The sequence below is a fragment of the Barbus barbus genome, assembly GCF_936440315.1.
Source record: "Barbus barbus genome assembly, chromosome: 10".
NCBI lineage: Eukaryota > Metazoa > Chordata > Actinopteri > Cypriniformes > Cyprinidae > Barbus > Barbus barbus.
The window spans coordinates 1,516,755-1,660,933 of record NC_136738.1 but is presented as its reverse complement, the minus strand read 5'-3'; the positions used below and the strand labels follow the sequence as shown (position 1 = coordinate 1,660,933).

At 36.7% G+C, this 144,179-nt stretch overlaps 5 protein-coding genes across 6 annotated transcripts; 4 read left to right on the top strand and 1 right to left on the bottom strand.

The window, feature by feature from the left end:
• The first annotated feature begins 64,192 nt into the window (after positions 1 to 64,192).
• On the top strand, positions 64,193 to 71,105 carry LOC306875931 (zinc finger CCCH domain-containing protein 15-like). Its single transcript, XM_079426751.1, has 10 exons — positions 64,193 to 64,382; positions 64,751 to 64,852; positions 64,924 to 65,032; positions 67,768 to 67,920; positions 68,138 to 68,229; positions 68,328 to 68,513; positions 68,620 to 68,766; positions 68,892 to 69,026; positions 69,216 to 69,348; positions 69,846 to 71,105. Exons 1-10 carry the CDS (start codon positions 64,308 to 64,310, stop codon positions 70,031 to 70,033), a joined length of 1,320 nt encoding a protein of 439 aa, XP_079282877.1. The 5' UTR covers positions 64,193 to 64,307; the 3' UTR covers positions 70,034 to 71,105.
• A 5,326-nt stretch (positions 71,106 to 76,431) lies between these two features.
• On the top strand, positions 76,432 to 105,072 carry LOC306876434 (integrin alpha-V-like). 2 transcript variants are annotated; one of them, XM_079427589.1, is made up of 30 exons: positions 76,432 to 76,761; positions 77,614 to 77,750; positions 79,544 to 79,635; positions 80,450 to 80,564; positions 80,886 to 80,947; positions 81,782 to 81,827; positions 83,171 to 83,293; positions 83,451 to 83,495; positions 84,239 to 84,282; positions 84,383 to 84,439; positions 85,461 to 85,513; positions 87,612 to 87,817; positions 88,105 to 88,296; positions 88,443 to 88,488; positions 90,570 to 90,677; positions 91,679 to 91,734; positions 93,397 to 93,551; positions 94,290 to 94,427; positions 95,710 to 95,777; positions 95,877 to 96,024; positions 97,088 to 97,180; positions 97,332 to 97,411; positions 97,816 to 97,896; positions 98,635 to 98,740; positions 98,853 to 99,011; positions 99,264 to 99,389; positions 100,861 to 100,974; positions 101,083 to 101,190; positions 101,427 to 101,546; positions 103,297 to 105,072. In XM_079427589.1, the coding sequence occupies exons 1-30, from the start codon at positions 76,595 to 76,597 to the stop codon at positions 103,393 to 103,395; spliced, it is 3,144 nt and encodes a 1,047-aa protein (XP_079283715.1). In that variant the 5' UTR covers positions 76,432 to 76,594; the 3' UTR covers positions 103,396 to 105,072. The 2 variants fall into 2 exon arrangements, with proteins under 2 accessions (XP_079283715.1, XP_079283716.1); XM_079427590.1 differs by having other exon boundaries at positions 76,479 to 76,761; positions 81,785 to 81,827.
• A 1,377-nt stretch (positions 105,073 to 106,449) lies between these two features.
• Positions 106,450 to 112,846, top strand: LOC306875743 (beta-crystallin A2-like). Its single transcript, XM_079426457.1, has 6 exons — positions 106,450 to 106,584; positions 108,857 to 108,934; positions 110,286 to 110,470; positions 111,288 to 111,429; positions 111,582 to 111,724; positions 112,284 to 112,846. The coding sequence occupies exons 3-6, from the start codon at positions 110,310 to 110,312 to the stop codon at positions 112,429 to 112,431; spliced, it is 594 nt and encodes a 197-aa protein (XP_079282583.1). The 5' UTR covers positions 106,450 to 106,584; positions 108,857 to 108,934; positions 110,286 to 110,309; the 3' UTR covers positions 112,432 to 112,846.
• A 3,554-nt stretch (positions 112,847 to 116,400) lies between these two features.
• On the top strand, positions 116,401 to 119,811 carry LOC306875957 (protein FEV-like). The gene is made up of 2 exons (XM_079426789.1): positions 116,401 to 116,779; positions 117,617 to 119,811. Exon 2 carries the CDS (start codon positions 117,676 to 117,678, stop codon positions 118,162 to 118,164), a length of 489 nt encoding a protein of 162 aa, XP_079282915.1. The 5' UTR covers positions 116,401 to 116,779; positions 117,617 to 117,675; the 3' UTR covers positions 118,165 to 119,811.
• A 3,649-nt stretch (positions 119,812 to 123,460) lies between these two features.
• Positions 123,461 to 126,359, bottom strand: LOC306876018 (cyclin-dependent kinase 5 activator 1-like). Its single transcript, XM_079426907.1, has one exon. It carries the CDS (start codon positions 126,106 to 126,108, stop codon positions 125,209 to 125,211), a length of 900 nt encoding a protein of 299 aa, XP_079283033.1. The 5' UTR covers positions 126,109 to 126,359; the 3' UTR covers positions 123,461 to 125,208.
• Between the last annotated feature and the right edge of the window lie 17,820 nt (positions 126,360 to 144,179).

Genomic DNA, 144,179 nt, shown 5'->3' with positions numbered 1-144,179 from the left:
TGAACCTGTCATTAATACATTAGTTATTTTCATTCTGTATTTAACTGAATGATAGAATAAGTTTTGGAGAAAAGCATTTTACAAGAAAATCCCATTTCAGTCTTTCTACTTCAAAATGTCATGTCTTTTGTAATGATTTGTGAAATGTACAAGCAATTTCTGAATGTAAATTCTTTCAAAATAATGCTGAAATGGAAAGCCAAATTAAAATGCAATTATTCATATTGTAACGAGTGAAATAAGATGTGGCTCCTTTAGGAGCGGAGCGTCATTCTGTGAGCAGTCTGCAGACGCATGTGCCACGAGAACCGCGTTACAATTGGCTTTTGAAAGTCATCAACTATTTGCTTTAGGAATCTAAGCTGTCTCTGAGTATGTTTGATGTTTTATTGAGCATTTTTGTGCTGTGTCATTGACACTGACACTCTCCTGCCTTTTTTGTATGCAAACCTTGCCATGCTGGCTTGTTTTCTTGTGGTGTCAACTTTTATCTCACAAGAAAAAAAAAACATTCCCACCATTTCTCTGGTCAGCAGTAAGCTAGTTAGTTAGTCAGCATCTCTTAAACATCTGTCTATAAGCATGCAGATGCTCCGGTCCCTTGAGTTGGCAGAATCTCTACAGTGAGTATCTGATCAAAATGAAAATGTGTTCATCCACAATGTAGCAATATATATTGCACTTTTATTAATAAAATAGCCTTTTCTTGACAAATCAACATTATTTTTGACTCGTAATGATTGTATCATTTAGCATTATCATTAATATCATTAAAGTGGTCAAAACAATCAATAGTGTGGGAGAAAAACTCTCATAAAACTATAATGAGATACTTGAGAAACCCTGAAGGGATGTAAAAAGAATAGTCCTTTCAATATTTGTGTGTTGTATTTTTTCTATTGCTACAAGAATATTCTAACTTTTGGGGAAATTTGATTGTTATGCAGCAAATGCTGTTAAAAATAAATATTTTAAAGGCCACACTGTGCAACGTTAAGGTTACTCTTGAATGCTAAGAAAACAATATCCAGGCTGGTTTCAGTGTGCTGACCTCAGCAGGTCTGTGTCTAAAGGGACAGCAGCTTATTTTTTCACAAGAAATACTGAGCATATGGTGAGATGACAAGTTCACCTTCAAAATTCATTTAAACACCTTCAGTAAAAATGAAATTAAGTTTGTTTTTTTCACAAGCATCCCCATTCTTCAAGGCCAGGAAAAGTTTAGTAAAATTAGTTAGGTGCTCCGCATAAGCATATTCATAATTTTATTACACCAGCCAGTCCATAAAGCATATGGATGTATATTTGTGACCTGCATATGCTCATGTTCAATTATTCCTGTTTAAGAATGCTTCCTCCTACTCAACACAATCAGAGGTGAAAAAGCTACTTCACTTTTCTTTGGCCTAAGTGAAGTGATAATAATGTGAGAGCTTGTTATATTTTCTTGAGTGTTGGATTCTGCTGAATGTGTTGTTTCAAGCCAAATAAACTTGTTTTTGGAAGAAAGAATGAAGCAAAAATTCCTCAGTGGTTTTGAATGCCCTTATATTTAGAACTACGGCACGTTAGCGCTAGCATTCTGCCGCTTCAAATCAGACACAGAGATGAAATAGTGCGGTAAGATCACACTTATTTGAATGATATAGCATTATAGAATTATAGTATTTAGTTCAATTAATTATCGATCGATCGACAGAGAGAGAGAGAGAGAAAGAGATGACAGTTGTGTGTGCTTTACATGCATGCTGTGTCTTACTTCAAAAACAGCGCCACCTCATTACTGAGAAATATAATGTAGCGATCTAGTATCTATAGGCTATTTTATTACTAAAAATCAATGTGTGTGAGTAGCGCAATCTGCAATCTCCAACTCTCTCTCTCGCTCTCTCTCTCTCTGTGTGTGTGTGTGCACCAATTAAAGCAGCGCATTAATATGGAACGGTGATTAAAAAAGTAAAAAAAGTCGTGACGTATTGTCAAGTATGGTGACCCATACTCGAAATTGGTGCTCTGCGTTTAACCCATCCAAGTGCACACACACAGCAGTGAGTAGTGAACAAATGCACACACACACACACACACACACACACCGTGAACACACACCCGGAGCAGTGGGCAGCCATTTATGCTGCGGCGCCCGGGGAGCAGTTGTGGGTTCGGTGCCTTGCTCAAGGGCACCTCAGTTGTGGTATTGAGGGTGGAGAGAGCGCTGGACATTCACTCCCCCCACCTACAATCCCTGCCGGCCGGAGAATCGAACCCGCAACTTTTCAATTACGAGTCCGACTCTCTAACCATTAGGCCACGACTTCCCACAAAATTAAACACCCTTGGAACTACCTGTGCATTAAACGGTTTTACTGCATACCTGCCAGCCAATCAGAATCCAGTATTCAGACAGACCATGGAATAAATAAATGTATTTAATGTTTATTATAATATGTTAATATGTTACTTATAATAAATAAATGTTAATTAATCAGTAATACTAGACTTTAGTCACTAATAAAGATAGTGTCTGGCCTTCTTTAGAAAATATTTAAAATAAAAAAACATGAACCAATTATCTGATTATATAATTTGTTATCAAACTAGCATTATTAATCACTTGACATATTTTGTGTTGCAGAATGTATTCCATATCATTACAAGCAATCTTGTTTTGTTCCTACTTGCCTTTCCACATATCCAGCTGTCATCATAGACATCAGAGATGTTATTTTCCCTCTGTCCTGAATGAATGTGTACAAGACTGGCGCTGCTTTGATAATTCACTTTGTAAAGACATCATTTTTATGCATAGAGTTGTTGAAAACATCAAATAATGAAACAGTGACACAATGAATTTGTACGGTGATATTTTGTGCCAGAGACTAGAGACGGCTCATTTCTGATTCTTTCTGATGTGTTTCCTGACATGAGATCCTGATGTTGTTGGACATGTCACTAGCTTGTTCTCCATCTTCGTTGGTGTAGTGCATGCCTTGTGAATTGTGAATACACCAATATGCACATGAATTTCTTGGGAAATATTATAGTGAACCACTGACCTAAAACAACATTCTTAAATTGGTTCGAAAACAGAAGGGGCCCTAGTGTATACATTATATAACTGCAAAATATTAAGAGAGAGACATATTGTATCCATTGCATTTTAATTCCAATAAAATTGTTATGGCAGCATACATAAATGTTTATTGTGTTATGAACCAAGTGGGTTGTGATAATTTTATAAAGAATTTAATTTGGAGTTACATACATCATTTTCCTACCAGAAATATCAATCTAGGGAATAATGTTTTCATTAAAGAGCCCTCGACTCTCCCTAGCAGCCTGTCTCAGGGCCCTGACAGCTGTTCAGGAAATAAAATCTATTGTCATTAGTAGAGAATCACCAACTCAATCCACAGTTTGAGTATCATCAGAATTAATCATGACATTCCCATATTGGGTGTCATTTGTAATCTAACTTCTCGGTTTTGGTCAGCCCAAAGTAAGAATATTTCAGCATTGTGAAGCAGCTAGCTTTGGCATACATGTTCAGACTAGTGATGTACATAATGGACGTCTCTTGAATAAAGGATGTGGTACTGCGATTTGTGTTTTTGCTGATTATCTCTGGTTAAATCTGAACGATTCTTCCCCTTATTACTCTCTGTGGAATTCCTCCCTTTGATCTCCTCAAATTCGTCTCACACTAGGCTTGTTTTGAAGAAGTTGCGTTGCTAATTCTGACAAATTTTCACAGATGATAGTGGCCTAAGCTGAATTCTCCAAATACTTGTATAGTTAAGGGTAAAGATGAAATGTAGGCTACCTCAGAAAACCCTTCTTACTTTAATTAATGGTGGGTGGCTGTATGACACAAACCACAAACTTTTTTGACAGTGTTTTATGACATGAAAGCTAAGCTAAATTTGAATCCTCTTCAGAGAGACTTTGAAAGCTCCAGACACTTGCACCCCATCCTATTTTCCCCCACAGGCATAGGGGAAGTATAGAGGCAAGTTTTGTGACAAAGAAAAGAAAAGAAAAGAAAAGAAAAGAAAAGAAAAGAAAAGAAAAGAAAAAAGGAAAAGAGGTGGCATATATAAACTCATATATTTTTTATGCCATATATAACCACACAGTCCCATCAGTAAGGCTCATGTACCCTTTCATCAATATTTTATTTTATTTTATTCATGACAATTATTTTTTTCATGAATTACCTCTGAATCAAACTCATGTCTTACCGTTGTTAGCATGATTTTCTCATTTATTACAACTATGCACTTTGTGGCTAATTTTATTTATTTTCACAAAATGTTTGTATTATATATTTTTGTTATTTCCCTCGTGTTTTTATGCAGAAAACTTCTTGAGATTGGTGATAAAACTGGTGCTTTATATTTTAGAACAATTTTATTTTCTTTCCTCAATGGAAATTCAAAAGTTATTTATGTAAGTCATAAAATGTTATTTTAGTCTTTTGGCAGCACTTATTTTTAAGTCATAATTTCCGTTTGATGAGTCTACCAAAGCAAAATAAAAATCTTTCTAGTACCCCCTGGGGTAAGTATACCACAGTTTTAGGTCGAGTGATGCTGATTGACATAATGTTATGATTCAGAGCCTCCTGTCTTGTGGTTTGGGTGTCATACCATCTGAGTTCTGAGCAACATCTGAGCTTGTTTTTCTGTCACATTAATGGGTTGAAGATAAAGTTGTTAGGAAAAATTGATGCCCTACCTGAGGGTGTGCATTAACGAGACTCTCCTAATGAATGGGAGGACACTAAAAGGCATCCTCTTTCCGTCCATGCATCAACTTCATGACAGACAGTGAAGGTAAATGTCTCTCTTTTTCTTTTCTGCTCATTGACTGATACCACCTCCTCCTTCGCCATCGGGGTTGTTCTTAGTGGCCGCTTTGACTTCTCGTCTTGCTCTGTCAAAGCAAAACGCTATATCCAAGTCCATTAGCTTTGGAAAAAAAAAAAAAATTACATTACCACTTAGACTGACTGTATGGAGCGTGCCAGGATTTTCTGCCATCCTGCTGGTTCTCCATTTCCGACAAGAGGAAGGTATTAAATGACTCTCAGAATGAGCAGAAATTAAACCAGAAATTCGAGTTCATGTCTTTGAGACACGTCTGACTGTTAAGGTTGCAGGCTCCTCTGCTTTGATCGAGTCTAAAGTTGGCCTGGCTAATCACTGATCAGTGGCTAATCATTGATTATAAATGGTTAGAGAGGAGGGTATTTCCCCTGAGGGTGCAGCCACTTGGCCTCCGACTGTGGAAAAAAGAGCCACCATTAGTGTTATTAGAGGTTTAGATTTAATTCCAGCCCATTCGTCATTAAGGCAATTGATTGAGGGAAAGATTGATGCATGGAGCATGTTAGTCCTTGTGCCAGAATCACGCCGGCTCCATAGGATGTAATTTCATTCAACTCCAGTCTCTTGCTGCAGTGCTCGATGCAGGAGGCGCTTTTAGTCACCAACCCTTGAGTTAAATGGACACTGCTAGCACAGTGACGAGAAGAGGAAGGAACCAGATATAGACTTGGACAGGAAGCACTGCTTTACTTTTCAGTCTCCACAGTTTTCGCTGCTATAGCCTCTCCAGAGAAGCCCAGAAACAAAACAGTAGTGATTCATTTAGCTGGTTTTTATTTTTTCGGATATTCGTGTTGAGTCATTTGCGCTATGTGTTCATTCAGTATTTTTAGTGCTGGAAATTAAATGGAGAATCCTCTTGCTCCCTCAAGCCCACTTAATGCTCCTCTCATTTTACATCTCATATTGTTTCCCGTTGTCACGAGTTTTGTTGCACTGAGCTTGATTAGATGCTCACATTCCCTTTCCTTTTTCTTGTGTGCTTTTGTCTACTTGATGATTTTTAGTTCACACCAGTGCTTGGCAGAATGCTTTCAGGTTCACTGGAGGTTTAGAGTTTGACTAAAATGGAAACAGCGAATGCAGTGGCAATTTAGAAAAGCCGACGCTTTTGTATGTCTAAGCTAACAGCTAATGTAAACATATTTTTCCACAAATGGGACCGTGTTCTACAAGCCTGCACATTTATGAGTGTGCTTTGCAGGCTGTTTGCATGAGTGCAGCTCATGCCCCAGTTAGAGCTTAGTCAAGGTGTTTAGGCCCCAGGTGAGCCTCAAGCAACGGGAAACGCCAAATCCCAGTGGACCACACAGAATGAGGGACTGTTTAGCCTGGTTTAACACTGGAGGATGTCAAGGATGAAACCAATCAAATTAAGCTGTTTTCCCCTGGATCTCAGTAAAATCAAGTTTGTTTATTTTATTTTATTTAATTATTTTATTAAATACAACAAATTGTTACATTTTCTTTTTGAAGTGATTTTGCTTTTGCCAACTTTTGCCACCAATGACGTGAGTGCATGAGATGCATAAAATGCAAGTGTTGCTATGTCAGAGCTATATTATCTTATGGGAAATATAAACTTTTACTACTTTGAAATAAATAAGGTGAAGAAACGTATAATGAATGAGCTATTATTTGTCATCAACTGCAATCAGCCATATGATATCTAATGTAAATTAGAAAAATCATATACTGACAATATGCAACAATGCCACGGCCTCTAGAAGAGGTCTGGGTAAGTGATATTTATGTTCTCTGTGGTCGAGTGTGCAGTCCGGTGGCGGTGACTTCTTCCACTAGTTGTTCTGGTAACAATACAGTGGGAAAAGGAACAGGAATCCGTTTCTACAGCCTTGAACATGAAGCACTGTAGGATGCTGATCTCCTGGAGCACCAAAGGGTCCCAAAATCTGTAACACAGACATGGCCCTGGAGTAGATGCAGAAGGTCCTTAGCATGGAACACGCAGACGAAAGTACCTTGAGGTGAAAGTTTGTTTGCCGAAGCTTAACCTTGTTGCAAATATCTGTATGTCTTCTGCCTCTCTGGGCTCAGACTCAGAACCTGGTCAGTCCGCTTTGTCTCTCTAGGATGGAGACTCGGGGCGTGCTGCATCTGTTGTTGTCTCGCTGGACGAAAACTCTGAACTTAGAGTATCTCTTTCCTCACAGACTAGAGGCTCAGAATGTGGTCGTATCTGTTGCTGCTTCAAAAGCTGGAGACTTGGTATCTGTTATTGCTTCACTGGACGTGCTGGAGACTCAGAACGAATGTGTCTGTTGCTGCTATCCCTGTGGTGGATATCCCTCAGAATGAGTGTATCTGTTAGTCTTTCTCCTCTTGCTGGACTGAGACTCAGAACTTGGTGTTTCTGTTTGTATCTCCCACCACGCAGGCCGGAGACTCAGAACTTTGGTGATCTGTTTCTGTCTCTCCCCTTACAGAACTGAGACTCAGCACAAGGAGGGTCTTTTGAAAGGGTACCTTCATCCCTTTCCGATGAAGAGGAGATTGCAATTTGGAGCTTCTCCCTTTCTGCGCTGTGATTGGCTGTTTTCATCAGAGCGGGGGAACACAGCCCTTCTTTCCTCCTGTGGAACTTTTTTGCATAGTCCAAACACAAAGTTAGAAAAGTGTCACTAAACTTTACCAGTGCATTTCTCACTTTCCAAACCACAACCAAAATACCTTTGGTGATGTTACGAACGCATTGTCTAAACATGATGGAAAAAATATCAAACTATCTTGCATACAATCATTTGTCCATTAACAGCTGAATTTCTGTTGCACTACACATCTCTGTCCCTGAGAATACTTACTTCTCTGAATATAAGATGTGTGTGCTGTAGTTTGCATCAGCTTTAAGGTTTAAAAACACAAATATATTTATAGTTATGAAAATACATGTGAAACTCAGTACAAATCTGCAGTAATTAAATTTTGATAGTAACAAGCCCATATTTTTATGGACTGAGTCTTCCACAGTTGAGAAACGAATTGAATAATTGTAATAAAATACAAAGTCAAAATAGCATAAAATAATAAAAAAAAACATTAAATGCAATTAAAACCGTCTTATATATTGGTAGTGAATCGATTTAAATGAAACAACATATGAAACACTTCTTTAATGGAAATATGCATGTTTAATGCAGTGTTCATTGCACTGCAATATCTTCTCTATTGCAGCAGTGCATCCGACACTTTTATAGCCCATAACTGTATCCGTTTTTTATGGTAATTTGTGAAAGTGGTTGTCTTGTAAATATCATCTACATGGTCTGCACCATGGCTCCAGGAGACATCGTGTTTCATATCGTCTCCTATCACACAGCAGAGAAATGAGAGTAAAGCGACTGAGACTTTGACTCGGAATTAATTGTCTTGTCAATCCAATCAGCCGCTCAGTTTGCTGTCATGTTCACGTCAGTCTTTCCTCCATATCATGGGCTCGTTTTTAGTTTAGGTAAAGCATATTATTATCTCTGTCTTTGCAGCTCTGCTTCTACATTGCCCTGTGGTACTCTCGTCTCATATGTGTCATGGTCAACAGAAGACCCTGGCATTGCATCCCTGTCATCATAACTCAGATGCATCTTCTCCAGCGAGCCAGACTCAACTAAGACCCAGAGATGAGCACCCATTCCCCTGGCAGTTGACATATGCCTCTTCCCGTCTCCAGCACTGTCCTCAGAGCGCTCCTGTGGCTAATAACTAATACCATGCCAGCCTCAAAGGCAAGGGTTCTGGTGGAAGATTTGTGGGTAACTGAATTACAGGTGGCACCTAATTTGAGGCGGCATGTGCAGAGGACTGGCTCTTCTCTTCCGTCTCAATTCTTCTGTGTGAAAATGGTAATTTATTTCACTCTGGTCTGTCCTTCCGGTGGCTTGTGGAGTCTGTCCTCTCCTGGCCAGAGCTGTTAGACTAATTCTCAGTGTGCTGTAAATGAATGTAGTGCTGCACCTGGGCTCCACAGGTGGGGAACCGCTGGAATGACAGCTCACATCACAAACATAATCAGCAGACTTCTTCAGAAGTAGTGCCCGCCCCCAGATGCTGTCAGGTGGGCACAGAGGGCAGAGGAAAGGCTGTCATGTGGAACATTGCTGTATGCTACAACACGCTGATAAATTTTATAGAAAGTCCAAGACTCTTGCAAACTTTTAGCTAATGAATCATTTAGAGCTGACCTGAGGTAGCTTGTTTATTTTTTTGATAGTTGCTTCAACATGTAACCTCAGATGTGTCAGGAATGAATTTATAAACACCTTTATATCTGAATCTGCTGGCTGAAAGTCAATAGGCTTTATTCATTCAGCAGGAGCAGAACAAAGATATGTGTACATCTTTCATAAATCTATTTGTACATAAATTGTTGCATTCAAATTTAATGAACCATTTTTGTATGAACAGTTTTACATACCATCCAAAAATCTGGCGTTAGTAATTTGTTTTTGTTTTAAGAAATGAATACTTTATTCAGCAAGGGCACACTGAATTTAATCAAAAGACATATGACAATGAAGACATATGGCAATAATGTTGACAGCTCAAACCAGCAGCCATGCTTCAACGCATACCTAACCAGCATGTGCTGGATTTTTCAACAGGGATATATTACAGTTTACATAAAAATATTAAGCTGCACAACTGTTTTCAGCACTGACAATAATAAGAAATGTTTCTTGAGCATGTTTTCTGAAGGATCATGTGTGGAGATTGGAGTAACGGCTGCAGAAAGTTCAGCTTTGCATCATAGAAATAAATTGCATTTTTAAATTTATAAACATATAAAGCATTATTTAAATTTTTTATAATATTTCACAATATATTATCAAAACGATTGAACAGTAGTGTACAATTTACACATAAAATTCTGTTCCATGATAAAGGCCAAATGAAATAAGCTGTACTTAGAATTTAAATTAATAGTTCAAACAAAAATTTAAATTGTCATCATTCACTTTCATTGTATGAACAAAAAAATGTTCTTATCTTCTTTTGTTTTCTGGAGACAACGGAAAGTTATACAGTTTTGGAACAAAATGAGGGTGAGTAGATGATGACTGGCCATTTCTGGGTGAACAATCCCTTTAAACACTGAAATAAAAAATATATATATATTTGTGACCCTGGAGCACAAAACCAGTCTTAAGTTGCTGGGGTATATTTGTAGAAATAGCCAAAAATACATTGTATAGGTCATAATTATTGATTTTTCTTTTATACCAAAAATCATTAGGATATTAAGTAGAGATCATGTTCCATGAAGATATTTTGTAAATTTCTTACTATAAATATATCAAAACTTCACTTTTGTGTTGTAATATGCATTGCAAAGAACTTCATTTGGACAACTTTAAAGGAGATTTTCTCAATATTTAGATTTTTTTTGCACCCTCAGATATTCAAATAGTTGTATCTCAGCCAAATATTGCCCTATCATAACAAACTATATATCAATGGGAAGCTCATCTTTTCAGCTTTCAGATGATGTATTTTGAAAAATTGACACTTAAGACTGGTTTTGTGGTCCAGGGTCACATTTTTTTATGTATGCTTAGAACTTTTTACTTGAAGAATCTATGAGCAATCATGGGGATCACTGACTTGACAGTTTGGAGTAAAAAAGAAAAACAGTTTTATGTAGTTTCAGATCATGTGACAGCATTCCCAGCTTGAATACTATTGTTAGATTTATTTATTTTTTATGTTTTTTACCTGCTTTTTCTCTTAATAATAGCCAGTGTGTAAAAACAAAATAGTCTGGAAATCTACAAGATGGCATCTTAAAATATTATGAGTGGTACATTTTCATAATTGTGACAATTAAGATTTGAGCAAGAACTTATGAAGATGTTGAGTCCAAATGGCATTTTAAATAGGATGCCAGGTGGCTGTTATAGATGGTAAATTAGATGCATTTGTCTTTTTACTTAACATTGATTTATTTGTCTATTTCTTATAAATTCATTTCACATTCAGGTTCATGTACAGGTCAGTGTATTTGAGCATTCTTTCTGAGACATGTTCCTCCCTTGTGCTTATTAATATTAATTATTTGCCGATTGAATGGGGATGGAAATTTATATATAATAATTCAGATCAACCCACTAGTCTGTGCAATATGACAGACTGAATATTTGATGACTATATCTGGTAACCACAGCTGTTATACTTACAAATCAGCTCAAGAAATAATTGAAAACCTTCCCCATATTTGCAGTATCTGCTGTTTCTTCAGCTGGTATGCAATGGAGAGAAAAGGACAACTTAAAAAAAAAAAAGAAACATGAAAAATGGAGATGAACAATAAACAATGCCTTCTCGAGTGTGTCGTTAATATGGGAGATATTTTGAAAAGAGTAATTAAAAAGAGGATATTTTAGTCAGTAGTCATCATACAGATACAGTCTAAATAATTTACTGGTTCAGCACTTTTCATTTGTAACAATTTTGATAAATTGGCATGCAAACAAAAGAAACAATTACATGGATTTGAGCTGTAATTATAGACGTAAAATGGGCCACAGCACACCACTGTTCTAGTCTCAAATACATCCGGATAAGAAATCATTTTATCATCGTCTTAAATAGTCAAACCATTGTAAATGCTGTTTTCGTCAGTCCTAATTATTTTCAATGTCTTTATCATCAAAGTTATTGCCTAATACAGAGGGATTCCAGCCCTGAGGCAGTCTGCCATCATGAGTTTCATTTGTCCCCCCCTAAATTATTCTGCATTGAGATGAATTATTGACTTTCTTATCTGGCACTTTTCCAGCACACATCATTAAACATTAGTCCAAAAAACAAAGTTTCACTCAAGTTCAGTTGCTTCACTAGATGCCAAGAACACAGACTGTGAAGAACAAACAACTTCATGAGTCCATCCCAATATTGTGTGCTTTAATTGAAGAAATGGGACTTAATCCAACGGACATCATTTCTTTCCATACTGTAAGTTTCACTCATGTGTGCCTCATATTTTTAGAATATGTACAAAATATGTAAAAGTGGTCCCCTACTGAGATACATCATAAATATCTTTATTGCCAGCATATGCATGACAGTCATTATAATAATTTGCATCACCATTCAATAAAACAGTTCAATTTTTTATTAAAATAAATGCATTTTAGCAAAACATTGTCTAAAAGTAATCTCTGAATCTCATAACTGTGTCTCAGTTCTTCTGATATTTCATACCCTTTTGTCACTCCGTATTTCTCAATATTGTCTTCCATGTCAATATTCTCTTGGCCTCACCTGTCTGCGCGAATCCTCGCAAAGTAATCTAAGCATCAAGCGCATCCACTTTCCTTCAAACTGATGTGATCGCGGCGGTACTTCGAGGATGCGGGTGGCCCAGGTGACCTTGTTCCATATTCAATTTAGCCGGCCCCACGTTCCCGTGGACAGGTCCTCTGCCAGCTGCTCTCCCTGTCGCACAGTTCCTTGTGAAACACTGAGAACATCAGTCTGGGGACGACTTCGAGAGCCCTTATTGATGGTGTTGTCAAGGCAAGGGCGAGAGCAACTTAATCTCTCTCAATTAATGCCCCCACCTGCGGCCACCACGTCCCAGTGCTCAGTGTCCCTTTTCCCCCGCAAAGCCCCTGAGCTCCACGCTGACACTCACCTTTCTACTTCTAATGAGTCCCTCTCCGATTAGCTGCCACCGCTCCAGGCCCAAAAATTGGCCCTAAATCCCAACACATCCCTGACTCTGTGTATGTCCCAAAGAGAAGATGCTAAGAAAGATTTGCCCATAAAAAGTCTGTCATGGACCTCTTTCACAGATTGTGATGATGTGTTTTCACAGTTATTAACATTGTAAATCTAGCAGTTTTTTTTTTTTTTTATCATTTCCTTTTTTTTTTTTTACTTCTGCACATTCATAAGACTATACTTAGGCCAGGTTTCACAAACGGGGTTTAGCTTAAGCCAGGACTAGGCCTTAGTTAAATTAAGATATTTAAGCAACTTTTACAAAAATGCCTTAGAAGAAAATATTAAGGTGTGCATCTTGACACAGAACAATGAGACTGACATATTTTAAGATATGTCAGAGCAAGATAGTTTCAGTTGAGACAGCTCAAACATGCATTTTAGGCTGAAACTAGCTTAAGCCTTGTCTGTGAAACCGGGGGTTAGAGTTATATTACCTTGGCATTAAAGGAATAGTTCACCCAAAAATGAAAATCCTGTCATTAATTACTCAACTTCATGTCGTTCCAAACCCGTAAGACCTGTATATCTTTGGAACACAAATCAATATATTTTTGATGAAATCCGAGTGCTTTCTGACCCTGCATAGACAGCAATGCAACTACCATGTTCAAGACCCAGAAAGGTAGTAAAAGACATCATTAAAAGTGGTTCAACCGTAATGTTATGAAGCTATGAAAATACATTTTGTGTGCAAGGAAATAACAACTTTATTCAACAATTCTTCTCTTCCACGCCAGTCTTCAACATGCGTTCACCACAGTACCACGACGCATGTGTGTGGTGCTGCTAACGCAGGAGCCGGTGTTCTGATGTTCTGATGAACTAAGAGAGATGGCCGTTCTACAGAACAAACGCTGAATCCTGCTTCAGCAGCACCACATGAATGCGTCGTGGTACTGTTGTGAACGTGTGTCGAGGATTGACATGGAAGAGAAGAAATGTATGAATAAAGTCTTATTTTTGTGCCTGGCCAAAAACTCTCCATATCTGCTTCACCACCTCGGGGTGAAGCATCCATTTCCCGGGCCTCGGCCCCTGTCTCAGAACGTCTGCTCCCACATTGAGATACCTAGGAATGTGTACTGCTCTAAGTGAGAGGAGTTTGCCCTGGGACCACACAAGGATCTGGTGCGCCAGCTTGTACAAGAGGTGTGAACGCAGACCTCCCTGGTGGTTGTGACACATTTCCTTTGCAGTGCGCTGAGGCTGAGACCCCCAGTATGGTCCCGTGTCCCCACGTGGGACTTGGCTGTGGTGCAAGAGGCTCGTTGCAATCCCAGGAGATCTCTGACCGACTCCTCACCATCAAGACTGCCGTCCTTTTGGCTATTTCTTCTCTCAAGAGATTTGGTGATCTTCAGGCACTCTCAGTGGCCCCTGCTTATCTCGACTTCTACCCTCGAACGGGGTATGTGCCGAAAGTTCCCTCTGTCACATCACAGCCCATTGTACTGCAGGCCTTCTGTCCTCCTCCCTTCAGGGAACCAGACCGGCAGACGCTTAATTGTATATGTCCAGTTCGAGCACTGGGCACGAACGTCCACTGAGCTGCCCTGTGAAGAAAGGCAGACCAACTGTTGTGTGCTATGGTCCCCTAAGAGGGGTCTTTCTGCTGCGAAGCAGACCCTCAGTAGGTGGATTGTGGATGCAGTCAGCACTGCCTTTGAGTCCTCTCACCTCCCCTCGCCGATAGGTTAGATAGAACGTCTCAGGTTACGCATGTAACCATGGTTCCCCGAAGGGAACGATACGCTGCGTCTTGTAGCCACACTTACCGCATCCCTGCCAGCGCTTGCATCATTCCTAGAAGCTGACGCTGGTTCCACCGCACGTGCTTTTAAGCTTCCTGGTCGTTACGTCACCCCACCCGTGACCTCTCGCCCTTCCATTGGACTGATTACACATGTGATTCAGAGCATCGTCACACTGAAGGCGTTCCCAAAGCGTTCGACGCAGCGTCTCATTCCCTTCGGGGAACCATGGTTACATGCGTAACCTGAGACGTTTTCTTTATCCCCAAAAAGTATTCTCATAGCTTCATAACATTACAGTTGAGCCACTGATGTCACATGAACTATTCCTTAATGATGTCTTTACCTTTCTGGGTCTTGAACATGGTAGTTGCACTGCTGTCTATGCAGGGTCAGAAAGCTCTTGGATTTCATCAAAATGTCTTAATTTGTGTTCTAAAGATGAACGAAGGTCTTATGGCTTTGGAACTATGTGAGGGTAACAAAATTTTCATTTTTGGATGAACTATCCCTTTAAATTACAGTTATCGGTGCTGTGTTTATAATACTATGGCTGAGGGAGTGATGGCAAATTGTCTCTTCTGACCAGTGGAATCAGTTTCTCAGTATTTATTTCAAAGTTTGGAATGTTTTATCTAAATGTTCAATTAATTTATTTAGCTACTGGAGCAAATGTGAAAGCAAAAATTATTTGTTGTAGTTTCTATTCACCACTATAGAAGTTTAGCCAACTACGATGACTTCTGTCCAATAGACCCTTTTCCCATTTCCCAGAAGTTTTTCAGAAGCGGAGGCATCTCAGGAGGCAGATATGATTGGGGGAAGTATTTCTAATGAGTTATGAGGTGACTGGATGGTTAATTATTTTGGTTCAGTCTATCCGAAGGATTTATGACTGCCATATTCTAGTCATTCAGCAGCAGATGTCTAACAAAGTTACTTTGAAAAATGCATGATGTGTAATCTTTAGAATCAATATAAAGATTATATCCAGCCTTTTTCTTGGATATGTATTAGATATACAGACAAAATCTTATAAAATGTGCCCATGTAACTGTATGTTCATATGGAAAGATTGTTGTTCTTGTCCTGGGGTGAGTGCTGAGATAGTATTCCCAGTTATGTCTTCCCTGCACATCTGCTTTTGGGCACTGCGCCAACTTCAAATTAGGAAACACAAAGTGGGATTGATAGGACAGCTGTCAGACAGGGCCGGCCAGAAAAACTCATCACTGGCCCAGAGCCTCTGTGCTCTTTGATTGGCTCCTCAACTGGAAACATGGCTTCATCCAGCCAAACAAATGGCCCATGAGGAACAGGAGGAGAGTGCTGGCAGGACCGCTGGTAATGTTGAGGGAAAACATCTTGAGTCTTGTCCTGCGTGCTTTTCCATCATTTTAAATCTGACGCTAACTTTACTGTTCACTGCAGTTGGATTCTCTACAATGCTTATCACTGTCAGAAATATCTGACATCGAAATAATAGGAAAAATCTATTTTTTAGGTATTTTTTCTTTAGCACAAAAAAAAAACTGCATTGTGGAAGTTTAAAAAAAAATAGACAAATATGTTTTAGCTAGTATTCTGATATCCTCCAGTTCTCATTAAAATATCTGAAGATTGTTTATACATTCAGATTTGGCTTTAGCATTGTAGTTTAATGTCTGCATTCAGTCTTAATCACACAGCACTATACACTGGCATTATGTGTGAGATATAAATAATATGCAATACAAGTATGCTGGATAGTAGCATAATGATTACTCTCTTTTTAGGAATGGAAATTAATGTGAAGTCATTTTGTTTTCTGCGACAAGCTTTAGGAATATAAATGAATGTAACTAAATTATTACCTACTGTAGGATATTTTTTTTCGTTTATTTTGTTTTATCCATTTTCTTTTTTTAGCAAGACAGGAAGCACCACATCTTTTCATTTTAATCCAGCACCTTCTTTTAGAAGATGTGCAGTGGTTCTTTCTTGTTCTCAGGTTGTCACTTCATGAGAGCAGACACGGCACATGAGTTGGAAGGCCAGACACGCAGACAACTGTGTTAATTAAAATGTTCATACGAGGTTCGCCATCCAAGAGGAGATGCCATTAAGGCTACAATGAAATGAGCATGAGTTCAGTAAGTGTTATTTCTGTGCCTTTCATTTCTCTGCTGTTCAGCTTGAGTCTTTTCTAAAACCTCTCCTGGCATATAGGGGAGAATGGGGCTAGTTGTCACAATTTTTATTCCAGTGAATACTTCGCAGTGTGGGTTTATTTTCTGTGTAAGTCCGTTTCTATGTAGGCAACTTTAAAGTCTTGGCTAAAAAAAAAAAAAAAAACCTATGGAACATTTCCACTATCTTTGCTAGAGAAAGTTTCTGTTCACTGAAAACAATCCAATGGCAGGTCAACATGTGTAGAATAGAAACATTTGAAAGGTAATTGACTATCATTGTGTAAAACACCATTGTTTTGCCCAGCAAATATTGTGATGTATACCACCGTTCAAAAACTTAAAAATTAGTTTTATGTCTTTGAAAGTCTCTTATGCTCACTAAGGCTGCATTTATTTGATCAAAATACAGTAAAACCAGTAATATTGTGAAATATTATTTTTGAAAGCTTAATGTATTCCTGTGATGATAAAGTAGTATTTTCAGTAGCCATTACTCCAATCTTCATTGTCACATGATCCTTCAGAAATCCTTCTAATATGCCACTCAGAAAATATTTCTTATTATTATCAGTGTACTCTAGAAAACAGTTGTGCTGCTTAATATTTTGTGGAAACAATGATACATTTTCTTTGATAAATAAAAAGTTCAAAATAACAGCATTTAATTGAAATAGAAATATTTTGCATTATAATATTATTAATGTCTTTCACGTTTGACAAATTAATGTCACTTCTGATCAATTTATTGTGTCCTTGCTTAATAAAAGTATTAATTAATTTATTTATTTAAAAAAAAGAAAAACCTTTGGCAAACATTACGACGTTAGTGTATAAATTATGTAGATGTTTAACATTCAAAACAAATGCTACCACTGTTAGAAAAATTTTTGCTGAGATATAGCACATCTTGCCTATGTTACAACTAAAGAAAGGTTGTGGTATTCAGATTTTTAAATGACATTTTAATCCTGTCATAATCACATATTATTACCACCACAGCATTTACTACTTTTAATAATATAAAGATTTTCCAATGAAAATAACATGCAAATATGTTTTGGAAAACGTTGGTGCCAGAGGTCTAAATTACATTCTTGTTTGTTGCTTTGGCAAACAGATTCTGTTAATATAAAATGATTTCAGCTTCTTGAAAAGATGCTGGCTGCATCAAAACAATTTTCTGAGCACTGCACATAATATAGAACTGACTATTAGAAGTATTTTGTCCACCATCTGTTGCTAATTGTGTGGCTGCTAGCTTCATAAACCATGGCAATGTTTGAGAACCATTTTGAGCAAAATAAGTGAATATTTTTGAACTTTTTTGAACATAGATTATGTATTTTGATGATGGCATGTAGAAACTGTCAAAAATGAGGCTCAGAGATTTTCTTAGTTACAACTAAGAAATTAAATGTTCTTTAGAGTTTAATTTTATTTTAAAAAGTAATTTCACTTTTAAAGTAGTTTTCCCCTCGAATGGCTATACCAGCAGTTCAGTTTGACGTAACAGTGGGTGACAAATTGATCTACGGTTTGCAATTGTTGCAATGACATCGAAAAAATTAGTGATATGACCAATGACATATTTTCTGAAAAGTATGTTTGAAAAGAAAGCTGTCAGCTATATCTTGTGTCCTCAGGTCCTCTGTGCCTTTTCTACAGGGAGCAACTTCAGTTCACCTGTCACAGTTAGTGCCTGTTAGTCTTAAGCCAGACCACAGGATGTCAGTCAACAGTTCACAAGTGACAGAGACGAATACTGCACTGTCTCCCTCTGCTCTCAAAGCATACTGAAGAAAGCTGTCGGTATGATTTGGGCAACCTTTTCATTTGCAAAAGACAAACCATCCATCAACAGCTGAAAGCCAGGTAAATGTCATTTTAAACAATCAAATGGCTGCAAGGTTTTCTGAGGTCCTATTATTGACAGTATGATATCTTTGTATATTTATATTCTTGACATCTGGAGATATACTATATAGAATCTAAAATAGACATTTTAAAGCACTGTACATTGATTTCTGTTTACATACTTATTAGTATGAAAGTGGGCCATGATAACAATTTTGCATTTGATAACATTCTCATGCTGCAGTATGAGCTTTTTTTTTGCATATGGCAGATGGGAGCAGGTGCCATGGGTCGTGTATCCTCTGACTTTCTCAAAGTTGGTGGGTTGCTATGCAGGTTGCGGCTGCAAGAATGAGACCGAGAAGAGCAATAAACTGTAAAAAACTTTTGAGTGAAATGGCGTTTTAATGCAACCTCAAAAATATGTACTTTTTATCCTTAATAATTAAGTATTAATTGTCACAATTATTAAAATAGTAAAATTTGCAATGATAACTCTCTTTGTCTCTCTCTTTCTATATATATATATATATATATATATATTTTTTATGCATACTATATAAATAAAAAAATTCACACTATATATAATTTCTTTCATTGACTTTATCAAGTTTTCAAGGCACATTATTGAACTTTCTTTTATAATCTATCATTCCAGACAGGCTCTTTGATACAGTATGTGTGATTCTGTGATTTTCTTTTCCCTGTCCATCACAAAGTCATATAACATTTCAATTTTGTTGGTAATTTTATGTTTTTTGTGAAAACTAATTAGCCAATTTTATTGGTAACTGATAGCTACCGATTTAATAACATTCTATAAATATTAAGCAAACCTATTTAATCCAAAAGGCTTAAGGAAGGTTTCTGCTATTCTCAAATAGAGATTTAGCTTCTGCAAGAACACTGTTCTCATTATTAGGCCTTCACCAAGTGCACTGCCCACACTGTTACATTTATTACGACCTTTGTCTTTCTTTGACATTCTGTACCTTTCTATTCAACCTTTTGATTTATTTGATCAAAAATAGTTCAAGATCTTCCCAAATTAAGCTATACAGACTAATGACTTGTATTTTTTTCTGTTGGTTTCTCAAGTAGTTTTATGAGGTTGTGATACATCTCCATGGCTCCCCTTATAACTTATAACATGGGGTATGTATTCAGAGAAGCATAGCGTCTCTCCAAATTATAGCTCTTTAGCGTTTCCCAGTCCTAATGCGGTTCATGTCTGATGGTTTTAACTGTGACCGCCTCAATTAATGCATCTTCAGTCCTTTAATGTATCAGCTTTTACTGGTACTAATACACGCTCTGTGCTCTAATGTCATATTTACTGGAAGCCCGTCAGCAACGAGACGCCACCATCCATCTCTCTTAGATCCCTCTATCACTCACCCCCAGGGGGCCATTCGGTATCAATACCGTGCATTATAGCGATAGAGTCGGGCGGCTTTCTCCTTTATCAGCATGACTTCGACTACGAATGTTAGAATGTTATTGTCAAAGTCCATTCAATGCTTTATTAAAAATGCTGATATGGGGTAAAGTGGCTGCTTGCCACTTGCTGCTTTTCTTTGAGCCATTGTCCATTGGCTGAGTGAAAGCTCTTTTCAGACCAGCTGCTGAAACGGGCTTGTTAGGCACTTAGTGAGATTGTTCATTAGCCGTCGTGATCAGGGTGAGGTGAGAAAAATGTGGCGGGAATAAGAAACAGAAAGAAAAGGCGCTGTCTATTCCTGTTGATTGTCTCACATAAGAATGCAATCAAGATGGAGTGTTATTCTTTAGGCGTCGGGAGTGTGTGTGGCAGTGGGGGAGGGTGGAGATGGGCAGGGGAGTGGGGGGATGATGGGTTATGTTTCTAGCATGGGCAGTTCTGAGTCTTTTCCTCCCTATCTTTCCCAACTGAGACGGCACATCAGAATGTAAGATTGTATGTAATTGGGGTGACGCTTTTTGTGTGAACTCCTATAGGTAAGCTCATTAAACCATAATCCAGCAGTAACACACTCGGTGGGTGACCTGATAATTGAGCTCAAGTGATAATCAGGTTAGACACGGTGCACCATGGGCACGGATCCGCAATAGGGCTACTACTCACTCCTTTGAAGAGGGCAGAGAGGGCTTGGAGAAAGAGAGAGCACTACGGCGTCACACCACTTAACGACGAAACCGCAGAGACTGCAGAGTGAAGATCTTGATTACGCAGATGAGAGCATTCCTGCTATGACAGCAACAAATCATACCTACCTGTTAATTATCCACAGTTTCAGCGGCTGAATAATGCCAGCATCTTATTCGCTTCCAGCCACAATTTGTCTCTTCCTTGTTTGTTGCTGAGTTGAATGTGGAAAATGTTGTAATGTCAAAGTGTATTTGTGTGTAAGAGTAATGCCCATTACCATAATAGCATAATAACGTCCATTAACATTTTCAGAATTGCAACTGGACCAGATAAAATGTCCTAATGAAGGCTTTAGCAATTAGGAAAATGGATTGGCCACCAATAAGATTGTTTACATGGCTGCCTCCGTTAATGAAATTGTTATCCTAGAGGCTGCAAACATTGCCGCTTCTTAATCATTGCGAAAGCAGGGCGCAGGCACAGATCATCAAGCATGAACCGATAGCTGATAAAACGACACAACGTTGCAAGTCACGAGAGGGGGCAGCATTTCGCTTCTGTGAACAACATGCGTTTTTTTACACATCTGATTTAGTTAAAAGTCAAACAAGGATGTGAAAAACATTGTATTTTTGAAACGGACTAGGTCTTAAAGTCGTGGTGTACAGATCTTTTATTGCCATGTTTTTTCAGGGTGGAGTCTTGGTTCAGTCCATCAGTTGCTGATTGGTTGGAGGCAGATCTGAATGCAAGCTTGCAGTCTATTGTAAGACATTGGGTTTATTTTTGTGAAATTCTTAATTTTATCTCAGACAATTCCATTTTATGTTAATGCTTTTTAATTAAAACAACAACAACAACTTGTATTGTGGCACGGACGTTGTGTGCATTTACTTTGTAACCACAATCACAAACAATATAGATGAAATTTATGTTCAGATATATTGCAGTTCATCACTGAGGTTTGCTCACAGATTTAGCAAACAGTGCAAACGGCTGCATGAAAGGAAACAGACTGTCTGAATTACACTTTCTTTTGAGCTTGACATCTGGCAACCGCAAGCATGAAAGCTTGTGAAGGCTTCTTACCAATGCAAGATAACGCAAATGTCAAATAAAAATAAGGTTGTTTGAGATTCATTATCGGTAGTTGACATAGTGTCTTAAAAATGAAATGCTCATGGTTAGATGCTAAAAAAAAAAAAAGTGTGATGCAACAACAAATGCAGTGTTAATCTTGGCAGCAAAATTATAGTCTAAAATGTTCAGCGGGTACAAAGAGGGTTTTTCTTTTGTTTCATCAACGATAATGAAGATTAGACAAAATGTGTCATTGTTATTATTGAAAAGGAAACATCTTGAATTAGTCATTTTCTGTAAATCATGCTGTGAGTACAACTACTGTAAATATCATGTCAGTATTGGGGGTAACGCATAACAAGTAACCAAAGTTATGTAAAAATATTACTTTTTTCAAGTAACTAGTAAAGTAACGCATTACTTTTTAATTTGCAAAAAAAATAAATGAAATTTGAGTTACTTTTTCAAATAAGTAACGTCAGTAACTTTTCTCCCCCATTTCTCCCCCATATGTATGTATTATTATAGTGTTCTCATTATAATGTTATTTTAGACAGTTTTCACATGATAAATATTTATACAAGCTTAAATTAATACCATTTTTAAGTATTTGCTTAAATATTGTAATTAAACTGAATGTTTTTGACTAAATTTAAAGGATATTTTCATCAGAAGACTATTGTATTTTTGATGAATTTAGTATTTAAATTGTATGTTTGTGTGTCGTATTCATTAATTTACTTAATGACTAAATCAAAAACTTTAAGACAAATATGCTTGCCTGAAAATGTTTGGCTCTCGTAGCAATGTGTTATTGGAGATGAATTTTAAGATGCAGCTTTTACAAGAAGGTTTTACAGTGCAAGCTGCCAAAGCACAGCATGCAATATCAATATCAATAAAATATAAAAAACTCAGATAAAGTTGTCAGCCTCATTCAACAGCCAACAATTACCTACATGACCTGTTCCTAACCCCAACCTCTGTAGTTTAGAGTGTTTAGGCTGTGAGAAAACATAAACGGTAAATACACTTTGGCACAGCAAGAGATGCATGAGAAATGGCATTTAGCATTGCAGCGAGTTTGACACTTGGAGCCATGTCAGAGTGGACGTTGTGCACGCTTGAGCACTAATGGGCTACCCCAGAATGCTTAGCCAATGTGAACGACATCCATATTCAGAGCCGCTGTTAATCACTGGCGTGGCTGCGGCCATATTTCAGCGCTGGCCCTTTCTGCCCCAGGAATCTAATCCCGCCGAGCGTCTGCGAGGTGAGGGAGATTGATGGATGCAAGGGGAAGCCTAACCGAGCAAACCCTGCCAATGCTGCCTCTCCTTCTCTCTCTCAGGTTCTTAACACAAGAGGTACGCTTCCGTCCATGGACATCTGCCAAACCCTGCCTTTCCTCCGGCCATAAATGCAACGTCTTTACTGAAGGGAACTACCTGTGTGGGGGCAATAAAGCTCATTCCTTTCAAACGTAATCAGACGCAGACAGAAAGAAATGCCCTCGATCCAATTGACTTGAACAACTGAAGCACACTGACTAATCCATTTCACAGTTCATTTCTGTCTCCCTGGATACCCGGAGCAGCGCAATTACGAGAAATAGAGAAATTATTACAAATGCTTTCTTTTTGGATGGCACTGTGAAGACACAAATTCATACAGGAAGGGGAATACAATTCAAAGAGATTAACGCAGCTCGGTTTTCCCAAGCACAATAATTCTCTCTCTGTCTTCAGCGGGGTCACCATTGTACAGTCTAAATCATGCCTTATCAGGGCCAAACAGCCCCCCTGACTCCTGCGGTGTCGTCAGCGACCTGTTGTGTGAATCATACATTTCCCTGAGCCGGGGACGGGGATCTCTGCAGGTCGTAGTGGACAGGTTGAAAGGTAGGGGGCGTGGCAAAATGTCATTCCAGCTGGCAGAGAAAGCTGTTGATGACAAACTGGGGTGGGTAATAAGCAAATTTAGACATATTCTTAATAGTCTACAGTTATTGTTTGATCCTAAATATGGTTTAATACAGTATTAATCAAAGCTATCAAAGAAGCTAAATGTTTTATTGTCCCTCTCATATTAAAAGTGAAATGTAAGTGCTTTATATGAATCTGCCTCTTGTAATTATTGAAATAAAAACAAATGTTTTTTTTAGCTGGCTAACTACACAGACTGGAGTTTGAGTATTACCTACATAGCAATTTTTAGGCCTGTAATTTTGCAGTGCATATGGAGGACCGTGATTGATTTGTGGTATAAATTAAATAAATAAGGACATGCATGCATAAACAAACAGACTCATACAGCCATATGTTCCATCTACGATGCACAGAATTTTTCCTATAGCTCTGCTGTTTGATCAGCAACCCTGAATAAATATAAGAACTTGCAGAGAGAAGAAGTGCTGAGAGTTTCTCTTATCTGAGTTTGTAGCCTGTTGGATTTAAATACATCAATGGTGAATGAAATTGAATGTTTCCCGATGCCTGTGCTCGGAGGAAATGGATTTCTTGCTTGCTGTCACTTTTTTCGAAAGTCTTTAAAAGACAGCAGTTTTTTGTGACGGTTGTCTCCTTCCTTCCCAAAGCTTTTAATTTATATGCATGAAAAAGAAGGAAGCCCAAGAGACGAAATATCACAATGATAATCATTTGTATTAATGTTTAATTATCAACCTAATTATTCAGGGGTTTATCACCCCCTTCCCCCCCAGCGATGCTTCAGTGCAATCAAGTTGACTAGATTATATCCGTGACAATAATGTGCAAATTTGGTTGAATTCACTTCTCACAGATTGCTATAATAACTTCAAGTCGGCTAATTAATTACCCGAGCTATGGTATGATTCATTTAGCTGCCGTTTTTATTTGGATTGTTCTATCAGGTGTGTCGAGCTAAAATGGATGGGTACCTCGTGTGAATAAATCATGGCGTACATAATGCAGGACAAACAAACAAAAAGAGCTTGTCATCAGGAAGATGAGATGTCTTTGAGAGCTACTGATCCAGTACTTTGGCAGCCTGTGATTACTGTAAATTATACCCCTGGAATCCTTACTGCGCAGAATTAGAATTGGTTCGGTGTCTAATTTGGACTTTGCAATCAGAATTTTGATTAAGCTTGATATTTTGTCTGCAATTAGAACTTCAGTGATTCAGAATAAACAAAGGTGCAGAGAAAGTAGTGCTACTACAAAAAAAAAAAAAAAAGAAGTGCTAATATTTCCAGAAACGCAATCAACAAAATTCCCTTAGTAGATCTGCTCTCGGGCCAAAATAATATTTTTCTTAACCACTGTCTGCTCCCATCATGCAGACTTAGTGAGTAGAGGGAGCACCAGGGAAATAGGGAAATTGTTTTTAGATTACATTTGGGTGGAGTTGGTTCCACTCCTGCCTTTTTCGCTTCCTCTGAGGTGAGACCGTGGTCACTTTTCATTAGCTCTGAACTTCCTCACGCAGAACAAGTGTTAGTGAGGAAACGTGCCCTGACATTATGCCTTATCTGAAGTGTAAAATGTAGCTTTTCCACCCACTGAGAAGTCATTTATCAGGCTGTCTGAAGGCTTAGGGAAAGTGGAACATGGGGGTAAAGTCTGATGGACTTCATTAAAGAAAAGCAACACGTCAAGAGTTATTAATTACTCTTAGGGTGAGTTGTCTTCAGACTCCCACAATTCATCTAAATTAGACTAATTTAGGAAAAACTGTCACGTAAACAGGTTTAATTTGTCTAAATGACCCACTGTTTGTGTATGTATATCAAGTCTTATATCACTTTGTGTGTCCTCTCATCAGTTATTAAGCAGTTAGTTAACATGAGAGGAGGTCATGTGGAATGATGGGAGGTTAACATTGAAGATTTATATAATAAATAAATTGAAATTGATTTGCTTAATATGCTTGCATATACATTTATAAACAGGAGACAAGATGAGATAAATCACTATTGTTTCTGTAATCTGAATGACAGCCACTGGTTATATTATTACACTATACAGGACATCTCTATGATATCTAAATTTCCCACATTGCTTTTAGAATATGGGTCCGGTTTGAATATTAGGCCCCACATTCAGTTTCCAATGTTCTAATACATTTTCCCTGATTACGAATAGATGTAGCAATAGAGCTGCTCAATATGTAGGCAAACTTGGTGTCATTTACAGTTCTGTCCACCCTGTTGATTTGGGTCCTTCTAGGACCCCAGAAACTGTTTGTAATGCCTTATCAAAAGTCATTATTGCTGTAGTATAAGTGGCTGACAAACTAAGCTATTCTATGTTATGTAAGCAGTATGCTAACACTTGCTGAGCAGTTAGCTTGCAAAACATAAGTAAAAAAAAACACACCCACACACAAGATCTATAGCTTTGGTTATACTATTATGAGTAAATGTATTAAAACAGACCTTAATAGTCGTAATAATGTTCAGATGACATAGATCATGAAGTGATTTTGTAGTATTTTTAATCAGTATATTTTTCCACCTGTGAAACTGTTTTTGGACTCAAGGTGCGCATATGCAGCGAATTGTTCACTATGAGTTCTCCCTTGTTGAAGAGACTTTTTCAATAAATGATACACTTCAAAGGTGAATTCTGAAGCCGCTGTTGCTACTGTAACAGATGGCTACATTAGGAATAAGGTTTGTCTGATTTGTCAAGCACATAGCTCATGTGTGGTGGTTGCATTTAGCCATTCTAAAACAGATATTCAGCCCCAGATGGAACTCAAAGAACTAATGCTCTTCCAGGTTTCGGGACTACATTGCACCAAGCTCTATATCAGTGTATCACTATAGTGGTTGTGTGTAACACATAACCAAAGGTAGTATGCTAATCCCATTGTTCTCTGAAACCTCTGCTTGTAACACAGTTATATTAATGCAAATAACACTTTGAACATCAAATCAATACTGTTTCAAGCATGGTCACCTTTCCGACCCATGTAAGGTCAGGTCTTTGAGGTTTCATCTAAAAGCAATTTCTAGCGAGGTCTGAGAAATGCTAAGCCAGCTTTATCCAGCTTGCTCTGACGTTCTGGTTTCAGTGGAAGTCAAGGCCCTGCACTTTGTTCTCTTGGAGGACATGATATTGATCTGGTTTGGTGTCAAAGTAAACTCGACTGTAATGCTTCAAAAATGAGCGTGTGGTTTACTAAGTCAACACTTTCAGCAGTTCCGTTAGAACTTTTGGATTTATTTCGGAAAGGGTCCATACATCTGTAGAGTAAATCAATTGCACCCTGAGCAGGTTATTAAACGCCGAGAAGAAACGCTTCTGTGATTCCAGACATCATCATTATTTCTGCCAAAAAGAAACAAACATTTGTTCTGGGTTTCTAGGAGAGGCCGGCTATTTCTGCTTCGCAAGTATATATTCCTTCAGAAACCCAGCACACATTTGTTTTCTTCAGGTCAGGCTCAAAATCATTTTACATCACTGTCCTCTCTAGTCCCCATGTATTACAACATCTATAGCAGTAGATTTAGAGGGGTTACTGAACTGTTGTATCAGACTATATCCATTTACAGTGCTTTAAAGAAATAGTTAAACCTAAAATACCCTCTGTCATCATTTACTAAACCTTATGATGTTCTACACCTGACTTTTACAAAAGGAGATTTTTTGTGGGATATGAATAATTCATTAGTCGATCTTTTCCATGCAAGCTTCATAAAGGATCAAAAAGCTCCATTAAAGTATCATAATAGTAGTCAATACAATGTTTATGTTGTATTTTTAAGCATTCTGAAACCATTTTTGTGAAAAACAGGCTGATATTTAATTCATTATTTCTCCAAGACATGTCTATTATAGAATTCATGAGAGAAATTAATTTAATTTGTGATTTATGAATATGTGATTTTTATTCTTTTGTGTCTATTTCAGTCTTTTCATCACTTTTAAGATATCATATGACTTCAGCCCATTTTTTAGATTCCTTTACTGTGCAGGACTCATTGCGTGAGAAAAAATGTCCAGTGCGTCAAAATTTCTTCCTTCATGTTTCATGAAAATGATTGTTATACCGTTTTGGAATGACATGGGGGTGAAATATAATTTATTCTGGATGAACTTGTCCTTCAAACAGTCACCAGTGTAGTTTGTAGATGAGAAAATTGTGGGAAACTTGTGATTTTCCGCCAAAATTTCACGTTTGATTTTGACATGTTTTTTAAGATAACAAAAAAACCAACCGCAGTAGATCGAGCAGCTTTTGCTTGTAAGTGACAAGTAAATAACAATCATACAAAACATTACCTTTTTTTTCTTGTGGTTAATTGGAACCTTAATTTCTCGTCTCTGATGTCCTCATTAAAACTCTCTGAACTGATTTCAAACATAACATAATCAACAATTCAGATGGAACGAAACACACCGCCGTGGCCTGCCACTGCTTGCCAAAGGGATTGGTTTCAAGATGGTGAAATATTAACGAGGGCTTGTGTTTGACACATTCACTCCCTGGCTGTCATGCTGTCCTGCTGCCAAATGCTTGGTGTACATGACTGTGGTTCATCATGCTTGTTTGTGTGTGCGTGTCGGTGTATGTGCGTGTTATCTATAGTCTGGACAGACTCAGGGCATCGCAGCAGGCAACACTGTGTTCCTGGTAAGCAGACTTGTGAATATAACACAAAGCTTTGAATCATGGAAGATAACAGGCCAGTTCACTAACGCACGCACACGCATACACGGCCTTGGCTCATTTCTCAGCACAGTGCAAAAGCAGCAGGATGAGGGAATGCAACAGGACACAGCTAAACACGGCTTTCATTTACTCCCCAGGCAACAGAGCATGTCATACAGTTAGCGCAAAACTAAGCATCTACTCCAGGGGCACCGCTGAAAATTCAGTGCAAAAATAAAAATATTAAGAATGTGAAAGCAAATAGTGTGCAAAACTTGTTTTTCTGAAGTAACACTGTGCAACAGTGACACCATGTTTCAGAGCAAGGCAGTGACTCTTCTGCCTTCTTTTGAGCTCATTAGGTTCCCATTGAGCTCTAAATCATGGCGTGAATGTGAGGGGGCTCATGGTGAAATGCAGGTGACAAGCATTGCTCCCACCTCACTGTGACTGTGCCGTCAATGCGACATCAAGTTCACAGCAGGTGCACAAATTGGCCTGAACTAATTACAAAGTAAACAACTCGCCCACTTGAACAGCATGACCTTTGGTCTCGTCCAGTTCAGAAGTAACTTGAAATGACTGAAATCATGATCTGTGAATGAGCTGGGGTTTTTGTGAGCACCCAGATGAGTAAATCAATGGTACTTGTGATCATCTTGAGCATCTGTTAATAGTAATAATCCTGCAAAACTGAAAATTCTTTTGACATATATTTCCCAAACACATAGTTACAAAGACAAGCTACATAATACATGCTTTTTAGTGTATTATTTTTGCATTAAAACAAACATTAAAACACTTTGTTGCTATTACTTGGTTTCAAATAACAGGTGCATCCACATCATGTTAGAATTACCTTAATTATGACTCATACTGATTCTAAACTCATAAGTTTAGAAAAACTCTTACTTATACCACCTGATTGCTGCCACGTCATGTGGCAACACGATCAGTCATTTTGTATTTGTTCCTGTTTTATAATAATATACTAATATAATATATAAAATATGATACAGAAATGGAATAAAGGAATAGTTAAAGGAATCGTTCACTCAAAAGTTAACATTTGCTGAGAATGTACTCACCCTAAAGCCGTTCAAGATGTGGATGAGTTCTTCTTCAGAAGAGATTCAGAGTAATTTAGCATCACTTGCTCACCAGTGGACCCTCTGCAGTAAATGGGTGCCGTCAGAATGAGAGCACAAAAAACTGATAAAAAACAAACATAATAATCCACAACACGACTCTAGTCCATCAATTAATGTCTGGTGAAGTGAAAAGTTGTTTGTAATAAACAAATCAATCATTAGGATGTTTTTAACTTCAAGCCATTTCTACCAGCTAAAGTACAAGTCCTCTATTTTGCTTTCTACAGTGAAAAAGTCATCTCATCTGGATCATGAGAGTAGTATGCACTGATCAAGCACTGTTTACAAGTGAAAACAGTCCAAACAAATATGTTGGTGGATCAAAGAATACTTCAGAATGACCGTGGCACTCTTGTGAATTAAAAAGCCTTTATTATCAAATGACTACATCCAAGAAATCTAAAAACAAATGTTGATGTGAGAGGAGTACAGGGGATGGAGTCAGGTTGTGTATTATATGTGATTTTTTATCAGCTATCTCAGAATCTATTTGTGAGCAAGAGCTATAATACTGAATTTCTCAAAGTCTGTTCCATTGAATAAACAAACTACAATCGCAACACTATCTCACGACCGAGTTGTATGATTTTTATGAGGTGGCTAATTCGTACTAATTCGTACGTCCTCACTCGGGTAGGGATGAGGTTAGGGTTACGTCATTCATACGAATTCGCCACCTTGTAAAATATGTATGAATTGCAGTGAGATTGTGTTGACAATCTACATATTGGATGGCCTAATGATGAGAAAATTTACATTTTTGGGTGAACTATTCCTTTACTGTCGCTGGCACCGAGTTTAATAATTATCTAATTACTATTTCCATATTGATTAGGCATTTGCATTACTTACTGTATTGCACTGTGTTTGTATATATACATATATCTATACATACACATACATATACACACATATATATATATATATATACAGTGCACAGCACAAATGACTACACCGACTCTGAAACTTGACAAATTCAGCAATTACTTTTTACTTAGAAGACACGATAGGGTTCTTTAGAGATATAATGTTTCATCAAGTCTGCTTGATCAGTTACCAAAGAAGCATGTCAAAATTATTCAGTAAAATAAGGTTTTATACACCCTCCTGTAAATTACTAAATTAATCTAAAAACTAAAAAAAGAAAAAAAAATGTGTAAGTTTAAGGCAATTCAACAGGTAAGTATGTTGAGCCAACACTTAAAGAGAAGTAATTTCTTGAAAATTAAAAGTGTAATAGCCCACCGAATCATTCTCAGACTTAATGTTGACAACAATGGAACCACTTGGGAGAAACTGTCAAGAGAATTATTTCTTAGCACAAAAGAGGACAATTAACAATTCATTGTTTTAAGTCTGAAAATACAGCTAAAGTAAAACAGAAATTCAAAATAAATGGATTTGTGACAAGGCCCCTTAAATAATCAGGCATTCACTTACAGCTTTAATTTCATGTTTTTATTTATTTTATTTTATTTTTTATAAAAAGAGCAGGAGAAATATCAAGCAAGAGCCGGCAAAAGCTTTGAAAAGAGTGACTGTTTATCTCACAGAGTAAGATGTTGCCTGCAGAAGTGACATGCATGGCTGTTGTCCACACTGACACTAGCCAAAGCACAATAAACACATGTAACCTTTACCAAGGCCCATATTTACAAAATATAGACCTCTGGGAATTCATACTCTGGTCTCATGAGACCAAGTCAATCATTTCAGATCTAACAGCATCCCAAATGTTATGGTGTTGCTAGAGGAGGAGTTCAGTGAGAAGGGATGAGTGCTGAAGGTGTGAGGGAGTAGTGCTTTATCAATACTGTCATGAATTCACACACCACTGTGTGATAAAATTAAAAAAATTGAAACATAGGATGCTACCCTCTCTTCTTTCCCTGTGTTGTTGGGCATTTTTTCAGCATGACAATGAAGATATGCATTCTCCCAAGGTGAAAATCCTTCAGTGAACTAGTATTTCACCCAGTCTTAACACTCTTGAGAACCTGTGGGGGATTCTGTAGAGATGAGTTAAGCAACACTCCTCATTAAAGACCAGGACATTTAAGGAGGTCATCCTCCAGGGGTTAAATGTGTGACAGATGTGACAAGTTGTCATGAACTTGTACACTCAGTGCCAAGAAGGGTCAGAGTAGTATTAAAGATGTGCTGGTGCGACATAAGGGTGAGTAATTAATGACAGAATTTTCATTTTTGGGTGAACTATCCCTTTAAATCTAGGGTGTACTCGTTTCTGCAATCCTTAATTTAAACAAAATTGTCTTATTTACTTATTTTACATATATCAATGACACATATATATCTGTTTTTATTAAGTGTATGTTTAATTCAGCTACATTGGGGGGTTTTCAAATGGATTGTTTAAGGTCATGCCACAGCATCTCAACTGGATTTAAGTCCAGACTTTGACTTGGCCAGTCCAAAGCTTTAGAAATGGCTTTATAACCCTTTCCGGACTGATACATGTCAACTATTTTGTTTCTCATCTGTTCTTGAATTTCTTTAGATCGTGGCATGATGTGTTGCTCTTTAAGCATGCTTCACTTTGTCAGTCAGGTTCTATTTAAGTGAGTTCTTGATTCAACAGGTCTGGCAGTAATCAGGCCTCGGTGTGGCTAGTGAAACTTATCTCAGCTTTCTAAAATAATGTGGTTAATTACAGTTCTTACATGATTTAACAGGAGGGGGCAATTAATTTTTCACGTAGGGCCAGTTAGGTTTGGACAGCTTTTTTCCCTTAATAAATGAAATCATCATTTAAAAACTGCATTTTGTATTTACTTGTGTGTGTGTGTGTGTGTGTGTGTGTGTGTGTGTGCGTGTGTGTGCGTCTATTATTTATATATATATATATATATATACATTGCTAAAATTACAAATTGCACATTAATTTTGCCGTTAATAGTATTTCCAAAAAAACATAATTTTGCGTGCATCTGAGGACAGCTCCAGTCCAAATGTCAGTATGGCTTGAACACAACAGAAAATAAAAAAATGTTTTAAAATAATTTTTGTAGTACTGCTTTCCCATTGCTATTGTAAGGTGAACATCAAGTAGCTCTTGTCAATGAATTTATATTTCAGAAGTGCACCACACACCCACTGATCTACTCCTATCAGTTATGGTAAAGGGCATGATCCTCAGTTGTTTGCCAAACAGGACCAGATCTGAGACACCTCATTGCATAGCAAGTCCCTTTGAGTGACAGAAAGCATGTCACATTGTTGAACACACATGTGCACAGTGAGACAGGTGATGTTGAGCGTTCAAGGAATCAGCAGTAAATGTCAACATTAACCCAAAGCCCCGATATTAATTTGCCTGCTAAAAGAAAAGTGCAATTATTTGTGCAGGCACTTTTCTCTCAAACAGTGCAGCCCAGTTCAACCTTTCAACATCAACAAATCAACTGCATGCAATTCATTATGCTTATAAAAGGTTATGGCAGCCTGATAAATGGGAGTCTCTGACTCATGTATCAAGACCCTGAGATAACGCAAAATTATGTCATGAATTATTAACTGCAATTCAATAGGTTGAGCTTCTAATCTCACAGTCCGTCAGGGCGGCTTAAGAGAGAATTCTCAACAAGATGAGGGCGGCACAGGCAGAAAAGCACTGAGAAGCAAATTCGTTGCCGTGTTTTAGTGTAAGCATCTGACAACCCCAATAGCAGGAACCCTCAAACAGGACATGCATGAAGCGATCGACTGCATTTGGGTATTTTTGGGTGAAGAAAAACAGATGTATTACCGAAGGCTCCGGAGAAATGGATTTCCTATCAGTGTGACAAGAAAATCTGACACAGCCAGTAGAAATGCTTTGCTGCCGCTGCAAACCTGTTCAGGGAAATTTGTGTATTTATTCTCCCGGTGACACAGGGTAACACTTGAGTCTGGTGATCGGTCAGATGTGTAAAGAATATGTGAAGTCTATTGTCCCTGAAAAACTGGTCATGCTGTCCGCTGGCAAGCGCTCATATCCCCTGTCAGATCCAGAAAACAGAGAGAGAGAGAGAGAGAGAAACACTCTCCGGCGCTCTCTTTTGTTCCCTGCAGAGCTATTGCCATGTGATTGAGGTTGAACTGTAAAAAAAAGAAATGCCATAGCTTCTAAAAATACAAAGTCCAAAAGCAGAGCTATAGGCGTATTTTGTTCTCCTCCAAATATTAGAAGTGCATTACAGATTCATTATTCATGAGGGCTGAGATGGATGGGGTTGCAGGGACATATGGTGCACACAGCGTGTGGTGAAAGATTAAAAAGCCGTGTCAGCGCTGAGGCCACAGTCCCACCAGGTGGGCAGATCTGCTGGACGAAGACAGCTCTCTCCTGACAACAGGCCCCGGCGGACGCACGTCCCCGCAGTTCTGTGCCCAGAGACAAAGGCAGAGGGGACAGGCAGGTAGAGAAACGCTGCCGAAAAATCCCATAGAGGTCAGACGTGGTGGTCAACATCTGTGGTCTTGGTGGAGATTGGAGGGGGCAGATGGAGAGAGAGTTAGGGGCCAAACAAATTAGAATAAAATGAACAGGTCAGAGGCTTGATTATTTGTGCGACCGGAGGTGCATCGTAATCATCCTGCAGTGTTACTGTAGAGTTAGTGCATCCTAATACAACTGACTGAAGGCTAAATGTGGTCCATTTGGGAGACGACAGAATGATAGGAGAGAGATAATCGTGAGATGTGCTCTTCACTATAAAAAAAACTAAGTTGGAAATTATTGGAGTATGTTTTACAAGAAAATTGTCTTAATATTTCCAAATTTCGTATTTAATTCAATGTGTTATTTGCAATTTATTTGTAAGTATGCATGAAATTCACTTGCAATTCATGAGTAAACATTGTTTCAAAATAAACCCTACATCATTTTCAGTATATGGACATTATCCTAAAAATAATAATTTTCCAGCACGAAGATTATGGGAGAGACATAAGGGTCAGAAATAAGGGGTGTGTTTGTAAGCCGTTGGATGGATGCCTGTCCATCATATGTTCATTTGTATTATGCACTAACCTGAACGGAGCACATTGGGCTACATTGAGACACAAAGCATGCTGGGTAATTAAATGAGAGCAATCATAAAGTCCAAGACACAAAGGATTTGTTAAGCAGTGACGAGGACAGAAAATGTGTCTTCTCTAATTTAGGTACCTTTTTCTGTGCATGTAGTTAATGCTTATTCTATTTTACAGTTTTGCAAAGCTGAACAATTAAATTATAGGCCTATTGTAGGGACACATTAATATTAAAATTATGGCAGATGATGCACTTTTCATAATTATTTTTGTACCCATAACTGACAAACCAATACATGTTTTTTGTTTTTTCATTCTGCAGAAAAATAGGATTTTGCCGCCAAGCATGTGTTATATGAATTAAATAGACCTTTGACACCCCAAGTACTGTTCAAAAGTTTGGGAGTCGGTAAGTTCTGATGAAAATTAATACTTTTATTCAGCAAGGACACACTGAACTGATCCAAAGTGACAGTAAATACTTTTTATAATGTTACAGAAGATTTCCATTTCAAGTGTTCTTTTGAACTTTCTGTTCATTAAATAATCCTGAAAAAAATGATCCACTGCTTCCATAAAAATATGATATGAAACAGATGAGAAAAAGAAATGTTACTTGAGCACCGTATAAAACATTAAAAACTAAATTAAAATGAAATTAAAAAAACATTTTTTAAATTGTAGTAAAATTTCAAAATATTATTGTTTTTACTATATTATTGATCAACTAAATGCAGCCTTGGAAAACATAGACTTCTTTCAAAAATATTTTAAAAATCTTACAGACCTCCAACTTTTGTCAGATCAACAGATTTGCATATATGCGCTATAGCAATGTGAGCTATTCTTTGTGCAGTTATTAGTATATTCCAACAGCTTTGTCTGGGTGGAGCGGTCATCGGTCTGGGTTGACCAGAGCCGAACTGACCTTTATGTGGCCTCACCACTGCGTTAGAGCTTCGAATGTTCCTCAAAGAACTCAAGAGAGAAAAAGAGAGAGACAGAGACAGACAGACAGAGACGCAGAAGGGGGCTAAGTATGTACCCACTCCCTCTGCCAAGCCTTGATCAGACCCTCATAAAAGGCTCTTTCTGTGGCAAGCCAGCTTTCATGAATAGCGCTGATGACAGCCCCCAAATTTCCAGGCGCAGTGAAGTACTGCATGGGAATCACAGGTGGCGCCTGGCTTCACTGCTCTGATTAACCTCTTCCATACTGCTCGTCTGCTGTCGGATACTGTATTTCAGGAGGGACAGCCAGAGCCTGCCAATATGATAGATGAACCCATCTGAAGAGCGGGATCTAAAGAGACTGAGAATGACGAGGTTTAGAGCTCCATCATCACTAGCTGTGTCTTTTATGTTGTAAATGGTTAAAGCCCCAGCAAGTCCATAAGGTGCCCGCGAGGGAGCAGTAAACAGGAGGAGACTGTAACTCAGAGGTTCGGGGACAGATAGAGAGGAATGTTCTCAACAGAGAGTGCAAATGTGAAATACCCATGATGCAACAAGATAAAGACAGCTGAGCCCCTGAAAATCTCTGAGTGAAATATAAATCACTCTATTCAGTTTGAGTTTCTGTCTGGCCCGGCAGACTGATTCTCAAATATGTCCATTTCAAATGGCTCACATAATGGCCCTGATTCATAAAAGGTTTGCATGAATAAAAACTATGGCAGGCTGTTGAAAATATGTTCAACTGCACTCTTAAAAATGCATAAGCAATACATTTTGGGCTCCCCAAAGAAGCTCTCAGAGAAGAGTTCATTTTTTTTGTTAGTGTGAAGAATATTTTAATGATCTAAAGATTATTATTTTTTATGAATGTTAAAGGTTCTACATGGAGCCATATGCCACTAAAGAACCTTTATTTTTAAGAGTGTGTGTGTATACTCTCATATTTATTTTTTTTGTGCCCTAATAAAAATATGTGCAAATTTAGTAACCTGGACTAAAAATGTGCAAGCTGTCCAGGCTAATCTAAGATTTTGGCCTTTCAGTTGAGAAACGTAGCATGCCTTTGTCAGATTCTGTTGGATTGTCTTAATGAATATGTAATTTAGGGTGTGCTTCTATAAAAGTGTGAAATAAAGGGTGCTGTCAATGCAAGATTAAATTGCAGCCGCAAATCGATTTATCAACCCTGAAAGTCATTTCATAAATGGCGTGTGCAAATTAATATGACCAAAAGGCAAGTATTAATCTAAATCATGTGGAGCATGGCTGCTGTCATTGCAAGCGGAGAACAGAGACTACAGTGAGATTTAACAATGAAAACTGCAGAAGAAATGTGGAATTATTTCTCATGAACTTTCTGTAATCAGTTGTTTTATGTAACATTTCTTCTAAAACATGAAATCCTTTCTGAACATACATTGTTGTCATCCCAAGTGCATAAAACTAACAGCCTGATTTAAATACGGGTGTGTTGAAACTATTTGCTAATTGGGCTGTACTGTATGTACAGTTATACTTAATTAACCGCAGAGTGCACGCACACAATTTGTTAGACTGCGCAAGTAAATTAGTAACATTTACAGCAAATTATTTGACGTGAATAAGGTTATTTCTGTACACTGCATGTATCCCTTATTTAGAAATATTTTTATCTTGCTGTGTATGGTTTTTGACTGATTACACTCTCAGGGAAATGCTCATTGTTTTTTGCAGTTTTAATTTACATTGTAATTAGAACAGTGCAATTAATTAACCTCCAGTAAGTACCACTTAATAATCCACATGGAGTGCTGTTAATTACTTCAGTGTGATAATCATAAACCGGTCATTCAGTCACAGCCACAATGGCGATTCTTTTGTCCCAGATGGGGAAAAGCCCACTGTCCCAGATTTGGAGAAAAAGAGATTAAAACTACCATCTACAGTAAAGCTCTCTGAGCACAGACGAGAATTTTATTCCTGGGAGGTTGTTCATTCATAGCTCTGGAGTCTCAGTGAGATTTTCAGTTATAGTTCATATAACTTCCCAGCTGACAAAAATGTGTTCTAAGAACATTTAGCTAGTTTTTATTAAGTTCTGAAAATGTTATGTGTTCTCTGAATGTTCAAAACATTTAGAAATGTGTTTTTCAATGTTATACAAACAGTAAGGGAACATTGCATAATTTTGCAAAGATTATAGTTACTTTTGATGGTCTCTGAAACAAATAAAAACATTTTAAAATAAAAAAACAATAATGTTTTATGCTAACATATTAAGAACATTATTAAAGACCAGATAACTTTAGGTGAACATTGTATTAATATTACATTGTAAAAAAAAAAAATGTTTAGCAAAGTTAAAAGTTTAAGGCAACCAGCTTCAGCAGATTTTTGAGTTTTCTCAACTTATTTTTGTATAAACTTAAACGAACAAGTTGAGAAAACTCAAAAATCTGCTGAAGCTGGTTTAACGTTTATATTCTCTCAACTTTTGATTTTTTAGAGCACTGTAAAAAAAAAAAAAAAAAAAAAAAAGTTGAGCAAACTTCAGCAGATTTTTGAGTTTTCTCAACTTGTTTTAAGTTTATACAACAAAAAGTTGAGAAAACTCAAAAATCTGCTGAAGCTGGTTGCCTTAAACGTTTAAGTTCTCTCAACTTTCTTTTTTTGTTTTTACAGTGAACATTTGTTATAAACAGATTTATAAACAAAGTTGTTTAAAGCCAAAGTTCTGAGAACATTCTCTGTTAGCTGGGTTTATTTCAGATGTGTGTAATACGTTATATTAATATAGATGCAAATTAGATGATGAAAATTATTTTCTCATCATTCTGTATATTTATATACAGAATTATAGCAGAAATGTGTGAGCTCAAAAAATCCCTCTTGGTGTCTGAGCAGCCAAATTTGAGGACAGTGTGAGACATCATTACTGAAACTCTAAAGGAGACGTACAAGTCTAGTTGCTGTTTAGATGAAAGGGTTGAGATATTAAGGAGATCTTGTTTGTGCGTTGTGTTTGATTTTGGCATGTGGACCACTTTAACACCTCCACGCTTTATATATACTTTGAAGTTATATCATATCTCTGGCCATATCACTTAAATTCATGCAACCCTCGTCACGAGCTCTGCATGCTGTTTCTGCATCTGTGGGCTGTAGTATTGAAAGACTGATCTGAACTTCCCTCTCAGGCCAGTAGCAAAAAAATATAAAAAATGCTTCAAAATCATGCATTCACTAGCAGAAGTGGAAGCTTTGAAAACCTTCACTGTATGCTTTATTAATGCAAGAGCAGCAGAAAGAGCGAGAGAGGAAAAGCATGACTGACCGGCTGAATTTTGGCTGGGGACAGAAGAACGGGAGCTGCCTCGTCATCAGCCCTTCACAGGAAAGCACAGCCACATTAGGCAGCGTGGCAGAACCACTTCGTCATGCTGCAGAATAATGTGGCCGCCATTGCAGTCCCATGCGTTCCAGCCGTAAGCCACAGGAGTGTGCGGCACCAAGCATGTCATTAGAAATTATAGTGCAGACACATAGATGCTAATGCTTTAACTTATCGTAACACACACACACACTTGCTCACGCGTACTTAGAATTTTAATGATTTCTAAATGATTTCGCTTTGAATGTGGCTTATCCAATACAAAATAGACAATATGAACCCATGTGACTGTGCATCCTTTAAATTCTATGTTAATGTGTCAATAATTCATTCACAGAATGAACTTGAATTGTTAAGATGCTTGGAGGCAGTAATGCATTGTGGTACATTTCATGATGTATAAATAATCTATCACAATAGTAACAATCAGCAAGCCACGGAAACATTAAATCCAATGAATTGAGAATTTAAATGTAATTTCACTGATACGTCTTTGTAAATGGTTACCATGGAATATGAATTGCTGGTGCCTTCATCAGGTCACATGTCACAAAGGAATTATTGATACAGTTTATTATATTTTGAACATTGGTACTCGACTTTGCATCCTACCTACCAGTGCTTCTCAATTTATGGCTTTACAGACTGATTATTATTATTATTAATCGTGATGCATCCAGTCTTGCACCCTGAATATGGAGTTACGTAATATATACGGCCAAATGGCAGGAAGTGTGGAGAGCGTGCTCGTGTGTTTTGGCTCAATCTGTGCTAGCAGTGTTGTGCCGTGGCATGACCGTCTGGACTCGACACAGGGATTACAAGCGTCCGCTGTGAAGAGGGATGGGTCTCACAGGAAGTGACACGTGCTGTTCGCACCCCGCCCACTCTGTGCTAGCGGTAGAGTGACTGCTGGAGACGTTAAGGTTACTATTGCTGCTGAAATGTTTACCACATATAGGTCTCCCCACGTTTCATCCTACAACCAAAGCATATGCCTGTCTCTTAAAGGGATAGTTCACATTTGTGTTTTTTTCTCTTATGATGTTCCAAACCTTTCTTCTGTGAAATTCAAAATGAGTTGTTAATCACAGAATTTCTACACAGTGAATGGTGACCACTGTGATTTTCAATGAATAACGGCTTAAATTTCTGTGCGTTTATCACATAAAGCAATTGTATTGCTACAAAAGATATGTAGTGAATCTTTTATGGTGTTTTTGTCCTTTATAGGATAGAAACAACATTAGGGTGAATAAATAATGAAAGAATTGTCTTTATTTAATGCAATTGTCCTTTAACACATGCTGATTCTCCTTTGTTTGGCTCCATGAACATGTTTGTGATGGTAGCTGGTGACAGGCATCCGGTGCGGATGTCCAAAAACTGTCTCGGAGCCCAGGAATACTTATTTGAATTCTGACACTTGGGGATAAAAACAGGTCAAGGCACATTTGTTTCAAGGACATATTGCAGAACAATTCCCATTTATCAGTGCATGTCCCCATCCTCGGGGCTTTAGCCAGAAAAACTTTTGTCCACTGTATTTTACCAAAGTTTTGCTGTAAACACCAGTGGAAGGAGTTTGAATTCAAATCAGTTATTTCTAACATTTCTGGGCTCAGCGAATGTATTTGATTTATAATGTGGGTCATGTTGCTTGATGATTGAGTCCTTTGCAATATAGTAAGACTCAGTGTGTTTGAGTCAATGGGTAGTTCTAACAGCAGTTGCAGACTGTAAGAAACTTGCTGTGTTGTTTAAGGTGCAAACCTGAGCCGTCTCTGAAGATAAGGCGTTTCCTCCATCTGCAGTGTCTGATATGCAGCTCCACTGTAACAGGCTTTGCGTTCAGAGAGTTTCCAAGCCGCTTTGGTGCCACAGCTGTCAGGGGACATCAGCCGAGGTTTCCTAAATTGATCAGGCGCTGAGAGATTATTGGTCAACAACAACCATTTCTCCAATCTCTGCCCACACACACATACTAAAGCCTGGCCTCTAATGGAGGATAAACAGGCAGGAGATGAGCCTTCCTATCTAGAAGTTGCAATACAAATGATCATTATCGATCTGTCATTTTTTATTTGTATTCTCTTCATAGGTTTATGCCATTCCATATGTGTATGTGGATTTGATATATATTCAATGTTATTTTACTGTTTTAACTTTTATGTAGAAGAAATTAATACTTTTATTCAACAGGGATGTATTAAATTAAAGACATTTCCATTGTTACAAAAATGTCACATAAATGCTATTCTTTTGAACTTTCTATTCATAAAAGTGTCCTGAAAAAAAAAATGCATTTGGGTTTCCACAAAAATATTAAGCAACTCAACAGTTTTCAACTTTGATAATAATGTTTTATTATCATTAAATAATGATAATATGAAAATGTTCATTAAAAATGTTTCTTGAGCAGCAAATCAGCATATTAGAAGACTGGAGTAATGGCTGCTGAAAATTCCATACAACAAAAGACACTGGCTGCTCCAAAAAGGACAAATGCACACTGTAAAAAATGATCGTGATTTTAACTGTAAAAAACTGTGAAAATGCTATACGGTAAAAACCTGTTACATGGTTAACGGAAAGTTCCTGTAAAATTTACAGGGAAAAACCGTAAACTGACGTTCCCAGAATTCCCTGCGTTCCATTTCAAATTCTGTTTGAATTTGACGTTTTTTCTTTGAAATAACTATGTTTCTTCTTAGTTTTTTCTTATCAGTTATGTTTATTAGGGTTGTATGTTACATCTAATGTTGTTAAATTAATGTTTATAGCATATTTCAGTTTAATGAGTCTCACCATGATGGTGTTTAGTGCTTGTGTGAATGACACTGTGCACCTTCTGTATATTCTATTGTTTAAAAATTGCTTGTGATGGGTTTTGGCTCATCATGTGACTTTCTCATCATCATCTGCATTTGGTGGTTATCAGTGTATTTCAAAGGAACAAAACAGATTTCAGTACTTTAATAGGTTGGTATATTAAGATTATTTCAGTTAAAGAAATTACGCTATTTACCTGTAAATTTAAGTTAAAACCGTAAAACCTAAAATGTTGCTACCGTATTTTTTACGGTAGAATTCTGGCAACCACAGCTGCCAGTTATTTTTTTTTACGGAATTTTTTTTACAGTGCACCATTAAAGTATCATACAAGTGTTCATACTGGCTCTTTTACAAGTTGCCAAATCCTCTGACGGCATATGATATAGCTTAGAGGATCAAAGGCATTGTTCACCAAACATTCACTGAAAATCTGTCTTTCTAGCCATTTATTTGTTTGGATATCTTCATTGATTGTTTCTTGACATACCACATTTGCATGGTTTTCTTTAAAACTGTCAGAATGACAGGCAGCATTTGGAATTAACAGTCAAGATTTGGTAAATAACAGAAGCATTTCGGTTACTACAGCCTTTGTTCCTGTCTTGGATATATCATTCCCAGTCAACAACAGCCGGTCAAAACATGGATGTCATGAGCAATGCATGCAAATTCTATTATCTGCAAGACAAGCAATACATTTTCACCCCTTTTCTAAGAATAGATGCATTTTTCTCTGTTTTGGAGACACATGCATCTTTATTTGGTTCGTGTTTTCCCTGAGCATGGAGCAATCTAATGACAGTCAGCTCTTTTTCAACTCATTTTGCTTTCTATCGATTTTTATCGGCAGCTCAATTTTCACATCTGAAGCTTAATTGTTCATGCAATCCCTGCATTTCACAAAGAGATGAAACAGTTGGGAGGAATGGATGTGTAACTCCGAGGGGGTTGTAGCTGTGCTGGTGACAGTGGCCTTGTACCATAGATTACAGTGCCCTCTGTTGGCAGGTCCTTGAATTTTAGCAACATGCCTGGATGCAAATTGGAAGGAAATGTATTTCTTTTTATGCCACCAAACCACATTATGTCATCCTAGACTTGTTCTGTTTCCGCTATCACATTGATAATAATAGTATTTCTGGTGTTATGACTCATGCATGAGGGAGAAACAGTGGGCAGTTTACAAGCAAATCCTCCTCCTTCCAGTAAAAACAAGTCCAGCTTTGATACATAACATGATTTCCCTTCTGAAACATGATTTGTGAGATGCCTTGAACTTGCTTTTGTGTGCACCAAATTTATTTCCTCTTTAATTATCATGCGGGTCGGTGAAAAGCATTAAACATGAAAAGCATTAGGAAAAGAAACATGCTTTCAGAAGAAGTATTTTTCCCGAATAAGCGTCTACGAGAGCATTGACCTGTCAGTCCTTTCCCATGATCCATTCACCCGGGATATTTCATCACAGTCAATCGGTTCAAGCACTCTAGGTATGAATAAAGGAGGAAATATGATTTCCCCCGCTGTGTGTGGCAGACTTATCGACTTTCTTATGCACTTGAGAATAATGAACTTCCATTCTGGGCTGAGGTTAAGTGGCAGTGTGTTTGTTTTGATCGCATGAATGTCAAGCACTTTTGAACATATATTGCCTTGTAGAAAATGTGCCAGAAATGTACCAGAATGGAGCGAATCAAGGACAAGTCCCACTGTGGGCCATTAGAAATCTAATTAATGAAATTTAGCTTTGAGTTGCTTTCATGGCCCGTCCTAGTAAGTTGCAAGTTGAGTTTCATTTCAATTTTGCTCTCCCCTGCTGTCACTCATGATGTGCGTAACACAGCACTACATAATTGAAAACCAAGCGCTGCATCCCAGAATGTCTCTCTCAGCAGATTTTGACGCTGTAAGCCCTTGACCAGCAGAGAATTAATAATTGTTACATGGGTTCCACTTGCTACAGTCCCCCTCTATTTGAGCAAAACATTTAACCCTTGTTTTATAGTATTGCACAAATACACTGCAGAAAAATGCATCTGTTTGACACGTAACATGGGTTTGTGTGCGTGTGTGCTTTTCATTTAAGCCCTTTAATTGCCAAAGCTCTTCATTAGCACACAATATGTAATTATAGTTACATCACTGCGTGTCTCATGCTGATACACTGATGGAAAAACAGATACTGAGAAGACAATAGGAGAGAAAATTGCAGTGTGTATACGTGCATGTTTACACATCGGTGTGTGCTGCAGCAGGGTTTTTTTTAACTGGGACTTGCAAAGGGTATTTTTGAGTATATTTTTTAGGGCTGTCAAAGTTAATGTGCATTGTCCATCTAAGGCATTCATGAAATGTTTAACAAAATGCAATATGTTTAACATGTACAAAATTTGCTAATATTATAATATATAATATTGTATTCTCTTTTATAAAGAGTGGTCAGGCATCATGAGATTAATGGTGGATATTTTGTTCTGTTTGTTTACTAACGGAAAGACAAATTCTCATATCATTCTCAGCCTGTAATAATAATAATAATATGAAAAATAACAAAATAATATTTTAACAATTGGCTTTGGTACAGAAGCCAATTATTCATTGTGGAAACAATTAATTAATTATGTTGTCTTTATAATATATTCCTCCCACAGTTTACACTACTTTTCAAAAGTTTTTAATACTTTCATTCAGCAAAGACACAATAAATTAATCAAAAGTGACAGTAAAGACATTTATAATGTTTCAAAAGATTTATATTTTAAATAAATGCAGTTCTTTTGAACTTTCTATTCATCAAAGAATATATGTAAAAAACTATATCTGAAAAAAAGGATGTATCACAGTTTCCACAAAATTATTCGGCAGCACAACTGTTCTAAAAATTAATAATACAAAATATGTTATGAACACCAAATCAGCATATTAGAATAATGATGTAGTAATGAAGTAATGATGTTGAAATTTCAGCTTTGCCATTACAGGCATAAACACAGTTATTGTAAATTGTAAGAATATTTCAGTATCTTACTATTTTTTTGTGTGTGTGTTTTGATCAAATAAATGCAGTGAGCAGGCTGCTTTCAAAGTTATTAAAAAATCTCACAGACTGCCAATTTTTGAGTAGTATATGGGATTTTATTTATGAAAATATCTTATATTAGGAAGAGCATGCTACCTGGTAAGTACACCTTCTTTTAAGATTAGTTTCAGATCATCTGTTCATAAGTGGAAAAAACATTTTATATCTGATGATCACGCAAACCACATCAGAAGGTTTTCTGGCAGTGTGGCATAATAATGCTATATCAGAGACCCTTCCTTCAAAACACAAGTCACAAGTGGTTTCGTCTTAGCGTAGGAGTAAACAGCGAGATGTCTCGACTGACCACTTGTGATCAAATCACTCCCTCTTAATAGCAGGTGTAAACAGTGCTTTAGTTAAATTGATGTAGATCTGGTTCATTTGAAAGTGTTTCTTCTGTCCTCTGCAAGCAATTAGCCCACAGCACACAGAGCTCTTAAAAGAGGTCACAGTAATTGCTTGGAGGTGGGTGATAAAAACGAAACCAGTTAAATTATCATAGGCAGACAGGCCCGTGGTTTGCGACATCAGTTCTTCATCAATAAACTGCCTCTGTCGTTAACAGGGCCTGGGAGGGAGATTGGAGATTTAATATGGGTGTTATCTCCTTTGGAAACCCTACTGAGGCATGTATCGTATTTTAGATCTTTCCTCTTTCCTGGAGTTATAGATTCATAACAAATTTGTGTCTCGTAAATTGAAGACAACTCTGCTTTGCTTTTCTTGGCAATTCTGTCCGAGCGTTCCTGATGTCCGACGAGTGAGTGACGTCGTCTCTAAAGCAATTTAGAGATTTCAATAGAAAGCAATGGAATGAGAACACAGGCTGAAAGACGCTGAAAGCCCGGGGAGCGGAGAGGTCTATCTGAGTGGTTTTGAACATGGCAGATAGTTTCATAAAAATTTTGTAGTCATTTCTCCGGATCCAATATTGTGAGATGCGCATGAACGCACTTTATCATCAAACACAATGCCTGACAGAGATCAGAGAAGAGGAATCGAGTGTGATGGAAGGGCCATTACCGAAAGCTGTTCTTTTCTAACACTGAGAGTTTCCTTCACATAAAATTGGAAAAAAAAACAAAAAGCAGAAACATGCTGTCTAGCTCAATTTGTGTGGAAAAAACACCTCCTAATGGTTGCGTTTGAAGTCTAAATTGTCATCTGTACAGTGTCTAATGATGGGATTTGCCCAACTCCATTACACCCAAAGGCTACTGGCAATCAAATACTATGCTGTGGATTATTTTCATAGGAAGCAACAAATCGCAACAGTTTAACCGTAAAAGAACCTCAGGATTGTATGTTTTCAATGCATATGAGAGTTTACCAATGTAAAGGAAGTTTATTCATCATTGGGGCTGTTTTAAAACAAAAAAGATTGATTTCGTGCTCATGCTTTATGGCTCCGATTGCTTCTCATGGGTAAAATCTTTATATAGCTGTTTATGAAATGCCATGCCAGGGTTTTAAAATGCTTTTTCTGTTCTCTTGTTTATGGAGACATAAATCTTGTTATTCACTGACAGGAGTAATCAAATATTAACTATCAGACCCCATTTATTCAATCCACAAATTGAGTCTATAAAATTTGAAAGCGTTTGATACAGAGGCAGCAGTAAAGCTGGGCAATCTTTGAAACTTTCCTGAGATGAGCAATCCAGTTTTAGTTTTTGTTGAGGCCTATGCCAGTTTTTCTATGGCATTACGAATTAAATAAATCATAAGAGCTCTAATGTTCCTGTAAAGAAGCACTGTTGCTGACAGCTGTGTGGGCTAGAGAGGTCTGATTCCTGCAGGGCTCGGCAGTGTCTGTAGTTTGCGTTTAGAGGTTTTGAAGAGCGCTATGAAATTGGAGGTGTCTCAGAAACTGTCAGGACTTTGAGCTTGTTAATTTATGAGCTCGTCGTAGAGGAACTCCACCAGGCATAATGTGCCACGGCGTTATAGAGTATTGCATTGATCTGCTCACATTAAATATGTCCAAGACTCTCCGTCTGACAATTGATGAAATATCACTCACAAAGAGTCAGTTTGATCTCTCTTGCTTTTCCCAGAAATGTATGGCATTTAAAATCACACAGTCTCTTTAATTAGACAGGTCTGGCCTCTCCTGTGACATCTCGCTTGTTTTTATATTATGCAGACCTCTTTTCTTTACCCCAGAATTTCCCAAATCAACAAAAATTTTGGCATACATAAATAATCCTTCCTGCTGGACTTGAGTCACTCTTTAATTCATGCTACTAAGCTCCAGCGCAGCTAAAAGTGTTCACTTGGTTTCTGTCAGCAGAAAATCTTTATTTTTAACCTCAGAAACACCTTTAGCGACAAGCTTTACACTGCTTATGAATCATTTAACATCATTCTCAAGCTCTGCAATTGACAGATCTGTATTTTTATATACAGTATACGCTTATTATCCCATCACTGGTCTGTAAAACTGAAAAAAAATGAAAATAGGCAATTATGATGAGGCTTCAAACCCCTGAAATATAATGCATGGCTCATATGGTTTTATGTTGCTTTTTTGTTCTTCAAAGGCCCTGGTTCCAATCCACTTTCACTGTATGGAAAAGAGAAGCTCAAGACATTCTAATAAACTTCTCATTTAGTGTTCATGGAAGTCATACAGGTTTGGAAAGACATGAGGATCAGTGCATTTGTGTGTTAATTTTTGGAGGAATTGTTCCAAAAAGTAGAGTTCAAATACATATTAAGTTTATTTATTTATGATTTTAAAAAATATCTTATGCAAGGCTACATTTATTTGATCAAAAAGTCAGTAGAAAATAGTAATATTGTCAAATATTACTACAATTCAAAATAAAATGTTTTCTATTTGAATATATTTGATGGACTTCCAGCATCATTACTCCAGTCTTCAGTGTCACATGATCTTTCAGAAATCATAATAATTTTTCCATTATTTTTCAGTATTCTTTACTGAATATAAAGCATTTATTTGAAATTATGTTTATAGTTTACTCACTCACTTTTATATTAATGCATCCTTGCAGAATAAAATGATTAATTTCACTATCAGTGTGTGAAATACTCTTTAGTAAAGTATTGAATGCATAGTTTGCGTGTCGATTCAATGTAAATTGAGTAGAAGTCTTTTAATTCTTCTCAGTGCTATTTGATTTCCTGTTCTTCCCTCCATGTGGACATTTAGATTCAGTGTATATTAAAGAAGATTGTGTTTGAAGTTTGAGACATTGCCATTTCCTCAGGCTGTAATTCGCTTTTCATTTGAATCTCAACTCATGCGTAATGAAATAAAATGCACTCGTATGAAGGATAGCACAAAAAAATGCATCAAACCCTTCTCTTGACAATTCTCTTGACTACTATAATTTCTGTTGTTGCTAGGCTACTTGCAAGAAGCACAAAAATAGCTACAACAAGTAGTAGCCTACGTAAAACCGCTAATAAACCTCTGGCATTTGTGTAGTTTACGACTTATGCCTAAAAGAATCCAATGGCTGCGCTCCAAACTCACACACTGTGTCAGTGCTGCGGTTGGAAAGGCATGTGATAGCTGTAGCCAGAGACATTGTGATTGTGGGCAAAACGTTCCATATTTACAGCGGCCTTTGAAGAGCCCAAGGAAAGCTGAAACCGGTAAGGTGTCATGGAGCGAGCCGCAATATTGAAGCTGACAACTTCTCTGAAGGATTGCCTTGGGGGAAATGGCGGAAGTGCCACTAGTGGTCTGTTTGATAAATCAGAGGCCTTAAACCAACGCAGCTGACGTGTGCCCGCCAGCCACTGTCAGAGGCGATTCAAACAGAGATTAAAGGGTCTGATTACAGCACTGAAAGGAACAAACTTTAATTAGGAGAACACAAGATTCTCCCTCTGTTTCCGCTCTCCCAGTCCCCATGCTGTCAAACTATTCCCATGCTTGATCACTGTCATCTATAACCCAAATCTCAGGCCATGCTATGTAACTTCGTTCTTACAGAATATCTGATTCTCATGAACAGCAAGCAGTTAATATGGTGCGGTCACACTGTTGCGCTCATATACCAGAACGAGGGCATTAATGAAAGCTCATGAAGAACTTTCAAAGTTGGCGAACTTAATCTTTGGACAGATGTTTGACTTCAACATCATAGATTGACCAATACAACAATGCATACACTATTTCATTGATTCACTGTTTATGAAAATCGGAAGCCGTAGAGTGTGGTGTCATATCCTGTGGCATCATAGCCCATATTTTTATCACCTTTATGATGTCTGTCTGTGCAGCAAAACCATTTGTCACATATATTAATGCTGTACAGATTCTTTACAGTCTTAAAACCATAGTTCACCCAAAAAAGACAATTCTATCACCCATTACTCACCCTCATGTCGTTCCAAACCTGTTTGACTTTGCTTCGTCGTACATTTCCCTTACGAAAAATAAGTTTATTCAAGTGTGCTGTTAGACTACTTCTTTTAAACTGAAAATGGGAAAGTATACTTTTAGTTGACTTTTTATGTACTTCTCAGAAATATACTTAAAATGACATTTAAGTATACTTGACTTATACTTAGAAAAAGTCTAAATATATTTGAGCTATGCTCCTAGAATCCGTGTTTTCATTGTTATACGGGGCGCTAGTACATCTTCTGTACAGAATTTCAAAAAAACACAAGTGAAGAAGAAACCGAAACAACATACTTCAACATGTAACACGATCATCTGACATAAAACAGCATCAAAACTGTGTAACGTTATGAATAAAATGTTGACCAGTCAAGAGGTAATAGAAGAACATATGGGGGACTTCCTGTCAAAAGTGATTGATTCAATCTGACACCTCTGACCTCCTGTTTATGGCAGTGGACATTTTGTGATCAGGATGTGATTCGGCCATTTGTTATACCATGTGTTACAGCGATGGGTTGGTTCGTCAAACACTCTTGTTGTTTCACACCTTTGAATAAGAACAAGAATGAATGAGATGAGAGGCATTGCGTTCTTTATTTTGAGATGAAAGACTCTTCCAAACATTTGTCAATAGTACAATAGTAATAGTATCATCAATGGCTGCTCAATAGATCAAAATGGCAAACAATTATCCAAGTCAGTAACTATCTAATCCATCCATGCTTCTGAAAAAGTGATATGCCTGGACGTGTTCTTTTTAGACCCTAGAGTTGCAGCACATTTTCCACTCATGAAGGCAAATGAAGAAACAAAATAGTTTAAGAAATAAAACAAAGTTCTCAGAGAACTTACATGAGGGAAAGAAAGGCCTTGTTTGTTTGGGAATGAAACTATGTTTTTTTTAATCAACATTTATATTGCATATTTACATTACTGATGAGTTTATGAAACCATGTTTTGTGGACATACCACATACATCATTAAAATAAATGCGGGGTCACATGCATTATTCCGATCTTGTCCGACCAGGAATGCCTATGTGTGTGTTTTTTTATGAGCCAGCCTGGGGGCAACAAGCTAGTTCGGAGGAGGGCAACAAAATTGCTTTCATCTCTTTTCGGAATAGACAAAATTGCATTTGACCACAGTCCCTCATACTTAAATAGAGCTGTTTACTCAAACGGAAGCAGATCGGAGCTCAGAGGCCAATAATTGGAGTGTTTGTGCACCCCTGTGATCCCGACACTATTACTCTATCTCTGAGTGTAATGGGATATTTAATAACGGCGATCCCCCACAGGCTGCCAATCACCCTCATCATTTGATTTTAAAATGTTTGCAATAACCTGCGGCCCGCAGGTGTAAACATGTTTGCAGGGGAGTGTGGATGCGCAGTCTCTGTCATTATCTTAATGGAATTCCTCAGAGGGGCAAAGGGGGAAGCCTACAAAAATAAACAGCCCAGAGCCACATATATGATATGAAAGGATATAATCCAAATACCTGTAAGAACCAATAAGGGTTTGAGGATGGGAGCGGCGCTTAAAGTTTACCTACAGCCATGGTGTTGTTCAGTTGTGAAGATTTCTGGACCGGAACAGCGCGTCGATGTTGGAGAAGCAGAAGATGAGAAAAGCAGCCGTTCTGCTTTATCAGACAGGAATCCATTATTACCCTCACAAACACTTAATGGAGTTTACAAGTCTGAGTCCCCTGGGTATGACAGATGTGCAGAACACACCAGCCGCTGCTGCTGCCTGAATCGCTAACCAAATCCTGTAATAGTAATATTTAGCAGCCACATGGCGCTCAGCTTGAACATGCTCAGATGGAAAGACCATCAGTCACGTTGATACAGAGAGACGGTCTCCCCCGGAATGTGTCCCAACATGTTATTACAGCCATTACTAAGTTTATGTGTGTGTATTTATGTGAGTGTTAAGCTAATGGAGTGACAGGCCTTTTAATCAGCCCACAGAGAGCGTGTTCTCATTACCGGCTCCCCTGATAGCGCTGCTTACACTTCTGCTGGGACACTGATATCCTTCTGCTGTGGTCCTGAATGGAATCTCTCCTTCCACACTTAACGGAACTAACATGCCGATCACAAGTCCGACTCCTTCTAGGGATTAGCATACACCCAAGGAGAGGCACACACTCGCACACACACGCAGAGCCATTTGTGTATTACATCTGGCTCATTCGTGCATAGCAGTTGCCAATTACTTTCAGTGGGAGCAGAATCCTCTTTAGGTGTCTGTGTGTCTACATCAGACAATCAGAGAGAACTGGATGGAATGGAATTCTAATGCAGCAGCAGAGAGGAAGCAGGTGAAATACCGCTGCAACGGCTGAAATAACTGGTACAAACCTGAATAATTATTTAAGTGGAAATGGATAGGTAGAGATCATGAATCAAAACATACTATCAAAATGCTTTATAGCAGACACTGGACGAGTTTCAGTGTCTTCAGATGCATGCTTGCAAGTAGTCTCTTTTTTCTGCATTGTGACGTACGTCCAAAGTGAAAAGGATTATCAAAAAAGAAAAATGTAGGGCGTGGACTTGATTCTATTCATTGCCTGCAGACTAGATTTTGAGACATCAAAAAATAATGCAAGCTATTAAAAAAGGAGTAAGATTAGAAGTCCCGTATGTCACCAGAGATAAGTCTGAAGATTGAGTTGACATTTTGATTAAATATTGCATTGTCAAAATATATATTTAAAATAAACATATCAATTAATAAATTGTTCACAATAAGATTTCTAACATGTATCAGAAAAAACATTTTATGCTGACTTTAAAGTAGATCCGCCAAACAGTATAGTGTCCAAATCTGTGATTTATGGTTTAATAGCAAATAATAAATGAAATAAATTCAAAACAAACAAAACTAAAATGTCTCAACAGTAATGCACTGACAATGGATGTCATTATTCCAAAGGAAAAAATATTAAAATCCACAAGAAAGTATAGCTTTAACATCATGTGTGTATATATATAGAGAGACTATAGTGTGATAGAAACAAGTATTAACTTATGCAAGGGGTTTTTTTCTTCAATATTTCGACTTCTGTAATGAACTTTTAAAGCCAGTTAACCCCTTAACTTTTACATAATTTGCACAAGGATACCAGCAAACTATCCTTATCTAACCATCCTTGAAATGATGTTAAATAACATGTTTGTATTGATATTGGGGTATAATATATTGGGGTAATAATCAGTGACTGTGTAAAATGTGTTATTTCAGTTGCAATCCTGTCACTGTATTGCAGCATCTTGAGAATATTTATAGGGCCCTGTATGAAGCCCCCCCGGACGTGGTGCCACTTGGCCAAATGCCCATATGGCCATGTGCCACAAAAGCTGTTGATAGAATTTAAAGGGGTAATTCACTCCAAAATGATTTTTTTTTTTTATTTGTTTATCTGTATAGCGCTTTTTACGATGCAAAATTTGGTAATTCTGTATGTTGTCTGGGCTTTGGCATCCTCTGAGGTCCTCTGAGGGGTTGGCATTATCTTTTCTCAGGTGTTTGGTCATCTCAGATCATTTAAGGGTTCGATCCAGACTGAAGCTTCTGTCTTTCCTAGTTACCACGGGAATTATCATGTTCTTCCAAACCTCTACGTCTTTCTTTCTCCTGTGGAAAACAAAAGAAGATATTTCATGAATTTCTTTGTTCATATAATGTAAGTGAATTGGCTTCAATACTGTTGCATTCTTCAAAATATCATTTTTAAAAATGAATCTAGAGGTGAATATTGTCTAGCACCACCAAGTAAGGAATACGATCTCAGGAATCATATTTATCTTCATACTGACATTTACTTGGGTCCATCAAACCCTGATCCAAGAAATCTCAATGCACTATAGTTTGCTTACAAGAAAACCACATGTGAAAGGTCACATAGACTACAGATAGAGAGTACCTGTGAGTGTACATCTGTGTTTTTATGAATGAGTGTGTGTGGATGTGCCTGCCAGCTCTTTGGCTATGTTTGGCTATGGTGATCTAATGGAGCCCTGCCAAGACAAGACAGTCACCCTCACGGATGCCACCTCGTCGCCCGTCACCCGGCTCATGCGCTGCTGTAGCAGTAGGTTTGAGAGGGCAGGAGAGGAGGAGTGCTGCCACAGCGTCTCCCTTTCTGCTTGCTGAGCATATTCAGCTAGACAGGTGTCCCTGGAGTGGGCCAAGAAGCAGATGGCTGGGGACTCGATCTCCCATCAGCATGAAAACAGGAGCGCCGCGGCCCATCCTCCAGAGCTTCATCAGCCGCCCTGTCACACACACACACACACACACACACACACACACACACACACACACACACACACACACACACACACACACACACACACACACACACACACACACACACACACACACACACACACACACATGTTGGGTTTCCATGTTTTATGGGGACATCCCATAGGCGTAATGGTTTTTATACTGTACAATCTGTATGTGCTATTGCCCTACACCAACCCTACACCTAAACTTAGCCCTCACAGGAAACATGCTGCATTTTTAGATTTTCAAAAAACTTTATGCTGTATGATTTATAAGCTTGTTTCCTCATGGGGACCAAAAAATGTCCCCACAAGATTAAGATTTACTGGTATTACTATCCTTGTGGGGACATTTGGTCCCCAGGACGTGATGAATACCAGGTGCACACACACACACACACACACACACACACACACACACCTCTTTTCCTCCACCCCTTTTAATTTGCTGTTTTAAAGATCTGCCTGAGGATATTCGGTGGCTTATTGATGTTCCTCCTCCCTGCGGCGATACAGCAGAACTGTTAACAGGTGTTTCAGAGACACCCCTCTGTTACAGCTCTACTTACTCGATCAGATGCGGGAAAATTATTTCCACAACATGTCTTATCCCACACGCATGCCTTTCAACATGTGTTGTAGCACCAGTGTGAAAGAACAAAGGTACAATGACAGGAAATAAAAGACGCCACTTTCAAAGAGTTTTCATGGCTTATTCTTCTTTGGCAGCATGTACAAAGTGTTAAAATGTTGCTTGGGAAACCATATGCATCAAACACAAATCCCGGCACTGGATTTCATATGGATTAATATGATTGTGACAAACATGCCCCTCAACCACAATAAACCTGCCACAATGGGAAAATAGCACGGTAAACATGTGTCTGATTAATGGAAATATGGTTTCATAATTCACCTGACATGCCTGATGGAGGATATGCTCATTTTTATTTATTTATTTATTTGCTCAAAATGTTAGCTGCAGGCAATGGCTTAGAAATGATCTCAGCAAAAACATAAAACAGGGAAAAGCAGAACGTCAATAAAACAGGATAAAATAGATGGAGCCTTTTGCCATGGTAACAGCTGTGACCAAAATAACAGTGAAAATGATTGTTATTACACTGAAATTATAACAAAGTCATACAAGAACTCCTTCAAGACAGTTTTTTTAAACTTTCAGAATTTAATTAAAAATAATTCATTTTATTTAAATTACTTTTTATAAGTATCAGTTGTTAATTTCTAACATTTTGACTGGATTAATATATTTTGAATAATACAAGAAATCATAAAAAATTAAGTTCTTAAAATACATAATATATATGTCTGTGTGTGTGTGTGTGTGTGTGTGTGTGTATATGTATATATATATACACACACAGTATATTCACACACACACATGATGTACATATAAAGCCATAAACCTATCTGATAGTGAGCAACTGGCTGGAAGAGATAAATATTGTTTGTTTGTGTAGATGCGATTTATGTCAAGGTTGTTAAACACTTGCCAGTGGAAGACATGTACTCTCTCCATCCTCTCACGATATCAGTGTGCCAAACTGATTCATAATGCATTTGTTTTGTTCCAGATGCAAAAATAGACCTTCTGTTCATAATTTCTGAAGAAACAAAATGTGCCAAGCAATATTTAATTCAGCAAAAAACCTCACCTTTGTTACATTAATTTGACTTCCAAAATAACCACAAAAATTTTAATATTACACTGCATACCAGCCACTGATGAGCAGAGGATGTTTTCACAGCAAAATCATCATTTTGCCACCAAAGTCACGTTTCCTCCATTATTCATGCACACACAGTCATTCAAATGGCTTGCCGGCGTCATGCACTGACAAGAAGATTCAACCACGCAGCCATCAGCCTTTATTGTCCATCCACGCTGGAACATTCTGTCAGTCGTAGCATATGCCCTGATTGCACATGATGCTATTTATTTGTGCGATTTCCACAAGTCCTACCCAGAACTCCGCTAAACAAGACTGGCTTGTCCTAGTTCAGTCAAACATCATCTTTCAGTGGGGAATACATTTAAATATCAAAAAGAGACCGTAAGACACGCTCCTCTTCTGCTGGAGGATTAAACCTCAGAATTCTTGTTTGACTTGGCACCCAAAGTTTTCATCATTTAACATCAGGGCTACAGAAATGCTGATAAGGCACACGCAGCCCGGCTGAACAAATTAACCTTTAGCTGCTGGTGTGAGATTTGAGGAAGATCTGCAATTACATCACCGGAGCAGCTCTGAGATAACGTTAACTGACTTTTTATAATTGTTCAATCCTGGACAATTTGCAGTTAGGAGAATAACAGGCTAAAAAGGGGTGACAGTAGACAATGTGTTCTTGGATCCATCACAAACCCCAACCTTAACTATTAACTATAGAAGGAACTACTGAATGTAGTTAGTCTATGTGTAAACCAGTTTTTGAACCTTTTAAAGGTCAGAACACAGTGTATGGAGATCCATTATGATACTTGCACTGCAAAACAATTACAATGAATTATTTCAGCAATATACTTGAACATTACATTCAACACACTTGAATCATTTAGATAAACTTTAGGTTTTTAAATTTAGCTTTGGTTTATGTAACTTATTAGTCTGTTTTTGTGTAATAATAATAATAAAAAAAAGTTAAACTCAAACCTAATGTCTGATGGGTTGACGCAAGTGTCAGATCAGGTAAAGCACACATTACAGTCCAACCCCAAATGCATGTGTTTGGTTGTAACATTTTTAGCACAGCAAATTTTCTATTTGCAATTCATGAGTGACCAACATGACCATTTCAGTATATTCCTGATTAATTATTTAAATCATTATAGCTCAGTTCAAAAGAATCAATGCATTCCTAGGCCTTTGCACAAGCACTGTCTTTAAATCTGTCACAATAAGGCTTTGCAGACTAATCCTGCTCCCTTTACCACATGAACCATGTGATCCCAATTAGAATTAGCTAATTATCAAGATTGAAAAGTATGGCATTTTTGTCGACAGATAATCTCCAAAGAGCTTGCAAAATATTGTGAATAAGCTGCACATTTATTTTAATTAATGTCCAGGTCAAGAAGCCAAATTGAGATTTCAAATATAGATTGACGTAAGAGAATGCATCCAACAGATTCTCAGAGATCTGTAAAATGTAAAAATGCATCTTTCGAAAGAAAAAATCAAAGATAATACAGGAGAAAATACAGGTTTTGATGCGGAAGATGGACGATTGAATGACAAACGTTTTGACTAACTGTCCAACTATTCTGACATGCAGTTGTGTCATAAGGAATAATTCATGAACAAAAAATCATTTTAATCACCTTCATGTACCCGACATTCCTCAAAATATCTTCTTTTGACAACCCTTACCTTTAAAGCAGCATACTTCAAGTTTCTTTAGTAAGCATACTTGAGTAAAGTTCAAGCATATTTTTAGTATACTTTATGTAGTAAGTATACAAATATCAGTGTACCAGTAGTATACTTGTAAGTGTACTATTTCAAGACTCTTTGAGACTAAATTGGCCCACTTTCTACTATATAAAAGTATACTTTTAAGTTTAAATATAAAAGTAGTAAACTCTGAGTACACAACTAGTTTACATCAATGTTTTTAGCTTGTACTGCAACTATACTAAAAGTGAACTTATACTGGTAGTTTACTAATGAAATACTTTGAATACACTTTGAAGTATAGTGTCAGTAAACTACTAGTTTAGTAGTTTTATACTGCAAGTATATACTTTCTTTAAGTGAACTTTACATCATACTTTAAGTATACTACTATGTCCCTAATCTATCTGCCTATCTATCCTTTTGTCTGTCATTGTGTCAATCTATAATCTCCACAGTCTGTATCTACATATCCATCCTTTTTTCTTGCTTTATGAAAGCAAATTTTGACAAACCGTAGGTTATTCACCGGACACATTCGTCTGATGGCAGTGATCTCTGGGCAAAGAGAAAATTAGACACAAGTGATTCAGATATGAGCGGCCGCGCTACGTCTTTCCTCCCACGCTTTCTCACGGCTACACTCGGTTGAGCAGCGACACAGAGCTGCAAGGCCACAGAGATACACAGCAGGAAGCCCTAATTACTGCCTCGGCCAAAAAGAGCTCTCAAAGACGGAAAGGAGGTGGCGACTATATAAGCATGATGTTATGGAGTGGACGCTGAGATTAAGTGGATACTTACTGTTCCCTCATTCTTGGAAAAGTCTTTCCATGCTCTCATCTAGATGAGCTACAACAATGTGGGCAATACACAGAAGAGATAATGACATTAATGTCACAGGTCATTTATCTGGAAGGTCATTCGATTTAACATTTAATTGACTCTTCCAATCACAGTGGAGATTCATTTGTGAATATCTGGGTTAAGATGGTGTACACTGTGCATTTACTTAAAGCCGAATAATGCATTTATGAAATAACTGAAACTAAAAATTAGTTCGTATTTAAATGTTACTATAAAATATTTTCCTACATCAGAAATACAACATATAACTGTTTCCTCTTCTAGCTGGCTTTATATTTACATAATTTCTTGTAATCAAAATATCAAAAACCTGAATTCTGGAAATGTTGGGACATTTTTTCAATTTGAATAAAATGAAAGCTAAAACACTTTCAAAATCACATGAGCCAATATTTTATTCACAATAGAACAGAGAACATAACAAATTTTTAAACTGAGATATTTTACAATTTTATGCACAAAATGAACTCAAGCTGCCCATACCATATGCACTTATGTACCCCTATACCATCAGAGATGCTGGCTTTTGAACTGAACGCTGATAACTCTTTAGCCTGGAGGACACGGCATCCGTGATTTCCAACAAGAATGTCAAATTTGGACTCGTCTGACCATAGAACACTTTTCCACTTTGAAACAGTCCATTTTAAATGAGCCTTGGCCCACAGGACACGACAGCGCTTCTGGACCATGTTCACATATGGCTTCCTTTTTGCATGATAGAGCTTTAGTTGGCATCTGTAGATGGCACGGCGGGTTGTGTTTACCGTCAGTGGTTTCTGGAAGTATTCCTGGGCCCATTTAGTAATGTCATTGACAGAATCATGCCGATGAGTGATGCAGTGTCGTCTGAGGGCCTGAAGACCACGGGCATCCAACAAAGGTCTTCGGCCTTGTCCCTTACGCACAGAGATTTCTCCAGTTTCTCTGAATCTTTCGATGATGTTATGCACTGTAGATGATGAGATTTGCAAAGCCTTTGCATTCTGATGTTGAGGAACGTTGTTTTTAAAGTATTCCACAATCTTTTTACGCACTCTTTCAGAGACTGAAGAGCCTCTGCCCATCTTTACTTCTGAGAGACTCTACCTCTCTAAGACATCCCTTTTAAGTTACAGACCTGATGTCAATTAATTTAATTAGTTGCTAGATGATCTCCCAGCTGAATCTTTTCAAAATTCCTTGCTTTTCAGCCCTTTGTTGCCCCCGTGCCAACTCTTTTGAGACCTGTAGCAGGCATCAAATTTGAAATGAGCTCATTTAGTGGATAAAAGTGTAAAATTTCTCCGTTGAAACATTTGTTATGTTCTTTATGTTCTATTGTGAATAAAAAATTGGCTCATGTGATTTGAAAGTATTATAGTTTTCATTTTATTCAAATTTAAAAAAACATCCCAACATTTCCGGAATTCGGGTTGTAAATTTTAGCCTTGAAATAGCCTTTTCAAACAAATAAATACAAACTTTTCTCCTTAGACGAATGTAATAATCAGAACAATGTGATTGTCTGTCTTTTTGTGCAGTAACCACTTTTGTTTTTCTCTCAAGGTTGTATCACTGTTCTGTTTTAAAACTCTTTTCTTGTACCTAAGAGACTGGTGACTCATTGTAAGTACAAAGAGTAGCGTGGTTTTAGTTTTTTGCTCTAGACCTTCCATTAAGAAATCATTTAAATGCCAGCATAGTACATGAAAGTGCAAGAAAGATGAGTCATGGCCACCATTTCATGACAAGCTGACAGTATAATGATAACATCTGTAAGGCACGTATTTAATGTTTCTGGGGGGAGTGACAGGAAAAGATATTAAGAGTCTGTGGGGGGTGTTCAATAAGAACCTGGATGGACGGTTGTAAATTAGGTTCAATATCAGGAGTGAAAGTACTGCAGGTGACATCGCTCTGTAGATGGATAGTGAGTTTTGGTGATTTGGAAAAAAGGAATTTTCCTTTTTGATATATGCCTGTTTTTTGTAAAGAGCATTAAAAATACAATGATCATAGTTTGGTTATGGTATGAAGATTGAATTATTGAATTGTCTGCATGTACAGTGAAACCCAAAAGGCACACGTCCAGACTTATCACATATCACTTATTTCTCAAAAGAATAGGTATACGTCAAGCTTGATAATCTTATCAAAACCAACAATTAAAAAATTAATGAAAGAGAATTTTAAGCTGAAGTGATGGTAAAATACTTCCTGTCACAGACAGCTAATACAGCATCGTGGACTCAATAAAATGGCATGAGTTTTGTGAGACTATCTGTTTGGGAAACCTGTGTAAAACTAATTTAGCAGCGCTGAAGGTCAGCTCCATTCAATTGTTTTTTTTAATGATTAGTATTTATAATAACTGATTATCTAATAATAAAGGCATTTCCCCATACTAAATAATCTATTCCATTAGAGCCTGAATATTATGAACATCAATGCTGCATATTTTTGTGTGCATCGTTGACATTTAATTCAACAGGTGACTCAAAACATTTTGAACATTAAACTAAAATAATTCATATTAGGACTTGACGAATAGCTTAAATTAGTTTCTTGATGTTTTGGTCATTTTAGTTTCCTGCTCGAACACACATTTGAATTATTAACATTCAATGAGCATTTAACCTAAATCACACAACGAATGCCGCTGTTCTTTTGTGTTCTGCTACTCTGCACTTTACTTGGCCACATCAGCAGTGTGTGTGCTGATAAATATTGCAGAGGGTTTGTGGGTTATTGCGCACAGCGCTGAGCCAGGAGGACATTGCAGAAGGCTTTGGATAATTTACTGTGCCATAAAGGCAGCATGAGTGATTTTCTCTAGTATTTATTACCCCCACCCAATGAATTGCCAAACCATTTCATTCAGTTTATAGCTTTATGCTAATGTACGAAAAAAAAGTTTGTTTATTTATTTGATTTTAAGTTGGTTCACTTTGTGATTTATTTGACATTTGAACAAATGGTGTATGATGGATAGCTAATAGCATCTGACACATTAAATAGGACTTCCTCGAAAACAATGAAAGTAGCAGTTCTACAAGTTTGAATGTCTTTATGTATTGCACATCAACAAAATGTTATTAAACAATCAAAACAGACTCTTTTTTGCTATATGCTTCTGGTCTTATTGTATACACTTTATTCACTTTCATCAAACAATCTTTGATTGAATATAAATATTATTTCATTGTAAAGTTGAACAATTAGAGCATATTTTTTCAAGAAAATACTATTTTAGTCTTTTTACTTCAAAATTATAGATTAATTCAAGGTAATACTTACTAATGTGTATACTTTTTTAGTGTAGGCCTACTGCTTTCATTTAGTAGGCTGTTAATCTTATGTTCAAACCTGTTTCAGCTGATTCAGGACATTTCTGGCCATAGACTCTTATTTTCTATATTTTAAAATGCAATGAAAGTTAAAGTTACTGTGCATGCATTATATGTAATAGTGTGTTGTAGTTGGTGTAGTCACCCAAGCACTTTTCTCAGTAATTTAAGGCATTGTGCATGCATATATTTGTTTGAAAAATTAAATTAATACCATTTTATGCCCAAAAATATGTTAATAGATTAGTTTTAAAATGGTGAGTTACTTATTAATACAAGAGGCTGACCGCCTCCTAGTGGACAATTATGATATTTTATATCTCTAATCAAAACCTATTACAGTAAATACAAATATATACCAGATTTCCAGAACTGTGCTCTGATCGAATTATCTTGAAGATTAACAAGACGACAAGAAAATGAACAGGATGTTTTTTTTTTTTAACCATCTTCTGAAAATGTTATATTTTCATACCAATTTCTGTAAATTTATAAAGATAGAATGTTTAACTAAAGTTAACTAAAGAAAAAAAAAAACATTGCTATTTATTAATGTTTGTGTTGTTATTTTCCGATAGTTTTCTTTCTAGAGGATAATGTTAATAAAAAAAATACTGGCTTACGATAGTAAAAGAGATGATAAAAGGGAAAGAAAGTGGACACAACATGTGAACATTTTGATACGTTATTTTGAAATATCTGTAAAATATGAAGAAACTGAAATCTATTCATCTGAAATATTCATGAACAAACACTCCAAAATATTTCATGCAGTATATTGCACAATATATGATGGGGGCATGGGAGAAATGACTCTGGCGTAACACAAATAAATGGGAGATGGCGAGAATGGCAGGATGCTGCCTGTGTGAAATTAAATTCTGTATAGAAATAAGTAAAATAGTACTTACAAAAAAAACAAAAAACATTCCAGACAACATCAACAAAATCCATTCATACCTTTATCCACCACTTAATATAATGGACGAGCAGATTTATTTCTGTAGCTGTGATTTCATTGTTACTCAAGTGTGTGTTTATCTGTTGGATTTCTCACAGAGAGCAGTGTTGCAACAGAATACCATCCGTCTGCTGAATCGGCAGAATAATAATGTAATGCAAAAGGTGCGACAGTATGAGCTGCTTAGCTCAAGACTTGTGCTTTGATTAAACTCTGTCAGACTGCAAACTAAAAAAAAAGCCAATATAAACAGAATCAAATCTAAAAAACATTCTCAGTGTTCACACCAGACATATAAAGTGTTTTCAAATTCATAGAAGGCTACGTTTCTTCCCAAGCACCTCCAGTATTTCCTAAAAGCTCAAACATGATTTTGTGGTGCAGTAAATAGCACTACAGAAAAACAAATGTCATTTATACATTAAATAATTTAGTTCAAGAATATAAAAAAAGAGTAAATTCAATATTAGTACTCAATTTAAGCTTGGAGAATTGAAAGTTATAAGTATATTTTACTAACAATTGTTTGTTCCCATCATGCACTTGAATAATTAATAAGGTAATGTTTTTTTTTTTTTGCTGTTTTCAAGATGTATTTACACTGTTTCATGGTTGCTTTTGTTGTTTGGTTAAGCAATTTGCTGTTTTGTGACATCTGGAGTTCATTTTTTAGCAATTGTCACCGTCATCATGTGCCAAGTTCATTCAGTTAATAACTATATTGAGTTAAAGGAATAAAGAGTTGTGTTCTTGCTTACATACGTGAGTGTAACTTAACCACATGTTTTATATGCTTTTTTATTATTATTGATATGATGTTTGAGTAAAGTTTAAAAACTGTGATTGAGTGAAATATACTTGACTATTGCAGGGTAAACTTAAAATAATCAAGTAGAAATTACACATCAAACGCTACCTGGCCACGTTGAATTTACTTTGATAATTTTATATAACTTAATTAATAATGTGATTTACTTAATGCAAAATAAAAATGAGGTAAATCTGACTCCTTATGTTTTTCAGTGTGTGAATATCTGAGGTATTTTTGAGACTGTCAGCTACGTATTCTTCTAAAGCACCCAAGGCCATGTTGGCTAATGGAAGGCTCTGGATGGGAGGCTCTGATATGCAGCAGGAGGAGAAAGAGCAGATGCTTGTAAAAACTGCCAGAGTTAATGATGGCTACTTACAACAGGGTGTCCATTTGTGATTAGACACTATTCATCACTCCGACAAGGGGAACACATTTGGTGTGATGTTGATAAATCAGATCAGCTCCTAATGATAACGCTCAAGGGGCCTTCCTCTTCATTTATAGGTGTGCTTATCATCTGGTTAATCTCACAGAAACCTCTCTCCGTCCCATAAATGACATTAGGTCTAATCATAGATGTTGCATACAAGCATCCGCTCAGCTCAGTGATTAGGACGTCCACATACATGTGGAAAATGCCAAGTTTCTTTAAAGCTGAGCATGTTTAAATGACATCTCTGTTCTTACACTCTCCTGTAAAATACAAAAAATAATGCAAATATTATCGGAGAAAATGTACGTTTTTCTACTTTTCATGTTTAATGTGCTTAATTTAAATTAAATTCCCTTCTAATTGTGAATTGTGTTTACTACAGTATACTAATTATTTTACATGGTTGCAAATAAAACAGATATTGGACTGTGTTTTACAAGAAAATACTATTTCTGTTTTCCTATTTCAGATTTGTACCTTTAAAGGAATGTGTTACTTGATCTTTCTTCTAATGAATTACTAGCAATTTCTGAGTAAAAATAGTTTTTGAAACCAACTTTTTTAGTGTACTGTCTCTCTTTTTATAATTATATTTTATAATATATTTTAGATATTTTTTATAATTTTATATTTTATAATTATATTTTTACATTATATGCATAAAACCTTTTTGCAACAAACCTAAAAATCATGTTGTCAATATTTCTGTCATTACTATGATGTGAATAATTAAAAAAAAAAAAAACATGGAAAATTGAAAGTGATAGAAACAAAAGTGAAAAACAAAATTTAATTTTAATTTATTTTTTATTTTTAAGAATTCGGGGTAATTATATTAAAATGTTAAATATTATCCCATGCTTATACTTTTTTTATATAATAATAATTTATTTATTTTATGGTCCACGTCATAGAAAACGAGCAGCATGTTCATCAGCAGCGCGCTAGATGGCGTTGTTGTAACCCACCACGTGCTCACATCATGCGCGCCCGGTCCTCCCAGAATGCATCGCGGCTGCTAGTGCGGTTAGCCTGTGCTGACCAGTGAACATACGGCATTATACACACGGCGGCAGGGTTTCCTCAGTTTTTTAGTTTGTCTTAAGCGACATGCCTCCGAAAAAGCCAGCTCAAGCTACAGGCAGTAAGAAAACCCAAGAGAAGAAGAAAGAGAAGGTCATTGAGGTGAGGTTTGCGGTGTTTTAGCACTCATGTAGCATGCTCCGCTCCGGGCCTAGTGCGAGTTTCTGAAGCTACTAATGACATTTAAAGCCTGAAATGAATGGAATAACAGATATGTGTTTGTTTAATTGGGTTAGACTAAACTGGCAGCCTGATATTGTCATCGTAGTGGTGAATAAAGCGGAAATGGCGATGTGCTAGTTTGCCTGATTCAGGCTGTGTCTGGAAACATAGCGAGCTGTCTGTAGTCATTATAGAAAGTGGCAGAATGATTAACAGAGTCAGGGTGCTCGTTAGGTTTTGAGCCACATCCTTGGAGATCCTGTTTTTAATAATGAATTGTTACTGTGACTTTCAATTGTTTCTGGCAGGATAAAACCTTTGGACTGAAAAACAAAAAGGGAGCTAAACAACAGAAGTTTATCAAAGCTGTGACACAGCAGGTCAAGCATGGACAGCAGAATTCACGACAGGTAATGATTGTGACCCTGATTTCAGTGCTTGAATTCCCAAAGGTCTGCAATGGGTTGTGTTGTATTTGTAGATTGCTGCTGAAGCTGAAAAGAGCAAAAAGAAGGATGACAAGAAGAAGGAGTTGTCTGAGTTGAACGAGCTCTTTAAGCCAGTGGTGGCAGCTCAGAAAGTCAGCAAAGGTAACCCATCCATCGAATAAGCCACGAAACTCAAATCATCAGGGGTGCATTTCCCAAAACATTGTTAATCAGATGCTCCTAATCAAAGTTTAACAAATCAGTGTTTTGTTTTTTTCAAAACCAAAGATTGCAAACAGCATCACCAACGAAGTACAGCGTTCCACCTAAAAGCATAGTCTCTTGTTAGTATGACATGCTTAAATAGACCATTTAATAAAAGCACTGTTTTTGAAGAGTGTATGATGTAAGAGGGAATCAGTGATTAAATTAGGGCTGCACTCGACTAAGGATTTTTCTGGTCGACTAGTAGTCATTCATTTTAAGCATTAGTCAACCAATTGCATGTTTATTAATAAATCATTATAATGAGCCTAATAATTGCTCGAGCACATGCATAAAGCTTGCCACAGCGCACCGGCAGAAGTAATGATTATGAATGTATCAGGGGAATACAGGAAGGAGACCGCATAATAGGCCTGTCACGATAACAAATTTTGCTGGACGATAAATTGTCCAAGAAATTATCGCGATAAACGATAATATTGTCGATCTGAGACCATTTTCATCTAGAATAATGATAATGGCATAATAATGCACATACACCTTTCAAAATTCAATAAACGTTTATTTCCAAAGACTATTTAACACTGAAAATGGAAAACAATACCAATGAACAAAACAACCAAAAACAATAAAAGCAATGGACTCTCAGTCTCTGTTAACAAAAAATGCACTTGAATAAATACCAAAAACAATAAATAAAATGGATGTTTGTACTTTGTTTGTCGACTAAATGCCCCAGTTATGGTGCACTGTCGGGAAGACGAAGACGGCCCGTCTGTTGTAGCTTTTTTTTTTTCCATCTGGGAAAACTGCAACGGATGATTGTGTTTTAGGTGCATGTGCATGTTTGTTGTGTTACCGGTTTTAGTCGATACTGTTTTAAAACAAATGCGACATACCGGCTCGCTCAGGTTAAGTGGTTCACCACGGTCATTCGGTTTGAATCCGAAGTGCTCCCACACTGCAGCTGTCGCGTTTGGCTTTGAAACCAATTCCATGTCACAACTTGCGTCTCGTCTTTTCGCTCTTCTCTGCAGTCGCCTCAAGCACTCCCGCCTTCCCACACAAAGTCCATGTGACTGACAAGCACCGCCTCCCCACACAAAAGACAATGCAACTGACAAGAGGGTTCACTTCTCCTACGCTAAGGAAACGAGAGTTGTCATTCAGTCGCGGATAACAAACAAGTATGCAAATGAAATTATCGCGGCCGGAAAAATTATCAAGGTCATTTTTTTTATCGTGCGATTAATCGATTTATCGACTTATCGCGACAGGCCTACTGCATAAACAATGCATTGATTCACTAGTGCTTTCTTTGTTCTCGGTTTAAGAGATGAAGTCGGCGACACTGACTCGTCATCTGCGCTGTAGTGATGTTTCATACGGATTACATAATCTGAGAATATTTGAATTGGTTTATTTGAAAGTAGATGTTTTTCATATCTGTAAGGCTCGCGTACACGGAGTTTCGTGCTCAAGTTCACAGAGACGGCAGAAAGTGCAACATGTTTGCTTTCATTATTTTACAAAAGCGCAATGTTTTGTTATTGTGAGTGCGCACAAAAAAACAGTCTTTACAGATCCGAAAGATATATTACTCTTATCTGTATGAGTTATCTGTATTTTAAGAGTGAGCGCGCGCACCGGCGCCTCCGTCTGTCCTGCGGTGAGCTACTGATCAGCTTCCACACTCCGCACAAACACTTCAATAGCGCTCATTTCTCTAGGATTAGATTGAGCGGCCAACAGGGTTCCTACGGGGTTTGGGTAAGCATGCAATTTAAGTATTTTCCAGGTTTGGAAAAGTATGGAAAAAAAGAAAGTATTTCAATTTCCAGACTTTTGCTCCCATTTAGTTTTTTATAATAGAAAATGGACATTAGGCCTTGATTTTACAGGTAATACCATAAGAAAAGCCAAATTTTGAGCAAATAGATATGTTAATTCATGTGCATCCATGCTATCATTTTATTCATAGTAAGATGGCAAAATAGTGATGCACAAAGGAAGTAGGTTATATAAAACTAGAATAACATTCCCATACGCATGTGAATAGTTTCTCAAGTGCACAAAAAAGTTTCTTGTGTGCATGTAAAAGTCCTTTTTTATTATTATTATTTTTAGGGGCTCTGTATGTTGTCACTTAAAGAAAATCAATGGGGGGAAAAAATATTTACAGATGACTACTAGCCACCAAATACACTAAACCTTGCCAAATATAAAGCTGAAAATAATACTCTATGAACCATTTGTTAAATATGGTGGGAAAATCTACTGAAAGGTTTGGAAATTTGAGTCTGGAAAAGTATGGAAGTTTGAAATGGAAAATGTGTAGGAACCCTGGGCCATGTAAAGTTGCTAATACTTACATATTATTTACAGCAGTAATGTGACATTCATTTTAAACTGATTAATTAGCTTAAGTTATTACTCCATTGTAGTATTGTTTAACCGCCACTAGTTAAGAGACGAGTTATGGGATTGATGTACTGGAAACACACCCCAGTGCAACTGTATACTTTACTTTGGTCTTAGCTTGGTTTATGTAGCTCTTTGAGTAGGATTGTCCTGCTTTGATCAGTGCCCATCTGTACATTTTGCTCTTCTGTGATATTCTTTGTTTTGTCATCTGTGGTGATCATCTTCATGATTTCTGTTTTTTATTTCAGGTGTTGATCCCAAGTCTGTGCTGTGTGCATTCTTTAAGCAAGGCCTGTGTACCAAAGGTGACAAGTGTAAATTCTCTCATGACCTCTCTTTGGAGAGGAAATGTGAGAAAAGAAGCTTGTATGTGGATGGCAGAGATGATGAGCTGGAGAAAGGCGAGTCCAATAGGATTTTTATGAGACTACATATTTAGCACGATATTATGTGCATTAATGCGTTTGAAAAGAAATTATTTGTTATGTACCGACAAGGTTTTCATTGGATTTTGGAATTATGCAACTATTGCTTCTGTTTTTGGTTGATTGCATCTCAAAAATAACATTGGTTGCTTGTATGTAGTTATTTTAATTGTTTTGATTTTTGTAATTGCAGACACTATGGAAAATTGGGATGAAAAGAAACTTGAGGAGGTGGTGAACAAGAAACACGGAGAGGATGAAAAGAAGAAATCAAAGACCCAAATTGTAGGTTCTGGCAGGAAATTTACACTTAAATCATCTAGATATTAGCATTGATGTGATTTGACCAGTGAATCAAAGAAATTAATAATTTTTCATTTAAGGTGTGCAAGTTTTTCCTTGATGCTATTGAAAGCAACAAATACGGCTGGTTTTGGGTTTGTCCTGGCGGAGGTGACAACTGTATGTACCGCCACGCTCTTCCTGTGGGCTTTGTTCTGAAGAAAGACAAGAAGAAAGAAGAGACGAGTGAGGAGATGATCTCTCTAGAGGAATTGATAGAGACTGAGGTGAGAAGGAAGAGAAGAATGTTTCAGATCGTGATTGTGAAGTAACTGTCACTGAATCTGATAGTTATGTATCGCAATTGTTATGATCATCTGTTCTTTATTGTAGCGAGCTGCTCTGGGAGCAGATGTCACCCGAATTACGCTGGAAACATTCTTGGCCTGGAAAAAACGGAAAAGGCAAGATAAACTGGCTAAAATAGAGCAGGACACGGAGAGAAAGAAAGCCGACTTCAAAGCTGGCAGAGCGCTTGGGGTGAGTGAAAATCATGACACTGATATTCCTGTTTGCCTGATCGGTTCACATATTGATCTCAAAATAAAATAAAAAAGTCCTGGTTGTTCAAGACTCTCCTCATCTCTTGCCTTCATGTCCTGCAGGTCAGTGGAAGGGAAGTGTTTGAGTTCAGACCTGAGCTTGTTGACGATGACGATGAGGAGGCCGATGATACAAAGTACGCTGCTGCTGATGATGATGATGATTATGATGATGATGATGCTGAGGTTTATAACGAGGTGAGAAAAATTACATTTCATATTATTTAACAGAATACAACATTACCTAATATAAGCTTATATAAACATTTTAGATAAAAATAAGGCTATCACCTGATGTTTAATATTTGTGGCATGTAATACTTCATTGTGATTCACTTATTTAAAGTCTCAAGTCGTTTGGCGTTGTTAACATGATTGTCTCTCCAGGTGGAGGAAATAGACGAGGTTCAGGACATTGACATTGCTAGATTTATCCTTAAAGAGGTGGATAATGCGGGTATAACGGTGGCGTCCGCAGACAGGTTCGCTGCCAGAGCTCCTCCAAAAAATTACACCGATGGTGAGATGCTTCTGAATATCATCTTTTTATGTTTTATTTTGTATGCTAATTTGTGTTATTATTACTTCATCAAAACAACTCAACTGCAGTTTGTTTGATATTACTTGGAATGCGCAATAAAAAAAACGTGATTTCTGAAAAAAAAATAATTTATCGGTTTTTGCAAATGAACTCTTCATATATTTAATGTATTTCACTCTATTTTATACCCAGCTGTTTTCAGATGGTGAACCACATAAAAAAATAAAAACACATTTAATATTAGTATTTACTATTCAACTATAACTATATTCTCTCTTAAATCACCCAATTAACTTGCAGACCACAATTTCAGAACTACTGCTTTACAGTGGTCTATATTTTATGGTGCTTTAATCTTCACTACCTTAGACTAATCAACCTTTTTGTCTTAAATGAGTGTAATAACTCACAATCAGGTCACAGTTATCCATAAATGTCATTCTGACCTCGCTGACCTCTGTTTTTTTTCTCCACAGATAATAAATTGAGCGTGGCGTCAGGTGGAACTGTGGAGAACGGAGAACACAGCGAGGACCAGACGCTGGAGGACGGAGAAACCAATGATGAGGAGTCGGATGCGGTGCCTGTAGACGAGAACCTCTTCACCGGGGAGGATCTAGACGAACTAGAGGAGGAGCTCAACACACTGGACCTGGACGAGTGAAGACTGGGACTGTTGCATCATTCTTGAACTACACATGGCTTGATGTGAATGACAATATTTTCACAAATAACTACCACCAGAATTGCCATGTCAGAAGCCGCCCTGCCTGCAATATGCACCCTCATCACTCGATGTCCCGGGGCGCTACAGGAGAGACTGGATGTGGCTCTTATTCTCTCTCTGATTTCATTTTTTTTTTTTTTTTTTTTATTGCAGTCTACCCCAAAAGCACAGCCAGGTGAGGGTTTGGTTCTTCAGCAGGAACATACTTCAGATATTTGAGGTTGTTGATTATTTGATATTTCTACGCTCTCTTTTGAAAGATTTAATTACATCAGTCTTTGTAAGGTCATGCCTATGAAACGATCCAGCAGAAATCCTCTTCAAGACATTCAAGCACTATTGGAATCTGGTTTCCTCTTCTCTGCTGTTGAAATGTTGCTTTAATGAAAACAAAGGTCTCATTTCAGTTTTTAACTTGTAACCAACTGCATGCCTGTATCAGGATCAGAATGTCAAGGTGAATAAGTGTGATGCTGTTCAATAATCATTTGATCAGATTGAGATGTTGAATGTGAAGTCTCTGGGATGCAGATGTGGCATCTGGCCTTACAGAAGGAGATGAGGATGACATTACTAGTCAGATTTGATTTTTGAAGTGTGAGCGAAAGAGGTGAGCTTGAGAGATGAACTAGTAACGTGTCTGTCCTTTTGTATTCAATTGTTTTAAATTGCCCTCCCACCAACACACCACAAGAAATTGTAAATAAAAGGATATCAGATACTGGCTTTGAGTTGAAATGCCTAATTGTAACTTTTGACTGAGAGTAGATTTATTTAAGCTTAACTAGAAATGAAGTCTGAAGTATGTTTCGGAAAAATTTAAACATGCAGTCTGGTCTAGATATGGACTGCTTTGTCCTGTATCAAAAAATGAGTTATTGCATTGTGAAATATGGGTCTGTAACAAACCCATGCCCATTAATTGTTACCTATCGTTATACAGTTGTGCCGTTCTTAACACATGGTGGTACTGTATCACTAGTTCCACATAAAGCTTAAGATTTTAATCAAATTAATTACATTTGCCTGGAATCACAATGGTTTTATGACATTTTAAAAGATATACCAGTTCACTCCTGCCCAAGTCACGCTGGGGAGAACTGATGGCATTCGTGACATTTTTCCCGTGGCTCTACCCGAGATTACATCAGTCCTGTGTCTTTAGAATGTGCTTTTATTCGTTAACCAAAATACTGATGAAAATGTTGAAGACTTTGTCAACGAATCACAACAGTTTTAAACTTCATTTTAATTTCAATACTGCAAATATAGAAGAAAAACACTGCAAAATATAAATTCACTGATGTTTTTTTAGAGCAAGAGTAAAACCACTGTTGGTTCAATTAAGAAGAACAGCATTTATTCAAAATAGATATATTTTATGACGATATACACTACTGTTCAAAATTTTGGGGCCACTGTTTTATTTTTTTTAAACAAACAAAATAAATTTACATTTATTCAACAAGGATGTGTTAAACTGATAAAAAAAAGTGATCAAAGTAAAGACTTGTATTGCTGGAAAAGATTTCTGTTTAAATATTTTAAGTAAATGCTGTTCATTCTAACTTTTATTCATCAAAGAATTCTGAAAAAAATATGAAGCAGCACAACTATTTTCAACATTGATAAATATAAATCTTTTTAAGTTGTAATAATATTTCATCACTGTATTTCTACTACATTTTTGATCAAATGAATGCAGTCTTGATGAGCAGCAGAGGCTTCTTTAAAAAAATAAGTAAAAATCTTATTGATCCCAAACTTTTGAACGACACTGTATATTGATCTTCATCAATAATGCCATTTGGCTATTTTTCTTTCATTTGAAATGAAATGTAAATCAGCAAATAGGTATTTCCTTGATGCTACTGTATTCCACAAATACTGATGGATTTTATTCCTGTGGGCTTTGTTCTAAAGAAGAATCACTGGAGGATTTGATAGAGAATTACTCTGGAAACATTCTTGGCCTGGAAGAAAAGGAAAAGGCAGGAGAAACTGACTAAAGCAGGAGCAGGGCATGGAGAAGAAGAAAGCTGGCAGAACGCTTGGGGTGAGTGAGAATCATGACACTGATATATATTCATCCTCTGTTTGCCTGATTAAAAAAATATATTTGAAAAATGATTGAATGAATTGGGTATTTTGGCGGCGATGCTGTGGTTTGACCAGAAGGTGGCAGTAAAGCTTGTGCTCTCAGATCCTGTGGTTGCTGCTGTTTTACTGGGTCCTGGATCTTCAAGACTTTAATGTTGTTGTCTGTTGTATTAAATGACCCTCTAGCCTTCATGTCCTGCAGGTCAGTGGAAAGGAAGTGTTTGAGTTCTCGTTAACGATGACGATAAGCAGGCCGATGATATACGTGAGAAAGTGGAGATGTTGTACCCACAAATCACAAAGATGTTTCATTTCCACACTCTAGTCTCCTTTTCCAAACGGTGAATAAACGGTGAGTAAATGTGAAGCTAGCACATCCCACTACACACAATAAGGAATTGTAAATAAAAAGATTTCAGATACAGATTTTGAGTGATGTCTAATTATTGCTCTTAATTGATAGTGGGTTCATATAAGACAAAGTGGTATTGAAATAAAAGTCTAATTGAAATGAAACATTGTGTTATGTGGTGTTTGGAGGTTCTTATAGATGTGAACATTTCCCTTCCTTAATTCAGAGGTAAGCTCATGCCACCTCAAAGCAATCATTGTTTAATCTGAAATCATATATTTATATAATGTACCATGCATCAGACAAATCGGTCCAGATGTTTAGCAACAGATCATAAACATTCTTAGCATAGCACTGCTCCACTAATTGCTTGAGAGACGGCTGACATGGTCAGAGCCCTGGCATTTCCTAAGATCTGCATGAGAAAGCATGACCACCCCTGCCTCGTTCACACAAATAGATATAAATCGCTTACAGAAACATTAGGTTTCCACAAAAGAATCCCAGAACATTTTTGGAATTTGAAATAACGCATGCTCTTGTTATATATAAAAATAATTTTAAATATAGACAGACATTTTCTCCATGGTTTTTTAAAAGGCTGTTGACCTGAGGATTTTCTACCTTCGCCATCACCTAAGGCTTTGTAATCTGTCTCAGATTTAAGAAATAAAAAAACTGGGGATACAGGATGTATAGAGATTTTTGTTTGTTTGTTTGGGAAGGCTTTTCCTTTCTTTGGTAGATCGTTTTTTTTGACACACAGCTCCAGCTGCTGGACGGAAACAGTTTTTAATACACACAGGTATTGAGAGTCTTACTTCTCTTTGTCACTGAAGCTAAATCAAATATAAAGAGGGATTTTTCACAACTCTGGACCATTTCCCATATACTGAGCAAATTATGAAAGAATAAGTTATAGTAATACTTCATATTCTACCATCATTTTTCATTGTTTATCAACTTTAGTATAGTAAAAAATTAAAATGTGTTTCAAAGCTTGAGTGTGATTGTGAAAAGGACATTTTTCAAGAGCAAGCAGATCTCTACAAAAGGCCCAGCCATGATTTTTTTTTCCTCCAGATTTTGTTGTTAAAGACCTCCGACATATTCACCTAAAAATGGTTAAGCAGAGTCAGAACGTCCTATCAATGCAACCGTACCAGACAGCCTCACATCAACAACTCAAACTAAATTGATCTCATAGTCAAGGCTGGCCATAACACAAATATATACTAGAATACTTTAATCTGATTGGTCAATAATGCCATCCATTGTGTTGTATGTTGTAGTGGACTCTTTTTTTTCTTCTTTGCAGAAGCTTTAAGACAACACACATGTAAGATTATACAATTTCATCACTCTGTATTTTAATTTAGATGTATTTATTTATTAGGTGTACAGTCATCCGGTCATTATTGCAGAAGCAACCCCAATATAATGACCAGCTGGCTGGCAACGGACCGTAGTTCCTATAGACTCTCCTCCATTTGCATTGGTTTTAAACCCAGCATCCTTCTGTTGTCAGTGGCCAAAAGACTGATAAAAACAAACATTTGAAGGATACAACCTCCTATTGCATAAAAACAAATCATTACAACCAGTTGGCTTTCTGTTAGTTCTTTTTTGGTAATTAGAGTAGCCTATAAAGAAATCATGTTTCTTGTATGATAATATCCCTGTGGATTTGGATTATGTAATCCTGTGACAGTCCTGCAGTGAAAAACAAAGATACACTAGCGTTACGTTTTTTTGGTTAGAGAAATTAATGCTTTTATTCAGCATGGACTCATTAAATTGATCAAATGTAAAGAAATTCAGTGTTACAAAATATTACTATTTGAAATAAATTACCACAAAAAATTGATAATCATTTTAAAAATGTTTATCAAACAACAATTAAGCATATTAGAATATTATATTAGAATTCAGCATATTAGAATATTATATTAGAATTCAGCATATTAGAATTCAGCATATTAGAATTCAGCATATTAGAATATTATATTAGAATTCAGCATATTAGAATATTATATTAGAATTCAGCATATTAGAATTCAGCATATTAGAATATTATATTACAATTCAGCATATTAGAATATTATATTAGAATTCAGCATATTAGAAGACTGGAGTAGTGGCTGCTGAAAATTCAGCTTTCCGTCACTGAAATAAATTATGCATTTTATATAATGTATTAAATCTATTAAAATTATTTAAACTATAACAGTGTTTCATAATATTACTGTTTTTACTGTACTTGGTGAGACTTCTTTAAAAAAATGGTAGTGTGCTTCTGAAAATACAGACAATGATGTAGACACAGCTTTCTGTTAAATTAGATCATGACTTTTCTGTTTGAAGGCTTTTAAAGCTATAACATTTGCTCTATATGGCATTTTGTCATTTGCTTGATCTAGTAAGCCCTAAAAAGTCAGAACACCTTATTGGAAAATGATAAAATCATTCAAATTGAAGAACGTCCGTTGTACAGTAAGTCTAATCTTGATGTGCACCAGGCAAACATTATTATTCTGCTACTCTGCCATGCATCACATGGTCCCAAAAGCCCCTTTGACCACATGCATGACTGGTCAGCTCTAAAACAAAAGTGACTTTGTTCCCTCGAGAGTGAGAATGTCGTTTATGTTCCAATTTGTAACTGGTGCCTTTTATTTCCTCAGGAAACAATCTTTTCAAGCCATTTACTAAACACCACTTGTTCCATATGTATTAGAATTAACGATATGTTAAGAGTCAAAAGCAAGCCTCTTTACTTGTAAGACAAGCCAAATGGACATAAAAATCACCCAATGTCTTGATGCAGAATCTATGAGGGATCCCAGGGGGGTTTACAGACTGCATTCTTGGAGGTGTACTTCACCAGTGTGTTTAACGTCATGAATCACTGACAAGCCCTTATATGAACAACATTTCCTCCAGCTCTGAACAGCGTTTGTAATAGTCACCGCTATCTGGACCTTGTAGATAAAGGAGCTTTTGTTGGCAACTGTTATTTTTGTTTTAAATAATAATAATATTACTTTTTTTATAATAATAATAAAAATTAAGATTTCTATTACAGGTATGAAATTACTTGAAATTTTAGTGTAAATAAATCCACGTTTGTTTATTGGAGTGTCTATTTACACTTAGTACAAATAGCCTGCCTTGTTGGCAGAAGCTACACTAACTCTGTCCACAAACATGTGATTGGGACAATCAACATAATAAAAACCGGATATGAATGCTTAGTTCCAAGAGCGCAGCTGATAAAGCGCGTGCTGTGGTCGTTTTGATGCGATCGACCCGAGTTCGAATCCCCTTTTGCCGATCTTCTTATTGTTCTTTTTCAAATCTCATCACATCGTAAAGGCATTTAGTTTCAATAAAAATTAAGGAAATAGCCAAAAAGTTGAAAATAAAGTATGGGTAGGTGTAGGGATGGCTTTATGCACCAATAAGGTGGCATCCTAATTTGAATTAAATTTATAGTTTACACTCAATACGTTATTACTGCATACTGTTTTATAATGTAATACAATACTGAAGTGCAGAGCTGCAACAGTATAAATAGCTCTTTTAAGAGTGTAAATAGACTAGCCTTTGTTGAACTAAATACAGATCAAATTCGTAACACAAGGTGGCGCAGTTTCTACATAAATCAAAAACTTTAATAAAACAATGAATTCCTCTTGCCTGGAATCACAATCATTTAACGGCATTTAAACTGTGGACCAGTCTCACCCTGTGTCCCATACTATCCATCCTAAATTCTATGTGATATTAGTAATTTACTAATTTAGGGCAAATAGGGTGGATAGTATGCACTTTGGCACGCAGGCTCAGTCCGCTGTCTCGTGACGTTTCTGTGGGCGGGTCTATTGTCACTTCCGGTACATGGGACATCAGTCCTGTGTCCTACTTTTAGACGTTTGCTTCTATGTTTCAGTTCTGTCTGGAAACGGATGCGGCCTGCAGTAATGTAACGGGCATCTCCGCGGAACAGTCGTGTTGTTATGGAGAGCTGCTGATCCAGATCAAACATGGCCAAACATCTCATCTGCTGCTGGGTTTGGGCTCTAGTGGCTCTTCTCTACTCTCAACAAGCCCTTTCCTTTAATCTGGACATTAGCAAACCCACGGTTTTCTCTGGACCTCCAGGAAGTTACTTCGGGTTCTCTGTGGCTTTCTTCGATGCTGAAAACAAACAGTGAGTAAATGAAGTTAAATAGTGAGCTGGTTTGGATATTATAGGAGTCTGCAGCACTCTTTTGGAGAAAGAGGCATGATTCTTTTTAAATATGTATGATGAGAAAATATATATTTATTAACACAATGTTGAAAAACTGGGAGATCATTCTGTTGTGAAAAGGTTGATTTTACACTTTGGGGAAGTTGGAGCCAACGCAAGCTTTTTTTTTAATTTGTGTATTTTTTTTGTGTGTTATGCGAAAGCTATGTATACATGATATATATTTAGTATTTTATTCAATATATGTTAAACTGATTTATCATATATAGGATTTATTGTAATTTTATAGAAATTTTACCATATATAAGTCAATATAAGTCGGATAATGGTGACTAATACATTATTTCAGTTTGATTTGGTTTATTTTTAAATAATTCATTTTAATTTAAAAATAATTATTTAATTAATGATTAGGTTTACATCAATTCATTAACCCACTGCAGTTCTTTAATAATGTTTAATGTATTTCCTGTTGTTCATATATATATATATATTAGTGCTGTCAATCACGATTAATCACATACAAAATAAAAGTTTTTATTTGAATAATATATGTTTGTGTTCTGTGTGTATATATATATATATATATATATATATAAATAGTTACATTACTAACAACAATTTTCATCACAGTAAGGACTATAGTTTCTTAAATATTTATATATAGATTTTAATAGTAATACATAATATTTAGTGTATAATGCAATTATTCAGTATTATGTAATTAAAAGACAGATTTCCTTGGTATATATAATATTATTGTGTTTGTGTTTAACAAAAGCATTAAAACCCATTCCCCTGTGCTTCCAGGTTAAATATACTGGTCGGCGCACCCCGGGCAAACACATCTGATCAAACCCCATCAACAGTCACTGAGAGGGGCGCTGTCTTCAGCTGTCCCTGGCACAAAAGTGGCTCATGCACCCAGATTGAGTTTGACAGCTCTGGTAAGATGCAGTTTCCAGCCGTCATAGTGCAGTCTTTGCTCCAACATGCTGTTATTCAAAGCTTTTTCTGTCTGTATTGATTCACATTGCATGCTAGTGGCTGGGTTTGTCAGATTTATTAAAGGACCTTCTAGGTAGCCTGTGGCTTTTTAATGATTTATATATCAGCTTTGCTCTAAATATTTTCAATAGGTGGGGGAAAAATAACAGGCGAGGGAGTTTGGGATCATTTCAAGGCTCATCTAGGATTGTAAGATTGTTGTTGCAGAATGTTTTGAAGTCACAAGCTTGGCAGTGACCTCCAACAGAGAAGGGTTTTACCATTCACAAAATGTATGTTGCTGGCCTACTAACTAGTTTGCAGATGTACACAGTCTTCACACTAACAGGACTTTGTTCAGCCTTACATTGCTCTGAGCTGAGGTGAATATAGACACCAGTTTTTTGTGCCAGATCTCATTGGCATTCAATGACGGTTATATACTAGTCTGGCCTGATTTACCCTGCCAGCCAAGCTGGATTGCTAGAAGAGGAACTACCAGACAAACAAAAAGGTCTTCAGTTGGATTATCTCCGTATGCTTCGAGTTCTCACCAACGACTCAACTACTCCTCTTTGTGTCCTTTTCACCCTTAAAGAAATTCTTGGAAAAAGAACCAAGTATAGTGTAGATTTAAAGCGCTGTGCACCCATGGTGGAGTAGGTAGACAAGTTTGAAGTATATAATAATGTAATATATTTTGTGAAAAAAAAAATATATATTTATGCTAAATATCCAACCAAATGGAATTTAGACTTTGAAAAATCATTTTTCAGTGCAGTTGTTAATGAAAAAATAGCTTCAGTAAATAAATAGTATTGCTATTTATTGATTGATTTAAATGAAATACCAAACCAAATGGAAACAGTTGTTAATGTCAAATTGCTGTAGCTTCAGTATTTCACTAGTACTTCAGTTATTTGACCTTTTCTCTGAGCTAATATGTTATTTTTAATTACTACTTATAATAGTACAATTAGTGGATTGCCAAGCTATATCTGTTATCATTTTTGTGTGAACACTTTGTGTCTGGACATGATATTTTCCACTGACCTTCAAGATATTTTAGATTTTTAGTTGTTTTTTTCTTGTTTTCTTTCAGTGCACTTATTGCAGTAGAGTAATGTTTATATTTGTTTCTTAGCAATCACTTTTGCAAGAAAGAAACTTAAACATTCCTCTGTTAAGGAAGTGCTAAAGCATAACTGTGTCCTGACATGTTTTTACTGTGAGTGACGTGGCTCTACAATAGTGTTCTCTGTGCTGTTTGAGGAGCTGGAAAAGTCTAGATTAGAGAAAAATGTCAGAAGTATGAGATGGAAAACACTGTGTATGGAACAACAGTCCTGCTGAGCTTTTACAGCATGGTTATACAACTCTGTTTCCGTTGAGCCGCTGTACCATCAACTCCCCTTTTGTGATGTTTGGCAATAATTAAGTGCTTAATTCTAGTAAAGCCTGGGTGTTGTTGACCGGCTGTATGACTCTGTTGACCATGAGAAACACTGGGAAATTCCCAGCTCTGTAGCGCAGACAGATGAACAGCTGGGGCGTCCGGAGGCTGAGACTGTGGCTGAGATGAACCAGCCGCAGGGAGGGAATATCTTTTTGTGTGTGTGTGTGTGTGTTTTGGGTGTGTGTGTGTTTTGGGTGTATGTGTGATGACAGTCTGATGATTCTAATTAACTGACCTAACTTATATTTCCGTTCCTCCCTCCATCTCCTCCTTTTCCGGTTCCGTTTTCTATCACAGATGACAAGAAGAATTCCAATGGACAGCAAATGGAGTTTAAGTCAAATCAATGGTTTGGGGCCACTGTGCGTTCCTCTGGGGACCATATTCTGGTGAGTCTGTCTGTGGAGGCTGTGATAATCGCTCTGAAAATAAGACTGTACAGAGCTCAAAAAGGAAAAAACTGCTGCAACGGATAACATTTTTATTTTATGGACAGTAAAAATATTTTATTTGCAAAACAGTTTTATATGCACCAGAAAGCTGTGACCCTGGACCACAAAACTCTTAATTGTCCATTTTTGGAAGTTGGGATTTATATATCATCTGAAGCTGAATAAATAATCTTTCCATTGATGTATGGTTTAGGATAGGACAATATTTGGCTGAGATGCAACTATTTGAAAATCTGGAATCTGAGGGTGCTAAAAAAATCTAAATATTGCGAAAATCACCTTTAAAGTTGTCCAAATGAAGTTCTTAGCAATGCATATTACTAATCAAAAATTAAGTTTTGATATATTTACAGTAAGAAATTTACTAAATATCTTCATGGAACATGATCTTTACTTAATATCCTAATGATTTTTGGCATCAAATAAAATCTATAATTTTGACCCATACAATGTATTTTTGGCTATTGCTACAAATATACCCCAGCGACTTAAGACTGCTTTTGTGCTCCAGGGTCATATTTGTAAAATTGGAATTATGTAGTCTTTATTGCAATATTGTAAGAAGCTGTTGCCTCTTTTAATTCAAAGTACTGTGATCAGTGTTGATGTGACACTAAAAATAAATAAGATTTAAATTAAGCAGATAGTTTCCAACATGCTGTTTGGAAGAACTAGGTTTGATCTGATTTACAGAAAGAACATGATTACTACTCTTGTATTTATTTGCACATCTCTTGTTTTTTTCTTTCAGGCGTGTGCTCCTCTCTACCAGTGGAGCACATATGGATTATCAGAGAGAGAGCCTGTTGGGACGTGTTTCTTGAAGAAAGGCAATAACATCGTGGAATATTCACCGTGCCGCTCTAGTATGTACTTGATCACCGCTCTTCACCTCACAGGATGCTCATGGCCTTATTAGGGCATATCTCACAGCCTCCTTCAGAAATGTCTTTAGTAAGATTAATGGAATATCATAGTTGTGTATCATCTAGTTATCACTCATGGTTTTAAGACATGTGTGTTAATAAGTTCTCACCAGACAATGTGCCAGGCTGCATGTGGTTATGACAGTTCCTCTGTCTGAAGTTTGCCTTCCTTTTTCTAACCTTTCCTTCATTTTGAGACTTCCTTAAAACGATTTCTGCTTGTTGTGAATATATGAATGACTGAATATATTTTTCCACCAGCCTCAAACTCACCTGAGGGACAAGGATTTTGTCAAGCAGGTTTCAGTGCTGACTTTGTAAAGGTATTAAATTAACACAAATCTGCTTCTTTATATATTTATTTGTTACATTTTATATGAACTTTAACTCTAAAAATGTTTAGGACACTTGATTTTCAACACATCAGAATTTTAAAAATTACATTATAACAAAATATAGAAACAACTCGTATCAAACCCCATTATATCATTGTTGTTTTTTAATGAAATGTTTTTGGGTGTACTCTTTCTTTGCAACATTAATAATGAAATAGTTTTAGTTATTTAGATTCTTAGATACAATGTCAACAGTAGTTTATAAACTAAACAATTTTTGGCATATTTATAACAAGAATCATTAAAAGATCACAATGCAGCCCCCAAAAACTAATTTAATGTAACTTTACCAGTTCTTTCAACCATCCGACAAACCACTAGGTCATCTAAAATATAATCATTTTAATCATCTAAAATATAATATATTATATTTTAGATTTTTTAAAAAAATTCAAATTATATTTTAGATTTTAATCTAAAATAATAACATTCAGTATGATCACTTTGTCTTTTATATATTTTAATAAGGTCAGAATAAGTATGTTGATTATTTACATAATTATATCTTTAATGCTGAATAACAATGGAAAATTATTTCACCCATATTTTTTTATTTTCATAAAATGTATTTGAAACATGTAGACATTTGCATTTAATATATGTTTTTTTATGTATATAAAATCACTTTCGTAAATTTAATTTGGCGTGGACATTAAAATGGGACATATCTAGTCTTGGATTCGTATATAGCTGCTTTGACATTGCTGTGTGTGTTATTCTTGCCCAAACTTGTACCAAAACATGTTTTTATGTCTCCTTCAGAAGAATCGGGTTGTTATTGGAGGACCAGGAAGCTTTTATTGGCAAGGTAAACTGATTTATTTCATTATCCCTCTGTGAATTTGACATTGAACAATGGAGAAAAGGGACACAACAATGCGCTCTGTCAGGAGAATGTCTGCTGTGTCTTCAGATATAGCATTCAGACAACACCGGCAAAACAATGGCAATGCATGTTTAAAAATGTGTCTTTGGTCTGCGCCTGTCAGAGAAATGCTGCTCGGAGGAGAGGGAGCTGTGTTTTTGAGTCAGTAAATAATCCAGAGTGATATGCGGTCTCCTTCCGTGAAGATGCGCCTGCGGTTTCATTGGAAGTTGTTGTTGAGAAGGCTGTTTACCCGATCTCAGCTCTGTTATGACCTCATAGGGTGGGTCATGGTAGGAAGCGTGCCCAGAAAAGGCATTTAATCTCGAACACATCTTTCATGAATTTCATGACCTGCAGTGATCATTTTAAAGGTTCCTTTTAAAAGCTTTCTAATAGGTGAAAACTGTTCTGCTGAGTCTCTCTTTTTCCTGGTGGTATGATAATTATACACCCTGCTGAGAGTAAAATGCTTTCAGAAATGCGATTGATAGTAAGCTTGGTTAGACTTGAACTTCTTATGTGTTTTGCGAATGAATTCCTGCGTTATCATCATTATGTCTCATTAACGAAATTATTATTTTGCTAGAAAAAGGCTACAGATGTGGGGCACGTTTGGGAATTGTGCTGATTACTCAGTAATTTTGAAGTAATCATAAATTATTTCAAAATTAAAATAAAATTATTTAGCAGTAAATATGAAGGAACTCGTTTTACTGCTAACCGCCTCTCTTTGCTGGTGGTATAATAATTATACAACATGCTAAGAGTAAAATGCTTTCAGAAATGTATGACAGTGACCTAAGCTAACCTTGTATAGACTTGAAATAAGTATTTTTTGTTGTTGTTTACATTTGTTTATGAATTCCTACATAAGCCTCATGAGTTATTTTTCTACAAAAAGGTGAAAAAATGTCTGGGAACTTTACTGATTACTCGAATCATTTTTTTTTATTTCCAGAAAATGTATAACTGATATTTAGTGATGCATTTAAATGAACAACCGGAAGAAACGTAGCCATTGAAAGAAATTAGATTGAGCGCCTGTTACACTACGGAAGTTAGTAGCATCACAACATGCATGTACATATTGTAACATCACATGACTGAGGACGTGACTGTTTAGACTACTTTTTGTTAAGCATGTTTTTAACATGCACATGTCTGCATATATTGACACCTACATATCTGTGGTCTGCTGAATATTGCATGCAGGCTGAAGAAATCTCTATTACCTGCACACTTCACGTCATGTGTGTGTTTCATATTTGTGCTTTCCTAACTAGGTCAGCTGATCTCAGATGACATCACGGAGGTCATCAACAGATACAATAAGGATTTTTTTACTCCTTACGGTAACCAGTTATCAACCAAGTCAGCTGCAGCTCAGTATGATGACAGTTATTTGGGTAAGTCTGTTTGAGTCTTTTGTTTTGGTGTTTATTAAAGTTATAATTTTGTTTTGTGGTGGTGCACTGTTATCTGGAAATCTGTAATATTGGGTTACATATGTAATGAATGTTTAGGTGTTTTGAGTTTGAATGTCGTCATTTGTTTCGCTCGTAGGTTACTCTGTGGCCGTTGGTGATTTTAACGATGATGGTGAAGAGGGTAAGATTTTTAATCATTTATGCTTTATGGTTGATATTTTGGAAATTATAAATGGATGGGATCTGTTAAATATTGTTTTAAAGAAATTAATTATTTTATTTGGTAAGGGCACATTAAATCAAAGTCGATAATGATGGTAAGACATTAATAATGTTACAAAAGATCACTATTTCGAATAAATACTGCTCTTTTGAACTTTCTGTTCAGCAAAGAATCCTGAAAAAAAAGTCTAAATATATAGTTTTCAGAAATTATTAAGCAGCACAACACTGATAATTATAATAGATTTTTCTTGAGCACCAGATTAGCATATTTGAATGATTGCTGAAGGATCATGTGACACTGAAAACTGGAGTAATGGCTGATTTAAAAAAATCAGCTTTACATTACAGGAATAAATTGCATTTTAAAATGCATTCAAATAGAAATTGTTATTTTAAATGCTAATAATATTTCACATTTTTACCGTTTTTTTTTTTTTTTTTTTTTTACAAATAAATGCACATTTTTTCAAAAACAAAAAATGTTTTGAACGGTCGTGTACTTTTAAGTACCCCACAACCACAAATTTAGCTGGTCTTTACTGACCCGCTCTAAATACCAGCTCCGTAGTATTGCAAGCTAAAGTAGTGCATTATGGGAATTGCTTAAATCAGATTTTTCTCTACTTTGAGATCAAGAAACTCTGCTGAATGAAAGCACTGTTGTGTCCGACTCATTTCTAATTCTTCCTGCCTCTCTAGATTATGTCACTGGAGTTCCTAGAGGGGAGAAGGCTCTCGGTTATGTGAGTATTATGCTATTTTTGGTCAGGAATCTGATGAGAACCTATAATGCAGCTCTGCTTGAAACAGCTTGTATGAATCTCTCTGGTTTTGTCTTGTTAGGTCAATATTTTTAATGGGAGGAACATGGAGTCTGTGTATAATTTCACAGGCACACAGGTGAGCATTACAAAAGTGTTTGTTAGACATTGTGATGTGTGGTAAATGACAGGATAAAAGCATATATGAGCAGTCTTGCCTGTGGGCAGCCTGCAGGTCACATGACATGCCCGTGCTTGTGGTCACGGCACAGTTATGTTCAACATTCGTTTACGAGCGTCAAGTTCATGTCCTAAATTCACTCGCACATCTGGAAGCTATTGACAGCAGTGTTGCCAACACACGAGAGCAAGAAGGGAAAAGAGGTGTTTTTGGCTGATTGTGATTGCTGCAGTGATGATTCATCAACAGTTAATCGAGCTTAAGTCAACATGAGCTTAACAGAGATCTCAATAAGCTCAAAAACTGAATCTACGTGGATATGCTGTAGGGTGCACCACCAATACCAGTGATTATAAACACCAGATTACAAAACAAACCAGTCATAAGTGTAACTTTTACGAAATTGAGATTTCGACATCATCTGAAAGCTGAATAAATAATCTTTCCATTGATGTTTGGTTTGTTATGATAGGACGATATTTGGCCGAGATACAACTATTTGAATCTGAGGGTGAAATATTGAGAAAATCTCCTTTAAAGTTGTTCAAATGAAGTTCTTAGCAATGCATATTACCAATCAAAAATTAAGTTTTGATATATTTATGGTAGGAAATTCACTAAATATCTTCATGGAACATGATCTTTACTTAATATCCTAATGATTTTTGGCATAAAAGAAAAATCAATAATTTTGACCCATACAATGTATTTTTGGTTTTTGCTACAAATATACCCCAGCGACTTAAGACTGCTTTGGTGCTCCAGGATCACACATTATTAATAGCAGTAGTAGTAGCAGCAGTATTATCGTTGGCATGATGTTGGTTGATTTGAATGTTATGTCCAATAAGTATTATGTAGACCAGTATTTTACATTTTTACTGTTTTTGTTTGTCTTAAAAACAGTGATTAGTCTAAAGCTCCAGTCAAGTCATCATGTCTAAGTTTTTTTATTTTTTTGTCTTTCTGTCCATCTTAGATGGCTGCTTACTTCGGTCATTCTGTAGCAGCTGTTGACATCAATAATGACAGGTAAGTAATGCTTTACACTCACATGTTTTTCCTCAGTGTAGGTTGATGATTTGTCTTGTGAATTTTTGACAATCTTTTCCTTTAAGAATGTGCGTTCATGCACTAATGGATAACTTATTTTAAATCAGTGGTTTACAAATGGCAGAGCACGGCCTGGTTCTGGCTAGAGGGGATACATCTACGACCAGAAGTGATGCAAAATCTTTTCGGATTGACAGGAAGAAAGTGAAAGAAAAATAAATTAAATGGAAAGTAAAGAGGATAACTACTGAACTAATCAGCCTATGTTGTGGCAAAGTCCTTTGAACCAAAATCTCACCGGATTGGATAGGCAGGAAAAAATGGACAGTGAAGAACACAAGTAGCGAATTAAAATTGTGTCCCTTCCGGGTGTAGCTGTATCCCTTCTAGCCACAACCTCGCGGCCCGATGGATTGCAGGTCAATATTATGTTCAAAGCGTTCTAAAATCAGTATTTGTTGATCTAAAGCAGCTCACTCTTTTATACTGGCCTTCAGGAAATCAAGCTTACAGACTTAAGCCCCGTTCACGCCAAGAACGATAACGATATTAGCGTCCACACCAGCGAACGATATCGTCTGTTTATTCTAAGCCCACGCGCATCTGCCGCTTTAAATTCTCGAGCTCGTTATAGCAGGATGGATTCTGATTGGCTGTCAATGTTTTTATCATTCATCAGCTGGAAAAAATCGTTCCAATTATATTGTTTCTCTGTTTTTCAAAAAAATATTTTTCAAAATATCTTTGTGTTGGGTGAACAATCCCTTAAGGGCAAGCAAAATATATAATATCCTGCCTTCTGTCTGAATGCATAAAGATATACTAAATATAATAAGACATTAGAAATTAATCTCTCTAAAATATAATAATAATTTGAATAAAATATGTATTTTTATTTTTTTTGCATTACATTAACCACATAACAATGCTCTGGAAACCAATAGTTTTGAGCTTTATTGCAGTCTTGAGCTTCTAATTTAGATTTTTTTTTTTTTTTTTTTTTGGTGTACAGTATGAGGCTCTGTTCACACAGAAGTCTATTTCAAACCAAGAAGCTTTCTATTGGTCCCCACAGCGAATTTGTGTGACCGACTTGAACATGAGTGAAATCTGCATGGATTCCTATTGGAATGAATGGAATTTGCCCCCAAAATTACACAGAGCCACTTAACATACATTTTGATTATTTATGCACAACTAAGCACATTACACAGCGTTACACTGCCTTTCTAACGTGGAGTATGATGTTGTTGCTGCTGCGAGACTGATCTTCTGCCAGCAACATCAGGCCAATCTGCTGCTGTCCAGAATCAGGTGGTTTGTCTGTTAAGGTCAGAATCACTATTAGAAACCTTTCTGTGTTAGTGGCTCATGAATGAATCACTGCTTATGAATGAATCTTTTAAGTGAACAAAACATTCTTGTTCACTTTCCTAGCACTGACTCGTATCATATGTTCAAGTATTTTCTTGTTGAAGTAAATGACTGCTTTGGGGGCTTTTTCCACCCTCCAAAGACATCCAAAGCATTTTGTTGGTTGGACCTACTGTATGAATGTGATTGAATGACTACAGGGCATGTGAGCTGCATTCACGCAAACCATCTTGGGTATTTTAATTTAATGTTTTTTAGAAGCCAGTTGAGAACCACTGCTTTAAATTATATTTATGTTAGCAATTCATTTTTAAGACTCTTGGCCAAGTAAACCTAGCCTAAATATATGCACAGCAATGTTTTGAGAGCATTCACTGGCATTGTTTAAAAAAAATGAGCTGAGATCTGAACATTGTGCAACAGTGAAGATAAAGTTCCCTTCGTTTACCCACAAGTTGCTCTCTGCCTGAACATGTTCACCATTTTTGTTCCGAAAGGCACTGTTTTTATTACGAGGCAGTTTTCATCAGCTTATCTTTTATAGTTCTGTGCATTCATTACTATCTCTTTCGAAGTTTGGCATTTATTTAGCAGAATCTTCCAGCTGGTTTATTGCCGGTTGATAAGTGTAACTCTGCAAAATCCCAAACACAACACATGCTGATCTTTTCAGTTCGAATAAACCTTTTATTTCCCCCTTCAGGAAGATGGATTTGTTGGTGGGGGCTCCTCTGTTCATGGACCGTGGCTCAGATGGGAAGCTGAGGGAGGTGGGTCAGGTCTATGTCTACCTAGGCAAAGGTGGCTTCACTTTCAACAATGTTATCAAACTCACTGGTTCTGAGATCTATGCTCGATATGGAAGCTCCATCTGCAGCCTGGGAGACCTCAACATGGATGGATATAATGGTACTATTTTGTCTTTCTTCAGAATGTTTTCTGTATTTCTGCACTGTTCTTTCAGGACCCAACCTAGCTTGCAACAGTGACAAATATACAGTACATATTTAGTCATTTGTGGTCATGGTCTGATGCTGTTGTCACTGTCTTTCTTGCCTCATTGTGCAACAGTAATCATGACTCATGAGGTTTTTGTGCAAAGGCTGTACAAGCAAAAACACAGTACTGCCCATGGCAGTTACTCAATAACCACGACTTAAAATAATTTTAATTTTAATTCCTTTGTTTTTTCTCAGATGTGGCCATAGCTGCCCCATATGGTGGGCAGTTCCACCGTGGCCTGGTGTACATTCATAACGGGCGTCCCACAGGGCCCAATCCTGTGCCCTCTCAAGTTCTGGAAGGAACATGGGCATCTGCTTCCATGCCTTCTAGCTTTGGTTACGCCATGAATGGAGGCACAGATGTCGATCAGAATGGATACCCTGGTTAGATTTCAGCAATCAGTCCTTTTTTACACATTCACATCTTTTGCAATTAACCGATTACAGTCACTTAAATTCAAAGCTACTTCCTCTCTCTTTCTGTTCTATTGCCACTCGTTCTTTTTCTCTCACACTCTCTCCTCTTATAGACCTGATTGTTGGGGTGTTTGGCGCTGACAAAGCTGTTCTGTACAGGTACAGAATGCTTATGCTTCACTTTGAACTCACACATGCGTTTGATTGACTTTTATGATCAGGGCCGGGTAAGCTATTAAAGGTGGTCTCATTTAATTCAGCAGTATTTAATTTGCTTTATGTGCAAGTAGTGAAAGCAGTTACAGCCTGTATTAAAAGAAAATCACTGAAACATTTGCCATCATCTATTTTTGTTCATGAAAGACCACCAGGCTTAGATTTACATTGTATTACACATACTGTGTGAGTCATAATATACAGTCAGCTCGTCATTATTGCACAATAAGCTATGAGTGTTAAAAAACAGTGATCAAAAGTTTAGTCATTCAGTGTGAAACTCCCTTCCCAGTCCATCTGCTAGAGTCTAGTCCATTAAAGGCAGGGTAAGCGATTTCTGGAAGCCAATGTTGATATTTGAAATCACCAAAACAAACACGCTCCTACCCCGAAAGGGTCATCCTATTTTGATGGATCCGCCCCATATATACGTAGCCTACGCAACCCAGGCAACGATTAGTTCTGTGAAACATAAGCTGCTTTTCCACGGAAATACCTGGAACAATTTGTCCCAGGAACTTTTTTTCCCCCAGACCTGTTGCTGTCTGCGTTTCCATCGCGGTCTAAACTACAGAGAAGATTAGGCAAATAGTCTGGTGACTTAACGTTAGGTCTGTGCGTGTTTCTCAATACCAAGTCTGCAAATTTCAGACTTGCATCCTCTGTAGTTCGGACTTCACGAGTTGGACTCAGGAGTGTGAACTCCAACGGACGGATCAATGCAAGTGCATTCTGCAAAGAGCAGCGTACTTGATGACGTCAGTCAGCTCACCTCGGCTGCTGCAATCTTCCTCATTGTATTTACATACGAAATATATCAAACACCACTGCCTCTTTTCGTTTTCATTTAAACATTAATAGCCGCAGAAATGTAGTTCAGGGAACGTACATACAATGAAACGAAATATTATATCAAACATTGCCTGTTTTCATTTTCATTTTAACATATTAATAGAACAATACAATAAAGACCAAAGATTACCTGTTAGATTTACCCAAAACAAATGATATCTTATGTTTATCCACTACAGAGACATCAGAGCCAGCGGCAAATGTCAGAAGGACTAGCCGAGGTTATGCTCCTCTCTTCGGGATACATGAGCACTGAGCGCCCGGTGGTCACTGCTCCGAAATCGGCGAAGCACATTTTCAAATAGGCGCTGTTTTTATAAATAAACCGCAGATTTGAGTTTTAAACGACTACATTCTTGCCTGAAATACACGCGTCCAGTGTAGGCAGGCTTTAGCTGTTGCGGCGCGACGCGTCCGGTGTAGACCCGATGTTACTCACCTATCGGGAAGCAACCTCGGCGTCCGATCTCAGGCCTTCCTCTCCTTGAGTTCTCTCCAGCGCTGGAAAGCTGATCCGATATTTACACGGGTCCTACTTCTTGCCTTATCGTTCCACAGACGTTTTCCTTTTTTTTTTTTTTTTTTTTTTTTTTTTTTTTAATCCGCCATCTCTATCTTTCTGTCACTCGGCTCGGCTGTTCACTGAATGCTCTCTCCTCCGTGTCATGAGTAGACACGCCCCTTACTGCTGATTGGCTACAACTTTGTTTTGGTACTCGGTCCCGACTCAGTTTTCTAAAACGTTTTTGAAAAATAGCTTACCCTGCTTTTAATGGATACTAAGCTGCAAAAATAGGCGATTCAGGATCCCACACAGTATTGTTGTCACGAACGTGAACATAGTAAAATTACCACCCACATATTAATATCAGTACTACTTTAGTATTCTACAGCTCTGGTTGGGTACTCATTAATGGATGTGTGAATTAGGCATATCGCATGTGCAATGAGGATAATCAATCATAACAGAGATCATTTAATTAAGTCCCGAAGGTGCAACAGCAAAAATAGGCTGTTAAATACAAAGGGTCAGGGAGTCAAAAACTACACTAAAATGATGTAAAACTAAATTAGTGTTTTCATGATTTTTCTGTGATTGTCTACCATTTTACAGTGCAATGAACCTGTCTGAATTGGTAGACTGATGAAACCTGCTTGTGTTGTGTTATTAGGGCTCGTCCGGTCATCAGTGTGAACACCACACTGGATATCAGCCCACAGATCCTAAACCCTGAAGACAAGAGCTGCACCCTGCCTGGTACAACCACCACAGTTTCCTGGTGAGTCAGGGTTTCTTCATCAGTTTCAACCAAACATACATGGTGCAATTTGTTTCATGTAATGATGGAAATGTAATTGCCAAATAAGAAGTGCATTAAAATCATTACAATAATCACTTTGTTGCCTCTTGTATCACCAGTAAAATCATATCAAATATATTGTGAATATCCCTAATATCCCTCGACTTTTATTTCTCTTTTTTTTTGAGGTTCGTTATTCTTGTAAGATTCTGCTTCTGTTAAAACCACAGTTGTGCAAGAATACAGTAACAGAAGCATCGCCCTGCATGAATATGCTCTTGTTTAGAAACTGTTTAAAGAACTGATTTCTTAAAGGAAGTTCATGGCATGGATTTTTTTATTATTTTAATATGTTCCTCGAGGTTTACTTATAATGTTAATAATGCAAAGTTTTTTGCACAAAAAAAGCATAAATGTGTGGAAAAATGATTATTTTCAACCCTCATTCTGACCCTCTGTCTAAAACGACCTGTTTTAAGGGGCGTGTCCTTTAAGGCTTCCCAGTAATCAGCCACTGTTTTGATTGGCTAGCGCCATTGCATAGGAAACAGTATCAACACCCCCTCACTATTGCATGCGAGTGTTTGGACAACATGATCGAAATAAAACGGTCATTTCCAGACAAAGCATTATAAAATAATTTACTTACGGTTTGTGATGCAGCTGCAGTCAGATCAAGTACAGCTTCGTCTTTCAACAAATGTGTCTTTGTGAACTCTCCATGACACTGTGTCTCGATTACAAAACAAAATCCTCATGATTTTAAGATATGAAACGTGCAGGATGTTTTAATGGTACAGAGACCTCTTATATGCCAAAAGATCAAGGCAAATTTGATTTCTCATGTCATGGCCCCTTTAAGCAGAAATGAGCGTACATATAGTTTATCATCAGTAATATCTTTAAGATGCTTTTCTTGACTATTATGTTTTGAGAATATCATGAAAATAATGGTAATCCTACTCCATTTTTTCCCTTAGCTTTATTGTGAAATACTGTCTGAAGGCAAATGGCAAGGGAGCGCCATCATCTCTTCGTAAGTACTTGTTTCTATATATATGCAAATGTATAATATTCAGGGCAATGTAACCTATTATTGCAGGTAGTAGGAGCACAAGGTGGCTGTAAACGGAGTCCTGCTGTTGCGGTGTGTGTTATGAGCACTGCTGCGGGGGGAAACTAGAGCTCAACGTGTCGGGCATCAGTGTGTTTGGAGCCGGACGTACGGTGCAGAGCCGTTAAAAGCCCAGCGTCCGGCGCTCACAAAGCCTTCACAGTCTGGGGTGTAATGGCTACCAGACCCACAGCCCACTGTTCATAGACCACAGACCATGATGCCAATTCATTATTTCTCTGTGCGCTTTGAAGTTCTCCTATGCTCTGGTTGAGCTAATGCCTACCGTTATGCAAGCTTAAGGTGCGGATGTGTGTATGGTGCAAGGCCCGTCATAAATGGATCTGCCGCTTACAGCTGAAACACATAAACCGTATCAGTTCAGTTGTTTTGTTTTGAGTAGGACATGTAGTAGGTATGAATATACTGCTGTTGAAAAGTTAAATTTGCATTTATTTCTGTTTACAAGTTAATGAGTAGCAAATGTTTCTTGAGTAGCAAATCAACATATTAGAATGATTTCTCAAGGATCACGTGACACTGAAGAAAAAATATATCCAAATATGTATGGAAAACAGTTATTTTGAATTATAAATATTTTACAGCATTAGTTTTAATGTATTTTTCATAAAATAAATGTAACCTCGGTGAGCATAAAATACTTGAAAACATTGCAAAGTAGTCAGTTTAGCCAAAAAAGTGAACATTTCTTTAAATTTGAAATATTTCTTTAAACGCGTAATTTTTGTAACTTTGCATTTATGACATCTATGTAAACCCCTCTTTGTATTTGAAATGAGTATCAGCACTTTTCTGTGCTTATTCAAAGGATGTGGGATTGCTGTCGAGTTAAATATAGTATAATAGATGTAAACACTAGTTCTGTCCTATGTGTTTGCCTCGCTATGACTAGGCAGAGAAAGTATCAGAATACTGAAGAACTGTTGTTAATGTGTCGGTGATATTTACTCATCCTCATGTCTCTCCAAACCTCTATGGCTTTCTTTGTTCTGTAGAACATAAAAGAAGAGATTCTGGGAAATGTCTCAGTGTTTGTCATGCAATTGTGTGTCATGAAGGTCCAGTATTACCTGGTCTCTTTTATATCCTCTTGTGTTACGCAAAAGAAAGTAAGTCATACAGGTTTGTAAGGGCATGAGTGGACTGTTCCTGTAAGGAGAATGTCCTTGAAGTATATTCTCAAAGTCAAGTGTCACCTTTAAGTGCAGCTGTGTTTATATATCTGTGCTTCTAACTAAAAGCTCCATACTGAAACTCCATAACCATTGTGTCTTTTGAGCAAGACTGTTAAACCCAGGTTACTCCAGACAGACTGAACCAGAGCTTTGAAGCAGCTAAATGCTTACAGAGATTCAGGGCTATCACTGTGTTTCAAGGTTTGACTGCTTGTTTCATTTGCAGATTATATTTCTTTTGCTCGTTTTCTTTAAATTGCCTCTTTTTTTTAAAGGAGAAACTCTTGTGATGTGAAGAATGTAAATAGCTCCCTCTTTCCTTCTCAGTTATAAAGTAGAGAAACACAAAGCACTAAATTGAGAAGAAAATGTGGCCTTTCTTTCACAGATTTCCAAGTGGATCTGACCCTGGACCGTCTCAAACACAAGGGAGCCATCAAACGGGTGCTGTTCCTCCATAACAAGATGTCTCATTATTCAAAGAACATGAGTGTCTCCAACAGCCAGGGACCGGCCTGTGAGGAGCTTCAGGCTTATTTAATAGTGAGCAAATCCATTCACGTTTATGCATTCGACACATGTTTTTATCCAAAGCATTTTGCAGTGCTTGCAAGGTATATGTTTTAGAGGAACTCAAACCGGTGACCTACATTGTATAAAAAAAAAAAAGTTGCACTAACTTAAAAGTTTAAGGCAACCAGCTTCAGCAGATTTTTGAGTTTTTTCAACTTGTTTTAAGTTTACAACAAAAGGTTGAGAGAACTCAAAAGTCTCCTACAAAAATAAGTTGAGAAAACTCACAAATCTGCGGAAGCTGGTTGCCTTAAACCTTTTTTTTACAGTGTAGGTGTTCCTGATATAATGCTCTACCAGTTGAGATACAGGAACACACAGAATCCTTATGTGACTCGTTCACTTCTGCTGATCATGCCAGTACTGGGCTGTGAAAAGTTTAGTGTAGTTGTGCTTTACTTGGCCAACTGAAGAAGTGCTCATGCCTTTGTCATCAAATATGTGTTTGCTCTGTGCATAAAGCTGTAGTGGCAGATAGCCCAGATGTTTGGCACTGGAATATACCGTTATTTTGTTTTCAAAAAGGAACAATAGCGTTACAGAGCTAAAGAAGGATTTGACCTGGAAAGCCAAAGCTCTCTATCCTGGACATAAAAGAGCATGTTGTAGAGCTTGTAAGCTGGACTGAAATTCTCCAGCCTTGAGCTCATTGAACCAGAGGCCCCATTTCTCTCTCCAGCCACTTTCTACCTCTCTCTCTCTTAACAGGATGACTCCGAATTCAGGGATAAGATCACACCCATTTCTGCTTTTATGGAGTACAGATTGAATTACAAAGCAGCAGCAGATAAGACCGGCCTGTTGCCCATCCTTGACCAGTCTACACCTACAAATATCACCAAGCAGGTACAGCTGTCTCCCACACTAGACCTCTGGTTACTGGGGCACTGCATATACACTGCTTTCCAAAAGTTTGGGGTCTTTAAGATTTTTTATTTATTAATTCTCTTATGTTCACCTGTGCTGCATTTGTGTGATTTTGAAAATACAGGAAATAACAGTATCTTGTGTAATGTTATTACAAATCAAAATAAGTGTTTTCTATTTTAATATGTTTTGAAATGTAATTTATTCCTGTGATGGCAAAGCTAAATTCTCAGCATCATTACTCCAGTGTCACATGATCCTTCAGAAATCATTTGAATCATAAAATCTAGTCTTTACTGATATTTATGATCATTTTAATACACCAAATTAATAGATGAGTATACATTTCTTTCAAAGAAAAATCTTCCTGACCTCAGACTTTTGAGCGGTAGTGAAAGAGCACTGTTTGCTCATTGGGTGGGGCTGTCATGGGCTGAGTTGCATCTTTCATGTATTCTGGGAAGATCTCAGCGTCTGTAGGAAAGGATGATGATGGAATAGATGAACGTGGTTTATACTGCGTACATGGCTGACACGGTTGAGTTAAAATCTTTTCACATGGACAAACTAAAAGTAGCAGGGAATTTTTAAATGTTTTCTATATTTAGAAAAGCCATGGAAATAATTAAAATCCTACTATTTGACCCTGGACCACAAAACCAGTCTTAAGGGTCAATTTTTCAAAATTGAGATTTATGCATCATCTGAAAGCTGAATAAATAATCTGTCCATTGATGTATGGTTTGTTAGGATAGGACGATATTTAGCTGAGATACAACTATATGAAAATCTGGATTCTGAGGATGCAAAAAAATCTAAATACTGAGAAAATCTTGTTTTAAAGTTGTTCAAATTAAGTTCTTAGCAATGAATATTGCTAATCAAAAATGAAGTTTTGATTTATTTACGGTAGGAAATTTACAAAATATCTTTTTTTATGCAGTGTTCTAAAATATTTTTCATTGTGAGAAACCTTTTGAGTCTTTTCAAGGAATTGGTGGAGCCAATTTGAAAATTGGTCCAAATAATTAATTTTTGAATTATTTAAAAAAAAAAAAACATTCTCATTATGACTGAAAAACGATATGAATTAATTGGTCGTAAAGTGTAGGAACCTTGAACGAGACATTACATTGTGCAGAAGCTGATCAAATCTTCTACTAACCAAAGACTTGTTGATTTACATGAACAATTAACATTAAAAAGCACTGGATAAAAATACAAACTCGCTTTATTTTCCTATAATCCTTTGAATTTCCAGGCCCACATACTCCTGGATTGTGGCGAAGACAATATTTGCAAGCCAGACTTGAAACTGTCTGTTATGAGGTGAGTCATTGCTTCATTTAGCCTTAAATTCCATTGCATTTTCTGGAGGTGTGGAGCTGGAGATTAACTTGGTGCTTTTGATGTTGTTCTGTGCTCTAGTGACCAGAAAGAGATCTACATAGGTGACGATAACCCCCTGACCTTAGAGGTCACAGCAGAGAATGGAGGAGAGGGGGCATATGAGGCCGACCTTACCGTCACCCTACCGTCTCAGGCAGATTTCATTGGGGTCGTGCGTAACAGTGAGGTGAGCAGTGACCCTCCTACACCTCATAAAGTGCACTGTCCTCCCTACTGTGATCTCCTGTAACGACACAATTCATGTTTTATTAAAAGAGCTGATTTAACAGATGTTCCAGGTTTAATAACAATTCAACTCTATGGACAATATCTGTGACATTGTGCTGGTAACTTGTTGCTCCATTTGCAAACACAAGCTTTGTTTGGATAGTAGTCAGATCACCTAAAGGAAGATTTATAAACATCTAAAAATAAAAATACAAGCTGCACATTGCTTTCAAAGGTTTTGGAACACATTGCCGGTAACTCTTTATTTTACGGTGACCTTGTTACAAGTTACTTACTATTATAATAACTACAAATTATACATAATTACATGCATGTAGCATGCAATGCTAAGTCAAACCCTAACCATATAGTAAGTGCATGTAGTTAACTAACATTACTCAGTACTTAAATGTGACCCTGGACCACAAAACCAGTCTTAAGTGTCAATTTTTCGAAATTGAGATTTATACATCATTTGAAAGCTTATATAAATAATCTTTCCATTGATGTATGGTTTATGATAGGAAAATATTTGGCCAACTATTTGAAAATCTGGAATCTGAGGGAGCAAAAAAATCAAAATATTGAGAAAATCGCCTTTAAAGTTGTTCAAATGAAGTTCTTAGCAATGCATATTACTAAACAAAAATTAAGTTTTGATATATCTGCTGTAGGAAATTTACAAAATATCTTCATGGAACATGATCTTTACTTAACATCCTAATGATTTTTGGCATAAAAGAAAAATCTATAATTTTGACCCATACAATGTATTTTTGTCTATTGCTACAAATATACCCCAGCGACTTAAGACTGCTTTTGTGCTCCAGGGTCACAAATATATAATTACACTGTATCATAGACACCTTAAAATAACTGCATTGCCTCATTAAGACCATTTAGTGTTTTTACAAATTTTGGGACAAGTCAAAAATACTTTGATTTATCAATAATATTTCTATGCTGTGCTGTGACATCATTTAGAATTGATTGAAGGTCCATATGTTATTTCTGTATCTCAGACACTGTCTAGACTGTCCTGTGCCTTCAAGAAAGAGAATCAGACCAGAGTGGTGGTTTGTGATCTTGGGAACCCAATGAAAGGAGGAACTAAGGTGACCAACAGACTCTCCGCACTAAAGTGTCTGCATATTTATTCGTACCAAAAGTTCCACCTATTTTTTATTTTTTTTTTATGTTGCTGATTGTACCATAAATGAGCTACTTCATTTAATATTTTTCGGTAAAATTGCGTTGTTTGTGTAGATAATAGCAGGATTGCGCTTCAGCGTGCACCAGCTGTCTGAACACGATACAGAAGTCAAGTTTGACTTGCAGATACAGAGGTATGTTAATTAATGCGTGCTATTACAGTAATATAGCTGATAGATTTGCTTGTGCAATGTTAATTATAATGAGTTTGGTGGGCTATTAGTAACCCAAGGAGGCCATTAGAACAAATGCAAAGCAAAGACGCTCTAAACATATATTTTCACTTCCTGGCTTTATTTATTTAAATCAGTAAAACTTCAGACAGCACTTGCTTCTAACGCTACAGTTTCCTGCTGACTGCCAGTGGTTTTTTTTTTTTGTGTGTTAATTACAGGGAACTATTTTTTTGTTCTTTTTTTTTTTTTGTCTCTGTGAGAACATCCTGCTTTTATCAAGTTTTGTCTGTAATTTAATGCAATGTTTTTGAAACGACAACAGCACCACCTATTGGTAATGGCTAATACCCTTCTGCTTTCAGCTCAAATCAGTTCAACAATACCAGCAACTTGGTCTCTGTTGTCACAAAGCTTGCTGTGCTGGCCAAAGTGAACTTAAGAGGGTATGATCATTTAAATAATTTCTGTTAAAATTGACATGTATTGTGTAAACAGATTTAAAATCAACATGAAATGCCATTTAGAACACATTTGTGACCCTGAACCACAAAACCAGTCATAAGGGTCCGTTTTTCAGAATTGACATTTATACATCTGAGAGCTGAATAAATAATATTTCCATTGATGTATGGTTTATGATCGGACAATATTTGTCTGAGATACAACTATTTGAAAATCTGGAATCTGAGGGTGCAAAAAAATCGAAATATTGAGAAAATCACCTTTTAAAGTTGTTCAAATGAAGTTCTTAGCAATGCATATTACTAATCAAAAATTAAGTTTTGATATATTTACAGTAAGAAATTTACTAAATATCTTCATGGAACATGATCTTTACTTAATATCCTAATGATTTTTGGCATAAAAGAAAAATTGATAATTTTGACCCATACAGTGTATTTTTGGCTATTGCTACAAATATACCCCAGCGACTTTAGACTGCTTTTGTGCTCCAGGGTCACATTGTACTTTGAAATTGCAACAACTTATGACATTTAGAAGATCTAGAAGGTAAACTTTTTTTTTTAAAGAATGACTTGCACAATATGACCAAGAATGTGAATTAAGAGAGTAAAATGATCCAGTATGGATTGAATGTTAATATAAAAAACTTGAGCATTATAATTGGCTGTTATTAGACCCAATCTTCACTGTGTATTTATCTGAACTATCCTGTGCAGGGTGTCTGCGCCAGAGCAGGTGTTTTTACCCATCGCTAACTGGCAGCCAAAAGAGAGGCCTGTTCTGGAGGATGATATTGGACCTCTTGTACAGCACATCTATGAGGTAGAGAATGCAGTAAAGATCATTGGTCAAAGACATTATACATTTATTAAACTTCGGCAGTGCATAGTTTACGATTTTGTTCCTTTCTTTCTGTAATCGCTCATCTTCCTAGATAAGGAACACAGGACCCAGTACTTTCAGTAAGGCTATTTTGGATGTGCAGTGGCCATACAGATTCAACAACGGCTCTCTGCTCTACATCACCAAGTTTGAAGTGGACGGAAACATGAATTGCAGCTCAAACAGGGAGCTCAACCCGCTTAATGTCACTGTATGTATCCCACAATCGAATCATGAAAGTATACATTTACTGTATATGTAAGACCGTTGTTAATAGCCGGTGTACACAGGACCCAAAACCCCACTCCTCACAAGCTGTATGTTAAATATCATCTATGTTCTGACTGGCTGTGACATTTTGTAACATCCAACAAATAGGATCGGTTTTACAAATTGGTTGAAATTAGGATCCCATCTAATATTCCAGGGATAAACGTATGCTTTTGCTTTTGCTTTCACCTAGAATCCCAGATTTATTGACAAAAATGAGACCTCTGCCAGCGGAGACAGAGCTGAGGGGAGAAACAGACACAGCATCCACCGCAGAGACCTGGAGGACAAACAAGGGGAAGAGAACCTGGAGATTCTGGTGCGTTCACCGCTTTAAAACTTGCCATTTGACAACCACCGTTGTCTGTGAAGTACCTGGAACAGTTTTATGTTGAATTTGAAATGTATACACTTCAATGTTCAAAAGTTTTTTCAGTGAATTTTTGTTAAGACATTTCTAATGCTCACCAAGGCTATATTTATTTAATCAAAAATACAGGAGAGAAATGTAATATGTAACCCTGGAGCACAAGTCGCTGGGGTATATTTGTAGCAATAGCCAAAATTACATTGTATGGGTCAAAATTATCAATTTTTCTTTTATGCCAAAAATCTTTAGGATATTAAGTAAAGATCATGTTCCATGAAGATATTTTTAAAATTTCCTACCGTAAATATATCAAAACTTAATTTTTGATTAGTAATATGCATTGCTAAGAACTTCATTTGAACAACTTTAAAGGTGATTTTCGCAATATTTAGATTTTTTTGCTCCCTCAGATTCCAGATTTTCAAATAGTTGTATCTCAGCCAAATATTGTCCTATCATAACAAACCATACATCAATGGAAAGATTAATTATTTATTTATTTATTCTCAATTTCACAAAATTGACACTTATGACTGGTTTTGTGGTCCAGGGTCACACATTATGAAATATTATTGCAATTTAAAATAGCTGTTTTCTATTTGAATATATTTTAAAATGTAGTTTATTTTTGAAATGGCAAAGCTGAATTTCCAGCATCATTAATCCAGTCTTCAGTGTCACGTGATCCTTCAGAAATCATTCTAATATGCTGATTTGCTGCTTAAGAAACATTTCTAATCACTATCAATGTTGAAAACAGTTGTGCTGCTTAATGTTTGTGGAAACGTCATTTTGTTCTTCAAGATTCTTTTATGAACAAAGTTCAAAAGAATATAAAACTTTTGTAACATGATAAATGTCTTGACTATAACTTTTGATCAATTTAATGCATTCTTGCTAAATAAAAGTATTTAAAAAAAAAAAAAAAAAAACTGAAACTTTTGAACAGTAGTGTGTGTGTGTGTGTGTGTGGTTTGAGGACACAAATTAGTATAATGACATGGGTATGACAGAGGTATTACAATATGAAGGTGGTTTATGAGGACACTGCCTATGTCCCCGTAATTCAAAAGGCTTAAAAAACATACTAAATGGTGTTTTTTTGAAAATCTAAAAATGCACAAAGTCTCCTGTGAGGGCTAAGTTTAGGTGTAGGGTTGGTGTAGGGCAATAGCACACACAGTTTGTTCAGTATAAAAACCATTACGCCTATGGAGAGTCCCCATAAACCACAAAAACCAACGCGTGTGTGTGTATGTATATATTAACTATTATGGTTATTACACCATCTATCCATGTTTTTCTGGGAACCGTTTTACCTTTCTACACATCAGTAGGTGCAGTCAGTATGTGTCATTGAACCGTCCTTTACACCAGTATGCGTGAATGCAAGTACAATGGTTTGTGTGTATCCACACAGGATTGTGGGAATGCGGAGTGTCAGGAGATTAAGTGCTGGGTCGGCCGGCTGGAGAAAGGCCAGAGTGCCATTCTATTTATTTACTCTAGACTCGCCGTGAGCACGTTTCTCAAGGTAAAAACAATTCATTTGACTGACATAGCAAAGCCTTAATCAGGATTTTAAAAATCTGCACAAATACTAATACATTTAAAACACAGCAGTGGTTTTCTTTCCTTTTAGGCTGAAAGTCAAAACAAATCGTACAATGTTCGCTCCTCAGCCTCCTTCAATGTCATAGAGATGCCATATAAAAATCTGTATTCTGAGCTCCCAGCCAGCACAACATCGGTAAGTTCCTGTAATCATGAATGTAAAGGGGATCTTTTTCTTGGGTCAGAAAGAGAGTAGAATGGTTAACTACTATATTTATGAAACGTTTCAAAGCAAAGAAAAAAATAATCATAACCAAAAAAGAAACACATTTGTGCTCTGAACATATATGGTGTTTTTTACGGTCTTCAGTCACTGATCACGACGTAGGGTTTTTGATGTCAGCGTCATTAACACACATCTCTGTCCTGCAGGCCTCTCTGAAGGTGATCTGGAACTCGGAGAACCCTCAGCCTGTCCCAGGATGGGTGGTGGCTCTGGCTGTCCTGGCTGGACTTCTGCTCCTGGCTCTGCTCATCTTTGTCATGTATAAGGTGAACAGCTGTAAACTTTAGTTAAATAACTTGGACTGATTGATAGTTTGATGAATTATGGATGTCAGAATGGTGTGTTGCTAATTTTATAAATATTAAAAATATTAATTTAGATTTTAATTAGGGATGCACTATATTGTGTTTTTGTTGATATTTTTCAACTCATTTTGGCCGATACCGATTTTTGATAAAATAAAAAAATATTTTTAATTTTGGTTCGTTTTTAACAAGAACTTATTTGTTAGAATTAAATATACAATGAAGTTCTTTTATAATGACAGTACACTGAAGATTTGAAAATAACCATAAATAAACTATATTCAATCGCTGCATTTATTTATTTATTTATTTATTTATTTATTTATTTTTCAGAAAAATGTAGTGGTAACCTTAACATTGTATTTTAAGATTTAACATTTGTAAATGGTCTAAAGCAAGAGTTGTAAAAATTCTGAAAATCTTTTAGAGATCATAATTTGTTTAAAAATATAACATATTACACATGAATGAATAAATCAGTATATATAAAATTATTTAATTTAAGTGACATGTTGTGGGTTTTTTTGTTCATTTAAGCTACAGCTTCTAAACATTAAATCGAAACATACTCATGATTTTATGGCATCAATTACTGCTTTATTTAATCAGAAACAGTCTTTTAAATATTATTTGTGTATTTTGCTTTCATTTTTTTAGAAGTAGTGAATTAATGTATTCCTCTTATTGGCAAAACATCGGCATAATTTTTCATATATTTTTCATAAGTCTTTTTTTATTTTGCCGATATTTACATTTAAAGCCATTATCGGACCGATGCCCACATTTACATTTAAAGCCATTATCGGGCCGATGCCCATATTTACATTTAAAGCCATTATCGGGCCGATGCCCATATTTACATTTAAAGCCATTATCGGGCCGATGCCCATATTTACATTTAAAGCCATTATCGGGCCGATGCCCACATTTACATTTAAAGCCATTATCGGGCCGATGCCCACATTTACATTTAAAGCCATTATCGGGCCGATGCCCACATTTACATTTAAAGCCATTATCGGGCCGATGCCCACATTTACATTTAAAGCCATTATCGGGCCGATGCCCACATTTACATTTAAAGCCATTATCGGGCCGATGCCCACATTTACATTTAAAGCCATTATCGGGCCGATGCCCATATTTACATTTAAAGCCATTATCGGGCCGATGCCCATATTTACATTTAAAGCCATTATCGGGCCGATGCCCATATTTTCATTTAAAGCCATTATCGGGCCGATGCCCATATTTACATTTAAAGCCATTATCGGGCCGATGCCCACATTTACATTTAAAGCCATTATCGGGCCGATGCCCATATTTACATTTAAAGCCATTATCGGACCGATGCCCATATTTACATTTAAAGCCATTATCGGGCCGATGCCCATATTTACATTTAAAGCCATTATCGGGCCGATGCCCATATTTACATTCAAAACCATTATCCGAAATTGGTCCGATAATATCGTGCATCCCTAATTTTTATTTGTATTATTTTATTATTACTTGTATTTCCATAGCCTATTCAATTTATGTAAAAAAAAATTTAGAAAAAAGTCTCCATGTCTCTTTTGTGGTTTTCTTAATGTTCAGTGCTTGAAGAGTCAATGTTCAATGGTATTAGTTCAATACCAAAACTTCCGTCATTGATACAATGCATACAAATATCATTGACTGGTTCCATCTTGATTTCTCTCCTCCTCAGTTGGGCTTCTTTAAACGTGTGCGGCCGCCCCAGGACGACAGCATAGAGAAAGAGCAGCTTCAGCCTCAGGAGAATGGAGACAGAAACACAGAAGCCTGAGCTCTTCATCTTCACTAGTCAATCACAGCGCCAACTCAATAATGCCGCCACAGCAGGCGTGTGCCTGATTTACAGCAGTGTTGATGAGAGTACATCACATCCTTTATCTTTAATAGCAGGTCAGCATTTAATCATCCAGACAGCTCTGATGAGAGAGATGGCTGTCGTTGTTTGAATGGTACACAGCTGAGCTGGTTTGATTAACCATGATGCTCTGTTAATAGGATTCCCCATTTCCCCTGTGCTCCTGTCCTTCTTTAACTGCACTGAGTCTTAAGATGAGATTTGATTTTGGGTGTAGAGAATAACACATTTAAAATCAGTATATATTTCAAATTGTTTACAAGTAATAAAAAATAATGTTGGTAATGAACCATAATAGAAAATGAGATCATGATTTTTACATGGAAAGATGTGACGTAGTTTGGTACATCATTAGATTGCTGGTTCTGCTTCTTCTGTGGGAGAAACTTTTGTTATATTGTTAATCACCGCTCAGTTTCTGCTGTTTGGGGGATTTCTAAGACTTTGGACTTGCAGTTCTTCTGTTTTCTTTGCAGTTGTTTCTGCTGTTGGGATTTGATTTCTTATTTGGGCGTAAGGTGTATTATTTTGAGAAAATATTCTTATGTTTGTCTACTGTAAACACATTGTGTGTTTGTGCATTTAGAGCATTTGGTTGAATTTGTATTATAAAAAGAAAAAAATAATATCTTTGCACAATAGAGCAATAAAATGGTAGCATTTTTGTATTTTTAAAACCACCACTTATGGACAGAGCACCTTTATTATAATGGTTTAACTCACCTTTAGTTTAAATATTCCTTTTGGTCAAAAATATTTTTATAGATGAAACACTAGTCTGTTTTTTAAAGATCTCTTTTACCCAAATTCATGTTGATTAGAATAGGAGAAAAATCCATTTAGTGTGATGTATCCCGATTAATATTAATTGATAAGAATAAAACAGTTTTGATGGTATGGATGGAAAAACATATACATTTAGAAAACTGAGACTGGAACAATATTGGCCTTTTTAAATTGTTATATTAAAAAAGATTTATGGATTAAAGGTTGCGGTTCATAGTTACTGGTCTTGATTTTGACTTCGGATATACTGAAATACATAATCCATAACACTGAGAAAAAAACAAACCTGGATTTCTTATGTTGCTGTATTATAGTAATGCTGCTGCCCATATGAATTTACCCATATTGGGTCGCCATAAATATGTTGTCTAAATGAAAAATTGTATACATTTATAATTCAATCGAAATTATGCATTTTCCTCAAATAAAATGATCCAGAATATATTCTCATTTGTTTGTAAAGTTTGTGTAAAAAAAAAAAAAATCATAGCATTTTTTTTTTGTTTAATGTTTAAAAATGGTCTTTATTTTTGACTTTGCTTTTCTTTTTTCCCCCACGATTTTGTTTAGCAATATGTTGTTAATGCGTCTGCAATTCAATAAATATACTGATATAGTAGCATTTCTTTTTTCTTTTAGTTTGTCCTATTTATGAATATAGCTGGATTTGAATTTAGTACCTGTTTTTGCTATCATAACACCATTTCTAATCTACAGTGATGAACTTGACCTCACAGGATATGTTTATCTGGTTGATGAATAACCAACTGCAGGCTTTAAATACAAGAATAAACATCTTTAAATTCTACAGTGCTTCCATTGTTTTTGTGTACTCGAAACAAAACGGCTGTAAATAAGTTCTGTGCTTATGATGAAGAAAATGAAGAAATGTAGACTTAATTGTGGATTTTATTATTTATTGTAAAAATGTTTGCCTTGCACATCATGTAGCAGCTCACTGTGCTTCTGTCAGTAAGAAGCTGAGATCACTGCCCGGGTCATACTCTGGTCTATCGCAGTCATTCCATCCACTTGAATACAATCCTAATACTGATTATTCCCTCCATGTTTTGTACACTAGTAAAATGCTGTTTAAACATGTCAGTCAAAATCTCACTACTATTATTAAAAAATTTTTTTTTGCAAAATTGGAATGTAAATATAATGAACAGTGAAGACTGGGGCTTATGTTTCTTTGTCTTGTACACCTAGCTAGATCTGGCCTGGTGGTAACTGCATCTATAAGCCATTCGATGTCGGGATACAGTAAAAACAGCATCGAGGAAACATTTTTGCTCAAGAATCATTTCATATCAATGTTGAAAGCAGTTGTGCTGCTTAGTGGGGTTTTTTTTTTTGTGATACTTTTTTCAAGATTCTTTAAAAAATATTTTTTTCTTTAAATAATTTTTTTTTTTGTTATTTGTTGTAACTTCACTGTCACCTTTGAGAAACTGAATGTCCATGCTGAATAAAAGGTATTAATTTCTTCTAAAAAATCTTTACTTTTAAAAAGTAGTGTACCTGAACAAAATTGAGCTTCAAAAATAAACCATGATATATGAAAAGCAACAACTAATTTCTCTTCTGCCTTAAGCATTTATTAAATAACTAAGTGATTGCAACTTTTGTCAAAGCCAAAAATAAATGTTGAAATTCCCTACTTGTTATCTCTTGTCAAATCCAGTAGGGGGCAGAAACACATCAGTTATCATATGGATGTTGCTGCCAATAAAGTGTTTAAATGATAAGCCTTTCATATAAATGAAAATATGGCCTTAAATTATTATTTCTGTCAGTCATTGTCCCCCTGCTTTTCTTTGACAACTGTGTTGTAGTTTAATGTCGTTAACAGTAATTATACAGAGTTTTCAACTGTGTTGTAGTTTAATGTCACTGCTAAGGAAATAAAAATATATATGCCGTTTTTCTCCCTTTTCCTGCATAAAAATAAGATGAGCTGAGCAAACTAAGTGTGATTGTATAGGCGACCGGTTATATTTAAGAATCACTCACCTGCAGGAGAGAGCGCAGGTTTAAGGGGGTCCCCTCGCGCGCTCCAGGTGTCTCCAAGCTTTTGATCTCGACGAAACGCGAGGTCGGTTTGCACAGAGCGACATGATTGACATAACACTAGTAATCTACTCTGGCCCTCCCATTTGACTCCCTGTGTCAATACTGGAGGAGAGGAAAGTGCGGCGTGACAGGTGTGCAGGACAGAGTTCCGCGCGCTGGAGACGGAGATGCACTCGAAATACACCGCTTTAGAAAGCCAAAGTGCACTACTATTATAACTCTACTGATGCGCAGAATGACACGGTAAGATTTGTTTTACTCAAGTTTTGTTAACACCTTAGTAGCCTACCTAAATGTAGAATTATAATTAATAATTTGAATGTAGTATTCGTATTTTAATTCACGCGGACTGCTGATTAATTATATGATGTTTGTAGGCTATTGTTGAAGAAAGTTATTAGGCTACTTGGGAAAAGCATTGCTCACGTGATCTGTTGTTCTTCAAGGAGAGAAGACACGTCATATGAATGGATGTTCTGTGTGTTTTCTGTACTTGTCTCACGTTGAGCCACTCGCACAACACCTGCAGATGAAGAGGTTTTGTTCGTTCGGCTCGCGTTACGCAGATGCAGACACGCTTCAGTACAACACCACACTCTTCACCGAGGCCTAACCATTCTACAGCAACGCCAATAATATGCTGATTAACTATAAACTATGCTTAGGCTATGAAATATGCCCAAATGTCTAATGTCTTATTTGCATAGCCTATTAGTCTATATTTGGCATTTAGACAAAAGGAAACACGTTAAAAGCTTTTTATTTGTTTATTTATTCATTCATTCATTTGTTTATTTTAAAACCAGTAGCACTTGTAATACTGTAAGGTCAACAGTTTGTGAATGAAACTTTTATATTGTCAACCATTGAATTGTATGTGTGTTTTAAGAACAATATAAATGTAATAATCTGTATATTTGTGTGTAAATATCCTTATTAAATATTTATATCCTTGTCAGAGTGTTTCTTTGAGTCAGCAGGTAATAATAGCATATTTGTGACCCTTCACCACAAAACCAGTCTTAAGTGTCAGTTTTTTATATCTACTGTAGGAAATTTACAAAATATCTTCATGGAACAAGATCTTTACTTAATATCCTAATGATTTTTGGCATAAAAGAAAAATTTATCATTTTGACCCATACAATGTATTTTTGGCTATTGCTACAAATATACCCCAGCAACTTAAGACTGCTTTTGTGCTCCAGGGTCACATTTAATCACTATAAGGTTATTCAATAGGCATTATTCAGAAAAATGTATTTAAAAAAATTATACATTATTTTAATAAAACAGAAACAAAATCTTAATAAAAATGTTAGAAACTGGCCTATTCGTTTTTAAGTGAAAACAAATGTTTATTATTTATTTATTTACATTTGATGCATTTACAGTTCTGCTCATGTTGTGACAATTATATTGTGTCTGAATGAAGCATATCTTGCCATATTATTCCATGACGTGCTTAGCAAACAGTTACCTGCTGGACAGGCGTTGCCTGTTGGCTTTGCGGCAGTTAAAAGAGTTACTGTTGAAAATGCAAATTATCTTTTTTTCTTTCTTTTGGCAGTGGCAGTGAAATGTCTGTCTCTGTCTGTCGTGGCCATGTTCTGCAGAAGCGCTCGGTTTGTGCTCAAACACATAAAGGACATTATCTGAGCAGATGTCACCTGCACTAGCTGTCTGGAGCTGTTCACATTTGCCCTGAGAAGGATTAGTTTCCATGGCACCCTAAAGAAAACCTCACCCAGCACTAACTATTCAGAGAGTACCGGCCAAGTAAATAAATGGCTATCAGGAAAAACAATATTCACACCTACATGGTTTTATGCAACAATAAAAAACTAAATAAATAAGATGTTTATCTTCACATCTATATGAAATGTGGATATTTTACAGTTCAGTTAGTATTTAAACTTCAAATTTGTTTACATTTTTAGATAGGCCTATTGATAAACTAAACTTTTTATTTTGTTCAAATACACAGACATGCCAAATCCTGCCACTATGAGGATATAATGACAGTTTACTTTTGGAATGAGATGGAAGTGTCACACTTTCTGATTTGCAAAAGGCTGATTTGCATGTCAAATCCCTCTGACAGTTACACTGTGTTTTTGCATTTGGAGTGTGTACGTTGAACACACACTTATCATCATCTGATGTATCCTCAGAATGTTTAATGTTTTTGAATGAAGTCTCTTATGCTCATAAAAGCTGCATTTACTTGACAACAAAACAGTAATATTGTAAAATATTACAATATTAATATTTAATATTAATCTCTCTGTCTATGCAGCCATTACTCCAGTCTTCAGTGTTAAATGATCCTTCACAAATCATTCCTTGCTGCTTATTTTATTGAATCTTTTGTATTGTTATAATACTTTTGGATTTAATGCATCATTGCTGATTTTTTTTTTTTACTTTTGAGTACAACTATGTTGCAATTACTCTGTGATCTTATGAAATTAAGTTATAGATAACTTAATTATACATATATTGTTTCTCTCAGATCAGTAAAATCAGGATAACAGGACACCAGCTTTGTCATCCCTACAGCACCTGTTCTTACGCAAACAACACCTAACAGGTGAGAATTAGCACATGTGCATACATGCATATTCATGCCTTGGCTCATCAGAATGTTTCATAGGGTTATGTTTCCAACATTGTAATAAATTTACTTCTGCGAATAACACAAAATAGCGCTGTGGTCTTAAAGGTCCTAAACATGTTCAAATGTAGCCTACTGAAACCCAGCTATAGTGGTCATGCAGTAAAGTATTACACCACCAGATGTCATCAACAAGGACTGGACTAGCTCTAAAGTTTCAAATAAATTAAAATGGCCTATACATGATCATGCTCTAAATGAAACAACACGGGCTGAATATGATAAATCTTCCTATGCAAATCAAATTTCAAATGTTTATTTTGATATACGTATATCATTATCTGAGGTGTATTTAGCAAAGTGAATTATAGGCCTACTTCACCTTAGGCCTATTTTTAATGTAAGTGCGAGTGCAGCCATTTCTAACTCGAATGTGCAAGTCAAGCAAACGCTTCTAGTTACTTTAGCCGAACAAAAACAGCCTGTTATGCTGCTTGGTATTGCAAACTGGTATTTGTTATCATATTATATTAATTCATTATCGTAATCATAAACACTAGGTTTTACAGTTTACTGCACTTTGTTATGAAGTGTTGTTCTAGTTACAGCGACTATAAATGAATTGGAAGTCTTGCATGTTCACAGAAAATACTTTAGTTCTGCGTTGCCTAAATAAGGTGGATTTTGTGGACCAAATTATTTGTGACATATCATTAAAGTGTGAAAGAAGTCCTCCTATTGGCCAACAGCAGTCAAGTTCTGCCCAGAGAGAGCATCCACAAGCAGGCCAGAGAGTGACCAGGGCTCAGTCTAATCTCCAGCAATTCTGCTATTATTTACTCGATCCGATCAAAGTCTCATGTCAAAGCATAGCCATTGTAAATAGCCAAGGGTCTGGCGTGGGGGCAGATAGTGGAGTTTTGATGAGTCAGTGGGTCTAAGACCTCCACAATAGGCTGCACAATAGCGAAGGCTAATGCGTTTTTTCTGTTGGCTGCTGCTGAGTGTGCAGGCCTGATGCGCATTCTGCACTAAATGAGGGGCCCTGTCCTATAAAAACACTGGACAAGGGCTTGGCCACCACATTGATTATACTGGATCTGTCCCACCTCAGTACGTGAGTATGCCACTGTCTTAGCCCTCAAAGTGAAACATCAGATTCCTAAAGAGCACAGACAGAGCAAATGAAAAAGATCTTGTCAGCAGGAAACATATACTCTCTCAACACTCGATCCAGGAATCGATTTTCACTTGATCTATACCCAGGAATTTCTCACATGGGTGCATGAATTCACGTTATGCCCCTCTCCTCATTTTCCTGATATAGAGAGTGCGGTGATCGACAGCAGCCATGAATCCGCAGGAGCAGTTGGAGCAGAGGGGGACGTTTAGGATGACCGTGTTCGAGGAGGAATACTTCCAGGGCAAGAGCTGTGAATTCAGATTTGAGTGCCAGAACATTCTGGACAGAGACTTCAGAAAGATTCGCTCCATTAAGGTGGAGACCGGCCCGTAAGTGTAGCCTCTGGATGTTTGAATGTGCAAAATGTGAAGCAGAGAGGATATATGATTGCCATGATTAATATTAGAGATATATTTATATATATATATACACACACATCTGTTTTTTAATGCATTAAATTAATCAAAAGTGGCAGTAAAGACATTTATAATGTTACAAATGATTTCTACTTCAAATAAATGCTATTCTTTTGAACTTTCGGTTCATCAAATAATCTTGAAACAGTGTAAACAAAAATATTAAGCAGCACTAATATATTTTAAAATTGATGATAAGAAAAAATTATATAAAAAGAAGAATATCATAATGATATCTGAAGGATCACGTGACACCGAAGAAAATTCAGCTCTTTAAAAATATATTAAAATATAATTTTATTTGTATTCTAAAAATTATTCTATTAATCTATAATAATTACATTATTATTGTTTTTGATTGCTTAACATATGCCTATATTAGAATTACAGAGACTATTTGTATCTCTTTACTTGATAGCAGTGCCCCACAAAACCACCTAATAATCATAAACAATATTTGCAACTTTAACTATAGCTTCAATGCTGTTATATTTATGTAAACTGGAACAAAAACAGAGATAGTGGCTATAGTCGGTGTGGCTGGCAGCTGCCTGCTGTGTTGCGTCTGTCAGTGATGACAGATGAGCTGATAAAGGAACACAGAGCCGCTCCATTCAGTCCACACCATTGTGTTTGCTTTGCTTTTGTGTCCTGATCAGTAGAGATCACTGCCATGTAAAACGCTGTTGTTTCCTGGTTTGCATTGACTATGACATTCTGTCTCTCTCAGCTGGGTGGGATACGAGTATCCTGAGTTCCAGGGCCAGCAGTTTATCCTGGAGAAAGGAGACTATCCCTGTTACCAGGCCTGGAGTGGCAACAGCAGTTACAGAACAGAGCACATGCTCTCTTTCAGACCTATTAAATGTGCTGTAAGTTTATCCCCGGGGGGCACAAGCAACAGTATGTCAAATCTGTGAAGATTTACTCCAGCACCTCTTTCATCATCGTTTACTTCATAACGAATATCCTCAAAATCATCACCTCTTTGATCTCATTTCCCATGCTCACCTCTCCCCGACAGAACCACAGTGACAGTAAGATTACCCTCTATGAGTGTGAAGACTTCATGAGACGTAAATTTGAGATGTGTGAGGATTATCCCTCCCTTCAAGCCATGGGTTGGTGCAGCAAGGAAGTTCCCTCAATCAAAGTCAACTCTGGAGCGTAAGTCACCTCACCAGCTTTTTAACATCGTCTGTCATTAAGAAACTAGCATAAATAATTAAATATTGAATAAATGTATTTAATTATTCAGTATTTTTTGAATGTTTGTTACTAAAGCCAGACAATATAATTTATATTATACATTTATTTTATATAGTTTACTTTTTGTTTTATCGTGTATATTTATATATAATATATATTAGATTTTCAGTAAATGCTTTGTTATTTTTTTTAAATGCAATCAAATAAAAAAACATTACATTTTTATTATAAAATTTAAAATGTATAATTTCAAAATGTATATATCTATCTATCTATACACACACACACACAATTTATACACTCTCACAAAGGTGTACCTTTTGAAAGGGTACCACCCCTGGGACATCTTTTGTGCCTTTTTATATATATATATATATATAATTGTCTTTAAAACTCATATTATACAGAGTGTTGTCCTTTATGGATCTCCATTTCTTTGTGACAAATAATGTATCACTAATGCACACACTTATTTGTGTGTGGTGCAATAAATGAGATTTGCCCTTTTCTCTGGCAGCTGGGTAGGCTATCAGTTTCCCGGTTACCGTGGATATCAGTACATCTTTGAGAGGGACAGACACCAAGGAGAGTACAGATGCTACAACGAGTACGGCACCCAGGCACACACCAATCAGATCCAGTCTATGCGCAGAATTCAGCAATAAGACCCAACACCACCGTGTACACCGTGTCAATACTATAGGCAATAAAGACATTTAAACTATAGTAAAAGAGTGCTTGTGGCAATTCCTTGCTTCCTTACATCTCTGCTCAATTCATGGATCTGCAAAGTAGTCATTCTTGATGTAAAACAAGCAGATCTGATGCTTTTTTAAAAGTTATATGTAATTAGAGCTGGCCTCCCACATTTCTAGGTAAATGTAATCATCATGCAACATTTTTTTCTCTGAAATAGTCAGACTAGACTGATGGAGGAATACGCCACTTCATTATATTTAACAATTAGGATGTTTTATGCCAGCTGAACAACACCAACTCTTGCTTAATGATGTCCTACACCATCTATATGATGGATATGAGACTGTTATATCTATAATAAACAAGAGCATGAGTACCATTATCTTAATGCCTCATTATTTGTTCTTCGTGGGCCTGCTTTTGAGGATTTCAGCTTCACATATAAATTCATATAAAATGTATATTATTTTTCTTTATATATAAAATACATTTCCATTTTTCATATATAAATGAAATATATAGAAATTGCTGCTCATAACAAATCTAAATGTTTAAGTATATAAAATTAAATGAACAACTATGAGTTTAAAAACAATTACTTTTTAAGCAACAAAAAAAGCCTTTTATGAACACAAACGTCAGCTGTATTTTATATTTTTATTATTATTATTATTATTTTTATTTTTTTTAAACATTTAAAGTGTGGTTAGGAATTACCAAACAGTAATATTTACATTTCATGTTACAAACGTGGACTAAAAAACAGATAATATAAGTTTTACAGAAACATATCATTACTGCCAGTCTTGAAAGTCAATGTCCATTGTTGGTTCAGGGTTGATGTCGATAAAGCAAGAAAAAAGTAAATATTATGTATATATAGGCAGAACATATGATACAGTCCATAAATATGGAAAATGAAGGGGTGGAAAGGTTAATGAATGATGAGGGGGAGGGCTTGTCTGGAGCTGTCCGAGGTCCTGACCTTTGTGCATTAAACACGTCGCACATATTATTTATTGATTATATATCTTTTTTTTTTTTTTCACTGTTAAAAAACAGCCTAGATCTAATGCAGTGGATGAATCTTTGTAACAATGATGGGCTAGCGGAAGTGCGGGTTCTTGTTCGTCCAATCAAATGGTTGTAAAGCTGGGATCCGGGTGTGATCCGCCTCTATGTGTTTGCTGTGTAAGCGTTCAGGACTCCAGCAGTATTTGGCTGCACAGGATCAGATGTGAACGAGGCAGTTGCTGTTTAAACACCCGATCCCACACCCAGTCCAGGATCTCCTAATAAATGTTCAACTGTACACACCTTTATCAAATACACATATCATACGAGCTGATTAAAAGTGTGCCACTCGTTCTTAGTGCATGATTATAAGACAGAGGAGAGTGCTGAAAGCAGCTGGATCTGAGACAGGGTCTGACATAACAGGACGGGGTAAGTACTTACTGAGGGAGCAAAGCAGGACTCAGACCGGCACTATAATGTGGTTTAGTGTAGGAAATAGCATGCATATGAATCACAAATCAAACCTTTTAAACTACACAGAATAACGTTTTAATAATTAACCGAAATATGCTACTTAAATGTATAACATCATGTAAAATATTTCATTAAAAATCGTGTTTATTAGAATTAAATCAACCTGACTAAAAGGTTACACCAACAAGAGACACAGTGTTGAATCACAATGTTGTTTGTGCTATGCATCTTAAATTTAGAAATAACTCACTTTCTAGTGTTTCAGATTAAAGTTGTTTAACGTTGCTTCTATCGAACTCTAAAATGAAATTAATAACAAATATAAAGGGTGCTGCTGATACAATTCACCCCCTACTGGGGAAATTTGTTAGGAGATCATTTAAACATGGACATTTATATGTTGAGCATCTATTTATGCTGGAAATTTATTTACTATTAAATTAATTTGATTTTAACATTTTCATTTTTATCATTTTAGCTCAAATGGTTGAAAAATAAATAAATAATAATAAATAAAGAAGAAAACCTGTGGATTCAATTCACTTTTGCAGTGTGTAATCATGCAGGTCCTTTACAGCTATGACCTGATATTAAAAACACAATGAAATCTTCAGATGTAGATTTAAACTATTCTCTTTATAGTTTGTATTTTCTAGTTTATTTCCCCTTAATTGTCTAATTATTGCATTCAGGAGCGCGCACCAGCATGAAGTGACCCATATGTCGCCTGGAGAAACTGAAGAACGCCTTGCATCCGAGGCTTGTTTTCAGTTGCCTGCGATCTAATTAATGACTCAGGCAGCTAAAGCAAGTCTGGGACGCCAGAGACAACACGACACGACAGACAGAGCGCGTCAGAACGATGCACAGACGATGAGAACATTTTTACAGATGATATTAATGTTTGTTCATGTCGATAATGATGCTACTCTGACAGTTTAAACAATGTATACAGGTTAAATAAACACAATAAGTAGACTGCACACACAGTACCTACCTGACCTATTGCACGATCATAAGACTTCATACCCTTTATTACCAACTATTTACCTTTATTGTCAGATTTAAACAATAAATACACACCCCTGTACACACAGTCAGCATTAGCATGTTTACTTGGCACAAGAGAAAAAAATAAAGCATAATTAAACATTTATCTTCCTTTTCAGTTTTTGTTACTTTACTAGTTCACGAGTGGAATGTCGTATGAATTATTGTCAAATATAGGGTGAACCCAATCTATTCTGCTATTGTTGTAACTAAAAAAATCACAGTGTAAAATATGTATCTAAACCTCTATCTACATTTATCATTGTTTGGTTATTTGTTAAGATTTGGTTTTGTTAAAAAAGGTATAGCCTGCATGAATATACATGAAATTCAAGGACTTGTATAATACAAATGTGTCATCATTATGAATGAATGAATGAATGAATGAATGAATGATGCATTTTTTATATAGCGCTTTATTGTGTATTGCTGTACACCCAAAGCGCTTTACAATCATGTGGGGGGTCTCTCCTCAACCACCACCAGTGGTTGAGGAGAGATTTTTTAATTTTTTTTTATGATAAAAGAACTAATTATTGTCTATTATGCTCAGTTTAGAAAGGTATAATGTTACGCGAATTTAGAAAGGTAGAATATTATGTGCTATATTAAAATGAAATAATAATAATAATAATAAGTTCAACCAGTACATGCATGCATTATGTAACAGTCCAAGAGAAGCGATCAGGGCAGATGCCATCTATTGCTCATTAAAGCAGCATAAGTTTGGGATCAAATGTTCTTGTTTACCATTATGCACTGAGGCATGGTTAAAAGGTAAATATTCTCAACCAACATGGAACAGGCCTTTCTGTTTGCACAGAGGTAAAAAGGCGGAAAAGAAAAAGGATCTGAACCGGTTTCCATGTCAAACACTTCAATTCTCCATAGAAACTCTGATCTTAACGCAGAAACTTTATTAAACCTTGATGGTGGATTGATAAGGCCGAATTTCTATCGGTTCCTTTTTATTGTGGAGACGGGGAGGGATGACAGAGGTAAATTGCTCTTTTAATTAAACCAATGCACCGAAGGAAATTGCTGTCTGAATATTGTCTCAGAGATGGGGCTTGTGACAGTTGCCTGGAAACTTCAATCTGTCTCGCATTTATTCCAGATCACAGTTTTGAGATAAAGTTTAATAAAAATCTTTGCGCCAATGAAAGCCTATCCTTTCTCGTCTACTACCGCCACCACAATGCGACAGAACTGCGGAGGAAGCCTTATGTTTAACATGTATCTCTCAGGTACACAATCTTTTTTTGTGCGTAAAATGAGCAATATTGCTGAAATGAGTGAAAAGGAAAGGGCGATGCTAGGGGTCCGCGGGTGCAGTGCTGCGCTCCGTCGCCGGTGTCTCTGACTTCTCCATCTGAAAACGCATGTCCTCTTTTGTCGGAAATCGGATATCCTTTTTCCTGGACGCGTTTCCTGACCTCAGCGCTGAAGTCTGGGCAAATACATCGAGCAGCAACACGACAATACTCATAATATTTAACCTCTTTTGCTGCGATTTGTTATTTACAGATGGGTGACATTACGAGTTTTATCTAAAATTACGAATTACAAATACACAGACGGGGGGGAATGTTTAATGCATCTGTTGCGTGTTATGTTACTCCAGTATTTCAGAAGGCATTTATAATATTAATCACAGCTCAATTTTAAATGTCAGATGTATTTTCAAACGCTTTCTTTCAGACCCTACAGAAAATCTTTTGAAGGAAAGCAAAAGCTCTTCTTGGACCCCCATCAGCACAGGAGTGCAAAAAGGTGAGTGTTGCGATGAATTGTTGACAGGCAAATGCTCTCACTTTCGTGCAAAAAAAAAAATAAAAATGTTATTGCATATTTAAACAAAATAAAAAAATAAAAATTGTATTGCATATTTAAAAAAAAAAATGCAATTGTGTGCATTGTTTTTTTCTTCTTTCCTTCTCTTATTGTATTGTTGTCATTTTTGTGACTGTGGCTTCTCTTTTTAAGATTCATTGTTATTTATTATTGTTTTATTTATTGCTCTTGATGTACGGTGACCTTGAGTGATCTGAAAGGCGTCTTAAATAAAATATATTATCATTATTATTATTCAAAGTGGTTTGACTGCTTATTTATGATTTTATTTCATTTTGATGAGGTCTAATAAAATATATTTAAATTTTTATATTTTTAAAACAATCTCTTACAAAATAAATGTTCCAAAATAGGGTTAGAACTATTATGTGTTCCCAAAAGAAGGTTTCAGTGAATATGTCTTTAAAGAACAATTTTTAGTTCTAATTTAAGAACCTTCTTACACTACAAAGAACGGTTCTTTATGGAAAATACCAATAAAGAACCTTTATTTTTTAGAACCAAGAAGCCAATACACCAAATAACCTATAATGAAACATTAAAAAAAATTATATCTCCAAAGAAACACACATATATATATATATATATATATATAAATAACATCTACAGCAAAACAGTTTTTTTTTTTTGTTTTGTTTTTAAAAGAGTGATTTTTTTTAAGCTTTTGAAGAATGCCCTTTAAAGAATACTGATTACAAAAGGTCTCTCTGTTTGTTTTCCCTACATTTATGTAAGCCTACTTTACTTGCATTTTAGGAAGTGGACAAATCCAGCTATGGCAGTTTCTTCTGGAGCTGCTGTCTGACAGCGCCAACATGACCTGCATCGCCTGGGAGGGCACCAATGGAGAGTTTAAACTGATAGACCCGGACGAGGTGGCCAGACGGTGGGGGGAACGCAAGAGTAAACCGAACATGAACTATGACAAGCTGAGCCGAGCTCTGCGCTATTACTACGACAAAAACATCATGACCAAGGTGCACGGAAAGCGATACGCGTACAAATTTGACTTTAACGGCCTGGCGCAGGTGTGCCAGCCCTCCTCAACCGAACAAGCTATTTACAAATTCCAGAGCAACTTCGCTCCCCTCCAGTTTTCAGGCATTTCCAAACTCAGTCTGGTTGCTCCAGGTGCTGGTCCGTCGGGCTTCTCATACTGGCCCGGATCTCCTCCGACCCTGTATCACAGCCACAACCTGCAGCCGCCAGGACCCTTCGGTGCCGTGTCTGCGTCACATATAAGCTGTGTTAACAATATCAACACCTTAAATAACCTCAATAATATCAATAGTCACTATAACTGATTTTTTTTTCATTTGCCTTAGGAGTGCGCGCTGAAGGCTAATATTCAAAAGCGCAGCTGATTTCAACATTAATAGTATTCCAATCATACCCCAGATAAGGAACAAATTAAAAGGCTTTTATTGAAAGGATAATTTGGGATAACATTTGTTAGATTGGTAATGTTGATCACTTTAAGATAAAAAAGCAATTTAGCGCCATCTTATGGAAAATAACACTATCACTTCGTGATTAATTCCTCATAAAAATCAGATGGTCTTCGTAGTCTGCAGAAAATTAACGCAATGTTGGAGAAGAGTCTGCATGGTATGAGAACAAATGGTAAGAAGCAAAAATGAAGAATTCAGATGCAAAAGCCTCTAAAGTGCCGTTTTCTTCTGAAATGATCATTTTTCTCAGGCTCTCATGTTCAGGAGGCTAATTTCACTTTAATAATATTTAATCCCACCAGTCACAATAGTAACCATAAAAAAAGTTTTCATTTATAAAGCTCTTAAAGCTTTACTGACTGATGTTTTAGTGCACTTTCTGCAAATATGGAAAAAAATAAAGGGTCTCAATTAAATATGTGCAGTTGTCACATGACCAGAGCAGATTATTTCCTGTTTGCAGCTTGAGAAGATCATAACTGCATCAAAGCTCCAAAACAAAAGCCTAGTAAAGTGTGTTAACATAAAGATATGACAAAGATTTTTGGCACTCATTATCTTTAAGGTGTCTAATATTAATCTATCAATTCACATATATTCAGTTTTGTTGTGTGGTCATAGAATGAGTAAATATGTTGATGGTGGGATAGCAGTGAATTTAGGTAGCCTATACAATATAAATCCAGTTACACTAAAATGTTGCAATGACAAAATATTGCACTAAATTAAAAGTTCAAATGTTACAAATCAGTTACAATATTGATGTTGTAATACTGGTAGCACTAATATACACATTTGATGATTTAGCAAAAAAACTAACAGTATTTTGAAATACGCTGATGGTTGTATTTTTATTTTTTTTTGTCTTTTATCTCATTGTTCCTATCAATGTCGTATAAGGTTTTTTTAATGCATAATAGTAACCCTAGAATGTGATCAAAGAGTTTAAAATAGCTGGGCTAAGATATATAACATTTTTTTATGACTTTCATTTTTTATTATTTCAGTACACAATTGTGACCGACCATAAAACACCACTTTTCCTAAACATTTTCAATAAATAATTATTGATAAGGCTATTTCAAAGGGTTAATGACACATCATTTGGATATTTTCATGTCTGGGAAAAATTTGGGATTAAACGGGTTAAAGTGAAATAACTGAAGCCTGAGAAAAATGCTCATTTTAGAAGAATATTTGAGATGGCACTTGCATCTGAACTCTTCAAATGTGTTCGCTACTACACTTTTGTAATCGAGCATCACACTTATGTTATTTATTTAACTGCGACATTGACTCGTGGACGGTGAATATTGGGCATAGGGCTGCATTTTAAGAAGCGTATGTCCTAATAAACCCTAAATAATTATTTTTTTTCGTATGGTCCACTTAAGCACGCAAAGACTGATCACTAGTCTGTGTCCTTGCCTGGTTTTCATTCAATTGATTATTTAGTTATAATGTATTTTGCTTGTGACGGTACATTAAAATGATTAATGTAAAAAGCATGACCTGTTATATTTGTTCTCTGTTTGGGTGGTTTATAAAGTAATTTTTTTTTTTTTTAATTCTATTATATATTCTATTAAACACACACACACACACACACACACACACACATGTAATAATGTTCACCTAACTTTTTTGTTTTTAATTATTATTTAGCCTTCTTAATAATTTTTAGGCAACGGGTTTCCTCAATTTTTTTTTTTAAAGTTAAGCCAATCTATCACTTTTTACAGTATAATATACAGTTCAATAATATTTAACTATATATTAAACTAAATATCCTCATAGGCATTGTAAAAAGAGAAAAAGAAAGCGGGTCAATAAAACACAGGGGAAGGAAAATCTCGCATAAAATAGTGGAAAGTCTCCCTTCTCTCTCAAAATAGAAAAACACGGCGTCTGTGCACGCTCTTCGTTTCAGAATTACACAATCTGGACACAAGAGGGTGCCATGTCTGTATATTTGACCACAACCTCAACTGTGAGAGAGACAGCGCCATAGGACATCCTTTCAGCTTCATATATCAAAAAACTAAAAGGTACAAACACTGGAAATACGGAGGAAATCCAGACCTTTTCCTGTATCGTATCAAGACTAAGATCCATGGCAATGCATTTCCTACATTGTGGCAAATGGCTTCCTTGTTTAATTGGCTGGTAGCTTATTTGATGTCATAGATGAGGAATTTCTCCAGCATTGCTGTGTATTGTGAGGAGACCCATAAGTCCCATCAGTGTGATCTGCATGTCAATAGCAGCTCTTCTGGGGTCCGCCATTTATGCAGGACTTGTTTGCACTGACACACTGGACCTGTTTTAAATCCAGCTCTAATCTGGCCAACAGACTCCATCTTAGTGCCTGCACAGACTTGGTGCTTTCATTCAGTCAAAACAATATTTGCATATGAGATAAATAACAAAAAATCAAGGAGCCTCTATAGGTTTTGCTTAATCGTCACACGTTTAAATATTTCTTATGCTCGCTTTATTTTTGAAAGTCAGTTTTTGTGTAGACACATCTTAAACACTTGGTTTTGAACTTTTGAACGTTTCCTCCATTATTGCCCAGGAGGAAAGACACAGCCCATTTAACATAATATGCTCCAACAGTACTTACACTATACGGGGCAAGTTGTCACAACATCTATTTTATTTCTTTTTTTCTAAATTTAAAGAGTAAAACAATTATTAAACACTTTGTTGTGACAACCAGCCCTTGCCTCTCCTATATTGAAATTACATAATTATTTTCTTCTCCAAAATAATTAATACACATCTGTGCATTTGTCAAAAATATAACTACATGTTCTTAATATGGTTTTATCTGACCTATAATCTTTAAAACAATCTGTTTTCATGTAATCCTATAGTTACACCCAAATACAGTAGAGTAAATGTACAATTGTTGTTGTTGTTGTTATTATTACTTAAAAATAGTGACCTTTTTAATTTGAGCTAAGTAGGGAAAATGTAAACAATAACAATCTAATCTTTATATATAAGGTCTACCCTCCGTAGGTCTCCTCAGTGCTCACTAAGATAAATCACTCTTATAATAAGCTCTCCTGAACTCTAGGGTGTCATTGAGTAGGTGAATGTACAAGAGTTAATCTGGACATTATCTGCTTAGTCCAGTGCAGCGGCTTCTGCAAAACACACAGGTGGGAGGACAATATTTCCAATCTCTTCTGCCCTAAACAAGTGTATAAAATTAAACATGTTAAAATACTTTATTCCTTCCTTAACTTGTAATGTTTAAGGCACTTAAAAAGGCCCAATGCTTTAGTTTCTGATATGGTAGTTTGCATTTAAAAGCATGATGCCACTTGCTGGTCATGTTGGTTCAAGGATAAATGCTATCATTGAAGGAAGCTGAAGAGCAATCAATCTAATTCAGGATTGGTAATGGTTATTAGCCCCCTAAAAGGCTGCTGAAGTAATTGTTTCTGGTAAACACAACCCTCTGTGACAGGAGATACGTGTTGGCTGGTAGCCCCTAGAGAAACCTTAATGATCAGTACTGCTTTGAATCTGTCTGTGTGATCCAGTGACTAACTCCCAGCCAGTGGGTGGCACTGAATGTATCATCCATTCAAGTCAGTCACGAAACACCCACTCCACTCTATATATAGCCAACATCCTCCATCTGGCTCTCCCCCAGAGAAACTGGAGAAAAGAAAAAAGTGTAATCAAGTCTGTGGCTAATTATTTCATACTGAATGCTTCAAAAATGTCCTGTTTGAAACATTCTATAATATTTATGTCATTTTTAAAAATCTGTTATCTGTTTTAATGGATGTTTACAACATGAGCAATACATGTAAATAAAGGTAACTGTAACAATAACTATCTTATCATCCACACCAGCCAATGATAACATTCTGATTATTATAAGCATGCTTATTTTTTGCTTTAAATAGTTCTTTAAAGCAGGGTGAATTCTGATTGGCTGTTTTATCATTTATCAGCTATAGAAAACAAAATTAAAAGTGATTCCAACAATATTGTTCCTCCATGCCGTTAATGTTATTATAGTTGGGTTGTGAACTCTGCTATCTTTTACATTTAGAATGTTTTTTGTAAAACTATATCGCGAATGGGCCTTGATTTCTGTCATAATTCATTCACCTTCATATCATTCCAAGCCTGCATGGATCATATGGACTCTTTTATGGCACTTTATTCTATTTGGAGCCCCTGGTCTCTATATGCTTTCACTGGGTGATAAAGAGCAGCATGAACATTCTTCAAAATCTCTTCTTTTTTGTTCCATAAAGAAAAATTCATATTGGTTTATTAAATACATTTTGAGTTTTGGCTGAACTATTACTTAGAACAAAATAAATATATTCTTAATTTTAAAAAGTATAACATTTAGATAAAATAGTTTGGAAAGGAGTGCTGGCTTGTCTTGACATGCTCATAGGAAAGGTGTTTATTCACTGACCTGCCAAAAGAGTATTATTGACACTTTGAATTCCAATGTGATACAACCTATTTCTACTAATCTGGGATCAGTTAGTGGAACGTCTTAGATAAGACCTCTTATATACAGTATATATAGCCATGGCACAGTGTCATAAGGTCAAGATGACAGTAAGAAAGCCTCCTGACAGATTAAGGAACCATTTTAACAAGTTCAAAAAAGAACTAATCCTGTGCTTGGCACTTTGGTTAGGGTCTCTGAGGAAATCACTTGTTTACTGAGGATCCTGCAGTCCTCATAGGTGCAACTAATAAGGCACAGCCATTCAACAGACAGAACATATTAGCGTCAGTGATATTGTTTCTAAATATTATGAATCTGTTGTCCACTATTTAGAACTGAATGGAGAATTTTTGAATTCAAATTGAATTAAGAAACTCTGGAATTAAATTTAGAAGATTGGAATTACAAGAATAATTAACAATGGTCTTTTTTTTGTTCAATATTGTAAATAAAACATTCAGAGTATGTTTCACAAGACAATAACATTTCAGTGTTTCTGCTTCAAAATGTTATGTTTAATTCAATGTCACATGCTGTTTGTACTTATTTGTACATTGTTATGAGTGTAATAGTAATTTCTGAGTAAAGTGTTTTCAAAGTATTTTTAGATGCACTGAAAAAACAAATCGGTGTAAAAACAATTTTCACTCAAAATTTACTAACAGATTTCATAAATATTCAAGAATTTGCAAGTAAACATAAAAGTTTGAAGTACAATTTTTTTTTTTTTTTTTTTTTGTATAAAGTACTCCAGTAATGCTATTCGGGTAGGACGACGTGGCTGCATGTTGCAACAGAAGCAACAAAAATAGTTCCAAAACTGGGACATGTGTTGATTGCGAGCTAATTTCCTTCTTGAACACTACTTGACACAAAATAGCATCCTTGATGTATATTTGTTGTGTGCACGTGGGCACGCACTGCTTGAAGACAAAGCGCGTGAGGTTCCGCAATGCTGAGAATGAGCGATCCTGCGGTTACTATAGCGACAGACTAGAGAGATGAAGCCCCAGTTCACATGTCTTCCTCTGACCCAGAGAAACCCTTCTCACAGACTGCAGCAAATACCGACCAATGAACTAGAAGATCATTCATGTCGAGTGTTTTATTCACAACTCTGCGAGACTCGCTCATTCTTGTTTTCAGCTGAACGGGACTGATTGATGATGAAAAGCCTTGGAGTAAAGTCGTAAACAGGATTGATCCATCTGTAAATTCACTGTAGACTAATAATTAATATTTCTTTCTATCCTTCCTTTTTTTCAAAAACTATCATTAGGAACCAAAGGGCAACGAATATAAGATCAAAATAAATATACAAACCTGTTGCATAAACAGAGAGAAAAAAATGTAGCTTGTTAGTCAAACGAAAAAGTATGAACAAGTGACTTCAAATGTAAGAGATTTGGAGTTTTATTGTACACTGCAGTGATAATGGATAGATGGCTTGTCCCAAAGATCATGTGAAGTTATGGATGCTATATAATCTTATAATATGTCGTCAAATGGCACGTGGTCAGTGCATTAATGAGCTTGTGCATTATCGATCAAGAAAACCAGACTGGGTTTCATTTCATTCAAGAAAGAGTACTGAAGAATCATGTCAAAGTATAAAATAAACTCCAAGCATGATCTGCCCATTTACCTTAAACCAATGTGAATCAAAACAGTAAGATCGCCCATGAATTGGCACATATAATATCTCAGTAAAGAGAAAACACTTTCAAGTTTCAAATCCAGAATGGCTGGAGACAGGCGTCTGTCAATAGAATAAATGAGCACATATAGGTCAGCACCTTGGATAGTTCCTTTCACATCTCTTCAAATGGAGCATCATCCTCCTGAGACCCATCAGTCTTTGTCCATGAAGTACCTTTGATATAGCAACTTCCAAACTTTTTAATAATAATGCGACCAATACAGTATAACATAAATGGTAGGCCTGTATATATTTTGGAACTAAACGAATATTATGTTTGTTAGGCTACACCAAACACTTAAATTATATGTAAAACAATTCTAATGCAACATTAGAAAATATACAACTTTTCTTTAGGTCTCAGGAGGATAGTGACCCAGATAGCTAACTTAGACATGAGGCTCACAATTATACAGAATAAACGTTGTGCCTTCCCTTTTTTATGAATGATTGTGAATCACAGCAACAGATGCAAATCTATACGACATGCATAAAACTGCAGCTACACCGGTGAAGCCATGCTGGCTATTACAGATCACTTCACCGGGGATACTTAACACTGTTCAAATAAAGACAAACACAAGAGTGTCATAAATACTAAATTGATAGATCGGCTCAAGGTGCAACGAAACAGTCACTCAGGCAGAGCTGATTACAATAAATCAGAAATAACTGATCTCTGCTCAGATTCTGACCACACTCAGCGATCCAGTTCGCTTCCATCCTTCTTATAATCTCCTTCGTTTTTTAAGTCTTGGAAAACCTCCGTGAAAAAGTGCGGATCTATGTTAATCTGCAGCATTTTGCCACTCAGTTTATCGATGACATCTAATGAACGCTCCCAGAACACGTCCTTATTGGTGTCGACCATGAAGGGCTTGAGAGGGTACGAGATCTCGTTCCCTATGTAGGAATACGCCAGATAGAGGCAGGTCAGAAAGGTCCCGTGGAGTTCACGTGGATTGTCAACATCCTCGGTCACGGTTTCCCTAACGAGCAGATAGACGAACACGAGGTTGGCAGGCGTGATGAACCCGTGGTCCTGCCAGCCCTGCATCAGCAGAGTCCTGTCCACGTTTCGGAACCAGAGGATAACCTCGTTTGGGGTGAGTTCCCTGACTTTGCAGCATCGTTTGCACAGGAATTCGCCCAGACAACGGAGCAGCTCCCCGGTGGAGGCCTGGACGATCACGCGCCTCGGCGAGACGAGCGACCGGCTGCTGGGCTGCTTCTGAACCGACACCAGCTGCTTCGCCTGGTCCTGATCCTGGTCCAGATGGGGAGGAACCGTGGGGATGGGCACCGCGAGAGGTCCATTTTTCGCTTTCTTCTCGGACTGTTGCGATTTCCTGGAGTTCTCCTGATTCAGATGCTCGACCTGACTGTCGCTGCTCGCTGGCAGAGGAAGAGGAGTCGGACTTACTTTCTTGGCACTTTTTTTCTTACTTGATGCAGTCACTAGCCGCTTAAATGTGAGCGTGGATACGAATACTGACTGCTTTTTGAGGCTTTTCTCTATTTTCCCGTTGGCTTCGTCTCCTCCATCTTTCAGAATGGTCTCCTTAGTTGCTATAGGGGATATAGAGAGCACGGTCCCCATATCGCAGAGCGCGCCGGCAAAAATCTTATGTTACGGCCCTGCGAGCGCGGACACGTCGCGATGGAGATTGAATTTATCAGATCACAAGGGCAGCTCCATTTGGTTAGTAAAACAGGCAGGTTAGCAGGTGGACTGACAGCCCATCAGAAAGGAAATTCCAGAGCAGCCACACTCCCTCCACTCCTTCTGCAGTAGTGACTGCAAGCCAGTCCTGCATTGCCTACCTCAACTAGAGGGGATTTGTGGTGAGCCAAACCAATCTGACATCAGCTTCTGCTAACCGGGATTATCCCAACGTGTCTGCGTGATTAGCCAACCTCAGAGCTACAGAAGACGAATGACAGACTAAAGCACCAATAGAAGCAAACGCCTGCCTTCACATTATCACTTCAGAAGGTGGAATTTTTAGACCGCATGAGCCAAGTATAGTCCTGTGATTCCCAGACAGGGCACAATTCTCTGCTCGGCTCTTCCATTTAACCTACTTAGCACTGAAATAGTGAGCCCAGTCTCATGAAAATGCGTATAAATAGTACCCCAAATAAAAACAAAAACTCGAGGTATTGATACGCAAAAATGGACTTTGGCGTGCATATGATACGCACGTGTTTTGGCGTGCGTGTATTACGCAATTTTCGCGACACGCATCGCGTAGCATATACACGCCAAAGTCGGTTTTTGCTATCAATACCACGAGTTTTTGTTTTTATTTGGCGTACTATTTATAAGCACTTTAATGAGATCAGGGGCTGTTTCATAAAATAAGTTGACCAAATAAGACAGGCTTATTTCAGTTAGTCTGACTTATTTTGAACCAACTAAGCCTGGTTTATTTCAATTGCTCTGATTTATTGTCAGCTGATTTGGTTCAAAATAAGTCAGACCATCTGAAATAAGCCTGGCTCATTTAAACTTGTTTTATGAAACAGGCCCTGGGTTGGAATAGTTGAAAAAGAAAACAATAACCATGCAGTGATTAACCAAGATTGATGTAATGAGAAATTGCATTTAAAAAAAAGGAAGATTGCTATTTGTTATTAAAAATCTTTGGCCCAGAGGGTTTTCAAGACAATTAAGAAATAATTTTTAAAAACCATATAAAATATATATATATTTTTTCCTAACTCTTTGCATGTTTTTGATGTTTGGAACAACTTACTGAAAGCAAATTAATCAGTCTTGGCAGAAACGGAGGTTACATGAGTACTCCTTTAAGTTTCCATGAGATTATGAAAGGAAACCCAAATTCATCAAGCTGCCATGTCACTAAAGCTGGATTAAAGCAGTCAACATTACCATTTGCTCTGTAAATAACCTATTCTTCATTTATTACAGTAATATTTGTCTGGAGACACCGATAAATGTCATACAGAGATTTTCCATTCATTCTGCTGATGATACAGAAGATATGATCCAATATAACAGAATGCAATCCAAACACAAAATGTCTCAAATCCTGTTTACAGTTTAAAGTTTAAAGAGCCAAACGTTTTCATAATACATAATTCCAGGTTTATTAGACAGCTAGATCAACTTTCACACTAACACACTGTTCATGTGTTCCTGTGCACGTTTAATGGTATTGGTCTTTGTCTTCTTGCTACTGACCCCATGCTGGTCTCCCATCTGTGGCTCTGCTGAATGACAAAAGGCCTGTCTGATCATAACAGCTGGCGGGACAGATAAACTGTAATACATGCCAAGGTACCTTGGAATTATACAGTATTATAAGAAACAAAAATAAAGTCTTAAATGTATTTGCAGAGTGTGTAATTGCATTTAAGAGGGGTTTAAAACAATTTAGTGCATTATGGCACAAAGATAATCCAATATAATGACTTGCATATTGAGAGTATTATCTTTGAAAATACGGTATGTTACAATGCATATAATGTGATTACAAAACATGCTCCAGAACTGGGACACAGGGAACATTTGCCAAGTTTGTTAATATTACCTAATGACAAATATGAATTAGCATCACTGTGGCAACAGTTGAGAGACAACTGTTGAGGAGGAAGTACTTGCTGAGTCAAGGGAAGTATATACATGTAACGTCTCAGATTTACAGCCAATTCTTTATTAGAACATTCTTCTATGAAGCCAGGTCACTGGATAGATCAGTAAATCAAGGGTGTTTAGTACCACTGTCCTAATGTATTCTTAGAGGTCCCTCCCTGCACTCTCTCTCCACCTTGTGGTCAGTTATAAAAATGCAGCCTACAAAATTAATAAGGCAAAGTTGGTCTAAAATTGGATGACACTGTCCAGCTGCATACTTCACATCGCATATTGTTCATAAATATCTGATCTTATAAATGGGGATACATATATATGGGTATTAATATTATTTTTTATGATTATTATAAAAAAATATTCCATACTTTGAAACAATGTATATATTAAAAAGTGTTATAATTTATCTAAATTAAAACATTAAATCTAAAATTATTTGTTTTAAATCATCACAACATTGTACAACATACTGTACAGTATAAAAAAATAATTTGTTTTGGATTACATTTAATATTCTATTTATTCCAACCCGAATTCCGGAAATGTTGGGACGTTTTTTAAATTTGAATAAAATTAAAACTAAAAGACTTTCAAATCACATGAGCCAATGGAGAAAGTTTTAAATTGAATTTTTTTATGAAATTTTTAAATGTTTAAATGGAGAATTTTTACACTTTTATCCACTAAATGAGCTCATTTCAAATTTGATGCCTGCTACAGGTCTCAAAAAAGTTGGCACGGGGTCAACAAAGGGCTGAAAAGCAAGACATTTTGAAAAGATTCAGCTGGGAGATCATCTAGCAACTAATTAAATTAATTGACATCAGGTCTGTAACGTAAAAGAGATGTCTTAGAGAGGCAGAGTCTCTCAGAAGTAAAGATGGGCAGAGGCTCTTCAGTCTGTGAAAGAGTGCGTAAAAAAATTGTGGAATACTTTAAAAACAACGTTCCTCAACATCAAATTGCAAAGGCTTTGCAAATCTCATCATCTACAGTGCATTACATAATCAAAAGATGCAGAGAAACTGGAGAAATCTCTGTGCGTAAGGGACAAGGCCGAAGACCTTTGTTGGATGCCCGTGGTCTTCAGGCCCTCAGACGACACTGCATCACTCATCGGCATGATTCTGTCATTAACATTACTAAATGGGCCCAGGAATACTTCCAGAAACCACTGACGGTAAACACAATCCGCCGTGCCATCTACAGATGCCAACTAAAGCTCTATCATGCAAAAAGGAAGCCATATGTGAACATGGTCCAGAAGCGCTGTCGTGTCCTGTGGGCCAAGGCTCATTTAAAATGGACTGTTTCAAAGTGGAAAAGTGTTCTATGGTCAGACGAATCCAAATTTGACATTCTTGTTGGAAATCACGGATGCCGTGTCATCCAGGCTAAAGAGTTATCAGCCAGCATCTTGGGTGCATAAGTGCATATGGTATGGGCAGCTTGCATGTTTTGGAAGGCACTATAAATGTTGAAAGGTATATAAGGTTTTAGAGCAACATATGCTCCCCTCCAGACGACGTGTATTTCAGCAGGACAATGCAAAACCACATACTGCAGCTATTACAACAGCATGGCTTCGTAGTAAAAGAGTCCGGGTGCTGAATTGGCCTGCCTCCAGTCCAGATCTTTCACCTATAGAGAACATTTGACGCATCATTAAGCGAAAAATACATCAAAGACGGCCACGAACTCTTCAGCAACTTGGAACCTATATCAGGCAAGAATGGAACCAAATTCCAACACCAAAACTCCAGAAACGCATAACCTCGATGCCCAGACGTCTTCAAACTGTTTTGAAAAGAAGATGAGATGCTACACCATGGTAAACATGCCCCCATCCCAAATATTTTGAGACCTGTAGCAGGCATCAAATTTGAAATGAGCTCATTTTGTACATAAAATTTTTAAATTTCTCAGTTTAAACATTTGTTATGTTATCTATGTTCTATTGTGAATAAAATATTGGCTCATGTGATTTGAAAGTTTTTTAGTTTTAATTTTATTCAAATTTAAAAAAAACATCCCAACATTTACGGAATTCGGGTTGTAGTAAATGTATTAACTTTAGTAAGTGTTAGATGAAGGCAAAAGTAATTTAAATGTATAAATAGGGAAAATAAACATGCACAATTAAATATCCAATATAGATACTGAAAAATGCTAATAATAATAATAATAATAAATAATTTAATTTTGACCAATAACCAGTATGATATTAATTCAAGTATCTGAAACTCACATTTCATTTCATTTAATCACGACATTATGTAAGGACAGAAGAGGGCACCATCTACTAAGTCTCAGGAGTGTAAGCGTTTGGAAGAAGTGCAAAATCCTGATGATAGGGAGAGCTGATGATAGCCCCTTTCAGCAACGCCCTTCAGCACCTCAGGCTAATATTTAATAACCCCAGGCAAGAGCTAGCGAAATTATACACCCCCGGGGTCCCTATCTGTCTAATATTCTCGCTCATGACAGAATCCTGCTTTCATCCGAGGCACTGCTGCCAACAGCCAAATCTCTGAACAAATGCTGACTATACCTCCCCAGCTGTTAGCAGAGGAAAAAGCTCTTCATATGAAGGACAACCATTTATTCAATTTGTCCAAATTTAGGTGGAAATACTTGGAACAAGCACCGTAAAATTTAAAGGTGTTAAATACAGTTTATGGAACTATGTAATACATATTTAAGAATGCTCACACAACTGCATGCATAGAGTACAAATACCACCCTACTGCAATTAATTAGCAAACATGTTAAGGGATTTATGGGAAAGAACTCTGAGCATATAATCTGTGCCAAGGTCAATAAAGAGAAAAACTCAATGAATGTAACTATGTCATTGTGCACAATAGGCTGTGGTTGTTTCATTTCTTTTGCACTGTGAAGCACAAGAATCTGTCCACCTCTTTGTTGTGGGTCACATCAAAAGGAAACACAGAGATCATGTTGCTGCTCTTATCACAGGGTTGTCCATCAGGACTCCAGAAAGGGCTTAGCGGCACAGCCAGGGGCAGGTGGGCGGCACAGCACATCACTGATACTGCAGCTGGACAACATTGAGACGATAAGACAGACTGGCCTAAACACACACACACACACACACACACACACACACACTACAGAGCATGTACAGAGCATGAAAAAGTGTTCAAACAAATACACTGTAAAAGAGAAAGATTCTTTATTTGCATTATTAGTTCTTTAACATCTATGGAAACTTTTCGTTGACTTTCCATTTCCATGTCATTGTGGAAAAGGATTGATTACATTATTTAAACGTTCTCCACACTAAAAAAAACTGTTCACTGAAAGGTTCCATGGAAAACCCAAAATGGTTCCTCTATGGGATTGCTGTGAAACCCCCTTTTTAAAACTAATTTTTTAAGAGCATAGAATGGAAAACGCATAAAATCACAAAGTAAAAACAGGAGGCACTATACTCGAAAAAGAGTAAAAGTTCCGGATGTTGACTTCACAAAACAGCCACAGCGTTTCGTTTCGTCATTTATTTTGGGACGTACATAGATGTTGGTGAGTAAAATGCCGAACAATTATTAGAAAGAACAAAAACTGTAGTTTGTATTTAAGAATGAAAAAAAAACCATAAACAAAGCTGCCAGCTTTGTTTAACCTCACCGGGTCTGAATGAAGATCAAACACTGGTTAATACTAATAAAAGCTCAAAATGACCGGCTGAGCTCTCTTGAACACAGACACACCTGCCTTTGATCAAAGCTTGCTGCTTGAAAGCCATGCACAGTGCGACGCGGTGTAGTCCTGTCATGCAAACAAACCTGACGCTATATTTAACTGGGCAGCTATCACTTGAAAGGCCTGTTTGTTTTTATCTGAGGGTGAAAGACATCAGACGGTATCTGCTGCCTCAGGAACATGAGGGGAGGAAATCTGTAACACTAACTGCTAAACTCAAAACTGCTTATAGCCTAATTATTAAAGCTTTCACACTTTGCTGATTATGTTGATTTATATAATAGCTAGTTTCGATTCTCGAATGTTGGTTTTGTCTCACTCTGCTTCTCTGTGTAGCAGGTTACATCGATAGGCCAGTAGGTGATGACAATAACTCTTTATGTGGTTAGGAACCTAGGTGTGCTGTTTGATAGCAATCTTTAATTTGAAAGCCATGTTTCTAGCATCTGTAAAACTGTGTTTTTCTATCTCTAAAACATATCTAAATTGCGACCTATGCTCTCAACGTCAAATGCAGAAATGCTAATTCGTGCATTTATGACCTCAAGGTTAGACTATTGTAATGCTTTATTGGGTGGTTGTTCTGCACGCTTGATCAACAAACTACAGCTGGTCCAAAATGCAGCAGCTAGAGTTCTCACTAGAACCAGGAAGTATGACCATATTAGCCCGGTTCTGTCAACACTGCACTGGCTGCCTATTAAACATTGTATAGATTTTAAAATCTTGTTAATTACTTATAAAGCCCTGAATGGCTTAGCTCCTCAGTACTTGAGTGAGCTCTTATCACATTATAGTCCTCCACGTCCGCTGCGTTCTCAAAACTCTGGCCGTTTGATAATACCTAGAATATCAAAATCGACTGATCCTTTTCCTATTTAGCACCCAAACTCTGGAACAATCTACCTAATACTGTTCGGGAGGCAGACACACTCTGTCAGTTTAAATCTAGATTAAAGACACATTTCTTTAACCTGGCTTACACATAACACACTACTACACTTCTATTATTCAAATCCGTTAAATGATTGTTAGGCTGCATTAATTAGATCAACTCCCCATAACACATAATGTACTCGTTACATCGTAAGAAGAATGGCATCTACGCTAATATTTGTCTGTTTCTTTCTTATTCTGTTTCTCAGTCCGTGTCCGGATCAGATGGTGGACGGGCGCTGGGAGATGATGTCTGCGGCCTTGATCGTCGGTGGAGGCCGGACACCTGGATTAGCCCCGGGGATATATCCCCAGTGAAGACCTCCACTAAAAATACAATAAAAATAAAAATAAAACAAAATAACTAAAAATATAATAAAATACCTAACTATATAATACTATTATTGTTAGAAATTGCAACAATATAAAAATAGAAATACAATACAATTATACATTTGAAATTTTAATTAAATCAATAATTAAACAATAATGTCCTGGCCAGAGGAGAACTGGCCCCCCGACTGAGTCTGGTTTCTCCCAAGGGTTTTTTCTCCATTCTGTCACAGAGGGAGTTTTGGTTCCTTGCCGCTGTCGCCTCAGTTGGGGACACTTGATTTCTAGCGATTATCGTCAATTTGATTTCACAGATACTATTTAAACTAAACTGAGCTAGACAATGACATCTCTGAATTCAATAACTGAAAATTGAGTGTTTAATCTTATTTTTATACATTACTGACACTCTATCCTCCAATGTGATACTGTTAAGTGCTTTGAGACAATCTGTATTGTTAAAAGCCCTGTATAAATAAAGGTGACTTGACTTGACTATGAGTAAATCATTCATTCAATAAAAAAAATTCTGCTATGCTTGAATAAAATAGGAAATGCTCCTCAATAAACACAAAACACAATACAATTCCAAACCTCAAAAAAAAAGAACAATGACAAAAAACAAAGACGAATATTGCACAAGGATGTAAAATCTGATTTTATGTACAAAATAATTGGCCAAAATCCCACAGAATCGAAACATGACTGTCTTGATGAGTGAGTCATTGAATTATTCACTGAACTGAATCAGTGTTTTTGAACCAAACTTATGAAAAGCAGCTATTACTGCTTGGAGATGTGCAATGGTTAAATGTATTGTGGCTTTCTGCTGAGATATTTTCTTTGGCAAAGCAACAAATAGACAAACAATGACTAATGTCTCTAAAATGTAATAGGCTTGCTTGTGTTATATTGCTTTATTGTTGTGCCGAAAGGAATTGTTGAAATCATTTTGTTGTTTATATAATGTAATCCTTGGTGGAGATTTAAACTCAAGACTGATACACAGTCTGATCGCTAATTTATGAAGAACATAAGGTGGATGAAAGATGCCAAGAGTGAGGTAAGCAATGCTTTACCTATGCCTATACTCTATAGCTTATGATTGGGCAGATGAAGTTCACATTCTTCCTTAAATTTGACTACTAGATGATTAGATTACAAGACAGTGGTAGGTGTTATAACCACATCACTTGATTCTAAATGCAGTTCTTTCCTTTTCTGGAGTGAAATATTTTTTCGACATTTTCTCCATCTGTTGTCTTTAGTCACTGCTCAGGATAGTCACTATTGAAGCATTTGGCACATGACCGAATGGTGCCAATAAGGTGCTACTAGTGGATCAGAAATTGTTATTGAAGTAGTGAACATATTGATGAGTGTCACATGCTATTAAAACAATTCCAGAAATTCAAGCAATCTGCTTAATATTACTGGGGATAAAATGTGGGTTCCCCTTCAGGAACTCGAGGGAACGTCTTCAGCGTGACCGTGCTCTGAATCATCTGTACAATCAGTCCAATGGAAGGGCGAGGCGTCACGGGCGGGTGACGTCACGACCAGGAAGCTTTAAAAGCACGTGAGGTGGAGCCGGCTTCAGCTTTCTGTTATTCAGCAAGCGCTCTATGGCAAGCCGTTTTAGCATTTAAACCTTCGTTCAGACTATCCATAAATATATTTACAGATAGGAAAAATTGTATTTTGACGAGTGATAATTATAATTTGACTAGTCAGAATGACAATTAGAGATATCTGCAAATATAATTGCACTAGTAAGAAATCGAATTTGAGATATCTGTAAACATATTTTGACTAGTCAAAACTCAATTTAAGATATCTGTAATGATGTTATAGATATCTTTAAAAGACGCGTCATATATCCGCAAATGTAATTAGAGATATCTCTAATTCCGTTTCGACTAGTTGCAATTATATTTGAAGATATCTGCATTGTATTTGCTAGTCCAATCTCCTGTTGCGTGACGTGAAACTACATTTCCTCAGCACCGCCCACAGTTCCGCCTCCCTAAATAACCGCTAACAACTTTAGCCTGCTTTTGTTTTCACGAAGAAAGGATATGAAGTACTTCAGGCATTATTAAGCCATGGCGGGAGCTGTTCTCGACAAAATAGCAAGAAAGTGTCAACAAATTGAAAGAGCTCAAAGTCAGGGAAATTGTGGTGAGCGCGAACTTTGTGCGATATATGATTGCTTAAGAAATGCACAGAGAATTTCATATTTGCTGCCTCCTGAGACGTATGAAGAATTAAACAGAAGTCTGGATGAAATTCGAACGATGCTGTCGACGCATTTGCAGAGTGAGGGAACTACAGATTTTTCCGTCTCTCGAAGTAACTCAGGTGAATTTCTGGTTTTAAAAAGTTTGCTCTTTATCTGCAGTAATCGCATACACAAACGAGGAATCTCGGAAAGCTCGTCTTTGTCTTTTTTATGCGTTTGTTTATTTTCTGCTCTCTACTTTGATCATGACCATACCCATAGTAATACAACTGTAACTTTCTCCTCGGTCTGCACAAAAGTAGTCTTACCAGTGTACATGCTATGTAACTATTCACTTACAAAATGAATACAGTTGTAATACAAATTAAAATCTATGTACATAATACATATAGTTAAAAGTATGACTGTACAACAAATTGTATGCCTACATAATTTTTATGTAAATAAGGATTAAAATAACAATTCTTTGAATGGCTACTGAAAAACACTACTGATAAGGTTCCACACAAAGGTTAATCAGTCCATAAAAATGTATTTGTATGTGAGATTTCAGATTTCGTATCACACATAAGCATATACCATATTTAGGTTTAAAAATAACCAACAGACACTCAAACTGTTCAAAGTGTAATTTAATTTTTCAACTTTGCCTGGTCAAGTTCAATGACTCATAATAAAGAAATTGTATTTCTTCAACATTTGTAGGCCTACTAAATAAAATAATGTTGAAAAAGTAGTTTAAATCTGCAATGCTGGGTAATGTACAAAGTGCTTGTTACAGAATCACCCTCTTATTAGACCATTACTTTGTTCCATCCCTTCCTTTCTTTCCTTTCTTATTTGCCACAATTTTTCTAATATTATACTGCTTGCCATTAGGAGCTGCATGCCAGTAAAACAAATATGTTGCTTTCAATTGCAGGTAGCCGAGGTAGACCAGCCATTTAAATAACACGTGACCAAATTGAATTTTTAATGAAGCAAGGTCACACAGTCAAACGAATGGCAAGAATGTTAGGGTGCTCCTCCTCATTCTTGTACAAGAGGTCCAAGCTGCTTGGCGTATCAATCAGGAGCAGAATGTCATGGAGTGGATGATGGAGAACTTGAAAATGTAGTGAGACGACTACAATGCCAGTATCCAAATACTGGAAGTGAGGTAAGGCTTGTTTGATTTCATTTTAAGGTCTGTCCTATCAGTTCATAAACTAATTATTATTATTTCATTTTCTCCAATTCAATGCAAACATTTTAGATGATGCGAGCCTTACTGGTTGCAGAAGGATTAAAGGTTTCCCGCCAAAGGGTTCGTGAGATGTTGGTCCGTATCAATCCAGCGGCTGCTGCAAGGAGATGGAGCAGCACAGTGGCTAGAAAAGTTTATCATGTGCCCTATCCCAACAGTCTCTGGCACATTGATGGCAACATGCGCCTCATAAGGTTAGTTTATGTTCTGCTGATGCAGCATAAAAATGGTGTGACAGTGCATTTCTGCGATACTAAAATATAGCCTAGTGTAGACCTGCATTATCAAATTCGGATTTATAGAATAAACAGCCAAACATGTTTAGAAACCTGAATAACCCAGCCATTTATGCTGGTTATGCATCTGATTTCAATTAAAAGTTATTTGTTTTTAAAGGTATTTGGTCTTAAATATGCTAAATAAATCTGTTACAGACTAGTCCATTACTGTGAACCTAAGCAGCCATTGTAAATCACAATACTACAATATCATTATAACAGTTCACCATATCGTCCTGGCCTAAAACCACTAAATGTTAAATCACTGACATTTTAGATCCAGTGACTTTTTTTTTAAAGCTGGTTTGAAAGAGTCTGTACTGTGGAACTATATGAACGTTTGACTTTTAGAAAACTTGCATTTTCTATATGAATTATTAATACATTACATACAGTACATACAATTATTCTAAGTATAACACAGTGTAGTTTATATTTCACTTCTATAGTCCCTAATATTCCAGTTGTCCTTATGTACACTTCCTAATTTCTTGATTATTAGACCCCGCTTTTTTCACCATTTATTCATGTTAAAATAAAAATTTGTCCAAACAGTACTTGATTATTTGTGCGCCCTGTTGTAAAGGTTAATTATTTAAACATTTCATTTTAATGTGTCTATTGTGATGTCCTGCATAAAAGAAACCTGGGAACTGTGAAGAAGTGGGACCTGTAGCACTTCTTTGTTTGTTTCTTCACACTGTACTACCTATAATACTTAACTTACATTTGTATTATTTATTTTTTTTCTTTTAGATGGGGCTTTGTGATTCATGGTGCAATCGATGGACATTCACGACTAATCACATACCTAAACTGCAACACCGACAACTGTGCCAGTACTGTACTGTCTCAGTTTATTCAAGCAACATGCCTTTATGGTCTGCCCTCTAGGGTAAGGTCAGATCACGGTGGTGAAAACTTACAAGTGGCCTTGTTCATGAACCTTGTACAAGGACTTCAGCGCCGGAGTCACATCACTGGGGAATCAGTTCACAACCAAAGGATAGAACGTTTGTGGAGGGATGTATTTTTACATGTGCTACATTCGGGGGGAAGTCGTGGCCTAATGGTTAGAGAGTCGGACTAGTAATCGAAAGGTTGCGAGTTCGAGCCCCCGGCCGGCAGGGATTGTAGGTGGGGGGAGGGAATGTCCAGCGCTCTCTCCACCCTCAATACCACGACTGAGGTGCCCTTGAGCAAGGCACCGAACCCCCAATTGCTCCCCGGGCGCTGCAGCATGGCTGCCCACTGCTCCGGGTGTGTGTTCACGGTGTGTGTGTGTGTGTGTGTGGATTTGTTCACTACTCACTGCTGTGTGTGTGCACTTGGATGGGTTAAACGCAGAGCACCAATTTCAATACGTCACGACTTTTTTTTCATTCTACAGCATGTTCTACAGTCTTGAAGATTCTGAACTTCTTGATCCCAGCAATGACCTTCACAAAGTTTCACTCGGCATAGTTTTTCTTCCACAGATCCAAGCCAGACTACAGCACTTCAAAGAGGCATGGAATCACCATGTTTTGCAGAAAACAATAAAACACCAACCCAGATATGGACTGAGGGAATGCTGTCAAGGATGGGAAATGACAGCACAGCTCTCAACAATGTGTTTGGAGACTATCCCTACAGGCCAGAAAATTTAAATGAACTTCTGGCTCAACATGGCATTGAGTATTTGCCCACAGCTGAAACAGAAGACATCCCAGCTGTAACTGTTGAACAGCCTCAAATTAACCTCACCCCTCAGCAAATGGAAACTGTGTCCCATGCTATTGACCATTATCACAGATTTAAAGACTAAGTTTCAGGTGTGTTGTGCAGAAATTGCCAATCTTTTGGCAAACTAGTGTTGCAGATTAGAGTGTGTTAATAATGTCATTCTTTTGTAATATTTTAATATGTAAACGATTTAACTACAACAATGCTCTGTTGAAGAATTAATAGATGCTTACAGTAGATGCTGACATGTAAAAATAATTTTCTGTGAAAAGCTGGTGTACAAGTGAGAACCTGAACAAAGAGTTAAAAGTGAGCAATGTTACTGTGTTTTTTCCACAATAAACAGTAACATGCACAATGCAGAATAATGCATTTTATTTTGGAATAGATGCACATCTCAAACATATTTGACTTGAAAGTGGTTCTTAAATGGAACTTTAAATTAATAAAAGGTGTACTCAGTTGTAACTGTACCTAAAATTACTTTATATAAAGAGGTAATATTAAGGCTTAAAGCATGAGACTTCTGTAAGTCATAATGCATTGACAACATTTTGTTTTCTTTGTTAACCTTTTCCTTTAAAAGTGGAAAAATGTACATTCTTTTTTTTTCCACTCCAAAAATTCAGAACATAGAAACTAATACACTTTGTACTATTTGAGGTTGAGTAAATGGTCACAGAATTTTCATATTTGGGCTAACTCACCCTTTAACAACGACAACAAGATACAAACTCACAACAAGATACAAACTCAACACAATGCAACAAAACCCCATCCATTATGGATGCAGCTCTAGATTTCAGGCAACACCAAAATATGGGCTTTGCATGATTCCCTCCGTCATGTAGGTCTTGAACATTTCATATTCTTTGTGTATCGGCAGTCGTAATATAATGAGGCAAGTATTGGCCTCTGGAAAGATTTTTCCGTCTTGATGGAGGAACTCTATTTCTGGGCGGTGGGGGAAACCCAGGGGTGGCACTGTGGAGGCTCCAGTGGTAAATTCCATTATTCTCTCAAGAGTGACTGCATCACTCTCTCCCTCTGCAAAATATATGTACAGAAAATCACAAACTTCAAAAGACTCTAACCTATTATAAAATGTGTGGTAAGTGCAGTTCTTTGACAGCGATATTTTAATCTAAACAGAGTTAGCCAGCCTGTCTAATTATGACTACATCTAACTGCATTGTTTCTATATTTTTTCTGATTACAAAAAAAAAACAATCCTAGGTATTTGTTCTGCATAATGGCTAGATTCACCACAAATAAGATAATTTTTCATTGTGAACACTCCTTTTCTTCAAATCTAAGTCACTGTTTTTATTAATCACTTTTTGTTTTTAGAGGACCAATAACGTAAAACAAAGAAAAGCCAATTAAAAATAAAAGCTACATAAAGTAGCGTTGGCATTCCAGCTATTAATTTAACGGCATGTGTCCCATTCAAACAGTCTGAATATTAATATTTACTGTAATCGTAGTGATTCAGGACAAGACACAAACACAAATTGAAAAATGGATTTAGTAATTCACTCATTATACTATATACATTTTGAAAAAAAATGACATGGATGTACCTTTAACATTACATAAAAAACATTTCATACCTTCAACATCGATCAACCAGTCCCTCCAGTGGCATACAGTCTGGTTTTCCTTTGCCCTTCTGTTGCTCCCTTGTGGGGAGAAGTTAACATGAAAAATGCCTGATAGGCTATATCAATTTATTACACGGCTCTCTGGAATGCTTGATTCTGATTGGTCAGTTGAGACATTTGCAGGTTCGTTCTTTTCAAATAATAACCGCTCCAAAGTAAAAAAAAAAAAAAAAACCGCTCCAAAGTAATAACGCATAGCCGGTACTACTTGTATGTTTAAAATCCCTCCGCGCCAACAAAGATTACCGTTTGGCGCCATCTTGTGACAAACAGAATGTTAGTCACGTGGTACTATATCGTTTCGCGGAAGGATAAAAATGTTAATTTAAAACAAATATGCCAATAAAATGTTTCAAATTCATATTCATGTCCAGTTTTTTTTCCCTCATGTGGCAAGTAGCCGTGTAATAAGCGGGATAATGTACAGGCAGCCTGTAGTTATCGCGAAATAAGCCCCTTCAGTGTGATACAAGACCGATCACACTGTCGGGGCTTATTTCGCGATAACTACCGGCTGCCTGTACATTATCCCTTACTTGACATTGCAATTTATGAATTAAATCAACATTACGACAAAATGAAAAACATAAACGTAAATTGTTAGGGTGCTAAATATAATATAAATTCCGGCGCTATCTCTGACAACTATATAGTAATAATATATATTACCTTACAAGCTGTTCATTTACAACGCAATGAACACATTGTTGTAAATGATTTGCAAATAATGCAGTTACAATTACAGTGTTAACCTACAGGAATTATTTAATTACCTGAAAACCAGGTCAGGCCGTTCTGAGATTTTGGCGCGCTCGTCGAAGACCATGGTTAAGGCGGGGCTTAGCAAAGGGGTGGTTTGTGTACACAATTAAGATATCTATTGAATAATTATGACTAGTCAGAATGTTAATTCTAGATATCTACATTCAGATTCTTCCTAGTCACAAAGCTGAATGCGGATATCTCCAAAGAAAGATCCTCCTAGTCGAAAATCTGATTGAGATATCCATAATTAAATTGCAGATATCTTTAAATAAGTTTTGACTAGGAAGAATTCCAATTCAAGATATCTCTAATCAAGTTTTGCCTAGTAAAAAATCCAATTCAAGATATCTACAACTGTAATTCGACTAGTAGTAAATTATTTACAGATATCTACAAATGTATTTGTGGATATCTTTAAAAATGACGAATGAAAGATATCTCCAATTGGATTATGACTAGTAAAACCCCAGTTAGAGATATCTTGAATTATAATTTGCACTAGTGGCAACTCAGTTAGAGATATCTCTAATTTAATTGTCACTAGTAAAATTGTAATTAGAGATATCTCTAATTACAATTCTGCCTAGTGAAAATTCATTTATAGATATCTTTAATTACAATTTCTACTAGTCAAAACTCATTTGTAGATATCTGAAAATATTTTCCAATGGAAGTTAATGGAAGAATATGACTAGTCATAAAAGCAATATAGATATCTCTAATGTATATTACGACTAGTCAAATTAACATTGTAGATATCTTCAATGCATATTATGACTAGTCACAATCACATTGTAGATATCTTGATTGCAATTACGACGAGTCAAAATTGCAGAATAGATATCTGGAATTGGAATTATGACTAATCAAAACTGAATTATGACTAGTATGGCAAAGAGTATTTAATGCTAAAACGGCTTGCCATAAGCGCTCTGTGTGGCTGTCAGTCCGATATGTGTTTTGTGAGTCTTATTTGGTGTTGTTTGTCAAAATAAAGCACTATGTCCAAGTCCACAAGTAAATCAAAGCATAGGGGCGATCTCGGATCACGTTTCAAGCTGTGTGTTCCTCCCTGCTCTTGCTACAATCACGAGCGGGGAGACACAGTTTGTGCGCGTGGTCTGCCTGGGTGCGAGGCATGTGGAGTCTGCTCTATGGCAAGCCGTTTTAGCATTAAATACTCTTTGCCATACTAGTCATAATTCAGTTTTGATTAGTCATAATTCCAATTCCAGATATCTATTCTGCAATTTTGACTCGTCGTAATTGCAATCAAGATATCTACAATGTGATTGTGACTAGTCATAATATGCATTGAAGATATCTACAATGTTAATTTGACTAGTCGTAATATACATTAGAGATATCTATATTGCTTTTATGACTAGTCATATTCTTCCATTAACTTCCATTGGAAAATATTTTCAGATATCTACAAATGAGTTTTGACTAGTAGAAATTGTAATTAAAGATATCTATAAATGAATTTTCACTAGGCAGAATTGTAATTAGAGATATCTCTAATTACAATTTTACTAGTGACAATTAAATTAGAGATATCTCTAACTGAGTTGCCACTAGTGCAAATTATAATTCAAGATATCTCTAACTGGGTTTTTACTAGTCATAATCCAATTGGAGATATCTTTCATTCGTCATTTTTAAAGATATCCACAAATACATTTGTAGATATCTGTAAATAATTTACTACTAGTCGAATTACAGTTGTAGATATCTTGAATTGGATTTTTGACTAGGCAAAACTTGATTAGAGATATCTTGAATTGGAATTCTTCCTAGTCAAAACTTATTTAAAGATATCTGCAATTTAATTATGGATATCTCAATCAGATTTTCGACTAGGAGGATCTTTCTTTGGAGATATCCGCATTCAGCTTTGTGACTAGGAAGAATCTGAATGTAGATATCTAGAATTAACATTCTGACTAGTCATAATTATTTAATAGATATCTTAATTGTGTACACAAACCACCCCTTTGCTAAGCCCCGCCTTAACCATGGTCTTCGACGAGCGCGCCAAAATCTCAGAACGGCCTGACCTGGTTTTCAGGTAATTAAATAATTCCTGTAGGTTAACACTGTAATTGTAACTGCATTATTTGCAAATCATTTACAACAATGCGTTCATTGCGTTGTAAATGAACAGCTTGTAAGGTAATATATATTATTACTATATAGTTGTCAGAGATAGCGCCGGAATTTATATTATATTTAGCCCCCTAATAATTTACGTTTATGTTTTTCATTTTGTCGTAATGTTGATTTAATTCATAAATTGCAATGTCAAGTAAGGGATAATGTACAGGCAGCCGGTAGTTATCGCGAAATAAGCCCCGTCAGTGTGATCAGGACCCGACGAAATATCTTCAAATATAATTGCAACTAGTCGAAACGGAATTAGAGATATCTCTAATTACATTTGCGGATATATGATGCGTCTTTTAAAGATATCTATAACATCATTACAGATATCTTAAATTGAGTTTTGACTAGTCAAAATATGTTTACAGATATCTCAAATCCGATTTCTTACTAGTGCAATTATATTTGCAGATATCTCTAATTGTCATTCTGACTAGTCAAATTATAATTATCACTCGTCAAAATACAATTTTTCCTATCTGTAAATATATTTATGGATAGTCTGAACGAAGGTTTAAATGCTAAAACGGCTTGCCATATCTGCTCTCTATGCACGCTTCGCTCCCGGAGGGCTCTCTTCGAGAAGGGAGCCTTTGCGAGTGTTCCTCACGGTGCTGGCTGCCGAGGCAGAGCGGCGGCTGCACTCGTGGGGCTCGCACGTGGATCAGGTGGAGGGAATGAAGACGGGCGAGCCCCTATCTTCTCCCTTTCCCATCAGATCCAGCGCCCGCCCCGCGTTTTCTTCCCCCAGAGAGAGGGCTCGACGCTCCGCTTGTCTTCCTCCGAGGAGGTGGACGTGAAAGACGTCGATGAGCTTCGTAAAGCTGCAGTGTTTGCACAAGCATATGCATGACGACATCATTATATTCGCGCTGTCAGCTCTTAGATAAAGGGCTGATTGTGCTTCTCCACGCTGTAAGATCTCGCGGTTCCGGTCCGCCAAGGCGACCGCTTGCATTGTCATTCTTATAATGAAT

Excerpts from the sequence above, each read along its gene's own strand:
- LOC306875931 (XM_079426751.1), top strand. The coding sequence starts at position 64,308 with ATGCCTCCGAAAAAGCCAGCTCAAGCTACAGGCAGTAAGAAAACCCAA. Across the intron at positions 68,230-68,327 it reads AGAAATCAAAGACCCAAATT|GTGTGCAAGTTTTTCCTTGA; the intron begins GTAGGTTCTGGC and ends TTTTCATTTAAG. Across the intron at positions 68,514-68,619 it reads AGGAATTGATAGAGACTGAG|CGAGCTGCTCTGGGAGCAGA; the intron begins GTGAGAAGGAAG and ends TCTTTATTGTAG.
- LOC306875743 (XM_079426457.1), top strand. The coding sequence starts at position 110,310 with ATGAATCCGCAGGAGCAGTTGGAGCAGAGGGGGACGTTTAGGATGACC. Across the intron at positions 110,471-111,287 it reads ATTAAGGTGGAGACCGGCCC|CTGGGTGGGATACGAGTATC; the intron begins GTAAGTGTAGCC and ends TGTCTCTCTCAG. Across the intron at positions 111,430-111,581 it reads TCAGACCTATTAAATGTGCT|AACCACAGTGACAGTAAGAT; the intron begins GTAAGTTTATCC and ends TCTCCCCGACAG.
- LOC306876434 (XM_079427589.1), top strand. The coding sequence starts at position 76,595 with ATGGCCAAACATCTCATCTGCTGCTGGGTTTGGGCTCTAGTGGCTCTT. Across the intron at positions 79,636-80,449 it reads CCTCTGGGGACCATATTCTG|GCGTGTGCTCCTCTCTACCA; the intron begins GTGAGTCTGTCT and ends TTTTTCTTTCAG. Across the intron at positions 95,778-95,876 it reads TTGAAACTGTCTGTTATGAG|TGACCAGAAAGAGATCTACA; the intron begins GTGAGTCATTGC and ends TCTGTGCTCTAG.
- LOC306876018 (XM_079426907.1), bottom strand. The coding sequence starts at position 126,108 with ATGGGGACCGTGCTCTCTATATCCCCTATAGCAACTAAGGAGACCATT.
- LOC306875957 (XM_079426789.1), top strand. The coding sequence starts at position 117,676 with ATGACCTGCATCGCCTGGGAGGGCACCAATGGAGAGTTTAAACTGATA.